Source organism: Magallana gigas, chromosome 6 (assembly GCF_963853765.1).
Source record: "Magallana gigas chromosome 6, xbMagGiga1.1, whole genome shotgun sequence".
Classification (NCBI taxonomy): domain Eukaryota; kingdom Metazoa; phylum Mollusca; class Bivalvia; order Ostreida; family Ostreidae; genus Magallana; species Magallana gigas.
The window spans coordinates 11,246,098-11,367,993 of record NC_088858.1 but is presented as its reverse complement, the minus strand read 5'-3'; the positions used below and the strand labels follow the sequence as shown (position 1 = coordinate 11,367,993).

Here is a 121,896-nt window from a genome sequence, read left to right as displayed (position 1 = left end):
ATTTGCCTGCCTACAGCCAGGACTCTGCTTTCAGCAGAGCCCGGCTGAAAATCATTCAATGCAACAATAATTTTCTCAATAATTTCGTTTAAAAATGCAATCGTGTTCATAAAGCTACAGACAAAACCTAACTCGATCTAACCAGTTTAAATGATTTGTCTGCTTTTATGATTGTTCATTCCCCAAACTTTGTTAAACTGTCTTCAAATTAGTTTACTAGTATTTAGTAGTTCCTAGTAGATATAGTGACGACGTTTTTTCAAGCATCTACAACAACAAAAATAATTTAATATTACTATACATTTGAGGTTTCCGTAGTTTACTGTCAACGATACACCGAATAGACAGACAGGTGCCACAGTTGTATATGTACATGTATATGGGAGGGGGCTACATAAGTTTTAGAACTTGTGCCCGATTCCATTGTAATTATATTACAATAAAATAAGATCAAACAAAAAAAACTTGTATATGTAGTACTAATAGTAATTTCCATATTTGGAAGTATTGGCTCTTCCATCGATGTAACATACTGGTCTGCAATAACGATAAATCGTGTTCTAAAAGAAACATATTAATGTCAACGATAAATTACTAACGGAATCCTAGGGTAGTGATCATTGCAGAACTACAACGAACTAGATCTGAGAGACAAACACCGCAAACAGACAGAGACAGTGAGAGAATGGGCATAGGAAGGTGTACATGCACTATAGCAGTAATGTTTTAAGGCATGCTTTATTTTATATAAAAGATTAAGCAACAGCTGTCTTCGTGTAATTGTTACTGGCATTCATGCCAAGAAAGATCCAAACTTACAACTTTTTACTGTCATTTTCTCATGCCCACTGAAGTATGTATGCTTTTTCAATCCCATTATCTTGTGACGTAACCATTAGCATCATGTTCTGGCAAACTCGGTATGAGTTCAAAGCAAGGAACATTTGCAAGTTGTTTTTAAATTAATGACCCAGATCCTTTTATATTTTCTCTATTCTTATTTATAGACATATATAGATAAAACTTCAATCTGTCTGCGTCTGCAATTTGTTTCTCATAATTCTATTAAAATATTCCAGTGCAGGGAATCTGCAAGACACCAGATTGAATAAAAGTCCATTTGAACAACTGTTAACAGTTTATGTCTATAACTAATACATAAAGCAAGATTTCAAATAGATAATCTCCCATCTACGCAAAAATATAAATGAATTCTGTGTTAATCTATAACAAATACCGAATACGTCTGCTAAGCTTCTTTGGAGTTGTCACATTCCGCGGATATAGTGAACTAAATTTAAACATTATGCCCAGCAAACACGATAATAAAATATTCTCAACAACAACAAAAACACCAGAACATTTGATGACCGATGTTAAAACACGCCCTATCACCCAGAGGGCTGTATAGAGGAGATCCGAAGTTCAAAAATCTTGCTTTCGATTTCCTCTCCTTCCGCTTCCTGTTCGGACAAGTCTCTGTGTATGAACAGTTTTCGTTCCGTTATGTTGTTTCTCAGTTTTCCCGCGGGCTTATGTCTTGATATCATTTCTCGCTTGGAGTTTTTCAGTCTTATGCTCTGTACTTTTAGTCCGTCGGTTAGCCACGAGGATATTCTCTGCTTCACTGAGGGGTGTTTACTTATTAGGTACTCGTGGAAACCGTTCATTTTCCCACAAGTTCCGTCTGATAGCATCGTTCCATTTTGAACAACATGACGAATTTGCGGCCGGTGACAATTCTCATACACGTGTGTTGTGTTGCTGAAATACAATTGTAAACCATAAGGCAACTGAATGAAATTATTGATATTATGCATATTTAAACTATGTTTTTGCATCAGATCATGAATGAAATGTAAAAAAAAAATGTTTAATACTAAAAAAACACCAATACCCCTTCCACCGGAAAAAAATTCATATTCATCTTGGTAAAGTATCAATTACGTTCATATACAATTAAGGATATGGCAATGTAAAGTAGTCTGCAGCTTAAAATATTTTTAGAAGATATTTGGGGGTTGATTGGAAAGGAAATCTAATGTGAAAATTATTCATCCAATTGATGAAGATGGCGTTTTGTCTTCTGCAATGAGTGTGGCACACATAAAATAAGAATTTATGGGGGAAAAGAGGGGGTCGGTGTATGATTAAATCAGACGCCGAAGTACCTTTGTATTGGTGCAGTTCTTTTCCGGTAAGGTTTATGTGAGTGGTGCATGTTGGGTAAGTTTGTTATTTGAATACTTTGGTCTAGGTGGCCGTCATTTTGGGGAGGCGGCGCAAAGTAACTGTCCACACTTCTAGGGCGCTTAAACGTGCTGAGCAGGCGCAGTCGGTTCGATGCTGACGTCGGCATCCTGTTCCGGTAACAGTCCGCCTCAATGACCGCGGCCTGTATGCGCTGATTGATTGAGAACGCTGGATGTACTTTCGTTACTTCCGGTGTGTTTTCAGAACCTTCCCTGTCTGTAAGTACCCTTTCATACAAATCTGGTTCGCTAATGGCCGGACCTGGTACAGGGAAGGGCACTGTATTTTCGTCTAAAGTAAAAATGAACAAAAACATCAGCATTAGAGTTCGAATGCTGAAACTAAAATAATTTGTGGTATAGTTATTGTTTTATGGTAATCATTTTATGTTATTATGTTATGTTATTATGTTGTTAAGTTATTTTAGGAAATCCATGTCATTTAGGAAAAATTGATTTTTTATTAGCATAAGACATACGTGTAGTTTCTATTACAAATGGTAGCATTGTTAGCTACTTAGTTTACCCATTCAACAAACATAATCTTGCTTGTTCCATCAACATTTAGTATACCGGTAATAAACCGTTAACTGAGGGAAAACATATACCTGGATACGGGTACACATTCCGGGTTTCCTCACACAGGTCTTTGATGGCGGGGCGGTAAAGCTCTCGCGCAGACTTCGTCTTCCGGGTCAGCAGCTTGGGTGACCTCGGCGACCTCCGGTCTCCGCTCGGTTTGTCCCAGTACATACTTCCGGAGCAAACTCTCGCTAAAACGAAATTCCGCAACAGATGGGGAAAATTAGAAGTTATGAATTATTCTGATTAAACCCAAAATACTCATGTAATATTTATACCATTGATAAGCCATTCAGTGATTGGGTTAAGGCTTTTATGGCACATGAATATATTCAAAACCTGCATTTATGTTTATCAATGCATATGTCTACTTTCAAAAGCATATATTTAGAAAATGATAAAAGGGTTGATAATAAATACACTTGTTCTGTAAAAGTATTTTGGCTCGCTTCTTTCAAAATTTAAGATAACGCTGAAAGTAAATGTAAATAAGCCAAATCTGTAGGCAGTTGGGCACAATGACCGTCTCGTGTGTCGCGTTGTGTACATGTTTCTGTTAACGATGATTTATTAGAGAATTTTTCGAGAGTATTTGCTGTAGAGAGGATCTTTTAGTGTTGCCACTGCATGTGAACATTGGCCAAGTATAGGGCAATATAGACCCCATCTGTTCTTAAATGATTTTATTGGAGTATCGATACAAGATGGTTGATTTAAAGATTGACTATCAAGTTGATTTATATGCATTGACTTTAATGTATATATGTGTTCTTTTGACGACCTGAATTTGAAATTTGTTTTATTTACAAGGTAGCGTGGCTTAACTTTGAAAATTGATTATTTTTCTCACTTCGTGCTAATAAGGAACGTCTTAGACCCACAAAATGCTTGACTACTTGCTTTGACTGTTATATAGGTTATGTATGAAAATGAGAGGTATTTTAAATGGCATTGTCCATTGAATTGAATCTAAGTAACAAACGTGCTAGTTTTAAAGACGGTATTATTTATTGAAAAAGAACTAAACAAAAGTCCGTGTCTATTACTGGACTGACCTCCTTTAAACAAATAAAAAAAAAAAAAACTAAAAATGACCCAGACAATTAAATAGGCCTAATGGGTTTTGCAACCATGTAAAAAGATTTCTTACCTCTTTACTGTGAATAAATTCTACATGTTTCCCTTGAAACCTCTGTGATGTTAATAAATGCAGTAATCACTTTGGAACACTGACACCTTTTGTCGAGATAACGGTAACTTTAGGGGTAAGGCTACCTTCGTTTGACGTTCACTGTGTTTATCTATCGTCTTTTCAGTTTTTAATCCGAGTCAATTTTCACCCCCAATACACTAGCGGGCTACCCGAGGCTTTCTCCAAGCCCCAGTAATCCGCTTGCCCAGTTCCCGCGCCAGTCTTTACAAAACGTTACCCAAATACTTTTGACAAATCGATATTTATAAATTACTTTTAAATTACCCGTTAGTCAAATTTAAAACTTTGTAATTGGCTCTGTTAAACGTCAAGATGATTTCTTTAAGAAAAAAGGCCCTCTCTCCTCGCTTGGAGTTGGGCAACCGACATGCATTCCTTTCCTGAGATTGTGGATATTTTCCAGTTTACTTAACGAATAGTCTTTGTTCGTTAACAGGAATTCTGTTAAATGAGAGGATGACCTTCTGGCATGTAATCAACACGGGGATTTGAGAATACTCAGAGGGCACATTATAATACAATTATAAAGAGATATCTTATTTAAAAACCAAATTAACTTTTAATAATATGTTCAAGACTACGGGTGATTAAGAACTGGTTGGGAAATTTAAAACATGAATTCAAATTAGTGACTAATATGTCTGATTAAGTTCAAAAAATGTGTTTGGGTTTTAGAATTTACTTAGTGCATAAAGAACCTCGACAAACGAGACCTTGGGGTTTTGTTTCTCTTTTAAATTGTTTTTATGGCTTTGCAAACAACATCTGGATTTCCATCTTCTAAAGAAAGAAAGACGGGCTAATCAATATTTTACAACCCTGTGTTTAATCCATAACATTACCGTAATATAGTATTACGTGGATTAAAGATAGCTGAAATATATATTACCAAATTACCAAACCTAATCATAGATCTAGAAACCCGAGACAAGGAAGATCGAAGGTTAAGGTCACGTGGTGGAGTAAATGTTGATGTCAAGACAACAATTATAAATAGGGGCCGGATTGATGGAATCGGTTTTCATGATTTGTTACATTTTTATTAGGAATGAAGAAAATAATGTGTTCATTCGAGATAGAAAATGTATAATACAGCCGACTGTGATATCATATTAATTTTTTTTGGAAAAAATCTTTTTACTTATTACATTTCTTAAAATATCGATAAAAATATACTACTAATCCATTAGCACTATTTTCATACATCACACAATCTAATACTTTCGTAAATATTTAACTGACACTTAATAACAGAAAAGAATGTTATTTCGCGAATCCAGAGACAATTGTTTGTGAAAAAACAACTTAGCATTGAATATGTAGTTCAGCTAAGTGCAAATCTAACAAGAGACCAGACTCTATGCAAATCGAAATCGCAATAGATTTCTAAAGAAATAAATTCTACTTTCGGCAAACAGTTCGACAAGTATTGATCTTGCACGTGCCAATAGAGGAACTCGGAAGTGTCATGGTAAAAAAAGAGAAGTGCTAAAATTATGTCAACAGACGGCAGATCGAGCTGATCTCGAACAAACTACCCGGGAAGGAGAGAGAAAAAGTATTCATTTAGACACACCATTGGATAATGAGTAAAGAATGAGCACACAAGTTTCCCAATAAAGTATCCTTTTTAGAACCATTTTAACAAGAGCTTGGACTTTGGGTAGTTGTGTCAAACAGCAATGTGACGTAGGCCTGGCTATTTCATTGCTGGCCACTCAGCCATTGCTCTTTGAAATCAACAAGATTTATCTGGCTTTTGAGCTAAGACTTCGCAATCGGTGCATATTTCGCTTGAAACCGCGTCATTTTTAAATTGTTTTGACGCAAGAAATAGATAGCTAAGTCCAACCGAAAGTCCAAGGTCTTGTTAAAATGGTTCATATGCTTGCGGATAGATTGGTGAAACAGTTTCGAATGAACCAACTTGTGATGAGAACCTTTTGAGAACTTTTTCATTTGCTGTGTACATGAATATATTCAATATAAGTACTTTTGAAATGATTCTAAAAACATCTTCAGTAAAATTATAAAACAAGAAGTAAGTTTCGCAAAACTTAAAATGCATTAGAATATTTCGAATTTAGAACTGCAGTGACACGCACTGTAGCTTTTCTTTAAATCAGATTTTCACCAGTTATCAACACAATACATACAATAGATAGAACTACAGCTGTGTAATAGAAATATAAGTACTCACAACATTCACTCGGTCCCCATCCGACCGGGTCTCCCTCAGTCTACAGCAGTTATAAATGGTCTAGATGTTCGCGAAAATCCCTCTTCGTTTGATTAGGTGAATGGAAAAACTATAAAACTTATCAACCGTATGGCGAATTTCTATTGAATTTAAATTGTTTGATTTAAACCGTTAAGTTTCACCTGGCAAGAAATTGATACGACCGCTTTTGTTTACATAAAACACAACATTTCCCTCCTTCCTTTACCTTTCTTTCAATCTCGAGATTTGACAGCTTCAAGAAAGAATATTTATTACTCCGCGATTGGCCAAAGACAACGTCGAAAGGGTCTGAAGGGTGTTAGAATTTACTTTGATTTATAAATCGATTTTTGAGTTACGTAACAAATTAAACAACACTACGGGCAATCTCATTAGCTTTACTTTTTGTCTGGAAATTGATCAAGATTAAGTTTTCCGGTTTAGCAATGTGGACAGCGATGACGATCAATCGAGGAGAGGTCATGAACCCCAGTGAGTGGTAAACAGTCTGTCTAGACTCTGTCACCGACCAATCAGCTCCTCCGTCCGCATTGTAATCTTGATTAATTAGAATCTATACGGATATGTTCGTGACTTGAAACAATGAAGTTGGAAGTTGTCTGTTGTATAACCATCCGTCATCTGTTTTGTGTTTATATATCTCAACGTCTTGTGCGTTGCTTTCTTTTATTTTATTTGTTTCGTATATTTGATGCATGTGTTTTGTATTTTTGTTTGTATTTTTTTTTTGCGTCTGTTAGTAATCTCTGTGTATTATTCGGTTGTTGTTTCTGTATTGATAATGTATTGATAATGTATTGTATTATCTGTTTGTCAGGTTTTTGCGTTGCCTTTTTGTTGTTTTTTAAATTGGTATACTTGTATATCGTCTGATGTCTCTTTGTGTAAATAGTCGCTTTGTTGTCTCTAGTTGTGTTGTCTGTTGTTTCTTTTCTGTGATGCCGTCAGCTCATCTGAGTCGAAGGATTCGGTGATTTTTAACTAAATTTCGGCGTAAACGTCAGCGTCATTGTTAGTTTTTCTCATTTTCATCTTCTTTAGATTCACTGAGCCAATTTCAAACAAACTTCGCACATATCATCCTAATGTGAAAAACTTTAAACTTGTTCAAAATGTTCAAAGCTTCTTCCAAAAGAAAATCAGTAGGAAACTATATAAAGAAGTTTGTAGGGTTTTAAAGATTTTTCTTCTCGGGATGAAAAATATCTTAAATTATAAATAAGATTCAATTTTGTTCAAACGTTGAACTCCCGAGAGTCAGTAAGGAAGTGGTTAAGATAGGGGTTCAAAGTTTTAATTATAAAAGAGATGGGGAAAAAACTAATGTATTACTTAATTCTAAAATCGTTGACAAGTTTCTCACATTTTTGTTTCAGACCTTTACAAGCGAGAGAAAGTGGACGGAAACAGTGCAGGTTCAAAATTTAACTTACTGTTATATACCGGTTTAGAAAGATAGACATCATTTTCTCCAGAAGAAAATGATGATAATGATAAAATATTTTATTGAAGCAAGCTAATAACTCAAGTTCCATGTTTGTTTGAATTACCCCTCCCCTCCACTGTCAATAAAAAAGTCAAAATTTTACCCAGAAATGTTTCAAAAAATAAGAAAACAAGCTGAGTTTCGAGATGTTTTTGTATTTGATTTTATTTACAAACATGTATAGTGAAGATACCTAAATGGTTCAAAATTGGATATTGTGTTAGTTGCTCATGTTAGTGATGTCTAAGGGTCGTTTTGCTTCTCTTTGTGTTTTCCATATTGTTTGCTGTTTTCTGTGTTGTCGGTGAATTGAATTATGGTATCTGTATAACGTGTGTATACTGTCCAGTTAATTGTTTGCCATGCATTACGTATATAACTTTTTGAAAATTGTACAAGACTTGGTGTATGCCTTTAGAGATGTTTTGGAATGTTAATGTCGTGCCCGTGTGTTGTATATATGTGTTTGTGATATTTTTGTGTTGCATAATCTTGTAATGTGTCTGTATGACAGTTGTATCTGTTTGTTAAATATCTGTGTGATGTTTGTGTGTTGTATATCTGTGTAATGGTTGTGTGTTGTTTGTATGTGTGATGTTTGTGTATTGTTTATATAAGAGATGTTGTGTGCCGTATATCTGTGTCAGGTTTGAGTGTTGTATATCTGTGTGATGTTTTGTGTGTTGTATATCTGTGTAATGGTTGTGTGTTGTATATCTGAGTAATGTTTGTGTGTTGTATATCTGAGTAATGTTTGTGTGATGTACATGTATATCTGTGTGATGTTTGTGTGTTGTATATCTGTGTGATGTTTGTTTGTTGTGTATCTGTGAGATTTTTTGTTTGTTGTATATGGGTGTGATGTTTGTGTGTTGTAAATCTGTGTGATGTTAGTGTGTTGTATATTTGTTTGTTTATCTGTGTGTTGTTTATCTGTGTAATATTTGTGTGTTGTTTATCTGTGTGATGTTTGTGGGTTGCATATATGTGTGATGGGGGAGTACACCAATAGTTCCAATAAAAAAAACTCTTTCCTACCAAATTTTCTTTTTTTTAAAATAACGAAATTCCTAATCCCGGGGGGGGGGGGGGGGGGGGGGCTAGTATGCCTTTGACTCCAACTTCTCAATCTTTCAAACGTACATTACGGAACAATTTTGTTTCCTGCGAAAAAAAAGTGGGGGGAGGGGGAGCTGAACCCTCTATTCTGCTATTGGCCTAATGGTTAGGTCTATCTTAGCAAAAAAAAGTGGGGGAGGGGGGTTAAGCCCAGCCCCCCCCCCCCCCCCCAATCCATGGATATAGGCTATGCCTGTCCACTTCTCAAAAGAGAATAATGAATATAAAGAAATTACAACCATGAGCAGACGTACATTTAAAAAAAAAATTGAAAGAAAAAATGATTATCAGAGAGAGAGAGAGAGCAATGCTTTTTTTTTAGTCTTACACGGGTTTCAAATGCATTAAGTCATAGGATGACAAAAAGTAGATCGGTATTCATCGGGCACTTCCGTCGAGTCGATGACAGAAGTACTTCCGGTTGTTTATTTTTCCTTAGCGATGGCGGACAAACCTAAACATATGCCACCTCATGGCATGGAGCCGTACGATCTAGGAGGAGATGATAACCTAGGTGCATTAAGCCAGGAACAACAAGAGAAACTCAATAAATTTAAGGTAGGATCAAAGTCTTACATTTTATTTCCTTTAAGCTATCCATAATGTAATTCACTTTAGTCCGAAAATCCTCTGTTATATTATTTTTTTCATTTTGATTGTACAGAATAGGTCGAAAGTATTTGAATTGTCCAAGATATTTATATTAAAGTAGGAATTTTATTTATTCCGTTTATTTTACATGATAAAAATTATGTACATAACAAAGTTTCCATTAGTTTGGCTTGTATCGACACTTCGAAAATGAAATCAATGAGAGTGAATGACAATTTTTTACGCTTATCGTCGATCATATTTCACAAAGTATTTTATGCCATTTAAAGTTGATTTAAATTTTCTTACATTGTGTTACAGGTAAAGACACGAATGGAAAATGAGAAATATCTTCGAGACCACCCTGAAGTAGAATGTCTCATTGCTGGATTTCTTGGGTAAATGGAAATCTTTTAAATATGTTTAAAAAAAGAACATAGTGTCAAGCATTTTATGTGCAATTTTTTAGGTTGAAAGAATTATTTAAATTGTTTCTTTGTATGTCACTGTGTAGTATTGGTCATAGATGCATATATAAAGGACTATTGTTAAAAATAATTCTGAATATATCATGTTTTATAATTTTAGTGATGTCTTAAGTCAACGGCCAGAACAGATCAAAGATTTTGCTGCAGGTAGTTATTCGCTTAATATTTTACAATTATTTAACCTGAGAGTATGCACCATAGGAAAAAAGTTCTCTACACCATAATATAATTTTATATCTGTACATCAGTTATTTGTTTCCCTTTTCGAATACCAGATGATATCGTCCAAATATAAACTGTGAATACATGTATTACAATTCTTAGATATGATGTATGATGGTGACTAAAGTCTGTCCTGAGTTTTTGCTTCCATCACTTTTTGATGATTTTTAATCAAAAAACACATACCTGTTAAAGAAATACAGTTGAAATCAATAATAGGAAAAATATCCAAGGTATCTTCATTGACACTTTATCATTTTTCACTCATAAAAGTTCAAAGGAACAAAAACATATTTCTTGCTTAGATTTACAATGGGGAATGTTTACATCTTTTCACCATTCGAAACTCACTTGGAATACCTTGCACAATATTTCAACATTATCATCCAGGCTATTTCATGGCTGATGCAATTCAAAATCCCAGTAGACTTTCTATTTTGGGTTGTGTATTGAAACCTGAAGCAGTAGAGGGGGCATTTCAAAACAGATAAGCTGGACACTTTTCACATTAGTGGATGAATGTAGTTTGAGCACAAAGGTATTTATGATTATTGAAATATTAAGCAAAAAGTGGTGGAAGCAAAAACTTGAGACATAGTATAGGTTAAATTCATAAAAAGAATCTCCCATTATTAGTGATTGAACTGTGATTTTCACATAGATAATCCATACTACAAGTTCCTGACCAATACTCTAGACCAATACTAGTACATTGTATTCACATTTTATACACCAAATTGTTGCGGTCATTATCATTTTTATCAAGCTATTACATGTAATGTCACCAAATGTAGCCTACTAAAGTAAATTGATGCTTGTGTTTTAGAGTATTTCACCAACCCTGAACTACCAGAACAGCTCCAGCAACAGTTACAGCTCCGACAGACTCGAATCAAACAGAACCGTGTCCTCCAGAAGATTTAATCAGACTAGTTGTTATGTTGTTAATTATTTTGTGTTGTAAATATTAGTAAGCCATGGTACACTTAATCTCTACATTTACACATCTTTTTAATAAAGTCTAAGAATCTCTTTTTTATTTATATTAAGAGTTATCTTTCTTGATGAGTGTTTGGAGATAAAATTGTAAATATCTAGTTTTACAATTCAAAGTAACAAAAAAAGCTTTTAAAAACATGTACATATATGAGTATATAAATCTTTGATGCTGGGAGATACAGATCACTCCTTTCCACTCACAAAAAATCTCAAACATGCAGTTGTTACTGAATTAATATATATAATAAGAGGTTACATTCTGTTTATCTAATTTTTACAACATGGTATCAATGTTAGGAACACCCCATAAATTCAGAAATCAATGTCTGTGTGGGTTCAGACAGGTTCTTTTAATCAAAGTACTGAAGTACTGACGGGAGTTGATTGTATCGATTTTTATTCATTTTAAAATCAACGATATGTTACTTTGCTTGGCAAGTAGTTTATAATCTGTCGTTGAATTACGCACATTTTTTATAATATGAATTCTCGGACATTTCCGACAAGAATTTTGATAAAAACCCCGTATGAATAGTGTTGTGTAATGATTAAAGATAGAATTGATTCCATCAAACTATGTATAAGTAATCGAAATATTCAAAAACTTGTATGGATCCAAGCAATAATGAACTCTAGCCTCGTTCAACAAGATGCTCGGCTGTCTCCGTTAATTTCCAACAAGCAAGAGCTGTACACCAGGTCACGTGATAGCTTGATGACGCAGCCTCTAATAGAATGACTCTCTGCTTGTCGGAGATTTACGGAGACAGCCGATGGTTGAACGAGACTTTATTGAACTCTGGCGTATGAATACATACGACTGCAAAAATATCTAAATTGTTCGTACTATTTAACATATGACTATTTTCAAGGTATTCATAAATAAGATTCTTAAAAACCAATGCTTCAAGATACATTACATCGAATTTATCGATCATTTTCAAGAACTAAATCATGTCAGCGGTGATGACCTGTGCTCTGGCACTTTCGGTTTGCCAGAGTAACTGCATAGGAGAGTTGATTAAAATCAACTCCCAAAAATCATATTTTACTGGCCAAATCGCATATATACTAATAGAAATCAATTAGATTTGTTTGAATCTTTTTTTTATTTGATTCCGCATAAGGGTTTGATAGGTAAAGTCCCTTGTATTACAAGTTCCAAGGGTTTTCGTATCCAGGATTTGCAGCGCCAGAATAATGGATAGTGACATCTTGTTTTATTTTTAAACCATCTACAAAAGTTACTTTTCTCAATAAGCACCCTTCCACTAATCTATCGAGACCAGAATGAGATAGTTACCGTTAAATAACTTTTTTTTGTTATTGAATTTAATTGAACGTGCTATTTCATGCAAGATATACAATGTACTACTTACGTAGTTTGGCAAAGAAAACGGGGGCGTAATATACATATTAAATGCATGTACATTTTCGTAAGTTGCGTCAGGCGACCTTCGAGGTAACATTTTGGGAAAGAAACCTTTCTGATTCTTTAGGTTAGTTTGTTGAACTTTTTTCGGTTTCATAAATACATGTATTCATTTTTTATAATCCACTATTGTGTTATCTTCACGTCGAGTCAATTAGATTATACTCATCAAATTAAGGTTCTTTTTCTCTCGGTTACTTTTTTGTGAAAGAAACACAACATGAAATTTATAATTACAATATATCGCCAAAATTGTTTGACTCGAAGATCACTGGGAAAAGCATCAGGCCTGACGGACCCGATTTGGAGGTTATCTAGCATCTGACTTCTATAAAAATCGCTTTGAAAGTATGAAAGAAAGCTTTCATTAAACAGGCTAAAACCAGTTCCTATTATTTAAAATCAAACGAAGAGAACATTTTATAGTATATGGACCGGCTTTAGGCAAACAATTACTGCTTTTAAATAAAAATAATTCAACACTTTATAGGTAAATATTGACGTATTTTATTGATTTATTTTGCATTTGAGAAATGTAAAACACAGCTAACGTGAGATCTACCGCGACCAACACACGTCTAATTACAAAAGTAATACTGATATAGGTAAACGAGTCACGTGGTTCATACACCACGTGATCAAACCAAAGTTAGAACAATACAAGAATACAAAAAAGAGACTTAAACAACAATTACACTGATTCGTGGACATTTTAAATTAATTGAATAAACGCTAAACTTGTGCAATCAATATATTCATACTAGTTTCTTAATACATTGTAATATTGTCAAGAAAACCTTAGCCATTGTTAATCAACAAGATTAAAAAAAGATATACCTTATCAACTGATTAAGATACAGACAGACAGACAGAAGTAGCAGTAATAGGGTGCACACTTACAGGTGTCATAAATATCACAGTGGGGTGACGGAGGGGAAGCGAGTATTCTACTTCACTCAATAAAACACACCAGAGACTAGATTAAATAACACCAGCACCTTAGATAAGATGCTATGAAAACAAGAAAACGACACATTCTCCAAGGAAACGGTCCCATCTCCTTAGAGTTCGAAAGGAATGTCGGTCAAAGAAATGGGGACGTCACAGCAATTAACATGGTAACACGGAGACTTCCGGTCAGATGATGCAAGCGGTTCCAGTAGCTTTAGCTGTCATGATTTACAGAGTCAGATTGTAAAGGTGCATAAAATCCGATAAAATTTGTTTAACTCTAACAATAATAAATAACTAAAACTGCTCTAAGAGTCTGAATGTTTCTAGTATTCCTCGGAGGTCCCGTATCTGAGGCCGTTCCTGACTTTCCTATTGGCTAGGTTCATCCTCTTCTTCGTCAAGCGCTCCGACACCCAGTCTGGGTGGATGATGAAGTGTCCTCTTATCAGGGGCTGTGTAGTCTGAAGATCAAAGAAAATAACACTCATAAGAAAAAAACTCGCTTTTATAATGATGTCAATTGCTCTATATTCAATGAATATCATTTATCATATAACAATTATTTCTTGAAAAATTTCCTCGCACAAAATGAAAATCGAAAAGGATCATCAGACACGTAATTATGACTTTGACGTCAGATTATACAATGATTCGTAGCTGTAGATATACACTACTTACCATAAACATACTATGGTCATGAACATACTCCTCGGATTTGGGGTATCGTATCGTACGTCTCTGCATTGGGCGCATATCTGTGAATGTATTACTACGCTGTAACACTGGTAATTGGGGTAATGAATCACTTCTGCAAGAAAAAACAAACACATATCATGAAATAAAAGGTCTGATAAGAGACATACTTTCATATCTGTTAATATCTTTTCATTCGCATCAGCGAGTTTTTGAGTTACAATTTGAATATTTAAACAAGAGACGAATCTTGTTCCTACACAGCCAGACGTCTGTCCATTTCTCTGATGCGTCTGTCCTCTGAAGCGTTCCTATCCTCGTAGTAGGGCATCCAGGACTGAGCGTAAAAACCCCGGGGGTCGGGCGCCGTTCTGTACATGTTTCTGCGATTACTGCCAAAAGTGAAAGTGGCTTGTCGCTGTGGTCTGAGGGCCTCTGCGGGCAGTGGAGGGGCGAGTGATCCAGACATGGCCATTATCTTAGCAACCGCTTCTCTGTCTGCAAAATGACAGAGAAAAATTGAAAAAATTTAAACCGTCACTCAAGGTTTTTTTTTTTGTTTTTTTGTGTGCATTATTGCATGGGAAGGACATTGATTAATGGTTCTTTTATGGCAGAATTCTTGTAATATTAAAACTTTCACACTTTTAAACTTTTAAAAGGAAACACGTCATCCTTACACTCATGTACTTTTCCAATTAAATTACCCACAATTTATTTAGCAAGCAACACGACAGATAAGAAACTACAACAACGTGATAAAGTAAGTTTTGATTGGATTAAACTAAAAGAGCTCCAAAATCTGGCGGAGGGTGGGGGTAAACATATTGTACTACCATACCGTATTCTGTGGTGGCGTTCACCCACGAATGTAGTTCTGGCACAAAAGTCAAAGGGGCTCCTCGATTTGATTCCTGGAAAGAAAAAATGGTTAAAGTAAAAGGACTTCTTACCAAAATCATCGTCATCATCACCGAGGAACCAGTCCATGGCGAGTCGTACACTGTAATTCTAAAACGAACGGTTTCTTCTACGTGACAGACGTCAAAAAACGAAAATCGTGAGAGAAATTTATAGGAACTGAGTTTGTCTATTTGTACATTGCTAAAGTATCTACTCAAACACTCCACGTGAATGCAGTATTGCTTTTTTGTAATAGAGTTTTACATGCCGAGAACCAGACACTTTAGAATGACATTGTCCAAAAATTTATTACATAATTCTATCGTGTGTTCTCTGGATTTTGTTAAAACGAAGGTTAACGAGAAGCAATCATAAATGTGTTATCGATGACATTCCTTTTGTATTGTGGTTGTATTATCTTTTTATCGTTTTGAAAAGGTGTTTAGTATTGCTCTGTATTACATAATAGCCCTGTCAATTTCAATTTTATGATAGCTTTAAACATTCGTTTATTACTCTATTGAGAATGCCAGATTTTGGTTGACATAGCGTAATTTACTCTTTGCCAAGCACTGTATCCTTTTTATACACCGATTTGTCCCCAACCATGAAAAAGTCAACAGTAATATAAAATTATAGATCTCCTTGCAAAAAAACCCCCTAAAACTGCTGATTATGGTAAATCTACTGACGCGTTCACACAAATAAATGCTTTCTGGCAATAATAAACTAATAGCTCTTTGGCATAGTCACAAACTATCTCTGCAGAAAAAGCCATCAATTTAGTAATCACCTACCAGTTGATATATAGTGTACCTGTCCATCTTGTAATCCAATAATTTGTATCGAATGCTCACTAAAATAAATGTAAACCAAAACCAGAAACTTAATATATCTACTGGGTTTTGCCAATGCAGCTAATTTTCATATTGTGTTATTTCCTTTATTTACCCGCGTATGTACTAGACGGGTAGCCGTAATTTACCAAATCAGCAAAACGACAGATGTTTAATGAGTATATCCCAAAAACGGGACAAGAAAAAGAAAAAAAAATGTTCTTTTTTCGCTCTAGATGAGAAAATACACAAAAGAAAATGAAAGCAATTCAACAAAATAAATGATTAACCAAAGGCCAGCTATTCAATCCCCTTCGAGTGCCTTTGTATGTTATTATCTATTCATCACTTTTATAAAACACTGCTGAAATGCGCACTTTAAAAAATCGACCTCCTTAAGAAACATGTATGTCTGTGTCGCTATTAAACAATGGCGGACTTGGCGAACATGGTCTACATGACAATGAGAGCGATAAAGACTAGACGGCCTTTTAAACACAACAGTTCATTGTCATGATACCAAATACACAACCCAACTTGGAGTAATTTCATTCCTATGGAGATTTGAATGAGCAACTATTCGACTTCCGGTGCTCTTTCCTTGCCCTAATTATCCACGCATTGCCTCGATCTATCTTTATTTTTACTACAAAAATAAAACCCTCAAGAGAAATGAAACTAAGTCAGAGTCTTTCAGTCTTTCTTGAGTAAAGGGAAATTTGTTATTGTTGAGTAGAAGTATTAACCTTCGAAACCTTTCATGAACAAAAATGATTTTCACGATAGTTTTAATCTTAAGTTATAAAAATACTTAAAGCTTTAATGGACACACCATAAAGAATTTTTTTACGCAAAAGATCTTAACAAAATACTTCTAATTTTAAAGTAAACTTGTACCAGAACTACATATAAATTCAACTTTACCCGTGTCATTTCAAGGTTCAATATTGAACAGTCGTTAAATTCTAAACCAATACCAAACCATTACAGGATAAAGTTATGTGGTGATATCCGTCTATACAAACAAGGTTCTCTATTGTCATTCAAAACTTGATTTAATTGTAATACTATTCGAATCCTCCTCAAGTCACCATTTGAATCTCTCGTATGAACAAACATTAGTTAAACGCTAAATGCTCAAAGCAACAGCTCTCATAAAATCAGATGGCACTGTTAGGGCACACGACGCTAAAAATCACTTAAAGGTAAGAAATCCTTAATAATAATCAGTACTTGAAAATACTATCTTGGCACTTTCACTTAAATGAAAATAAATTCGACGCGTCTTAAACGTGTCAGTGGCACTCGCTGCTAAAACGTATGAATTACAACGTCTAAATTATACGTCAATCAATTCAACAGGCCCAGATTAAGAATAATGGATCTGTCAAATAACATTATCTTGAATTTAAAAATCATAATACCAGTTGTGTTGATCTTGAAGACATTTGGAGATGGTTTGATTTAAATTCTGGTCAACACCCTATCGGAGTTACCGATAGGCCATCAAACGAACGGGATTTTAAAATCTCGTCGTTCTATCAAATTCTTATGCAATGTACCCAAGATCTCCAAGTATCTATTTTCCCATCGTCATCGCCTAAAACAATGGCCATTAATATTATGATTTGATTTGCTTCCACGTATAGGCCTGAAACAGGTCTAGCAGGAGGCAGTGTCTTTAAATGCCGCATGGATCTGATCTATAAGATACACTATTAATAATATTCGTATTGAGATATTCTGCCAAAAAATCTCAAGACGTTGTGTGTTGAGGTTTATGATGTAAAGAGCTGCATGGTATAACTCAAAGACTGGAAATTTACAACACTGGTCTTGTTTTTTTGGTTTTTAAAAGATATTTTCGCAAAAACATGTGCAAAAGAAAATGAAAGATGATTTTGTTTGGAACGTCACAAAGAAGACCCGAACATCCGGTGCCTCTCTCCATACAACCCGCACTTTCTCAACAAAGGGTAAGAACACTTTTGCATGATTATTTTGTGTGTGTGTGGGTGTGTGTGTGTGTGTGTGTGTGTGTGGTGTGTGTGTGTGTGTGTGTGTGTGTGTGTGTGTGTGTGTGTGAGAGAGAGAGAGAGAGGGGGGGGGGTTAAAATTAAAACATTTTTATCATATTCAACAACTACTAGTAATTGTTTGAATAAGTATACATGAACATGGAAATGCACCCAAAAATAAAACAAAAAAATCATTACATGTAGAAAGTTAGTGACCGTGTATCTAAAATTCTACTGTTTAAAAAAATCGATTGGAAACTGAAGTTTTGAACAGTTTTATACGACTTCTTTTTTATATTGCATGTGTGACGTCCGCGGTGCCAGTCCTTTTCCTTAGTAACTATTCAAATTCTGCTATTAATATTGATATCATGAAACAATATGGCCCGGCGATGGAGCATTATTTCGGCGAAGACGGTGGCACGCAATCACGCTAATGCTCGGCATAAGGTTACAAGACACAGATATATCAAATCATTTGCAATTGATTGGATATATGTCCCTTTTTAGCTGCTCTATCTTTGAGATTGTCTGCAGCATATTAGCATGATAGTTTTTGTTGTCAGAAAGCAGAATAAGAATGGACTGACGACAAGATAATGTTACAGACAAATCTTTTTTAAAGAGGGTTTTTAAAAGCATAAATAAAATTTACCAAAATTGCATAATATTATGCAACATCAAGACACAATTATTTCGATAGCTTGACTGTAACGACTCGTCCTCCATATCTTTAACAAAAAGCTAAGCACATGCAGTTCAAGTTGTGAAATTGCTCTTGTCTTGTTTTTATACTGTAATATTGAAAGGTGCAAAACAATTTGGTCTACGAAAAGCGCAAACATATTCATGAAAAGAAAAAAACCAAACAACCTTCCATTATCATTTTCACAGATTCTTGCAAAGACCAAGACAGTTAACATACAAGCAATTGTCAAGTTGTAAAGTTGTTTCCAAATATTGATCAACAAGTGACTTTGCGGTGTCCCTAAGAAAGGCTTACCTGTAACAAACAGGGGTCGCAGCCGTCTTTGCCGTCCGATGCGCGAATGCCCAGTACAGTGTTGGGTCTCTTGGGTAGGTCCTTAGGCTCCTCTGGTTCGGGCCAACAGATCCAGTGAAGCTCTTGTGCCGGTGTCTTCGGTCGCTGTTCTACTACCGGTCCTCTATCAACTGGACGAAGAAAAAAAGTATACTTTTACATAGGTTCTTCACTCGAAGTGGGAGGCGGGACCTTGTACTGTTGCTTCTACACTTCTACACGAGTTATTAGGCCTTTTGTTCTACAATAACCGTAGATTTCCCCCCAAGTCGGTACCGCTATATGTCCGTGGCGGCAGACCGGTGATCTATTGCCCACCTGCGATTACAAACTGATTTGTTCACTTTTTACTGGAGATTAAAAAAACAGGGCAATCGATATGACGGTATGTATAATTTATGCTGTTCTATTGCACACGTCTGTTTCTAAAGTGCAAAGGGGTATCATAAAAATGTTTAATTCTTTGTTCTTTATATGCTCAATAACAAAAAGGACTGTAAAAATTGCAAAATGGCGCTGATTAAACAAGTTACACACTCAATTATATGCTTCCTTCTAAGTATAAAAAATTCTACAATTTAAAATCATTTTGCCATGAAGAGGATTATTTTTCAATTATATTGAGTTTTCTCCAAAAACTTTTTTGTTCAGTTTTACACATAACAAATATCGGTATCTGCAATAAATAGACAGTTCACCTTCTCACTATGGTCCTGTCTGGAATTAATATTTAATTGATCAATTAAAAAAGCATGGAGGAAACCAGCAGATTTAACAGCATAACCTTACCCGACAAGTTCCCGACAGCGGTATCAAAGCCAGAATGAACAAGGGAAAGACCTTAGTAACGTCGTCTAGCGCAATGGGGTGTAATACAGTTCAACATTTGTTCAATCTGGAGAATTATAACATAAACTGATTACTCGCCGGTGTATCGCTTGACCCGAAATGTATGTGTTTTATGCCTGCAAGCTTTTTACAGTTTAACAATAGGTGATTAAACAATGGTAGCGCATTAAGAGACGGGTTCTCTCATTTCTCTGCAGAGTTTTACGATAACATTTTCCTTTGGGAGCAGTATCTATAGAAAAATATATGGCAAATCTGAAACACCGAAGTCGTAATAAAAACATTCTTGACTGTTTGATTCAAAAGGAGTTTACATCCAGGCGGAATAATAAATGGGTCTTTGATAAAAAAGTTTATTTGATAAGAGAAGAATAAAACAGAAATTAAGCGAGTTAAGAGCCTCGTGAGATTGCCGAGTAAAATTCAAAACCAGTGAATTAGTAGATTCAACCATTTGTTGATAGCAATGTGCAAAGTTTTGAATACATAAATGATACAGTGGAATCACTCGAGAGTATAATACACGTGAAGCTTACCCTCTTTATTACCCTCTCCGCCATCTGAAATTTTTACAAAACGAAATTTAGAACCATTTTAACAAGAGCTTGGACTTTGGGTAGTTATGTCAAACATCACTATGACGTAGGCCTGTCTATGTCATTGCTGGCCACTCAACCATGGCTCTTTGAAATCAACAAGATTTGTCTGGCTTTTGAGCGAAGACTACGCAATCGGTGTATATTTCGCTTAAAACCAGCGTCATTTTAACTTGTTTTGACGCAAGAAATAGATAGTTACATCGTACTGAAAGTCCAAGGCCTTGTTAAAATGGTTCTATATGTAATTTATTGTTATTTGTATGATATTCATAGGGTTGATAGATTTATAAACACACAAAAAGTTCGTCTGTTTTGCAAAAGGTAAATAAGTATGCATGGAAGTAAACACGGTTACTGTTTTCAAATATATATACTAGTAAAAGTATGTAGGGGAAAACTTTATGTAAATATACGCATTATAGACATGCATATAAAAAGGAAACGAATTTCAAATGATTTGTTATCAGGGTATAAGTAAAATATATGTTCTTGTCATCACATGAGCTGTAAAGTCAATTATTTCTTTAAACTATACTGTTTAAATGATATAAAATGGATAAAAAAAAATGAATATGCTTCCAACAGTTTTATAATTCTTAAACAAATTTTACTTTTGTGTTATTTGAAAGCTGTATCATGTACACAATAAAATTGTGTTGTAAACTGACAATGAAGTGATTACCATTGAAATTTAGTTTATAATGTTTTAAAAAGATTTCATTATTCCTAACTGGAAAAGCATTACACTTCATATATGGTTGTTAACATAAATCAAGAGTAACACAGCACACATTTTCTGTTTGGGTTCTCGGGGATAAGTATGAGTTCTTATAAGTAAATAACGTACAAACAGTACAGTTCATGAGTTTAATGGACAAATAACGTACCTGTGATTTGATATGACGTAAGATGATTAAGATATATGAATATAAGCTAGTCTTTATACTAAGCACAAAGTATGTATAAAACATTTTTGAAAAATGGCCCAAACCAATTAATCACTAAAACATTAAAAACAAACTATAATCCATTGGGATTAAAGTCTAATGGAATTAAGTCGTTCCTAATCCGATATTAAAATTTCTTCTGGATTATATCATTTCAAACTGCGCATGGCAATACACCTTGGAAATTAATAGAGAGACAGCAATTAAAATCCAAACTCTTACCGGTCGGATAAAAAGTTGCCGGAGATGGATTCCGGAGTATTGGTTTACGATTAGATTTGGGCGGAATGGGTATCTTTGTAATCCTCATTTTCAATGGATAGACAACTCTATCAGAACACATACACCTATGGATCGAGCTTGAACTATTCGATGACCTACATTGCTTCTAATGCCATTTGGTCATAACATGAACACAAGAGGTCGAATTTTTAAATGAATAAAGTTATTCTCTCTCGCCACTGCCTTTGATTTTGTACTATAAAGGTTTAAACACGTAATCCTCGGATTTGCAACTTTTAAGATCTCTATCCTCACTGCATTATCAAGGAAAACCTCCTAGTGCCTGAAGAAAATTCACTTTCTAAAGACTTTCTTAAGATATATCCCGCAAAAATTAGGTCTGAAGCATAAATTGGTTATGTCGATACACAATGAAAGAACCTTGGGTATTTACCAGCAACTTGTGCGATAAATTATGAACAAATTCAGATGTCTTTATCATAAAAGGCATTGCAACGCTAGAAAGTCCATTGATTCTATTGAAAAGGTCTGGTTAAACACAGGATAAGTTTTTGTTGACAAAACGAATTTTATTTTTTCATTTGTCTACGTGAATATATGTACACGGCATGAATGAGAAATTAAATTCTTTACTCTCTTTCCAATAGAGGGAACAAAGACATTAAACAATGTATGTGCTTGAGTAATCAATTTAAAAGTTTTTTTCCTGTTCTAATGCTCTTAAATGACTATCCCAAATAGAAAATAGCATTTAAACAAACGTCTCAACAGCGGAAGTATGGCTTCTTTGTCGATGTGGTTTGTTTACCCTCCGTCTGCATTGACTGGGTTAAGTCATAATTTGTAAAACAATGAGTGTGTCAAATACAATGTTCGATTTCTTAGTTGTTTTAAATATTGAACAGTATGTTACATGTATTTCTATTATCATATACAAATATTGTAATACTAGTATTATCAATAACACTATCGTTGTTTGGATGTTTATGAGTCTCCCGCATCATACACCATAACCATTATATACTAGGATCTCAAAAATAACGCTTTTTCAGGTACTATTATCAATTATTATACTTTCATGTTAAATACTGACATCTGATTGGTTAAGACACAGTTGCCAATCCGTTCTATTACCCTCAGCGGTAGGAACACACTTAGCAACGGGTAACACAACGAATTGTTACATGCGCGTAAATTATGCGCGTACGGTTCGGCGTTGAATTCACATCATTTCTATATAAAAGCAGTAAAAAATTCTCTAATATTAAGACATTCAGTATAATAAAATAAATAGTGCCTGTTTGGGAGGATAACAGTTGAAATTGACACCCCTAGAAAACCATTGTCAACCTCCGCTTCGCGTCGGTTTTTTTCATTAAATCAAATCAAAATTTCAACTAACTTAAAAAAGGAATTATTGTAACAGACAGAGCATAACGTACAAATAACTAATTGTACATTGTACATTCATTTCGTTCGCAACATTAATCAAAGGATGTTGAATGCTCATAATTTGTTCTGATAAGCCTTTAAAAGAGGATGTTTTGTCGTAAATAAGATATTATGAAATTCATAAAAGTTTAAATTGCACTAAATCGCCTGAGTTATTGGGGGGAATCCCATTATGTTCAATGATTCATGCATCATTTGTCGTGATTAGGAAGCACTGAGACTGAAACCAAAAAGACAACTCCATAACAATTACGTTGTTTATATGAGTGCAGATGGAGACCTTGAAGGAAGGTTGTATAGGTACAAACTAGTGACGTCAACCGTCGACATTGTCCTGATACCTTACATAGTGACACGTACTGGTCGCAAGTAGTAGTATAACTGATGATGATAAAATGATGATGATGATGATGATGATGATGATGATGATGATGAGGGTGGAATGTGATTTGAGTTGGTAGTGATTCTTTCTTAATTTTAAGCGCTTAAAGCTTTTACTGGATTTGCCGGCAACTAAAGAACTATTTACCATCTTCTTTTTTCTCCTCTTCTGTCTTTTCTTCTTCAATCTTTTCCTCCTCTTCTCTCTTTTTGGCCATGGCTGCTTCGTATAACTCGATCAGGTACTGTTTTGATATTTCCCCTGCGGATTCAGTTAAGCATATATTGTTTCAGCATTGATTAAGAACTATCTACACACTTTGAGCAGACATTGTTTCAGAATTGATTAAGAACTATATACACACTTCACACTAAAGAATTCTAATTTCAGGCTGCAATTATACAATAGTTTGCCTTTTGTAAAATGGAGTAGACTGCAATCTACTTTACAGCATACTTTTTAAAATATTGATTAAACAGCATTCTTAATCAAGATAGCGTATTTACAAACTTTATTTGATTTTTTATTGTCAGTGAAAAATTCTATATACGATATCGCATCTCATGGTTTTTCGCGAAAATTAATTATTTTATTTGTGAAGTCAATCTTTTTAAATGTAAACCTTTTTCTTACTATTGTCTAAAAAGATCTTGTCACCCCCGGAGTTTTGTAGATCTGTGGGTGGGGCCGGTGTGTGTTGGCGGCTGGGGTACGGCGTCTGTAGGTTACTGTTAACATAGTTCTCAAATACCGTACCACTGTAGGGACTGAGGGGGGCGTGTCCCTCGTTAAACATGTTACTGAAGCTGTCGATGAAGGGGCTGTCCACATCACAAGACCGCGCCCGCTCCTCTTGGTTCTTCTGGGCTTTCTTTATGTACCACGAGTTCGTCACTGATGACTTTGGTCGACGTGTGTCGGAAATACTCTGGATATATGAAAAAAAGAGAGGATTGAATACACACAAGAATTACTCAATCATTATTATTTTTTTTGGTTTTATTTTGTTTAGTCGTTGTTGATTGTTTTTCCATTTCTTTTATGTTTATTTTGTTTGTTTGTTTTTATTTGGATTTTGTTTTAGTTGTTTGGACTTTTGTTTGTTTGGTTGTTTTTGTTTGTTTGTTTTTTCTTCTTTTTTTTTTTTTGAAAATCAACACAATTTTAACAAACAGCTAGATAATGCTTTAAGTTTGCCCATCCATCAGTAAGGTTCGATAACTCTTAGGTCCCGGAATCATTTGTATATATCAAAATATATTGTTTTTTTTATTTTAAAGAATATTCAAATATTGATCCTATGTAAAAGTATGATTATTTGATGACCTAGGCATCATTTGTAAATCACTGAGCACCATCCCACCATGCAGGAAGACCGTTTTTCACAGATGACCATTTTTCCTGCTTTTACATTTTTCCATTTCAGTTCAGTCGCGTAAAAATGATGTAGCAATTTCAAACACGTGCTAATTTTCTTTCAAATGAAATATAAAGACAACGCTTTTAGAAAGATAACATTATGAATGTACATGTACCAGAAAGTCGGAAAACCTTAATTGATTTTCGTCTGTTTGTTAAAAGTAGACACATATCAATTGTGCATAGTTGCATACAAAGAGTAAGGGATTTTGAAAGAAGCCTATTTGTATGTCTTTTATGAGTATGTGAGTTTTTTATTTATTTATTTTTTTATTTTTCAATAACTTCATTTATTTCATGGCGGTCACAACCCAAACGGACTTTAAGATATTCAATCTGGAATATCACAAAAAAGTCTCAAAAGTAGAACATACCTGCTGATTGACAATATTATTTTACGGTTCTTTACATAGTGTTAAGTTTTGTCACATTGATCTTTTCACAAAAGGGCCTAACAAAGCATTATTCAAGTGCAAGTCTTGAACTAAGTTGTAGAACAAAATATCTTCGCGGGGTTAAAAAGGCACCCACATTCTACATATTTACACGATTTTTTTTAACAACTTCGGTCAATAAAAAATCATTTTTATGTCTTTCGGCAAATATTTATAAGTAAACGTGGTGTAATGAACTCTAAATAATGGTCCATTATAAATGTGTATGGCATTCTGGAGAAAATTTCCTGGGATTTAATGGTATGTTTTCGTTTCTTTGAAAATGCATCACTGCATGCTGGTCTGATTGTAACACGGATACATGTGTCATGTTGTAAATTTTGAATTTACTGGGTGGGAGTAAATACAAAATTTACAGCATGACAACATGACACATGTATGTAGCGATAAAAAGAGAGTTTGTCTCATTGGATACAATATAAAGCTGCAACTCTAATACTGGCAAATAAAGTGGTGTAAAGTCTTCGAAATCTTGTAATTCTTATTTTGTAAAGAATAGAAAACACTGTATGTTTTCAAAGTGTTGATGCAAGTTGTTTATTTTTATTTTTAACTTTGATTGTTCTTTTAGCATACTTAATAACGCCATTGCCTGTTGTCTAGCTGTATAGATCGTATCAGATTATGTACATGTCAGATGCATTTCTTTTGACAGTTGGAATATTATTTTGATACCAAATTTTGTCAGTGTTCAATAGCAAAGAAAAATACTTGTAGAAAGATATAAGTAGTTCACTTGAAACCCATGGCCAGATATTTTGGATTGAAATCCGATTAGAGATTCTCCCCACTGTTGATTAACAATTACACTTTCAAAACAGATGTTCAAAAAGTTAAATGGCCAATTCAAATACCCAAAGGCAGAGTAAGTCAATGGGACAAAGATTAACAAACAAAGGCAATTCGATGTCATTTCACGGGTATAGAGGCTACCGGTTCCATCCCCGGCGCTGTTTTGTCTCAGCTTTTTGTTTGCCTGTTTATTAATCGAAATTGCTTCCCAATGACACGAATGATTATTGGGTAATACCATGACGGCCATTAAATGCTCTGGTCTATTATTTCCAACACGATACCATCTATAGGGTACCACCGTTACGGAAAGATTGCGTTATTGATGGCTACCTCGAGTTTAATAACGAGTTTCCCATGAATTGAGCGATTCCTACTCTAATGCAAGTTATATGATGCAAAATCGCGTGCGTTCCGATAGACAGAATGAGGCCGTAATTATCCAAAACAAGGTCTGCTAATTGGGTAAAATCTTGATTCGTTTTTGCATACAAAAATCTAAAATAATCAATATTTGTCGACATTTTATATATATATATATATATATATATATATATATATATATATATATATATATATATATATATATATATATATATATATATTTTTTTTTTTTTTTGCATGGGACACGTTGAAAAGATAAAAAAGAATCCACAGGGGAAAAACTGGCCACGAAAATAAACATGTGTTTAAGACTTTGTAAGAACTTGGGATTAGTAATACAATGCACTTATGAAGTGCTGGAATAAATGTAAGGGTGTGCTTGCAAACATTGAAAGTGTCTACGTAATCCTCTCCTTAAAATCACTGATAACGCATGATCTATCAACCCCTGGAGAGAGAGAGAGAGAGAGAGAGAGAGAGAGAGAGAGAGAGAGAGAGAGAGAGAGAGAGAGAGAGAGAGAGAGAGAGAGAGAGAGAGAGAGAGTGTGTGTGTGTGTGTTTGCTTTATGGTTTTCTAATATGAACATACTATTAAATTTTCAAAAATGAAATTGATTTTTCCAATCATTAGATCAAATATGAAAACGAGCCGTATTGATGTTTGACAGGATTATTCATCCCCTATGTATGCTCTGCCTATTCTTAATCTATAATTATCGTACTCTTGCATGGATTCTTTTTTAAAGAGGGAAACGGGTAAGTAGAGGGATAAACTCACTTTTAGATGAAAGATGGTTGTATAAGCTTCTTTACAAAAAGCTTTTCAAAACAGTCATTGATTGAAAAGTATACAGAAATTTTCGGAATGTTAATGGAAATATAGATATAGATATAGAACATAACAATTGCAAATCACAAATCCTTCAGTCATACTTTAAAAGTTCAAAAAATAGCCTCACTTCTCTATTAATTTTACTGCCCTTGTCGAAAAGTTTTGTTTTGCCATTTGTACATACGTTTTACCCAATAAAAATGCATGTTGAAAAGTTCCAAACCTACTTATGAAAAGGAAAAACCTTGTTTTTGAAGTGGATCTAATAAGCAGATTAGGATAATACAATAAAACTAATGAATCTACTAATCTCAAAAGAGTAGCATTACTGGATCTGTGGCCTCCGTTGTTGCCGAGTCTTGTTCTTACCTTCTTGGGATGGGTGTAGCTGATTCGTAGAGTTTCTGATGGGGTACTTTTAGTTTTGGTTCGTGTCCGTTTTTTGTTGAAATCTTCCATATACTGGGTGTTCCACATTTTCTCCGGCATGGCTGCAATGGGAACTTCTCCGAGGGTAAAGAACAGGAAAGGAAACCTCGTCCAAATAAACCCAAACTTGGTCTAGACTACAGGATCCAACAACAAGGGAATGGTGAAAAATCCTAATGATACGTTTTCACTGATATATTTTCGAATTTCCTGTGTCAATACATAAATATCAAAAGAATTTTAAACTGTCCGCGGTTTTGGTTTTCTTACGAATAGAAAAACTTTTAAATACCAAAGCAGAATATAGAATACTGGTTAGACAGTGAATCGGATCGATTCAGTTCGACCCAGCGGTCCTGACAACACTCTCACTCATTCCATTGTAATCTACAGCCCTGTCCTCGTCATAGTTTCCATTGTCAGTGTTTAAATTGGATTTTTAAAAAACCATTTCACGGCACACTCGCTTCTTGTAGTACCTCTTGCATCTATATTATAGGTTTGTTTTTTCTTTGATTGTTAAGCACTGGATTTAATTGTCTCATTTAGAATGTAGGGCAATGAACATCGACGAATGTTATGTGACACCGTTTTTAATCAGTCACCTTAAAGCATCAAAGACAAGTCAAAATTCTGAACGGAATTTGATTTAATCATAAATCTTTAATTTCACACAATGATAACTCACTTGAAGAAAATATCGGCAAAATAATGTGTTATTTTCGCCTTTGAAGTACAATTAAGTGATATGGATAATTTAACCTCGTAAATTTTGAAAAAATGATTAACGGAGGGTGAAAATTATGAATTAAATGTGTGTAAATATTAAAATGTTAATCAATTAAATTAGACAAGGGGGTTTGGTACAAGAAGAACTTATAATTTTGTGACAACTTATATATACTGCTTTGGATCCATTTCACCTGCCAAGTTATCCACGTGCAGAATGTTTTTCTTTCAGCTTTAGGATTTCGAATTTAATCCTTTTTTAATGCTCATATATTAATTGAACATCAGATAATTCTGGACTGTATTTGATTTTACTGGCCATGCCCCCTCCCCAACCTAGTTAAGAATTTGAATTATAACACAACATCCGCTTTCAACTTTATTTGGTACCCTATAGTTCTACACTTAAAAAACCGGGTAATTCAATTTTAAATTACCTTTTCTCAAGTGTTTAATCTTATTGCCATTGTTTTCAATGTGCATGAAGATTTGAATCTGTCAGAATCTAAAAACTCTCAATGTACCTTTTGTATGTATACAAGGACATTTAACAAATGACACCACCAGAGACGAGATGTATTTAATTAAGTTGTCTAGTTTTTTTTCACTGTTGCACCATTGTACAATTTCCCTTTCATAAACAACAGTAGTAAATTATTTTGAAGTAAATCAATCCCATGTCTTGAATACAAATTTCGATGTTGCTATGCCGTCTAGAGCAACGAATTGCGAGTGCTCGATTGCTGACAGGTGTATTGAGCAAACTTAACGTCGCTCTGGAAAATCCTTTACAAACTCTCGAGGCCAATGATTCTGAGAGGCGATCCATGTTGTGTCTCCTCTTGGCTTAATTGATCACAGGAAACATGGAACAGCTCCTAGTCCTATTCAGGGCTTATAGTTCTGCTTATCTATTATATTCGCCTACCTATTAATTCGATGGGCAATCATGGATGGCAGGAGTAAATCAATGCAGTAAACTTGTCGGCTCTCAAAAAGCTGAGTAAACACAGCGTCGTGTAAACCATCGTTTTTTAAAGATATGCTGCCTCTCAAAAATACAAACAATGCTATTTGAGTATTTAAGGCAAAATGGGTTTCTATATTTATTTAATGATTCCTATTCATAAATTAGTAATATCGTTTTAAATATTTGTATTCACTCTTGGGCTAAAATATGCGGATAATGAAGACATACCAATCCAACGTAACGGTCGTTTCGTTCACTCTCAGCTGGAAGAAGATTTTCCTCAGATAAATCTTAAATAATATAAAACATTAACTTCTAAGAAAAACGAAGTAATCATACTTCGATACCATAGATAAGTTCCATACAAAATTCCCCCTTACTTTTAAATTACGTCTTTTTTCTTTACTTTTCTTTTTTTTGGAAGAGGACACACTAGTATCTAGGCACTGCGCCTGCTGTTCGATCCTATTCAATGTATTCTTACACACTTGAATAAAATACTTACCCGGTCTTAAATTAAATTACTTCTTTTTGGCCATTTTTATATGCACGTAATTAAACATTACAAATATAACATGAGCATAAATAATTCCGAACTCGGTAGATTTTATAAAAGAATATTTATTATTTATTTTGTTGAAGATTTCGCAGGAGAAAAATAACGACTCGCAAAAGATTATTTTGTCCAACAATAATGTTTACAGGATCTGAGGCAGTTCTATAGTAAAGGAAATTGATCACGACTGTATTATAAAAAGTACCCTCAAACCAGCGAATAACAATAGCAACTATTATTTAATGAAATAATGGTACACTTTTTGATCCTCTGTCACACATTTGTCGTATCTGTGATAATGTTTTGAATTGTGCGGTGCTGCTCAGAAGTTGAAAACACAGACCGCCGAGAAATTCCAGTACAGCATGGTCTTACCTGGAAAAGCGTTCAAAGACTCCGACTCAGGAAAGGGAACTCTTCCAGGGTCTCAGGAGAGAGAGAGAGAGAGAGAGAGAGAGAGAGAGAGAGAGAGAGAGAGAGAGAGAGAGAGCATTATAAAATGCTATTTGTTTTATATTCAATATTTTGGTTTGTGTTAAATAACTACATGTATAAGTTATACTAGGTTGTACTTTAAGTTTTGTGTTTTCATACTGTATGTCATTCCATCTTATTGTTTCCATTAAAAAGTTTGGTAATTTATAATTATATTGTTCAAATTAGTCGTTTTCATGACGTCATTTGTACATTTTCGTTGCTTTGCAAAAGGTCTCGCCGCTTACGTCCTATAAAATTGCATCTATGCCGAAATCTGTAAGCTATCTACAACTTAATAAAATTTGGTAATATTATTTATTTGCATTAATTTTTCTCCTGCTTAACATTGAATAATATGGATTTGTGTTTCAAATTTTGGCAACAGAAGCTTTGGTTTCTGGCATGCAGTGGAATGCGATTTGTCATCATTTCAGGTAATTTTCATCTGTATGATGGCAGTTGATTAGATTTACCTGTGAAATGGTTATATGTTTTATCTCCTGTAACAACACAGTAACCATATGTACAGCAATGCTCTCCCAAGGAGTGGGCTGTCACAAGCCCTGAGCAAGGAATGGTTGCGAGGCCGAGTTCGGTACTGTGTGTATGCACAAATCAAGGCAGAACAGTGCACTGCAGTGACAAATGGGACTTTTAAATCTACGAATTACTGAACCCAATATATCAACACCCGGTAACAATTGAGCATTAGAACAACGCAAATGTCTTCACATCTCGCCGTGAAGTTTATACACGGCACAATGTTTGTTATGCTAATGTTTCCAAAACATTTATACAGCATAATTAAGTGTGTGAAAGACTAATGAATTGTCAAAGAATAATTAATTATCGAAAAAAATTTCATTGATTTTTTCCCTTTAAAATATACGTTTTGAATGTTTGTTCAATACAAGGTTATTCGGTGGGAGGCTGGGTGGAGGGGGGAGGCAAGACGTGCATGAGAAGAAGGCCATTCAAAACGTGTACTTAGATAATTAAACTTTGTTCAAATAAAACAACTCAAATCACACTGCATGTCCCAAAATTGGCACCATTTCACCTCTAGGACAAAAGAATTTTAAATGCACGGATCATTTGTAAAACAATATTGATGAAGTCAAAGACTGATCAAGGAATGCTAATGAAGAAGTAAAAGTGTTAAGTTTGAGGTGCAGTCTGCAGAATGTAACCAGGCAGAAACACACAAGATGAAGGTTAGTGGGCTGTTCCAAGTCTGGGTCGTAGAATAAACACATATCTATAGGTTTGGTTGAAAAGTTAATTTATGCGCAAATCCATTAAATTTTGAGGTGTTTATAAGGATCGTGTCCGATTGAAGATTGGATTTGGATCGAATCAATGCTGATCGTCGACGCCACACTTTAGGAAGTTCCTACTCTTCAAACATAAATGAAATGCTAAATCCGTTTTAGGCACTGGGTTAAGACGACGATATCACAACTTGATTGTCTCCCTGGATTGGGAACAAAAGATTCAAATTGGAGAGAAACTTTGCCTTATCATGTGAACGGTTCCCAATCAATAGAACTGGGTCGAATGAAGCCGGCATGTCGCACGGACATATACCCGGAGTACAGAGCTTGGGATCATAAATTTCCAACAAAATGTTATCGTTTCCCCCGCTTCTGTGTCGTAAAAAATACCAAACTTGGAACGATGAGATCACCAAATCGCACGAGATAAAATCGGTAAGCTACACGTGCATGGTACAAGATACGCAAAGTTCTTTACTACGTGAGTCTGATTTCTTTGGTAATGGTAAGTAAAGTATATTCTAGAAGGATGGAGGATAAGTAGAAGGAACCTAGCATGGATTGTACATTAATATCTGAACTCCAGGAATCAAAAGTTTGTCCTACAATGAACATCTGTAAAAAAAAAAAATAATAGAAAGGGTTTTCGTAAACAGTGCTCCGGAAATTTAAGAGTGAAAATTGAAGATTTCGTGGAATGTTTGAAAACACACTGGATTCGGAACACAATGAAGGTGTTCTGTAGCATTGCAGATTCTGCTCTGTAGAAAATATTTAAAACGAATGATTTACCTTTATGCTTATTTCATAAATGTCATTAATACTTGTTTTTTCTGTATAGTAATGTTTTATTATAATAACAGACCAACAACGACTTTGATTTTTGGTCAAACTTTGAAAACCGTACGTCGCAGGGATAAATCTAGTCGACGTCAAAATGTGAGGACTTTATCAGGGACACAGACAATTAAATAATCAACGTTTACCTTTCATATGTGTTTTGCAACATGAACGTTATCTCTGCCAAATTTGGGGTTTTAACTTATCCGAAAGTTCAAAAAACGTTTATTCATAAGACTTATCATGCTAACTATGAAAAGAAATGAAGTGTTTTATTCAGAGGTTTCTCTGAATAGTGCATCGTTTACCATTATGAGACGAGAGAGGCCTTTGATATCTTATTTATTTGAATTATCGAGGTGTTTCTCGTCTCTATTGTTTGGCTATCTATTTATAGGCAAAAGAGGAAATCCGCGCGGCTTCAGTTAAAGTACCCTGCGCCAAAATCTACGGTACGTGAAAAACTTACGCACGTAATCATGCTAAGTATTTCCTGAATTTCAAACTATCAATTGATTCATCTTTTCATGACAATACATAACGTCGATCTCTTTGAGATCTGAACCATACAGTATTATAATCATCCCCCTCGTTACAAATTCTCTGTCTGGCTCTGTTGGTAATGCTATTGGTAATTATTCCAATATCGATTTCTCATCTGCATGAATGTCAAGATGGCGACAGATGCTTGCACCATGAAAATTCTGTAGAAAAACGAGAAAAGAAACTTGTTGATTTCAGGAAAATTAAGGTAAGCTTTTTCTTGCTCTTGGTTTAGATGTAGATAACGAACACAATTACATCATGACGAAGGCCCTAAAGTCCTACAAGCTTCACAGGGACAAGGAGAAAGCCGAGACGAGGCAGAGGCAGCTTCGGTCTGCTTACAGGAGGCGGTGGCACGCGCCCGTGGTGCCGAGCAAACTGAGGGCAAGCTCGGCTTCCTCTCAGGTGCGGCCCAAAACGGCCGTTGACGTCATCCGCGAGGTAGAGGTGGCCAATACTGAGGAGAGGTAACCTTGATAATGATGAGTCATCAAGATGAAAACTTAATATTGCTTGATTTGTGTACATGTACATCTCAAAATGGCCAAGTACTATATATTTAGCAATACAATACAATATTAGAATATTTGCAGGTCACACATTGGATCATACATTGTAACCTTTCAACAAGTAACCTATACAGTTGTGGTTCTCTTGCGTTTTTTTCAGAATACTCCGGAGACCTACGCCAGTTGAGTTAGCCAGGATAACAATCTCAATGGGGGAATCCCCGAAACAAATCAACTTCCAGCGTAGAAACAGGTCGACATGGATGAGCCATAGCTTCCCTTCTGCTTCCTACCTAAATCAGTATGCAAAACTGCATCAACTGAGCCAGTCACGTGAAGAATCCCTCCCGGCGGCGGGAAAACCGACAGCCAGCCGACCCCAGTCAGCGCACGCCTACGATGGAGGGGTGTTTTCTCCGACGGGTCCGAAAAATGATTATTATGTCATTCACCCAGAATGGGTGTCAGAGGCGATGACCATTCAAAAACTGAATCTGAAAAGGCGCCCCAACACATTGGTGATGTCAGCATCAGACACCTGGCCGGGACGTCGGTGTAAGAGCGCTCCGCCTCAGAACCGAAGTAACCCGATCACGTGGGACAGTTCAAACCAGCCCGACCAAGTATGATATTGTACACTGTATGGAATCATCGGATTAATTCTGGATTGGTTTCACGTGCTAGTAGTTTTTGCATGATTAATTCAATACCTCTGGTGGAATCTGCATGAGGGCGATTTTTAGTTTTAGCTAGTGAAGTGCTAATTTCTGTATGAATTTTACGTGAGCTGAGAGAAGTTTAAAATGTGTAAGCCGTCTTGTTGTCGTCCCTTCCCCAGCAATGCTCAGCAACCTATTTTGAAATACTAGTTCACATAATTGACTTATTGTGAATTCCTTATCAATCTATCTATATTAGTGCTTCTTCTAACAAAGTCTACAGCATAGTGAATTGGCCAACAAGGCCCAACCTAAGTACTTAGTTTAAAATTTAAAGCATATCTAAAATACCTTACATCAAAATGTTATGCTGATATCTGAGGGGCGATCAACACAAATATCTTCACTTTATGTTGATATATCATCAATTGTTTATGTAATTGTAGAGACTGGTAGCTTGTTGCAAGACGTGTATTTGAGTCAAGCCATAATATGCCTTTTTAATAATTAAACATTTTTTCATGCTTCTTTAAAACATGTTTGTGATTTTCTACATCTTCGATGCAACTACAAGAGGGTCTAATAAAATATTTCTTAACTATGAACATGCAAAAAATAACATTTGCCTATAACAGTCAAAAGTCTCAATGCCTCATAGTACATCTAAATAAAAACTAGAATCAAGAACACAAGTACAAAAGTGTGTTTATTTTGGATGTAGAAAAAAAGACATCTTTGGATTGTTCATCATCATTATCACAATATAAACTACAGGCTAGAGGTCGCGGTTCTGTGAGGTGATTGACACCGCTTGGTGTCGGAGATCAGGATTTCTCTCGGAACACATACACAAAGACCAATGAGGCCATCTACAACAACACGTCGCTCATCAAAGATTCCAGGTGTCCATCGTCCAAAGATTTTGATCATTATAATACAATAGATTAAGTTAACTGACATACTGTTCATTGCACTTTGAGTTTTTTCGGACTTGACAATTTCTGCATAGCACTGTACAAGAAGTGGAAATTCTGGAAAAACAAATGGGTAATAATCAGTACATAGAAAAATACTGTACTCAGTAAAAGCATCTTCAACTAAATATAAATTTATCAATTGGATCTTGTTTTCAGATGTTCTTGTTAACAATTTATTCTACTTCAGAGATATAATTTATCTTGACAATGTATCATGAAAGAGTAGTTGAAATGACTCCTAAACAAAATGTCATTCCAATCCAAAAGACAAACCCCAAACAATGCATCCTGGTAAAAAATTCCACATACAGGTTATTGGATTTTTTATCCACACTCAAAGCTAATGTGATAATCTTAAGTACAATTAGAGACATTCCTGGCAGTTTATCACAAAAAGTTTTCAATCTGCTGTAATCACATCTAACAATTTACCAGTACACCAGAAATTGAAATGAATTTACATACCTGCACAGCAAGGTAGACAACAGCTAAATATCCTACGATAGCTACAGCTAGGAACAAGTCAAATATGGCAGGTTTTACACTGCAACAGAGAACGAAGTCATAAGACTTAACTTGCATTTGATCATATACTTATCTAATTACAACACATTCAATACAAGGATTTAATTTTACTCTTCATAAAATTAATTTGAGTTCAATATACTGGTACAAGGGACGAGCATGTCAATCCAAAGTGTACAGTACAGAAAATAATTTTAAAAACATTTTAAAATTTTTTTCTCTCATATATTTAAAGATGGATTGTATTAAAAACCTTAATTTTATTAAAGAGTATGAGCATATACTGGTCCTGATAAAATGACCCCTCATCTAATTTGTTAATGAAGCATAGAGTTTTATCAATATGAGGCTGTTTCCCCTAGGATGAGACAGAATTCACACTTACTTGTAAGCACTCATTGTGTATGTTGCACCATCATAGAACTGAAATTCTGGATCTCTGTCAAAAAAAATATATAAATTCAATGTCTTTATCTCAATAAACTAGATTTGGTTATCATAATTATATAAGAATAATCCAATTTTAATGTAATAGATTTCAATATTAACCTTTCAAAATCTACTGTTATACCATTAAGTAATTTAGTTTTGCATACAGGATGATTATTTTTTATGTTTCCTATAAAACTGTTACAGATACTGAATGTATATAGAAGCAAAGTGAACAAACAAAACTTGATGTATAAATCCTATCCATCATCCAACAATTAATTAAGAACTTAGAGGACTACAAGTAAAACATGAAAGACATATGCACAGAAACTGAACTCATTTAGTCGACCCCACAAACCTCTTGTCTGCTTTGAATGTTGTTCTCTTGACGTCTTTGAGGTAGCGACTCATGGCCTCCTCCAGGTTGCTATGGAGACTGTGGTCCTTGGGCAGTAGCTGGGTGGCACGAGGCTGAGATGTGAGCTGTCCCAGCCAGGCTTCCACCAAATCCTGCTGGACTCCCTGCACAAAAAACACAATGTTAATGTTGTAATTTTTTATACGAACAAAATACAACCTCAACACCAACGCTAAAACAAGTATTATTGTAGATTTCACACTCCTACTGGTGAAATTTGACCAGTTAGTCCTTTCCACTTAAAATAGCATAACTTACAATTGACAGATTTTAATTCCAATGTTTAGACTCTAGTTTAAGTACCGATATATCAACAGGATGAAGGATAGAAAATCATCAAGGTATTACCATTGTGATGCAAAAGGATGCTAATTATTGTAAACCAACTTTGATTCTTGTGTAAGAAATTTTTTTCATGAGGTTCGCGAGAGCCTTGTTGTAACTAACCACAAATCAGTCTTAGCTAAACAGATGTAGATGACAACATGGATAAGACTTGATAGCCAAATTTAGTAGTCGTGAACCAGGTTTTCTCCAGTAAACCACAAAACCGAGTCGTTGCTAATGAAAGTTAGTTTTCATTATCCCACTTGTCACTCAGCACTTCCTTCATATAACCCCCTCACTTAAAGAAATCAATTTCTATCTTGCAATGTACTTTGAAAAAAAAAATCATCATTTTGTAAGGCCATTACAATGACCTTTTCGAAACCATTGTGGTTTTGGTATATGGATGTCAGAATGTTAAGGCAGAGTAAAGTGTAAAACCTCTTACCAGTCCTCCTGAGAATAGCTGCAGGTTTCCATGACTACTGACATTGTACACATATCTAGCTAGTGCTTCAGCAACAATTTCAATATTTCTGCTCAGCTTTCCCACGTCAACACTTTCCCTATTATTGCAAAGAAAATTTGTCAATATTGTAAGTATTAACATAGTCATAATTTTTATAACTGAGCAATACTTCGGCAATACATGTATATATTTGAACCATGCTCATAAAAACTGGCTCATAGTTAGCCAAAATCTTTATCATTCAAGTTATACCATACCTCTGGTCTAAAATTGTACTTCTATCTGGGTCCTTGTGTGAGTTAAAGTGAGAGATGGTGAATGCAGGCAGGCGTTTGATGCTAAATCTCTCATGTTCCCATGCCAAGAAGTCATCAGCCAAGTTGATCTTTTTGTGCACCATTTCAAATTTGACACCAGGATAGAATGACTTGAGCACATTTTGCAGATTCTACAAAAAACCCAAATCACAATCTCTGTAATAAGTTACTAATACAATATTTTTAACTTTTTATGTCAAGTGCTTTCTTCATATCTCAACGTATAATTAACCAATTATTTATCTTCAAACATTTCTACACACTAAATAAATCAATGAATTAAAAACTACTGCAAGCAATTTATGAAGTATGAGGACAGGAACCGTCAATAAACATTCTTTTTTTTTTTTTTTATTTGCATTTTTCAAATTCAAACATACATAATTAATATTAAACTGATGTCAACTTTTTTTTTAAATATTATAATTACTCTTTCATACCACTTTCATTCATACACTCATTCAAAAATAAAATTAAACTAGAGGTACTGTGAGCAAGCTCACAATTGATACCCCCCGCTAAGAAAAAAATCATAACGCGTGTATTTTTGCTATTATAGAAAATATTGGATGAATCTATTTCACTGTCCATTTTATATAAATAACAACTGCTTTATTTTTGAAAACTGTTAATTTTTAGCTTCTAATATTTCCATTAATACAAGACATGACACAGACAGAATTTAGCTTTTTTGAAACAATGACCTTGAACTTTCTCAATTGACCTTGGGTCAAGGTCATGACACACCCTTTAATCATAAGCAATCTTTGTGTGAAGTAAGAACTTCCAATGTTTCCCCATAAGAAAGATATGGACCGGACACGAATTTTGCATTTTTTCTGTCAGTGACCATGACCTTGCCCAAATGGCCTTGGGTCAAGGTCATGACACACCCTTAAGTCATAAGCAATCTTTGTGTGAAGTAAGAACTTCCAATGTTTCTCCATAAGAAAGATATGAACCGGACACGAATTTTGCACTTTTTCTGCCAGTGACCTTGACCTTGCCCGAATGACCTTGGGTCAAGGTCATGACACACCCTTAGGTCATAAGCAATCTTTGTGTGAAGTAAGAACTTCCAATGTTTCTCCATAAGAAAGATATGGACCGGACACGAATTTTGCACTTTTTCTGCCAGTGACCTTGACCTTGCCCGAATGACCTTGGATCAAGGTCATGACACACCCTTAGGTCATAAGCAATCTTTGTGTGAAGTAAGAACTTCCAACGTTTCTCCATAAGAAAGATATGGACCGGACACGATTGCACAGACAGACGGACAGACAGACAGACGGACAGACGGACGGACGGACAAGGTGATTCCTATATACCCCCCCAAACTTTGTTTGCGGGGGGTATAATGAACCTGAGGTTGTATATTAAATGGCTAATAAAAATAATAAATGAAATAATAATATTTGTAGCAAATTCCACCTCTATAAAATATAGGTATACAATTATAAACAAAAGAGATCTTCCCACTGTGACCAACATTTTTCAAATTTCCTAAGTTGAAATTTTTGAACCGATGCATATTTCTCTATCTTGTATTTAAAACTCAAATAATATAATAGATCAACATAGTTTGGAATCTTATTCTGCTTCAGACATATAAATATGAATTGTTTTGTATATAAAATTATGAAGTTCACAGGTTTATTGTCTACACTTAGAGAATTTTCTCCAAATAGTATATTGATAACATTGAATCCAACCCTCTTTGTTGTTTTTCTATATATAGACATACTAAGATCATTCCACAATGGTAAAACATTAGTACAACTAAAGAATACATGTTGTATTGTTTCTATTTCTTCTTTACAAAAAGTACAACAATCATTTGTAATGATCTTGATTTTTTTTAAATAATAATTAACAGGAAGAATTCTGTGTAGAACTCTGTATTGTAGCCATTGAACAGATGTATCATTAGTTGTCATAAAACATATTTTGAAACAGTCTTGTATGCACAAATTTTGTTCAAGTGGTAATTCATTATTCCATCTTGATATTGCAGTTGGAACCACTTCAGTATAGTTCAAAATTTTATAAATTGCCTTGGTACATTTTTCATTCAATAAAACCACTTCAAAATACATCAGTAAACAAGAGGCCCATGGGCCACATCGCTCACCTGAACAGCAGTTCCTTGTAACATTACATTTCTTGAGAAGAAAATTTTAAAACATTTTTCATATGTAGTTCTATGTTAAACTTTAAACCCCGCCTGGGGCCCCAGTTTTGGTCCGAGGGTCACGATTTTTACAATTTAGAATCTTCACTATATATAAAAGCTTTTGTGTAAATATTGGCATTTCTGGTGCAGTGGTTCTTGAGAAAAAGATTTTTTAAACATTTTCCTAAGGTATTTCTATGCTAAACTTTGAACCCCGCATGGGGCCCCAGTTTTGGTCCGAGGGTCACGATTTTTACAATTTAGAATCTTCACTATATATACAAGCTTTTGTGTAAATATTGGCATTTCTGGTGCAGTGGTTCTTGAGAAGAAGATTTTTGAAACATTTTCCTATGTATTTCTATGTTAAACTTTGAACCCCGCATGGGGCCCCAGTTTTGGTCCGAGGGTCACGATTTTTACAATTTAGAATCTTCACTATGTATACAAGCTTTTGTGTAAATATTGGCATTTCTGGTGCAGTGGTTCTTGAGAAGAAGATTTTTTAAACATTTTCCTATGTATTTCTATGGTAAAATTTGAACCCCGCCTGGGGCCCCAGTTTTGGTCCGAGGGTCACGATTTTTACAATTTAGAATCTTCACTATATATACAAGTTTTTTTGTAAATATTGGCATTTCTGGTGCAGTGGTTCTTGAGAAGAAGATTTTTTAAACATTTTCCATATGTAGTTCTATGTTAAACTTTGAACCCCGCCTGGGGCCCCAGTTTTGGTCCGAGGGTCACGATTTTTACAATTTAGAATCTTCACTATATATAAAAGCTTTTGTGTAAATTTTGGCATTTCTGGTGCAGTGGTTCTTGAGAAGAAGATTTTTTAAACATTTTCCTATGTATTTCTATGTTAAACTTTGAACCCCGCCTGGGGCCCCAGTTTTGGTCCGAGGGTCATGATTTTTACAATTTAGAATCTTCACTATATATACAAGCTTTTGTGTAAATATTGGCATTTCTGGTGCAGTGGTTCTTGAGAAGAAGATTTTTAAAAACATGCACCCTATACTTACTGTTTCGCAATTATCTCCCTTTTTAAAAGGGCTGTGCCCTTTATTTTAACAATTTATAACCCCCTTTCCATAAGGATGCTTTGTACCAAATTTGGTTAAATTTGGCCCAGTGGTTTTTGAGAAGAAGTTGAAAATGGACCCCTCATCCAAGCATACCCCGGATGTGATGGATGAGGGACATTCTTGGAGTACAGCCGGAGGCTGAGGAGTATCAATAGCATATTTCTTGACCAATTATATGCGGGCTCGCTATTCAAAGAATTTAAAACCCATGTGACCTCACTAGTATAAATAACCACCGCCATGCTTAAATCGCTCATTATTTAAAGCAAATTTATTGTCAATGTATAAGTATCAAGAGGCGGGGATATAAATTCATGTACTAATCCATGCATTCTCACATGGGCGGGAAAGTTGATACTCCTCAGCCTCCGGCTGTACTCCAAGAATGTCCCTCATCCATCACATCCGGGGTATGCTTGGATGAGGGGTCCATTCTTTTCATACAGCCTTCGGCATATCGGAGTATCAATAGCATGTTTAAAGAATTGACAATAAATTGAATCAAATTGTTTATTAGGAAAAATCACATCAAACACAATTTAATACACCATTCATGAAAGAGTTGGACTCAATATTATTATCAACGTCTCTGAAGTAAAATCTCCTAAAGTTCTTTGATGAGGACCAGTCTCCAGTGTTCAGAATGTTCGATAAAGAGACACCACTTTTCAGAGCTGCAGAGGCGGATGCTCCACGAATTGAATGTGCCTTAAAAGTACTAATGTCTATTCCTGAACTTTCCATCACACATTTAATCCACCTAGCTACAGTACTTGTGGAAATTTTATTAAAAGTCTTAAAGGAGACGAGAAGTTGATCACACTTGCGATTTTTACTTGTACGTTTGATATATTCCTGTAAAGTACGCACAACACAAATTTTTTCATCCTTGAATCTTTCAAGAGAAATAGAAAAAGACTTTCCTGGTTTGGATGTCTTAAGTAATGATGAAAAATAAAAAACAACTCTATCTGAACTAAAAGTCATGTTCTTAATATTCATGTTTACGAGAGTTTGTGCTCTAGCAGCTGTTGATAAAGCTAAAAGTGTACATAACTTCAAGGTAAGATGCTTCATGTCTAATGAATTCAAAGGAAAAAGAGTTTTTAAATATTTAAGAACTTTACTCACATCCCATGTAAATTTATATCTTGGCAGGTTAGGTCTGAAATTAAACAAGCCTTTCATAAACTTTGTCAGTAAAGGTGAATTTTTATTCCAACTTTGGTCTAAAAATGATAGGGTTTGAGTAACAGCTACTTTGTGAGTATTAATACATGAATAAGACTTTCCATCTTTGAATAACAAAAACAAGTAAGACATCAAATCTTTTTCAGATGTTTCATACACACTTTTGTTTTGTTTATAACACCAAAAAATAAATTTCCGCCATGCAAGGTCATATTGTTTTTGTGTTGATCCTCTCCATGAAGACAGTATGACAAGCTTAACGTTTTTTGAAAATCCTTTATCCTGCAAGGTTTTCCAGAGAAAACTGCGGCGGCTAGAGTAATTTTCTTGTTCAAAGGATGGTTTCTTTTTCCTTCTGTCATCAGATCTGCATGTCTTGGCAGTCTAACTGGAATAGAAACAATCATTGATAGTAAAAGTGGAAACCAAGTTTGGGATCGCCAGACAGGAAAAACAACAATTGCTTTTTCTACCCTATCTTCCCTAATCTTATTAAAAATTCTTCCTAATAAATGAAAAGGAGGAAAAATATAGGGCGTTAATCCTGTCCAATGAAAAGTAAATGCATCAATTTTCCATGCGTTGGGACTAAAACACCAAGACACATATTTCTGAATTTTATAGTTTTTATCCGATGCAAAAAGATCAACATCTGGACAAAAAAACTGTTTGGTAATTCTATGAAAAATTTCTGATTTTAAACTCCATTCACAGGATGTAGAAGTTTCCCTGGAATAATAATCTGCCACCTCATTTAATTTCCCAGGAAGATACTGACATGTCATCCATATATTCCTTGTACAACACCATTTCCAAATATCTTTTGCTAAACAATCCATATCTTTTGATACCATTCCACCCATATTATTTACATAAGAGATGGCTGTTTTATTGTCACACTTTATGCCTACATGAACATTGGTTTCTTTGTCCATAAAGTATTGTAATGCAAAAAATATGGCCAATAATTCCAAGTAATTGATATGGAACTTTTTCTCATGCTCTGACCAATTTCTGCTAAAGTGACCTGTTTTAAAAACAGCACCCATTCCATTACAAGAGGCATCAGATTCTATCCAAAAATCTATGGGTAGTAAACAAATAGGTTTACCATTTTTTATATCGATATTCTCTATCCACCAAACAATTTCTTCTTTACTTTGATCTGATAAATTTATATTCCCATCATAATTATCATCATTTTCATTCAGTGCCCTAACTTTGTCCCTTTCTAAAGATCTGTAATAAAGGGGTCCAATTGAAATTGCATTGAATGCATGTACAATGATTCCAATGAAAGCTGCCACCTCTCTTATACTAATACAGTCTTCCTGCAATAAACTTTCAGCAGCATTTTTTATTTTATCTATTTTGTCTCTTGGTAAAAATACTTTGAATTTCTTTGAGTCGATTATCAACCCAAAAAAGTCAATTATTTGAGTTGGTGTTGTCACTGTTTTCTCAAAGTTAACATGAAAACCTAATGAATGTAAAGTATCTATAATCAGTTGAGTATTCTTCATGCATAAAACCTGACTTTGATTCATAATCAAAGAATCATCCAGATAATAAGAACATCTGATGCCAGTAGATCTTAAATAAGCATAAACAGGTTTCAAAATCTTTGTAAAAATTCTGGGTGCTGAAGACAATCCAAATGGTAAAACCGTAAAACAATAAATCCTTCCATTCCATTGAAAACTCAAATATCTCTGAAATTCTTTTGCAATTGGAACGCTAAAATAAGCATCTTTTAAATCAACACTACAGAAATAATCTCCTTTTTTTAAAATGCTCAAAATTTGATTCAAATTTTCTTGCTTAAATTTCTCATATGAAACAAATTCATTAAGACTTCTCAAATTTATTACAGGTCTAAGCTTTCCATTTTTCTTAGGAACAACAAATATATTAGAAATAAATAAATCATCACTTTCATTTATTTCTCTTATTGCACCTTTTCTTATGAGTTCGTTAATTTCATCATTAACAACCATAATTTCTTGATCATTGAAAGAAATTTGAGATGGCTTTTTTAACTGGTAAGGTCTTTCATCAAACAGAATTTCATAACCTTGGATTGTCTTCAGAACCCATGGATCATTAACAATCTTTTTCCATTGAGCTACATGATATCTAATTTGACCAACACTTACCGTGTTTGTCTCATTTAGTATTTCTCTCGTCTTCCTCTCTTGTCTGATCTCGCTTCTCGAGTTCTTCCCCCTAAAAAAGGTCTATTAGATCCTCTTCCTCTGCCATAATAATAGTTGTAGGAGAAATTCCTTCTCCCCCTGTAGCCTGCATTGTTATATGCACCTCTATTAAATTTGTCCCGAGACTTGTATTTATCAAAATCTGATAACTCCTTTATTTTCTTTTGTATATCAGAGCCAAACAAAAATTCAGTTACTGGCTGAGTGGCATTGCATATGTCAGAAAACTTATTTGGCAAAATTTTTCTCAAAAGAAATCTTCTTTTTTGGGACAATTGATACACAGAGTTACACAGAACAATAACTGCCTGTTTTATCAAATTTCTAACCTCCTTCAAGTTCTCATTTGACTTTGACATTTCAGCTATTTTAAGCAAAGGAACAATCCCTGTTGCTATAGTTTTCTGAACGGCTTGAAAGCCAGAGTCTCTACTTTGAGCAGATTTTGGCATAATATTCCAGATATCTGGATTTACCCGAGGAGCTAACAAATATGTACAATTTGCTGGTCGTGGGTGACTTTCAATTATTTTCTCTGTTTCACCTTCTTTAATACAGAGAGTGTTCACCATGTTTGCTAATTTGTCATCAACATTCTTTCCTTTTTTATCTGACGAAAACCATTCTGGAATATCCCAGTCATTATCTACTTGATCTTTATCTTGTTCAACTGATTCTTTATCATTCATGAAAAAGTCAAAATCATCATTTACACTTGAGACTTCATGCTCATTATTATTGACATCTATGTCAACACTCTCTTGTTCCAACTGATCTAACCTTTCTTTCTGCAGATTATAAATGCAGCCAATTATATCATTAATTCCCATCATTTCTTTAAATTTGTCAATATTTTCTGTGTCCATATTCAATATGGCATTGGTAATATCATTACCAGAAACGTCAGCCTTTTTATTTTTCTTTGCTTTTGTGGCATTTTTGCTCGAACTTTTACGTTTGCCACCTTTTTTACATGCTGAAGACGGCTTCGCCGTCGAAGTTGAAGGCCCTTGTTCATTATCATTGTGTACTGCAGAACCTGCAGTTGACCTTATCTCGTTCATTTTTGAGGCGAGTCTTTTCTCTGCCTCTCTAATGTCCTCGCTATCAAAACCCTCAAAAGACTCATCACCCGAGTCTGCCATTATTGATAAAACGTCAGCATTTTCTGTCGAGGACATGCATGTAAGTTTCAACAACAAACTCGTCTCACGTGTGCCACGTGAAAACACCCAGACCACGTCTGAGAAACAATAACACTTTGAAAACAAAACGTGTATTAAACACTCAAAGTTAAGACATCGTCTTAACTCAATTTTTAATCAAAAAAATCTCAGATAATACCTTATAGCCCGCACAACGTGCACCAAGAAAAATATGAGCGATTTAAGCATGGCGGTGGTTATTTATACTAGTGAGGTCACATGGGTTTTAAATTCTTTGAATAGCGAGCCCGCATATAATTGGTCAAGAAATATGCTATTGATACTCCGATATGCCGAAGGCTGTATGAAAAGAATGTGAAAAGTTTACAGACGGACGGACAGACAGACAGACGGACGGACGGACGACGGACAACGGGTGATCAGAAAAGCTCACTTGAACCTTCGGTTCAGGTGAGCTAAAAAGGAGTACAATTTTTTTCAATATTTACTCTTTCAACAAACACTGATTTTAAAAACTTTGAAATAGCGCTAATAATACTGTTGTATTGCATGACATATATATCAGGCAAGTTAAACATATGTAAAAAATTATCGTATGTCAAAAAAGCTCCATTTGCAGATAAGAAATCTCCAACTAACTTTACACCATGTTGGTACAATACATTAATAAAGAAAGATTTATTGGCAACTGTAATACAAGAGTTGTGCCATATTGGAACATTGATAATATTTTTCTTAATATAACCATGCTGTTTGTTTAACATGTTCACTACCTGGTGCCATGATTGAAAAACATCTTGCCAAAAAACATTATTTTGTTTAATCATCTTTCTTATAAAATCATCCCCAAACTCTAACATTTTCATAGTAACATCTTTGCCGTTAATTGCAAAACATAATAAACATTCTTTACTCTGTGATATAGATTTTCTAGAACACAAAAATACCTGTAGGAAGTGATGGCCAGGTGAGTCTTCTTTGGGAGGTTTGGAGACATGAAGGTACATCTCGTCTGATTTACCTATCCCGTCTAGACACAGGACGTAAGCCACATCTGACAGCAAGTTGGAATCTGCCAAAAAAGCATTTTGGTTAGTTTTCATTCTTAAATCTGTACATATACGCAATACAATATGCTACAACCATCTGGGAACCAGTGGCTCTCATAGCTAAAAACGTTCCAATGGTTTACACAGTATAACATGATGCTGTAAAATATTCTTTTTTTATAAAAAAAAAAAACAACTTGCTCTCACCTTGAGAGTCTAGGTTGTCCTCAATCCACCTCTTTGTTCCTTGATAGTTAAATTTGCCTCCCCCAGACAGCAAGAAGACCAAATTAAATCTGTTCGTAAAATGAAGAAAATGTGAAAAAGATTTTCAAAAGAAAATACATCTTAATTAAAATATTGAAGTTAGAGTCCTACTGTCCAAGAAGAAATTATATTATGATAAATTATAGTTAATACTTGGCATGTGTCCTGGAGTTTGTGTAGAGTTTGGAAAACAAGCGAGCGAGTTCCAGCAGAGCTATGACTCCACTTCCATTGGCATCAGCACCAGTAGACAGGCTCTGTAATCATAACAGGTCAATGACAGTCCTCTTACCAATTACATACATGTATCTAAAGTATGAATTCCCCAATGCTTTTAATTTTTTTTCTTAAATTCAAATAAAATCATTTTTGTGAATTTGCTTTTGAAGAATATGAATCGGTTTCAGTGTCTAATGACTAAATATTGATTTTCAATGTTCTGACAACCAACATACCGGAGCGATTCCAAAGGAGTCGTAGTGGGCTACTACAGCCACAGTGGGTAGTTGCTCCTCAATGCCATAGCCTGACAAGTGACCCTGCAAGATGGAACACAGATTAGCTAAAAATTATTTGATATACATTCATAGCTAACTATACAGTAACCTTTATTAAAGGTTCAGCACAGCAAACAAACTGACAGAGAAATTGTAATGTTTATTTTTGTTAAACTGAATGCTTGATTTATTGAAAGCTGCTATGGAACAAGTTGCTATACCTATCTGTTTTACCTTTTTCTAACTAAACTTACCTGAATATTTGTGATTTGGAAGTCAGCAAGACTCTTGGCTTGGGATCCTGCTACAACCATCTGGAAACCATTGGCTGTGGCTCCACTCATCAGAGCTAAAATAATCAGGTTAATAGTTTCATAGACATTACACTAACAAAAATAAATGGGTGTACATTAACTTAGACTCTCTATACCTTCAATAGCAGTTGAAGCTTGATCCCCTGCATTTCCTCTGTGAATTTCTTCATAGATAGAAGACAGTTCTTCTGTTTCAAGAGCGAAATACACAGGGATTGTGGTTTCCTCTGCCAGCAAATCTCTCTCCAAAATTTGCAAATGCTGTCAAAATACATGTATATAGCAATGAATTCAAAATGAAGTTACCACTTGAATACTAATAACCAATCAACTCAATTGTCTCTATTTATTAGTACATTTAGTTTGTAAATATATGTATGCTCTCTTAAGATTAGAAAAATTAAACAGTCTTCATTTTCTGCAATTCAAGTCTGAAATTTCTGTTTAGTGTAAATTCAGGATGTTTATTGTGAACCCTGGAATTACGAAAAAAAACACCTGTGAGTGTTACTCACTTGCTTGTCCTCTTTGGAGATAGATGTGAGATCAGAGGGCAGGAGTACCAGCAGTGCCCCTGCGTTCTCTTGTATCAAGTCCCGGTACTTGGAAATTGACACTTCTTGGAGGCGGGCAACAATGCAGCGCCTCGTGATCATCTTGGCATCAACTGGGCGGGCTTCCATGTTAACTGGGGAACTGCGACAACCTGCATATAGATAACAGTACTAGGAATTCAATTTGAGTGCAATCAAAATCGGGTTGAACATCACCCCAGGCTCTTTCTCCTGGGAGAATCCAGGGGTTGGTACATTACCAAATTTAATGGGATGGGAGAAATAACGACCGTCTAGACCAGGATTTGCACACCACTACCGGATTGCTCAGTTGGTAGAGCACCTGACTAGAGATTCACCTGGCCCAGGTTTGAATCCTGGTCTGGTTTGTAATTATTTCTCCCACCCAGTTACACAATCTAAAAGCTTAGCTATGCTATCTATCCACACTGACAACTTATGTTTGATGAATAGCTATTTTACATTGGAACTAATCAATGATTAAATGCAATGTACAGTAAACATTGTGCATTTATATCTATAATGTAAATCTTTACGATCATTGTAGGATACTTACCATAGCTCACACCATGTAGATCGTACTGTTGCATGCGAAGGGCAGCAAACTCGTGGGCCGCTGAGACTGGACTCACCGGGGATAGGATAATGAGGATAGGGATAAAAAATAAAAACGAAAAGGGGAAACTATTTTTAAACATTTCAAGCAACTCTCCAATATCACCGAGCACCATGGCTGCGGATCTAAAGAGCACCGACAAGTTCAAATACTTGTATCACAAATGCAACCTGAACTTGTAAGAATATTGAGCGTGGTCTGTTCTCTTTTATGAACTATGAACCCGATTTAAAAATATTTCAATTTTCAAATACAGAAAGGAAAGGGTGTATCCCAATTAGGTTGCAACTGACGTCAATTTTTACTTAGTTTTTTCGGAATAAATAATGATATTTACTCAAGGCGCACGAATTATGAGTCAATTTAGCAAATATGTTCAACATCGGGCTCAGAGTTTAGGAACGGAAATGACGTAATAGGAGCGACACGGACTAATGGCGTATGAAAGGTACAACAAAGTTGTGCAGAAGTTATGCTAGATACACCTTATATTATGATAAATAAATAAATTTTCCAATGAACAAGTGTTTCTGGTTTGAAATATTTACAGTTGCAACGGTATTTATTTGTGAATCGTTAGCAGCTGCAATCTTGTTTAGCGTACAAAGGGGGGGGGGGGGGGGGGGTACCTTGTTAATATCCTCTTCCCAAATTGAGTTTAGAGTGAAATCAACTGAAAAGCGTTAAATTGTATCTGTAGAGGAAAAAAATATGTTGATTTTGTGTTAATGACAAGGATTAGTGTTATGATATTTATATATATTTGGTGCCCGGCCAAGCATCTGAATATTTTATCTGTAACAGACACCATTCTATGTCATTCTTGTCTTTTATTCCTAACTGCAGAAATTTTCTTTTTTAGCATTCGTGTCAGTAGATGGAGTGATGACCATGATCATAAAAGTAGCCTAGAAGCTGCAGCTGAGGCGGCAGCCAAAGTCAACGCCATGCTTATAGCAAAGGGAAAGCTCAAGCCATCACAACTCTCACAACAACAGGGAATCAAGCCAAAGGTATACATGTATTTCTTGTTGCACTGAATGTATTACAGTGATTGTAAGAAATGTTATAATTATTTTACTGTAAATGCTATCTGAATGGTAAAGATGTACACAAGTCGTAAATTATTTGTTGCAATAATTTATGAAATTGACCCATACATGTATATTTTATTTATCTCCCCTTAAAATAGAGTACTTCACAGCCAGGAGGCTTAATTGTAGCTGAGGTAGAAATAAATGATGTTCCAATCGGCTGCAGAAATATGTTGACAAGAGGGGCCACACAAGAAGAGGTATATGTATTATTTTGTATTTTTATTTTGTATTATTTTGTATTGTATTGTTTAAAATATGACCAATGTAGATTGAATTATAATGATATTTTTAATGTGAACACATACACAAATGTCAATCCAATTAAGGAACTTGTCAATCCTAAAAACATTACAGCTGCTAGAAGGATATGTTGTTTTCTAAAAAAAAAACTGTTTCAACGCTAGAAAGGAAAGTCAACAATGAAACACTTATACAATTTTATGAATACCAATAATAGTCTTCGCACAAGCCTAGTTTTGTTCACCCAATGTTTTGTCCATTGTAGATTTATTAGTTAATGTTAACTTTTGCATGCTATGTTTTATGTTTTGTTTTATGTAACTCATATTCATGACTGTATGCCGACATGGTAATTGTCAATAAATGAATTGAATTATAAATTTATACCATGAATAACTTTCACTAATCACTTTTTATTGAATCTGAATAACAATGAAATTATTTTGATTTTCCCTGAAGATTTCAAAATTGAGTGGTTCAGCTGTTTCAACAAGAGGTCGATATTTATCACCTGAAGAGAAGATGGGAAACTTAGGGTAATTTGAATATTTTTTATCATATATTTATGATTTTAAATTTACAAATGTTCATTCATTTTGCTTGTTATTTATTCTATATCTCAAAATAAGTTTTCATGTATATATATGTTTCAGTGACCGACCACTTTACCTCTGCGTGCAGGGATCTTCCCAAGAGTCTGTAGACAGTGAGTAAAGATTTGTGTAATTGTTTCTTAGTTACAGATTCAATGTAAGTTTATGCAGTTCTCAAACAAAAATTCCTCGTAGATAGAGGAAAAATTGTTTTGACTCAAAAACTTGAAATTTATAGATCTGCATAATCTTAATCAAGTCAACTTTTTTAAGCATATAAAGTTCTGCATATACAGTATTCTTTTTTAATTACTGGTAATTGATATTACAAAAAAGTATGAGACAATCATATTTTTTTGTAATACCAATAGTAAAAAAAAAAAATACGAGTTTTTTTAATGAATCTTGAATGTAGTCACTGTAAATAAAAAAGATGCTGTCTAACATTTCATTTAACTATTTTATACATGCATTAATTTATTATGATACTTTGTTAGTTGCTGTCGGGAGAATTAATGAAATCATACTGAATGGAATGAAGGCTAAAGGATCAAGATTCGCTCCCATCACAAGACCCATGGTTCCATTGCAGAGACCCATGCTGAATCAACCCCCACCCCTCATGTCATTGGAGACTCAGCCTCCTCAAATTCCCACTGGGGTAAGCTGGAACTCTCAGACTTCATTTAAACTTTAGGCCTTGTTAATCCAGGCACCTTTATTACCATTTAAATTGTTCAGATCTATGATTTGTTTGAATTTGTGAATAAACACAATATAGATTATTTTAATCAGATATACAATTGTGTGCAGAAAAGTGAAGCATCCAAGTTTTTGGCACTCCAAAAAATAACATATGACTCATGTAATATTCAATCACTACAGAATGACTAAACATTAACACTGTTGTTGTGAATTTTTAGGTACCTGTTCTACAAGAAAAATTATATATAGGATTGGAACATGCACCTCCAAATTTTGATGTCAAAAATAAAATATTTGGACCAATGGTAAGTGGATATATACATTGTATGTACATGTACTTATTAATTAATTAATTACGCTATAAAATTTTTATACATGTAAATAATTTAATGAGATTTTTTTATGCTTCCAAGTTTGCTCTTCTATATTGTTATTGTGCGTTTTGTTTAGGGTTCCTTCTTAAACCACATACAGGCAGAAACTGGAGCCAAAGTAACTTTACGGGGGAAAGCTTCAGGATTTATAGAACCCATGTCAGGGAGAGAGGCGTTCGAACCCATGCATGTCCATATACAGTGAGCAAGAAATCTGATATGTATTATGTTTCTCTTGTATAGCTGTAGAATTGACTGTGTGGGATGTAAAGTTGTAATATTCTCCTTCTTTCTTTTTTTCAGACATGGCACTTTACTCGGTCTTCAGAATGCTAAGCAGCTTGCAGAAAACCTAATTCAAACAGTAAGTTATAAGATTTATATCAATCCTGTTTAATTAATTTTAACCATTTCATTTTATTTCAGGCATTTTGTACCTTTGTAAACGATGGTATACAAACTTACCTGGAAGACTACCATAAATTATCATGCATATAAACACCCCTGGAATATGAGCCCCAAACCTGATGATGAGTTAAACACTCCATCTCTTAAAGTTTAGTCAATGAAAGATCTCTGTTAATGTTATGAACATTTTCCTAAGAATAAAAACATACATGTAAATTTTTTTAATCCCTTCATTCAAAATCCAGCTTTAGGCACACGTATGAATTATTGCATCGGCATGATTGAAGTAAGCATTGGTGAATCACCTTAACATTCGAAGTTAGAAATGAATGAAAATAATTCTAAACATATGCATACTGCATGTATGGGTAAGGTTAATGTACAAATGTTTTGGAAATATAGTGGTAAAGATATTCCATTAATATGTATATTGAATTGAATTATGAAATAATTTTTCTACCTCTTTTGCTTATTTGCTTTGCAAATTCATTTTAGAATTTGAAAAATTTTTAGAAGATTAATTCAAAGCATGCTTTCATTTTAACATTTTAATAATTTCAAACTTTAAGGTCACTGCTTAATTTTATTTGCAACAAATTACAAGAAAGAAAATGACAAAGAATAATAATAATACATGTAAAAGATCCTTTTTTGTGGGGTGATATGATGATAATTTATGGTCATATACGTTCATACCCTTTTACAGCAAAGAGTTCTTTCTATTGAAATCTCTTATTTTTATCAGACATGCATGATTTTTCATAGCCCTTTATAGCCATTTTTCTGACTGTTTCTCTTTCCAGAGGAAGGTTTGTATGACATTTAACTCTATATTTGTTTTGGCCCAGGACAAGAGATGGATGTGTTTTGTGTGTGGATTTTTAACGTACCTTGTCTTACAGATACAATGTTTGTACAGTTCAAGAGACGACTGTGTGTTGATGGCATCCAATCTGTGTGCATTAAACTTGTAATCCTCTGCAATTGTACACAATCATACTTGTAATCAACTGGAATTAACTGATATTGTGTATTTGTATACATGAACATGATATATGTAATCCTATAAAAGTTTTTGAATGATTTATTTTTCCTTAATGTACATGTAATCCAATGACATTGTTAATCTGAATATTCTACCCTACACTAGCTAGCTCTACATGTACATAAATTTATATGCAGTATAAAACAGTCCTTTAAACCACATTATTTTAATTACTTGGTTCCTCCTGTGTACATGTTTGCTATTGGTAAAAAGGAATGTTGTTGGTTAAAATCAGTTCAAATATACATGCTTTTTTTTCTGTGTACCTGGAGAAAATTTTTGAAAGTTTTTTCTTTTTTTAAGAAACTTGGATTATACTGTTGGGAGTATATACTTATTAGCAGTTTCTTATCTCTGACAAACTGGCATTTTTATATCTCCAAATTCAGTCTCATTTCCTATTTTCGTAATGCTTTTGATGTTATGAGTTGATTTGTGTTTATTATTATTTTTTTTTTTTAAAAGAAGTAACGCGAATGACATTTGGGAGTAAGAAATGTAAAGAACCAAGTAATTAATTGTTAATCATTAATTTAAATGTCTTTATGGATGTTTGTTTATGTCCCTTTCTCTTGCTGTTAACGGAATGAAAAATTTGTTCTATATTTCACCAAATTTCAATACTTCATTTTCATAGAAGTACCAGTACTTTCTAATTTATTGGCGGTGAAGAACTTTGCCAAAGAAAAAAATTTACATGTGTCTTGTAGGTGAAATATTGTTCAAATGGCTCATCAGTGGGTGATGTGAAAATAAATACATATACATGTACTGGTATGTAAAATTGCAACATGTTGACCCAGACATTAGACAGACGTACAGACAAACTAATGAGATTGGACTGCATGGACTTCTAAGATGTTTAATCATTCACATGCTTTGGTCTCTTTTAGGTTCAGCAAGATTATGCCCAGTTCCAGCAAGCTTTGGTCGCTCTGCCACCCAATCTCTCCCCTGCTACAGCTGCCATAATAGCAGGTCTGCAGCAGAGTAAGTCATGGCTAATCCAGAGACGCTCCTAATGTTAGGCAGATTTTGTTGTTGCTAAGGCCAAGAGGGAGTAGTTTCCTTTAGTCTTAATATCAGAATTTTTTCTGTCCCTGTTTCGAGGCCTCCATGATGAGATGATCCCAAAGATGGTGTCACGTTTTGCTGATTTCGTTTTCCTTGCCACTGCTGGATAGATTAGCTTTAGATTCACTGAGATTTTAATAAATTTTTAAGTTTTTGAAATGATTTACTTTTATAATTATCAGTTACAGTTTCTATTCATTTTTCATACATATACATATATTTAGTGCAAGTAAGTACAAAAACCTAGATTGCAAAGATTGTTAGAGAAGTTGCAAAGGATTGTGATCATTAAATGATTAAGTAATATATGTATGAATAAATGAATAGATATTGTTGATTGAGAAGTATTCATATATAACACTGGTGATATGTATCTCCCTGATAACTTGAACATATGATTATTTTTCAGAATAATTATAAATAATTTGTTTAAGGTTACAATGGTCTTCCAGTTTTCCCTGGATTTCTAATCCTTTGTTTGATTTGTAATTATAAAATAGTTGCCACACTCCAGGAAATACATGTAGGACCTCCATCAGATGGACTTTCTTGGACAAGGATAACAGACATCAGTGGATGGCCTTTAGTTTTATTTAGTTTTGCTGACACTGTCTGCTAATCATTATGGTCATTAAAATGTAAATGCAATGACATATTCTAAAATCAGTTCAGATTTATTTTCATTACACAGTGAAAACTAAAACAGAAAGATATAATTATGTATGGCTTGGGTTCTTTGGTGGAAGTTTTGTAGAGTTTCTCAGAATATATAATTTATATTTTCCCTTACAGACAAGCTAATCGGGCACAGATTTTACACCAACTAATGTTGAAAAGAGTTAATTATGGAAATTAGATATGCTCATAAATTGTGTTCTGTTCGAATTCAATCCAAGTTTCTTAGAATTGAATGGACTCAGTGGCCTGATTGTTATATAAGGACTCGACAATCTGTTTCAATGTTGTTTATAGATGGGACAAATGTCACTTAAGTATGAATTACTTTCAGCCTCCATCCTCGGTGCAAGCTGGTGCATATCTTGCAGAATTCAAGGATATTTATGGCTGAATTTAGATACGCTGTACATGTATCCCCTTTTTTAGATTATTTTGATTTTGTGTGATCACCAGATGCCTTTGAAAAAAAAATGATGTTATTAATAGTGATAGCATTGGATTTCAATGTAGAGGTTACATGCAAATTACTGTTGCAAAGAGTTATCAAAATAAATAATAGTTGATTGTGTTTAAAACTGTAGATAAAATACCTAAAAGAATCATTAATTGTAGCAATGTGAACCAGTGAGAAACTTTACAAGACTTTGATGTAGACAGTGTCAGCAGCATGTAAGGTTTTGATTGTGACATTTCCCTTGTTGGCTCCTCTCTACAAATCTCTATTGTTCCTCAAACAGGTGCCCCAGGAGGGATCCTCAGCCAGCAAACGATCAGTGCCCTGTCAGGTGGGACTCAAGGGATACCACTGCAGCCACAACCAGGTAAAATATTATTGACAGCATCATTCTTGCTTAGTTTTTTCCACTTTCAATTGTGATACATCGAATGGAAATAGATTTCAGATTCAAAATAAGATATTTATCAAAATGTCACAGAACATTTTGATAGCCATTTTTCTCAATTGAATATTGCTTCCCACTAATTTGTGTTTTATGTACATGTATGAATGAAATTTTTCATCTTTCTTTTAATATATGTCGACTTACTCTTTTGAAGTATTCAAAGAATTCCTTGTTATATTATGGTAGGGTTGCAGCCTCTGACAACGATTCCTGCTATCAATCAACCGGTGATGACAAATGTGGTCTTCTCCTCTAGTCCTGTTCTCACGTCTCACAACCAAGGTTAGTACACAAGGGCCATCAAACAAACTCAAATTACAGGAAGTTTATTCATAGATAGAAAAAGATATTAGTCACAGTAGATATGTCACATTTAGTAGGGAAAGATCAGAGAGAAATATTCAGACATGTCCTTACTTGGAATTTTTCAGTTTGTTCTACTCTAGCCGGTGGCCCTCCTCAGCAGGTCATAGTACAGGCACAGGTTCCCCCTCCCCCTCACGGAATTCCACATCTAGGGCATCCCCATTTGATATCGACCAACCCTCCCCCTGCCAGCAGTCCCCAGCCCCTGATGACAACGGTGCAGCCCGAGTTAGTTCCCACCTCTCTCCCGGTGTGGGGATCATCAGCCCCTGGGGCAATGCCCACTCAGCAAATTATACAACAGGTACAACTCTCTCTTTCTTTATTTTGTCTGTATTTTGTACCTTGCTTTGGCATGTATTCGTGTAATTAGATGTTCAATATCTTGTTTATAACATTACTATTCCCTTTAGATTCCAATGAGTGTCGGCCCGCCAGTCAGTAGTTATGGGCCCCCAATCTCTAGTGCCTACATGCCTATGTCTTCTTCGCTGGGACCAGTGACTTGCACATACACGCAGGTCACCACTGTCCCTCTGCTGAGGGTGTCCTCACCTGTGACCGTCACTTCCTCCACCCCCACCCCTTACAATTACGGGGGTCCTTTGAAGGAAGAAAACAAACGGAGATTTACAGAGGAGAAACCTGACGATAAAGTGCCAGAAAACTTGCTTGGTTATGAGGTGTGTTCAAAAAATTTAGATTGCTGGATGGGGTCACCAAAATACATGTATTTGGAGTTTTTCTTTACTACATAATAGTAATGGCTTAAAGTACCTTATTTTGATTGCTGATCATCTAGCCTCCTTAAGAATGATATATACAATTTTTAAAAACCTCATTCTCAAAGTTCATCTCATCAATTCATGAACTAAGATGTAAACTTATGATTCTAATGATATTGTCCATTTGATTTCAGCATGGTCCACCTCATCTAACAAACTTGGTGGTACAGGGACCACCCCCTGCACAGTCTCAGTCTCCGTCCCAGGGACAGCTTGTTCAGGGACCAGTCACACACGTCATTCAGGCCTTACCCCCAACACAGATCATCCATGGTCCCCCACCCACCCAGATTGTACAGGGTCCACCTCCAGGCTACCAAGCCCCTCCCCCTCATCTCATACACGGACCACCGCCTCACGGCCAGATTCCAGCCCCATATCATCTAGGACCACCCCCAGTGGTATCCGATGGAGTACCTGTCATGTCCCACAGTACTCAGCCCCCGCAGGGAGCCCCAGTGTATTCTGTCCATACTTCTATCTCTGAGGAGGGAAGGTAAGTGATGAGATTGAAAATTTTATGTAGAAATATATTGATAATAAATGTACCTAAAATAATTTGGTTATTAGCATCAATGATGATATGATAACTAAATGTCATCAGAACTGGACTTCTTGATTGAATGTCAGGGAAATACAGAGGAACAGTACCTATCATATCTTTAATTCTCTTACAGAAGTGTTTGACATTACTTAACTATCACATAATTAGTATGCAAATTATGAGTGAAAGGTTATAAGATACATGTAATTGTTAAAAACTAGGTCAGGAAGATTTTTAAGCATGACAAAAACAGTGAGGGAGCAAAGTTCTCGGTCATTATAATAATATTCTAGTTTGACTAAGGGCATGTTAGCTGTTTTGCTTATCCCTAAGACCATAACTCTTTATCCTAATAAATGAAACTAAATGATGTGGTAAACATATACATGTAGCCTGTGTAATGTTTATTTCAATCTGAGAAGAAATCTTATACAGTGTAAATATTTTACTTTGGAGCAGGAATATTTCTGAGGTGCTTATTAACCTTGACTTAGGGTTTTAAAAGTTTGCTGAAATATCCACCATATAATTTTAGAAAGTATTTAAAAAAAAAATTAATCCCAGTTGGTACATCTGGTTGAATAATATTTACTGAAAAAAGGAATTTTAATAGTTGTTGAAGCTGTGATGATACTCCGATTATAGGATATGGGTTGTTGCTAATTGGATGACATATTGTGCCCTATAGGGAAATGTTAACAACAATTGTTCTACATTAATTACTAAGCTGTACCATTGTGAAATAATTCCATTTTTAACTGGGTTATCCAAAGGAAAAATCTGGTTTATATTAAAATTGTGAAAATGTTGGATAGGTGGGCAGCTGCCAAAAGGGCACTACTATTGTATGGATAACTCCTCCTACAGTTTTTTTCTTTCGCAGATCAATTGTACATATATCAGAGGTATATAGGGTACCCCTTTTATATGGATAACTACTTCTACAGTTTTCAAGATAGGAAGTTGTTCTTTTGCAGATCACTTGTACATATGTCAGAGGTGTGCATTTTTCTAGGATTTTTATTTTAATTATTTTTGAAAAAAGTACCAGTTGTTGCTCTTTGTTATTTTTTGACAAAAATATTGCATATACAGTACCCCATTTCTCTGGATAGGTAGTGTTCATCAATTCAGGGTTGACAAATGGATTATGGATACACATGTATACTGTTCACACAAAAGAAAACCCGGTTTGCTGTCACATTAACATCTTTTCTCTCGTTTTTTTATTAGAGTGACCCACACATACACAGTGCAGTCCAACTCTGGTGGATTGGCGACCCCTCCCCAAGACTCACACGGGGATGTGGACAAGAAACTCATGCCACCCCCTGCTCTACCAACAGGTCAGGACAATTTGATTGTTTGGAACTTTATTTTCATTTTATTTTAATTTGTGAAGAATTTTAAAGGGATGAGAATGAGGTAATTGCATGTCTAATTTAAAGGCACTGTAATATATTTTATAGGGGTAAAGCGGCCAGCATCCGAGGCACTTCCAGAGTCACCAGACAGAAAAAGTAAAAAAGGTGACAAATATAATTTATTTTATGAGTGTACGTTATCCACCTTTACTTCTCAATTAATGAAAGCAGGTTTCAATGCCACATAAAGGGAAATGCAATGACAGTCCATAATTTAACAGTACCACAGTCCATAAATTCTTTAACAAAGCTGAAGCAGAAAATGACAAAAATACTTAACATATCACCATCTCTGGTTTACAGATAGCGATGATGAAGATGAGGAAGTAAAGTCGTCCTTGAGACAACAACATAAGGAGGCCAAGAAATACCAATACAACCAGTACTCCAGTACCCCCCAGTTATATGGTCAGCCTCCACCTCCAGAACAGCTGTCTCCCTCAGGACAGTATGAACAGGGCCAGCAGCCGCCCCCACAGTTCTTACCCCCAGGGCAAGTTGTGACAATAGCCCAACACACAGACACTCCCCCGGGGTCAGAGAACCTGGCCCAGCCAGGACTACAACAACAGATAATTATCCAGCAGCCACAGCAACTGCCTAGCCATCCTCCCCCTGCCTTCCAACAACCCATGTTCACAGGACAAATCTCTCACAGCCCACCCCCTCCCCCACCCTGGACCACAGACCAACCCCCTGTGTCAGGACCAAGTCCTGGCCCAGCCCAGCAATTGATCCCCCAGCAGATTACACTGGCCTCACCCCACAGAGTCAACCCTCCGGACCAGAGACTGATGCCGGAGGAACATAGAATCTATGGTGAGGCCCTGCCCCCACCTCCTCCAAACTATCAGACAGGCCCACCTCCACATGGATCCACTCCCCAGATTATTGTCCCCTCTCATCTCCCCCCTCCCACACAGACAATAGTGTCAGTACCCCAATTCAATGGACAACCTCCCCCATTCCCTGGTCAACCCCCTCCCCAGGGGAGTTACCAGTACCCCACTGGCCCCCCTCTTACCATGTCTTACTGGTGAATCAGGTGCTGTGGTGCAAGAGCTTGTATGTAGTATGATTGGTTCAAATGATTTTGCATGAATGAACTTGTTAATTATTGTAAACTAGATGCAGCTTGGCTGTTATTGTGTGAGCGTTGCTTTTGTGTTGTTATCAAATAACGACCAAATAATTTGTTGTTAGAGTGCTTTTGACGTCATCAAATGACCAATAAAAAATCAAATCAGAAAATATATTGAAGTAAATCTTGTTTTGTGTTACCATGATTGTGGTAAATTATTTGCGTTTCTTATTAACATTGTACATGGTTCAACGCCCGTCGGTGTGTGACGGTAGCTGCAGCCCCGTATTGAGCTCAGCGGGATATGTGGACCACGATCGGGCAACCAAATTTCCCGTGTCGCCAGTTCCGATACTAGGTGTGACGGTTTTTAATGATATGCTCCCAATACATGTCCTGGTTGAAAAGTCTACAAACTATTATAATAACAAAATCCGGGTAATTTTACATAAATTTATTAGCTAACCCTGATGTCTGTATTCGTGAATATAAATCTTATTTCTGATCTTATTGTCCAGGTTAAACAAATGCTCGTCTCTCTCCTCTGGTATGTGTTTCCGGATGTAATCCGCTAACCGTGTCACATATTCCGAGTTTGGACCGGCAGTCCCACGTGTCCGCACCACAGTGTCAGCAATACACTCTAAGTCTGTGTCCTCATTCTCGGACACGGGCCCCACGTACAGGGGGTTCCTTTCTGTTGCCATGTACACTAACACGTCACAAGGACTCGCGTTTTTGCCGTAAAACTCCGTTGTGATTGTCACATAACTGCCGAGTAATTTTTCCCGCACACTCAGTTTTTCTAAGACCTGTGCCACTTTTTTCGCACCTTTCACCGTGAACTTCACTCCCCAAAGACAATCCTGTAATTAGAAATGTAAATAATAAGCTACGAGTATGTGAAACATTAGTAGAAACGTGGCATTCCTCATTTATCACAACACGCTATTTGGTTGGTGGAATAGGTAAACAGTTGCTATTAATAGAATGAGAACATGTGCGAAGGAGAAATGATGCAATGTTTTTCTGTACGTACCTGTGCGTCTGTTTTGATCAAAGTAGCTACTCTTCCAGGCTGTAATAACAAGGAAAATTTATTAGAATGAAAAGTGCTTTGGAAGTAAAGTGCACTCCATCAATATTGCACTATTATTAATAGTACCTTTAAATTGCGTACTTATCTTTCTCAGTGACAGAACATAATCAATGAATTATTTTATACATGTATATCGTTCTTTAAGCAATTACAAGTTTTCAATATATTGAAAATGATTGCCTTCATATAAACAAAAACCAAAAATGTACAAAGCAATATTGTAGTAATTGTAATAAAAAGTGGTTATAGAAATAATATGCGTCGTATAAAGAACACACGGCTTGTTTACCTTTTGGTCTGTGCCCCTCTGTTCTGTGTTGCTTTGCCAGAATCGTCTTTGGTATCCTCGAATATACCCGTGTTCCCTTGTGGTATAATGAAAGTCGGGTTTCCACATAAGAGAGCCATATCCAAATACGTGCAGTTCTTCCATCGTGTGTATTCCGCTGTGTGTGTACGAGACCATTGATCAGTGGACTTACTACGCCGTTATGAAGCCAGCTGTTTACGGCGCGCTATTTATATACGCGCCTAGGAAAGTACGGGATGATGCAACCAAAACCTAGTTTTTATGCATGTAATATAACTTAATTGTTTTAGATGAGCTTTATCATCACTCTAAATAGCTAATTAATGTAATAGTACATATTGGCTATCGGTTATTAAGTGTCGTTTTTTACTCGCGTTAATACATGTATTTGAATTCTAACAAATACCCGTGCATGAATGTAAATGCCCATATTCTGATTATCACTAATTTGATGGGAAAAAGGTTATTCGCCCAAATATAAATTAATCTCTCTCTCCCCCCCCCCCTCTCTCTAGTCTCTCTCTCTCTCTCTCTCTCTCTCTCTCTCTCTCTCTCTCTCTCTCTCTCTCTCTCTCTCTCTTTCTCTCTTGCACATGCAATCAAATGCTGATTGAGATGATGCAACCTACTCGCACACTCTTGCATGTTACAATACAATCGATCGATACAAGCGGTACTGTTGTGTGGATATGGTGGTTATATTCGCCTTTTATCTACATGGATTTAATTTGGACTGGATCAGTAGTTGTTTACGCCCGAAACTTGATCCTCATAAATTTTTTAATTGTCAAATGACAACATAAAATAATGTACCTGCATAAAATTGTTTGTGAGTGACAATTTCATGAAGTATGTTGACCGCAATTTCCCTGGTTGTACACGGCAATAAACAATGCAGGCATAGAAATTATTTCTGCGTTTCCGGTTCTTTATTTCCGCAATTTTCATTACAAATCATGCGATCACTGATTTATTCTTTTTTTATAATTTGCGTATTTGTTTAAGGATCGGAAATAAAGTAGATTTGCAGAGTTTTAATTCGTAACAAATATTTTTTACCAGTCTAAAACTATCATTCAATGCATATTATAAAACTTTAAGAACTGATGAAAATTGATTTATAAAAATGATCTTCACAAGAATAAGTTTAAAATCATTGATAATATAAATAGAGGAAAAACATTGATTTTTATCTGAACTTCAAAAGTTTAATTTAAAAATGCACAATTATCGAAAGCCACCAATCGGGTGGTTTTTTTTTTATCAATTTACATACAAGAAATTTAATTTACAATTAATCATGTTACATTTATTTCGTTTCTGAGTTGTTTACTTCAATTTTTATATGAGTGGAATTTCAGAAAATTGATACAAGAAAATATAACCTTTACACGTACAGTTTTATTTTCCACCCTGGTAGATTCGAATTCTTTAATTAGAAAAAACAAAGCTCTAAAGGGAATATTCATATATATAACGTACGAACTAGTGATATATTTGACACGTGTCAGAGACTCATTAAATTCGAAAATGAAAATAAGCATATATAATGGCAAAGAATGACATGACAAAAAAGTTTATGTACCAATTAACGCATTATTTAAATATTTGAAAGATAAGACGCTCCAATAAAGGTCACATCATAGTTCACTACTTTTAGGCGGTTCTTATTAATGAAAGTCGATGTCTGTTTATTAATCAACGAATCACAACTTGTGGGATATTGCATCACCTCGAGTATATACAAATCTGTATGGAATACGTGCTGAAAAAATGGATGCATAATCAGATGTTATATATTACATATATTTAATATAGTCACAAAAGTTTAATGGCACCCAAAAATCCCCGAAAAATTATTTTGTTTACATTACCAAATTAACGCTAATGGCAAAAATAACCACGTGTTTTTTGATGTTTCAAAGATAAATGTCGATGTACATACATGTTATTTAACAGAAAAATACCACCACAAAAATAGGGATACTTTGAAATACAAAAAAAAGGTGGGTACCAGTTTAATCACGTAGATAAAGATATGGATATATTGGTATATATTTGTATAGATTTCCACACTGCATGTGAACACAGTTTATTGTGAAGAAATTTCATTGTCATAGAAAACAAAAAGTATTACAGAAAGGGTAAGTGGTTCAGAGAAACCAGTTTACGGCCCAAGCGGCCTGCATAATGGCTAGTTTGTATACGTCCCTGGTCCCTGGTTATTTCGCTGAAGTACAAGATGATGGTGGGCTCGGTCAATGACCTGGACAAAATTCTTATGACGTTCTGTCATAAACGGCGCAACTGTTCGTAATTATTGGTACAAGTCGATAACTAGCTTGTACTGCCCAATTCCAGAAAAATCTGTTAAAAGTACCTTTCTTAGTAGAGCACCACACACCACACACACGCGCAGAATATTTCACCAATAAAATGCTTTCTGTTAGTGATTCATGCGTGTTATGAAGGTGGCGATTGCGACATTGCAGAAAAAATACATAACCCACGTTAGTGGGTTATGTATATATATTTGTCTGCAATGATATCGCTACCTTGAAAACCCGCATGAATCATCAAACAAAGCATTATCGTTTATATTTAAATCTTTCTTTTAACAAATTATTAGATTGATTAAAAAAGAATAAGTTAAATTAACTAAATTATTGTTAATGTACATCAGTACGTTAGGCCTATAAACAAAAATTATGTGTTTAGAGTAACACTGATGAAAAAATTAGGTTAGGTAGGTGGGGATTTCTTTTATTTTAACATATTTTTTTCTGCATGAATCCTAAGAATGTTTGTTTGTGTCATATTTAAAACAGATTTTTTAATAGAATTAATATAAAAATCAAAATCGGATCAAAATAGGCGCCTAAAAATGGTAGGATCGGGGCAATTTTGTAGGTTAGGTCGGGTTACCCTAAACACACAACATTTTTTTAGGCCTTAGCTAAGAGATACAGCCAAATCGTCTCCTATAGGAATTTGAATCTGACATCATCGTGATTATTTCGTGCAGCCCGTGATTTTTCTTGTACTCTGTCCCGAGTTTTTGCTTCAACCACTTTTTGACTGATATTTCGATAATCATAAATACCTTTGTGCTCAAACTACGTTCATCCACTAATATGAAAAATGTCCAGATTAGCTGTTTTAAAACGCCCACTCTACCGCTTCAGGTTTCAATACACATCCAAAAATAGAAAGTCTACGGTGATTTTGCATTGCATCAGCCATTAATAAGCCCGGATGATAACGTTTAAAAATTGTGCGAGGTATCCCGAGTACTTCCGAATGGAGAAAAGATGTAAACATTTCCCATTATAAATCTACGTAAGAAATTTGTTTTCGTTCCTGTGAACTTTTATGAGTGAAAAATGATAATTGTTCAATGAAGATATCTTTGATATATTCCCTTTTTTATCGATTTCAACTGTATTTCTTTCACATGTATGTGTATTTTTATTCAAAATCATCAAAAAGTGATGGAAGCAATAACTTGGGACAGACTATGTGTCGCTGTAAGTTTCGACTAATCGTTTCTTAGTTATGTGATGTAAGTTTCTACAGAGCTATGAATTAACAATAAGTTTTCGTAAGAAATAGAGGGAATCATACTCGGTAGATGTAATATATATAAAGCGCTGAAAAGAATAAAAAACATTAGACATCTTTAAAGTGTCGGATCTAATATATAGATACTATATTTTATAAGCCAGTAAAATGGCCCTAATATATAGACACTAAACCAGTAAAATGATTATATATCATGAAAGCACTAAAAATCTAAGAAAAACTATCCGGAAGTCTTTTGTTGACTGAAAAATAAAACTGCTAAAACCCTACAATCTTAGTCTCCTTGTAAAACAAATGCTCATTTATTCGTCTTTAAAAAATATTTTAAAAATAATTTGGGTAAGTTAGGGTATATAGAATCACTTTAACAAGGCCTTGGACTTTCAGAAGTACGTAGCTATCTATTTTTGCGTCAAAACAAGTTAAAAATGACGCTGAATTCAAGTGAAATATGCATCGATTGCGTAGTCTTAGCTCAAAATCAAGACAAATCGCGTCGATTTCAATGAGCTTTCGCTGAGTGGGCAGCAATGAAATAGACAGGCATACGTCACATTGCTGTTTGACACAACTACCCAAAGTCCAAGCTCTTGTTAAAATGGTTCTATATATTGTACATATGATCATCCTTGTCAAATAAAGACACAGTTTTCCCTATACAACATGATATCCGGTATACCATACAATGCTGTAAATGATAGTACTGTCATGTTGTAAATTTTGTATTTACATGTCATGTAAATTTTGTATTTACACCCACCCAGTAAATTCAAAATTTACAACATGACAGTACAATAGTAAACTATAATAGATCATGTTCCAACATCATCAGCATCAGCGTGGTCGATAGGTTTCTGTCCTTTTGACATATTTATGGTGTTCCGATGGGGCCACTTCGACCTTCGCACTTTCGCCTTTAGGTCGAAGATGCAAGAGTGCGAAGTTGCGAAGGCAAAAGTGCGAGAGTGCGACGGCGAAGGAGCGAAAGTGCGACGATGCGACGGCGAAGCGCGAAGGTGCGACGGCGAAAGTGCGAAGGTGCGACGGCGAAGGAGCGATACTACTATCGCTCCTTCGCCGTCGCAACTTCGCACTCTCGCCTTCGCACCTTCGCACTTTCGCCTTCGCCTTTTTGATAGCATTCAGAAAGTCTCGGTCGATTACATAGAATTTGATGCAGGCACCGTACTCGCCAAGGTTTTCCGATTAATCCATGATATCATTGGTACGCATGCGCTAGGCCATTGTGCTTACTATGAATGTTTATAAATATTTTAATGTGTATATGTGACATATATATATATGTTTACCAGTGCTGGCTATGCCTAATCATTATATACTCAATATAAAATGTAATGTCCGTCATAATGCATACATATGCACTTCCAGCCCCTGTCACTTCCCAGCTGTCGGTTTACCGTGGATCAAACACAGTAACATTCTAATTTCATTATGCGACACTGCTTGCTGATGTATGGATCTAAAGGGGGAGAGGGGGTCCGCCCCCCCCCGGAGAATTCAATATAAATAACTTCACACATGCAGTAAAGGGGGTAGAGGGTCCGGATCTCATTCCCCCGGAATATTTAATTTTATTAATTATATATAATAAAATCTCCAAAATATGTCTCGGAACATAATTATCCACCCCCCCCCCCTAGAAAAAGTTATGGATCTGCGCAGGCTGTTGAAAATAAATTCTAAAAAGTTCATCGTCTGCCTCAGATGTCCTTTTATACAGCTAAAATTGTCTTTAAACGATAGAGAGCTCCACAATTATAAAAAGGCGAAGGTGAAAGTGCGAAGATGCGAAGGCGAGAGTGCGAAGTTGCGATGGCGAAGGTACGATAGTAGTATCGCTTCTTCGCCTTCGCAACTTCGCACTTTCGCCGTCGCATCTTCGCACTTTCGCTCCTTCGCCGTCGCACCTTCGCACTTTCGCCGTCGCAACTTCGCACTCTCGCACCTCGACCTAAAGGTGAAAGTGCGAAGGTCGAAGTGGCCCCATCGGAACACCATACATACTAGGTATTTTAATTTTAACAATGAAAATATCCATTATGACTTAAAGTAATAATAATGCTTTTTTATCATTAAATTATATCACAATAAAGGACAATACCAAAACAATCATTTTAAAAATAGATACAGTATACATGTACAATTAAAGAACATCAGAGTACAACACATATAATTCATTGAATTAAACACTTGATTTAATTTTCTAAGCATATTTTGAGACCCCCCCCCCCGTAATCACAACTCGTTACTCAGATATTTCGCATCCGTTTATGCCGCAGCTGAGAATCTCAAACCAGTAGATTTATATCAAAAGAGCTACAGACCTGTAATAGATTTGTTATCATTATATCATTTTGTTTACGAACGAGTCCTCCCTCCCCCCAAAAAGGTAAATGAAAACAAATGTCCAATGTAGGATACGATAGAATACCAATAGCTTTCAATAATTGTTTTTAAATACATGTATAATATTTGAATACAAGGTAGGCGTTTTTTTTTGCAAAATAAACAAAAAAATATTGATATTTAAGCATTACAGCATATGGCAGGACAATTCTTGCTGTAATAACTGTATATCTATCATCCTTATAAATTCCACCTCGTGCTTCGAAAATTTTCAGTTAGACAATAGGACACATTGATTGTTTCAGCAGCGTACTTCCATTCTACCAATTTTGTTCACTCCTTTATCTGGGTAAACTTCGTTCCTGTTCAAGATACAGGTGTCAAGGAAATTTTCTGGGGGTGAAGGTTGGAGATTTCTAGATGTATTGACATTCTGCGTAGTAAATTCAGTGGTGAACGTGTACGTGACACAGATTGGGTTAACGGCCATGACTTGTTTCTACAAACAACTGACGCCGAATTCGAAGTTAAAACTGTTAGTATTTGATATTTAAATGTCATTTTTGATAAGATATTTTTGTCAACACTTATACACTGTTATTCATTCCAATTTTTTTTATACCCACCCCACCCCCCCCCCCCCCAAAAAAAATAAAATAAAATAGACATGCCCAGGACCTCTATGTTGCTTTAATGTTTCTATTTTTCTTGCAAATTTTACTGTGTTTCATCAATTTTAATTTACGCTCACTGCCATTATCTAACAGAGCACTGATTCAAGAGCAAGCCTATTTTGTCAAAGATATATGAATTTGTAAATAAAATTTCAAACAAGAGGCCCAGGGGCCACATCGCTCACCTCAGCAACAATTGCCTTAATTCTGATCAAATTAGCATTACAGTATCAAACTATCTTGACAACCAAGTACAGTAGATCTTGCTAAAAAAAAATTGAAAATCTGCCAATTTTTATCCACCTCTTTTTTTTGGTAAACACCAAGCCCTTTTTGTTGTTGTACCTGTAAGAAGATTTTTCTCTATTCCTATATACCCCCCCCCCCCCATTTCGTGACCCCACTTTTCTCTACGGAATCATGGTTTCATCAAACTTAAATCTGCATAACCTGTGCTTTCACACTAGGTACTGAGTTTTGGACCGAAAACTTTCTCAGAATATTTTTAAAGATTTTCTCTAAATATTCCTATGTAAAAATTCAAACCACAATCACGGCCCCGCCCTACCACTAGGGACTGTGATTTTGCAAACTTGAATTTACATTACCCGAGGATGCCTCTACACAAGTTTAAGCTTTTCTGGCCAAATAGTCTTTAAAAAAAGATTTTTAAAGATTTTCTCTATATATTCCCATGTAAAAATTCACCCCCATTGTGGCCTCACCCTACCCCTGGACTATTATTTAAACAAACTTGAATCAATACGATCTGGGGATGCTTCCACTCAAATGTGGGCTTTCCTGGCCTAATAGTTTTGAGAAGAAGATTTTTAAAGATTTTCTCTCTATATAAACATTTATCTCCCATTGTGGCCCCGCCCTACCCCCAGGGACCATGATTTGAACAAACTTGAATCTACATTATCTGAGGATGGTTACACGCCAATTTGAGCTTTCCTGGCCTAATAGTTTTGAGAAGAAGATTTTTAAAGATTTTCTCTCTATATAAAAATTTATCCCCCATTGTGGCCCCGCCCTACCCCCAGGGACCATGATTTGAACAAACTTGAATCTACATTATCTGAGGATGGTTACACGTTAATTTGAGCTTTCTTGGCCAAATAGTTTTTAAAAGAATTTTTAAAAAAAGATTTTCTCTATATATTCCTATGTAAAACTTGATCCCCCAATTGTGGCCCCACCCTACCCCGGGGGACCATGATTTGAACAAACTTGAATCTACACTATCTGAGGATGCTCCCATTTTAATTTGAGCTTTTCTGGCCTGATAGTTTTTGAGAAGATGATTTTTAAAGATTTTTAAAGATTTTCTCTATATATTCCTATGTAAAACTATGTAAACCCCCGGGGACCATGATTTGAACAAACTTGAATCTACACTACCTGAGGATGCCTCCACACAAGTTTAAGCTTTTCAGGCCGAATGGTTTTTGAGAAGAAGATTTTTGAAAAATACCAACAAATTTTCAATAATTCTCAATTATCTCCCCTTTAAATAGGGCGTGTCCCTTCATTTGAATAAACTTGAATCCCCTTCACCTAGTGGTGCTTTGCGCCAAATTTGGTTGAAATCTGCCCAGCGGTTCTTGAGAAGAAGATGAAAATGTGAAAAGTTTACGACAACGACAGACAACGGACAAATTGTGATCAGAAAAGCTCACTTGAGTCTTTGGATCAGGTAAGCTAAAAAGGTAATCGTAAAAATTAAAGAAACTGCATACGCATGATAACAGGACTTCTCACAATAATTTTCCGATTCCTGTACTGACATATTTGGGCACTGGTTCTCCGCCAGTTCTTGGATATTTATAATGTTTTCATATCCATGTCGTGTTTTCTTTTCACGTTTTGAATTTCGCAAGGATATTTTTAAATTTGATATTTTAAATTGTTACTTCCTTTACATTTATTTTTGTCAAGTTATATAGACATTTTAAATGAAGAAACTATTTTTAGTGTGCCTCTAAGAATGTCCTTCCCGAGACAATTTTAATTAAAATATATTGGTGCTGTAATGTTTACATTCAATATCCAGACTCAAAGGGCAAAATAAATGTGGGTATTATTTAAGAACAATATAAGAATTGTATTTTGGGGTATATTGTAGTTATTTTCTATTTCAAAATTGTTGTGTCATTGTAGTTGAAGCTTGTTAATCAACAGCTGATCGAAAAAAAATTTTAAGTGCGTAATTTTTTCAAAGTGCGTTGCCACAATGCTTGCATTTATATTTACCACTTTTACAGGTTAATTTGTTTCCTCAATTGCTGCGAACAATTTTAAATACTCTTATTTATCAATTCCTTCAACCTCCCAACATCAAGCATAGGAATTTTATAAGAGGCCTATGGGTTACATTGCCCACCCATGCAAAACTGTCAAATTAGCATTAATATATTACATATTCTAAAAACAACCATTTATACATGCATATATAACGGGGGCTTTAGTTTGCGCTATTTTATGATGCTCACCAATCGCCACTATATGTTGCCCCACCCCCACTTTTTGGGGAGCATGTAAAATAAGGAAATAAACAGTGAATGCAAAGCTAAAGTATACTACGCCCCTCCCCTTCCACCAGTTTTGATTTTCACGATTTCTAGAATTTCCCCCTTGTTTGTTTGTTTATTTTTTTTGGATGAGGCTGCCCCCCCCTTTTAAAAAAAACGATGCTGTGTGCCTGGAATGAGCAATGTTCAACCAAAAGCTTGTATTCTTCTTAATGTTATATTTGCTAAACTGTTACAATGTATATCAATTCTAATATTTCATAATAAAATAAACTAGAGGCTGTCCTAATTTCAGGGTAATGAGATAAAAATAATAATCAACTGAATAAATTGACATAATTTTGTGAACTTGATGGCAATTAGCTTAAGGCTAATTATTTTCTCTGTAATGTCTTCACTTGGTCTACGCATATTTCACTGTGTATAATGATAAAGTAGGATAACGGAGTTACTTAAAGGTCAGGTTATAGCCTAAGAATCTTAATATGAAATAACAGCCCACTACAAAATAATGAACAAATAATCATATGTAATGCAAAACAATTTATTTGGTAAAAAGTTGACATATGCCAGTTTGGCTTGTGATGAAAATTATAAAGATGTGAAGAGAACAGGGAATTCAGAACAAACATGTTATGTCCTCAGAAACACAGTTTGTGAAGCTTAAAAAAAACACAAATCAAATCTACATTTGGCCTCTTAATTAACATTTGACTTTTGTGTAACATTAGGGAATGAGTAATGGTATTCACAACTAAACATTTGATAGAGAGAGAAAAAGAAAAAAGGGGGATAGTGGGAGGATTTTGTAAATCAATTTCTAAATGCAGATATCTGACGAACCTCTCATCAAACACAAAACCGGGGCCATTATAAACTACAGTAGGTGTGATTTATAACCCAGTTAGATAAAAAACAAGTTGCACAAGGCGATAACAAAAAAAAAATATCACATTCAATATCAACATCTTCCTTGTATAGGATTAATAATAATAATATATATATACATTCATATTCAGCTTTTTCCTTCAAACACTCAACAGCGCCCATGTAAATCAATATTATATTAAACAACTGTAAAATAACAAACATAAAATATTGAAAATAAAAAAAAAGTATTTTGAAATTCCAATGCAACTTCATGAATGTGGACGGATGTCTCATTTCAAATCACATCTCTGAGGGGTAGGGACTAGGATGAGGGGTGGGGTAGGGGGATAATACATTGGAATATTCTAAATGCATGATGGTCAGACCAGCAGACGTAACTTGGTGTGTGATATAATAATATGTAACAGTCATTTTTCTGCATAAGTTTATCACAGTTCTCTTATCATTAGATAATACTGAACATTCGTATTGATGCACCAAATCATTTTGTCCACTACATAGGTACAACATCAAATCCAAATTAAAAGGCCAACTGATATGTCCAACAGAAAAATCTAATTTCTCTCACTTTTTTTAATCAAGTTTTTGCCCTGTCGAAATTTTCTGTCATGACATGCTTCCATTCCACTTAGTTAAATGTCTTTTGATGTGAAGTTTCATGATTCTATTATTTATCATTATGCAAGGATCAACTGAGTAGTAGAGCTTAACTAATGATGCATTTATAAATTAAAAGGGAAATAACCCTTACACTATAAGTCACATTTACTCAACTGTAGGAGTTTTGATACAGTTTCATGGTTCCATATTAGATACGATTTTTGGTGAAATATGTCTGTAAATGCAGTAAAAAAAAAAGATGGCAGGAATGGTTGTCTACTGTGCATTGTTCCTAGCCTGTTCCTAATATAGGAAAAAAAACTACACCATTGACAATAGTTTTTATATACCTTCCTGAAAATGTACTAAAAAACTTTAAAAATTTCATTCAAATAATTTTGATTCAAAGTATGTTACCAAGATAAACTCAGATATCAGTAGAATCAGGGGGATTTCTAAGTCTCAGATAAATTTAAAGCTTAATGATACACAATTGATCTTAAACAACAAAATGAGTAACCTGAATTTTGTTTCTGCTCTCAACCATTTCTACTGACAGAAACGTTTCCAGTCTACACTACACAATCATTCAGAGAACAATGCACACCTCACAAGTATCAATCACTCACAAATGTTATAGCAATTAGTGATGGAAACTCGGAAAACTTTCACTGTCAATTGACAAAGTGGGCACATTATAAAGGTAAAGAATCCTTTGTAAGAAAATAAATCTTTTGATCATCCAACCATAACTCTGCTCAAACAAGCAGAAGGATGGTCAATTTAGAAAGTATGGACAAGAAAAATTGAAGATTAAGGGTTAAGAATTAACAACAGTAATTATAAGCAATCATTGACAGAGGAAGACGATCTGCGATTTGTTTGTTTCTAGATTGTCACTGACAACCCGTCCATCACTAATTGCAAACAAAGCAAACTTGGACAAAATGAATAAAAACGAGCATAAATGGTTAACATGCTTAGTTAGTTATTTTTTTTTCGTTGAGAAACAATGCACAATCTAACAGGACAAATTAATTCAAGAGTGCCTTCAGGTTTTATCACATTTTGATCAATAAGTTTTTGGCATCAGTGAATTTTGACACAACAACTTTTTGTGAATATTGAAATAATTCACACGAAGGACTTCATGAAACCCACCCTCTGCCTGGGTATAGCGGTCAGTTCTGGGGATTCACACTCGCCCGATAAAACCCTGCAGGCTATGTGCACTGCACGAGTTTCTTTTGTTGTAAAGCTATTTTGTATGAATACGAAGATTCTTTGTATAAATACTGACATTTGCATTTTACTTCACACAGAAGTGCCCGGCTGTTGATATCTATGCAGCACTCTGAAGAGAAACCCTAGAGGTGCCTGTTGTATTAACCAACTACTATGTACTAAAAGAAATTGCACCATATTTTTTCACTTCAACAACATCATAATTCCAACTCTTTATCTGATCCTTTTGTTGGATAGATGGGACCCACGGCCGGCACTTGTAAAGTACTTTTGGACATCCTCTGAGAATTCCCTGGGGTGGTCAATGTAGTTTGACTTTTGATACTGTGTCTGCTTGTTGCACTACTTGGCCTTGATGAGCTGAAGAAGTTGCTTAAAGCACTATTGAGGCGCTTGCCAAGATTAGCAAGACTTGCACCTCTGGTTTTAGAGTTTTTATCATTTTCGTCGGCCTCTGCTTTTTGCAGTGCCATCTTGGTGAGGTTTCGGAGCTGCTTTTGAGTTTTGAATGTTCTCCAGGCACGCTGTAATGTCTTTGCAGCCACGTCTTCTTTCTTTTTCTGCATCGTACTCGATGTTTTACTTGTGTTGACACGTGTTGGGAAGGTTTCTTGGAACTTCTCTTCCATCTGGGACTTCAGCTCCTTGAATTCTTCCGTTTCCTCCACTCGGCCCAACACATTTTTACATAATGCTATCAACACGTCCAAGCAATGAATTTTGTCTCCTTCAACAATTGGAAGATCAAATGCCACTAGAGCGATTTCATTAGGTCTTGGAATACCTAATGGGGGATCTAGCTCCCCAACAAAGTGAGAAAGATGTTCATATTTGATGAACTGGGTAGCTAGAGGGTCATATTTCTCCCATACCACATAAAATTCATCAAAGTCATCCTCTGTTATTCCTACTTCTTCTGCCTCATGGGCTTGGTTGAAATTCTCCAGGATGATAGCAATATACATGTTTATCACCACTAAGAAAATGATAAGAATGTACGAAACCATGTAAAACACTCCAAACGCCGGAGAACCACAGTCGCCTGTGGAGTACTTGAAACGCGACACTCCGTCTGGACGAGTGGCAAAGTCAGGGTCACAATCTGGTTCACTTAAAAACATGGTCTCCAAAATGTCGTTCCAACCCGCCGATGTTGACAGACGCAGAAGCAGCACAAAACTGTTGGCAAATGTTTGGAAATTGACAGTGTCATCCATCGGAAGTTCAATTTTCATGTTACCAAACACTGACATCCCGATGATGGCATAAATGTACATGATCAGACACAGCAGAGCGCCGATGTTGATCAGGGCTGGTAAGGAGATGATGAGAGCAAACAGCAGCTTCCGGATGCCCTTTGCCGCCTTGATCAGTCTCAACACACGACCTATCCTAAACACTCTCAGGACTCGAAGCAGTGTCGGGTTAAAGCTATTGGCTAGAACATCTGCCAACACAATGCCTGCAAAACAAGAAATAATCCTTTATGATAAATTCACAACCTCAGAACTTTTATTAAATATGAACATATTTTTGGTTATGAAATGTAACTATTCAAGTTCAACAATATAAAAACATGACATTTTCTACAAAACAAGAATTTTAATAATTGAAAATTAAATTGACATTGTGAAATTTTGTTATCCCTTTTACTTTTTCTTGTCGTCTGTATTTTTATTTACTAGAAGGAAATGAAAAGCATATACATTATAACACACATCTAGAAAGGAATACAAAAATAAAAATAAATGAATAAATAAGCATCAGTTTGATAAATTGAGCTTCTTGTTTTGTAGGTATGTCCATTGTTTTTCTAAAACAGATAAGCACTCATAAAAAAAGACAAAACTTGGTGAGAAATATAAAGAGAGAAATATACTACATCAAAAGTAAGCTTTAAAAAGCATAGGACAGGTCAAAGAACACTCAATATACTAAGATTACAACTAGAGGTAACAGAGGGTACAGATTCATTGTGTATCTATCATTAAATAAGCATAGCGAGATCAAAATAGTCCGGTGATTCTGTCAATATACTTCCTTATGTACATGTATATCATTGCATTTTTAATTATAATGGATATCAAGCACTTAGTAGTATCCTCCCTTTTAAATATATTCTATTTCATGAATCAAGCTTATATACAACATAACCATTGATTCTGGAGGCTGACATATTTTTGGTGTGGTTTTGCCTTTACTACATAAAATGTGCACGTCTACAAAATATAACCAGGTCACAGTTCACTACCGAAGATATTTTACCTGCTGCCTCGACAATTAATACTAAAGAATTACAAGAAAAGTAATAATCATTCTATAACAATCTTGCATTACATACATGTTGTAAAGTAAATTATATAAACTGTATTTTTTACATGCATACATAATAGATACCCGTATTTGATTTTGAAGTGGTGCAAGATCATAAAGCAAAGATATAGCTTTTTTAGTGTATACATGTATTGCCAATTCATGCAGATGCTATGTATGAAGCAAATTTCACATTTACTGGCTATCAATAGAATAAAATTTGACATTTTGAGATGAAGAGAAATCACGTCTGAAGTTCATGCTTTCATGCAGGCATGCTGAAAAAGTGACTTAAGGTATAGCTCAGCTATTAGCTGAAAAATATTTCGAAAGTCTTAGAATTGTTTGTGTTGGTGAGAATGACAATAGGCTGCTTAGCAACACACTTGTTAGTAGTTTCCATAACCACGGTAACTACTGCCTAACAACACTAACAACACAGTTCACACCTGTACAGGTATCATCACAGGTTAACAGGTAGATAGGTTAATATTCTGACATTTTCTTAATATAATTACTTTGAATAGGGATAGATAAAGGAAAACCTGCATTTAACAGGGATAGATGTATTGATTTGAGAGACTGTTAGATTACACTTGATACAACAAGTCAATGTTTAGTGGTGGTGAGAACATACCCAAGAGTGACAGGACGACAACCACAAAGTCAAAGACGTTCCAGGGTTGTCTGAAGTAGTGATGTCGCAGGCCGATGATCTTGATCACGCACTCAAGGGTGAAAATAGTCGTGAAGAGGATGTTGAGAATGTCCAGGATGTTGGAGACGTAATCAGTCATTTTGTAATGGTCGACAGCCATTGCTATCATGTTCAGGAATATCACAATCACTATGCATAGGTCAAACTTGGAGCTCACGGAGACATCGTAGAAGACGGCCTGGATAGCAGCCTGCAAAGAGACACCAATGTTAAACAATCAATGCCTGCAAATTTAATATACCGGTACCAGTATCTACAGCAACCCATATAAAAAATTTGGGGGAATTGGTTAAATTTGAGTTTCTAAATCAGCTGTGTTAAGTTTTCTACATTATGATGTGTGAAAAAAAGAACAACATAGATCAAGTAAAGTTTAATCTTGCAATCAATATATAATTATAAAATAAATGAATATTATCAAATAATCAAACTTCTTCAAGTAATAAACAACCTGATACAAGACTTGCCATATTGCAAAGAAATACATTTTTATGTGTAAATTTCATTGTAAACAGACCTTTTTTTTTGTAAAATGGTGTATGAACAACACATGGACTATTATAATAACAAAAATAAATTTATCATATATATATAATTTATGAGGACTATACATGCATGCAAAAAGTGGATAAAGATATAGACAGCCACAAAATGCAACGCTCACCTCCTTCTGATGGGAAAGAACAGTCACAAAAGAAAGTAATATATTGAAATATTTTGAAACAGGAGATGATGAACACTATAATGACATCATAAAGAGTCATCAAACAGAACAGAATTTCACAAATGCTGCCTCACGCACAATGAAATTATAATATAAAAGCATGACTCTAACAAATACAGGATTCTTGCAGAAAATGCACATATACTGAACACAATGCTACATTGAGATTGAAATCAAAGTAGCCAAAAAAAGGTAGAGATTTTTAATTTTGTTTAGGAGAACATTTGATACACGACTATTTTACTCTCTATATATTAAGTACTAAATGAGATGGCCTCATAAGGTCATCTCATCATGCTACTAACACCCTATCAAACTCACCAGACAACCCCGAGCCTGAAATAGTGCAGGGTACAATATTCAACAGTTCTAAACCCACCTACAGTATCTACAGGTAGTGTCACTTCTAGAATTTCAATCATCAAATATGCAATTTTATCATTGGCAAAAAAATTGATTAGTAAATCCTTGTCGCATGCAAAGGCACAGCTTACACATGTATTAACTACCGGTATTTAGATGAGGTATAAAGTTCCGTGTGCAATGTTTACCTTTGGTCTTTTGATGGTTTTCTGAGGTTTTTTGGATCCAAGCTTTTTTAGTGTGTTCATGTAGTTCTTCTGACCTTGAGTCAAGAACATGTCCAAGGCACTGCCATCATACTGTCAAAATCAAACACAAAGGCGTTCAAGTCAGTATACTGACAAAACTTTTTCACTCTGGACACCATTTGTCTTCCCGGCATTAGTACAGATGTGTAAAACTGACAAAACCCTTGAACCAAATCTCTCTTTGACTGACATAAAATAGAATCACAACCATAAATGGTGAACCATTATTTTACTGACCTTTTTCTTCAATGCATTAAAGTTGTCAATGATGACACCAATAATCAAGTTGAGTGTGAAGAAGGAGCCAAAAATGATGAATGCCACAAAATATAGGTACATGAAGAGGTTGTTCTCAAAGCTTGGCTGCTCATCCACCTGTCATGAAAAAAATAGGCATTAGTTGATGCTAAAGTATGACAGCATGTCTTCTTAATTCTTTTCTATAAAAATTTAAAAAATATAGACTAACTTTGGTAAATGTATACATAGCTTATTTTTCATTACATTGTATCAAAATCTATATTTCTTCATTTCACTCCTTATACAAAGACATAAATTAACTTTCCTGCAAATTACACAATTGAAGCATATAGAATTAATTTGCATGCAAATTCATATCCATATAGACCAGATCACTGCAATGTATACCTTTAATGATTCTTAATTCTAAATTAAAATCAACTGTTTATATTAAAATTGAAATCAGAGACCATTAGCATGAGGAGTTGTTTTCATATCATTGTAACCACAACAAATTCCAGTTAATTACCTTTGTAGAATCTATTGCATCATCCATCACCTCCATCCAACCTTCATAAGTAGCCACTTGAAACAAAGCCAAGTAGCCATTGAGAACATTGTCAAAGTTGATATTGGAGTTGACCCAGGAGTAGTTGTGGGTGGCAGCCATAGCCAGACACTGCGACTTGTTGGCCACCACGCTCGGCAATAGTACCTCCCCGGAGGAATCCTTGCATTTGTAGAACCGCCCAGAAAAGAACTGGACACCCATTATACTGAAGATTAGCCAGAAAACCATGCAGACCACCAGCACGTTCAAGATAGCTGGGATAGCCAACATCAAGGCATTCACCACAATCTGTCGTAAAATAGTTACCAATATATTATATAACTGAATTGTTTGATCAAAAGGACATGCTACCAGTATCTAGTCATGTTATATATAAGTTTAGAATAAATACCCTCATGCTCTGCCATCTTGATATTGCCCTCAAAGGTCTAAATGCCCGGAGAGTCCTGAGTGACCTGAATGCTGATATATCTTCACCACCAGTAGCATCTGCTATCAGACTAGCTAAAGAGATCTGCGGAAGAAAAAAGAAATCCAAAACAGGGATACTTAAATGTTTCACTTTTTGATTCAATCAAATCTAAAGGAAAATGTCTGAGAAGCAATTACTTACTACAACAATGGCAAAATCTAGAATTGTCCAGAAGCTGGTGAAGTATTTCTTAAATCCTAAGGCAACCCACTTCATCAACATTTCAACGGTGAAGAGCACAGCAAAGATGATGTTGGTGTAGTACAGAGCAGCCTCGAGCTCTGGGCGAGTATAGAGATAAACATCTTCAAAGGCCTACAAAACAACATAGTACAGGCATGATTTTTCTCATTTTTTAAATGCAAGAACACACATTTAAAAAAAAATACTTTATTATAATCATTGTAATGCATTCTCTACTATATTAAAAAATTTCCATTTAAAAAAAACAACAACTTACCAGTGACATGCTGCTCAAGCCAATGCACACAAGAATGAAATATTCAAAAGCTTTGTGCTCAACTATTTTACACATGAAGAAACGAAATTTGTTCCATTTTTTTCCAAAGTTTGATTCATCAAAGTCTGACCAAAGAGCGTGGCTAAAATAGAAAAGCATTCATTGTATTAGAGAGATGATACATATATATATATATATATATATATATATACACTGATTATGAGTTAGCTCCCCTTTTAATACTTCAATACAAAATGAATTTCTTGCAAATTGATATGTTTTAAAGATATATTATATCATTTTATTTTAAAAAAGCTAATGACCTAAATAAAAAAAATAAGGAAAATGTGCTTTTTAAATGATAAATTAACCTATCATTTGAAAAAAACTAATATTTTGTAGAGGTGCAATATTCTATAAATAAACTCCCAAAGTAAAAAAAAAATTGAAACTACACATAATGGTATTTAAAATAAAATTTGTGACTCACGTTTGGTAAAAAAAAAACAACTTTGTGAGTAATGTTATGAAAATTATATTTTTTTAATATAAGATTGATGATTTGATTAAAATATTGAATACAAAACTGATTAGTATCTGTTAAGTCCATTACATTTTTGCCCTTTTCAGGTTTGGTTACCGTTGAAAAATCATATTAATTTTTCACAAAAATTCAAAATCATTATAATTTTTTCACGCATTTGATAAACAGATTTTTAAAAAAAGTATGATGACACAAATCAACCACTACATGGGGAAAAAAAATGACACACTACTTGATATTAGAATGTAGAAACGATGTTGCTTAATTATGACAATTTCTTCACATTGTAATGAATTTTCATTGGTACTGTATGTTACAGCAAGCAAGCCAATGTGAAGAATTCTTGTTACTCGTGTGCTTGATGAAAATTCTTACCCAGTCAATTTCAAACATCTGTTAGAAGTAAACATGTGCAAGTATTGTAAAGGTACCGTCCTTGAAATCAGTACAATAAAGCTTAACTGCATCATTACAAACAGATTGCATTATTGCCAATTTTAAACACATTTCGGAGTAAATCAAATTAAGTGTTCAATCTTCGTTAAGTAAAGGTGTTCATACTTTGCCATGCAGAATGGAGGAAGGCAGTCCTCTACCACGGTCTCTTTGTTTTCATCGTCTTCATCATCCATACCATCAGCTTCAGCTCCAAGGGCCATGCCATCCTTATCTTTCTTCTCCTTGGAGTCTTTACCATCCTTCTCTGCTTTCGATGTACTTCCAGAGTTACTTGCTGTTGAATCCTTTGCTTTAGAGGCTTTCCGTGCCGCATCAAAATCAGAAAACTTGTCTCTTTTAGCTTTAAATGCCTCATCAACTTCTTCTTTTCCATCCTTCTAAAAAGAGATGAATATTGTTTTATTTACCATAAACATCTATTCTTACACCAATACTTTGTCATCAGAAAATAAATGACTGGGTTATCTTTCTTACGTGTTTGACGCCATTTGCTTTCACAGTTCCATTTGCTACAGGTTTATCCTTGGCTTGTTTGTCTGTTCAATGACAAAACACATATTTCAGAGAAAAAAGAAATGCAATCAGTCTTCTTTCAACTTTTCATGACAAGTTTAGTAGTAATTCATTACCATCCTCCAAGTCTGTCATCCCAATCTGTTTTTCCTCATCCATCTCATCCGGTCCCACAGAGGCGGTTCTTGCCGTCTTTTTCCTGAATTTACTACAGCAGCAACAGCACAAATTTCTGATCTTGGCGAAAGCCAGAGCTAGCTTATCGTCTTCTGCATCAGTGTCCCCTCCTTTCAGAGATTCACTCCCGAAAGCATTGAGTAACAAGGCAAGGAAAAGGTTCAGAACCTGTCACAAAGAAAAACAACATACATGGATCAGATATTGAGTCTTTCCTGTGTTCGTCTCATACGTGATGGTGCTTAAACTGATGGTGTATTGCATGCTAATGAAGACTTACAATGAAGTATCCAAACACGAGTGTGGGTAGGAACACCACCATGCAGAGTTCATCGGCCGCCCTCATACAGTTCCACAGCTCCTCTATCCACTCACCACACAGGATTCGGAAAATCAGCATTAAGGCATGGAAAAACGTGTTGAAATTCCATCTGGAAAAGCATTATACTCTCATTTTAAAAGCATTTATGAAATAAATATATTCTAAAAATACACTAACACTATAAATGTTTTTTCTTCTTTTTTTTTTATATCTAAAAATCAATTCATACTGCAAAATTTTATAAGAATACATCAATTTATAACAATTCTTTTAAACCGAACAGACATGTATTTTTATCGTACACAGTTGTTCATGATAATGACTTTTATTTCCGGTGAGCCACAAGCAATATTGGTTTTGATATATCATTTATGGACATTTACCTTGGTACTCCATCCTCTCCAAATTTATCTGCAGTGTAGCTATTTCTAAACAACTGGAGTCCTATCACTGCGAAGATGTAGATGATAATTACAAGGATGACAGTTAGATTTCCTAAAGCTCCAAGAGTGTTCATAATGATGCTCAGCAAAACCCTCATGGTGCGCCAGGCTTGGGCTAACTTGAAAACCCTCAACTGAAAAAAGAACAAAAAATCATGCACAAAGGTTCAACTTTGAGAAAAATAAACCAATAACTCTGTTAAACACTTTTTCAATATTCTTTATTAAAGTACCAGTATCATTTACTGTAGATTCCTTTAAATTGATTTTATGCAGTTCTGCTGTTTTAAATCAAATCGCGAGAATATATAGAGAACTTTTCTTATAATTTCATATAGTTCACAACTATCAAAGATCAAAGCAAGATTTTAGAATGTTGCTGCTTGTGGTTTTTAGTGAATATTACTCTTTGCTTTTGATTAGGAATCAACAGTATTCAAGAAAAAAAAAGTATCATTCATCAAAGGTAGAAGGGGATTCCATTTAAGCACTGACCAGTCTGAATGTCCTGATGACGTTGACTCCTTCCACATCAGACAGCCCAAAGTCCAGCCAGCTGGCCACAACGATTACCAGATCAAAGTTGTTCCAGCCATTGGAGAAGTAAAACTTTCCAAAAGCACACAACTTCAACACAGCCTCCAGAGTAAAAATAATAGTGAAGACCTAAAGAGTGAACAGAAAGTCATGAAACCTCCGAGACTATTTGTTATGTCAATCAGTTGTTATGATTGTCCAAACCCTGACTCTTACAGTATATCTGTTTTTTGTTATTTTTCACGAAAGCCACAAAATTTTCAAAAATGAAGTAAAGATGTAACCGTTCTTTTTTAGCATTATTCATTTTTGCGATTTAAAAAGTTTCTAATACATGCGTACAAGAAAAAAAACCTAGCTGATATAACTTCAGTGAATTGTATTTTTTCGTGATGTGAAAAGTGTCATAGAAAAAAAGCAAAAAAAAGATCGCAACAAAAATTACTGGATATACTGTATCTATCTTTAGCAATTTCTTAATTTTCGACATACAAAGTTGGCCCATGTGGTGGCATCCACGAGTCCCTGTGGCATGTTGTGGTACTCTATTCCCATAAAGATGGTGTTGATCAGGATACAGAAGGTAATGAACAGGTCAAACAGGGGGTCAGAGACAAGGATAAAGACCAGGTTCTGGACCCTCAGCCAAGGGATGTAGCACTTGCAGCACCCTGCCAGACACTCGTGGTTACGGTCCACTAGGGTATTGGGCTCATTTTTTCCTGTGCTTTCTTCACCTGTTCAATCAAAATGATAATGGAGATGATTAGAGACATTCAAATATTTTCATCAACACATGCAGTAATCAGAATGAGCTAGAAAATGATGCAGACATGTTAAGTTTGTGCAATTTATTTAAATAATGCAAATACATCCTGATCAATAGAGTCATTTGTCTGTGCTGTAAACCAAAGCTTTGTTAGAGGAATTGGAAAAAGTAATCAAAATTTGAACAGTAGATTAATATTTAAAAAAAAATAAAAGGACCCACAAGATCACATGTGAAAAATACTTGATTTTGATTTATTTGACTGAAATTTTTAAATTGACATGCACATAAAAGAGATTAATTGATCACTATCCTATCTACTGTAATAAAATTGAATACCCAAACATTGCAAATAGATAGATTATTATTTCATTATTTAGATATACATGTACTTATCTATCCCAATGCAGCTTTGTTTATATAGATCAAGATCTAAGGATTAGTAAAATGCTATATCTTTTAATCTAATATTTGCTCATTTAACTATTATTCATTTCAAAATAAGCGTTGCAACACAGCCATTAACCATCATTATCTTCATAAGCCCCAACATTAAATCCTTTGATATTACAATAGTAGCTTAGAGGGTATTTTTCTTGTAAATTCTATTGGTGGAAACCAATCACATGATCAACACATGTTTACTTCCAGTAACCTTCACCCTTAGCTAGGTTATATTCATGAAAAACTCTACTGTTTTTCAAGGATTTTTTTATTTTACAAGTATCATCTCACCATTATATAGATGTATTACTTGTTTTAATCAAGCAGCTTTGTGCAAAATCACCTTTGAATTTGACAAGTTTATAGTGCCATATTCTAGACCTTGTGATATTATTTACATTACACCACAGGTGTCAAACACATGCATTCAAACCAGTGAAGATATGGAGATATTGATAATTAATGTAATATATTGAATTCAAAATATTTTTGGTTCAAATAATTGACTTTTTATACCTCTTTCTTTCCATCCTAAACTTTGAAAGCGTTTTTATCGTAATAATCATTAAGATATTGTAAGAATTGCTATCTTTATCCAGCATTTTTATAGATAATTATGCTTTAATTATTATTACAATACGTTTTGTCCAGTCTATTTCTGTCTTTACCATAACTTGATTAAAAGAAAAAATAATTTATGAAGTGAACATAAATTAAGGGAACATCAAAGATGTAAATGAACAGGAACAATTTTTCTTGCTGCAAAGACTTACAAGTAAGCAAATATAATGATAACAAAGCATAATAATTCAGCATACAAATATAAAAAGTCTAGAATAAAAAGTAACAGGTAACAGTCGAATCTTCAGCCAAGAAGGAAGTTTATAAGTAGGGATCGATGATACATTTTAGGAAGGGAGGAGGTGATATAAACCCAATGGAGGGCCGGGGTTCCAATAGAGAAAGCAGACACTGAGGAGGAAAGTTCAAGATCTTACCACTGTTTTTTAAGCTTCCTAAAATCAAAGATGTTAGATACATAATACATGTAGACCTCAATCAAGGCACATAATTCAAAAAGTGCCACATGGGTGAAACAATTGATAGGTAGTTTTATCCAAACAGCACTGTAACATTATAAGTCTTAATTAACATGAATGCATGCATGCTTCTACAATGTAAAATTTTAAAGATCATCTACATGTGAATGTATATGGGAACTTAAAGGATGATAAGAGAAAATGTGAAACACTGCAATTCAATTTCAAAAGCTACGGTAAATGTCACTCCTTTGACCTTTGGCACCTATTGGTTTAAATCATCTTGGACTTGCTATGATCGAATCAAAATGCCTCACGCACAAGAGATTAATTACTTTGGTGAAGGTAGTCAATCTTCTTACATATCTGATTAATTCTTTTGTTTAATTCTATAAATGGAGTTGGTGTATGTATACTAGTACATATTATACCAAACAGACTAGCTGTTACAATTCTTAATTTATAAGAATTATGTCAACTTTACTTGGTTTCAAAAATCATGATTTTTTTAGAACAATATTTAAATGATCATTGTTATGAAATGGATATAAGTTTTTTTTAACTGGATAAAGTGAAAAACCAGTGCAATTTTAACCAAATAAAATAAACACCCTACATTCTAAAGGATCTAGTATACAATTTCTTCCTGAATATCTAGAATTCTAAACCTCTTATCTAATTTCTCATCTGTTCTACAACAGATTTGTACCAATTAAATTTACTACATAATCTCAAAACACACACAAAAAACAAACCATAAAGGTCGTTTTTCATATAAAAAAAAAAAAAAAATCTGGTTAATACCAGGTTTTTTCCTTTCCTTTGAATAAGAACCTGCAAGATATAGACAAACATTTCTTTAACATCATTTATTTTGTTAGGATTGAGATTATCCTGTGTGTGTTACACATGTGTGTGTGTGAGAGTGTGATCGCTAACTGTATCCCTGTCATGAATTTACCTTTGATGATCTTTGGGGGTGGTTTCTTTGGCTTCTGCTTGGCTGATTCAGTGTCATCACTATCACCAAGATGTATGCCCGAAGAGGAAACCTGTAATAAATCAAACTATAATCCTCAGAAACAGAAAAAACGAAAAAAATATTCCATTGCAAATGCATAAATACCCGAAACAGAAAACAAAAGTAACTGTTATAAAAAATAAATAATAACTGAATTGTATCCATTCTTCAAAAATCTAATTTGTGCAACATAAGCAAAAGATTCTGATGAAAAATTATTTTTTTTTTGCAATTTAATCTAAAATCTTAAAGCCAGGCTGTGAGGAAAGTACTGGTGAACAATTACATGTAATTGCATTGTTATAACGCACATAAGCAAAAATAATGCTCATTTAGCTCATAATACTAATATGTAAATTAAAATTTTGTGTTTGAGAAGTTTTGATAGCAGCTAATTCACTTGCTTAAAGAAAAAAACCCCAAACCCCTATAATGGGACCTTTGGTATTCATTAAACCATGCAATGTATCACAATACCATTATGTTAACAGGCCAATAAAATCCCTCTATATTGAACCACAAAAACTTATTATCATTCAATAATTTATGACGTCAATACACAGACAAAATTATTTTTAAATCAGTTTAAATAAAAGAGGCCAATATCAAATTTACAGTTCAATGATCCAATTTCATAAAGAACTCTAAAAACCCTATCGCAGCCAAATTATCAATATTCCTTCTATTATGTTACTAATTGCATGTCAATACCCCAATCTTAAAATATACATACATAGTCAAGCATTGTCCAAATTTCATAGATATTTATCCATAGCTAATCTGTATGTATTGAAATAGACAATAAATATATAAAAATGATGAATATGATTTTACGTAGAAAAGTTCTACAGCCTGGTGATGTAGTTAATGTATATAGAAGACCAAAACGAATACAGTACTGCTGGTGTTGTGATTAAAGACAAGTTGTTTAATCAAACAAGAACTGTGCAACTCTAAGAGTTAGCCAATCATGCATTTAATTTGTTAAAATCATCTTTCATTTTACAAAAAAAATATATATAAAAAACTGGCATGCTTGAACATTTTGCATCCAAAACAGTTAAATAACACCCAGGGTATGATTAATCAATCAGATTTGCTCTCTGTTTGTGCAAAACGATAGTCAAAACATATTACTTCTCTACTTTGTGTTTTAGAGAGGAGAGTGGGGGGTCTTTGCTACAATGAAACACAGAAATAAAAGGCATCATTACAGGTAAGTGAGAGAGAGACACACAACCCTCTGTATGCTTTAATAGCTATATATGTACCGCCTACACTCCAGGAGGAGAAAAGCACCTGTTTTGTAAACTGGCTTACTTTTTTGTTTAAAGCAGATAGTTGTCTAATGTGACGTTAGATGCCTATTTTAGATCTACACAATAGATTTGACAAATAGGAACAAGTTACGATCCAAACAGGAGCATTAGGCTGACCTTCATTGTCATTCAGTGTGTAGCAGTGCTTTTAAAGTATAAAGGGTTTCAAGCTACTCACAACCATAATATATCGAGGGGTGCTATTTTTCACTGCATTTGGCTGCTGAAAAGACAAACTTGGTTCTACAAGGTCTGACAGAACATACTACGAAAGACTTTTTGAAAAATTGTGTTTTAAGATTTTTAGGTAGACTCTATAGATTTTTCTTTCAAATTATAGCTACCATAGTCTAAATATGTTCAGAATTTCGATATTTTATTCTATTTATGCATCAACAAAAAGAACTGCAATCATCCCAGTTCTTTAAGGTCTTACTCAATGCCATATCTGATTAAATTGGTAAACTGGGGCTCAGCTAATCAGACTGACATTCTTGTTAGAATGGTAGTCTTTTGAAAGTGTGCAGAGAATTGAATTGAGAAAAAGGGGGCTTGATGAGTTATTGAGCTTATATAAAGTGACTGCATGCAATCAAAGGGTAGAATTCATGCTAAAAGAAAACAGATAATAATTTCCTAACAGATCAATAGTGGCCATTAATTGGTCTTGGAAATTAATCATTGACAATCAACATACAAATTACATTCTCCTCAATGGCAAATATTCATGGTCTTTTGGTTGCACGTCTTTCCCTTTTTAGATCAATGATTTGAAGATGTCATCGCCATTTTTTCCCCCAATCATCCCTTTTAACTCTGATGCTGGCAGGCAGTTGTGTTTGCTAATACAAATACTTACTAAGTCCCTGCTAGCAAAGTCTCCCGACTGCTAGCAACTTTTGGTTGGTGAGATGCGGTGAGATATATACATTTAACCAGGTTAAAAGCTACAGCCAAAGCTACTAGTACAAACCTCCACCAGATGAGCAGTTAATAATCTGCTGTACAGAGCTAGATATCTGAGGGTTAGTAAGCTGGAGCAGATTAATGCCTTGTCAATGAAACAAAAACTTACATTGGCCAGACTGTCCTGCTTCAGAAATGGCTTTACAGGCGTGGTCGTCTTTTTATCTAGGCTGTCAGTGTTAAGACCATGTGACAAGGACCCGGTGCCAGAGTCTGCTTTGCGTGGGTTGGACTGGCTGTCAAGGCTGATATTATCAGGCTCATCCTTATCCTTGCTACCTCCTGAGTGAGAGCTTACATTGCTCTGCACTGAGTATCCGCTATCCTTGCTTGGCATTTTGACCATAGGATTACGACCCCTGCCATGATTTTGCATAGTTTTTCCATTTATTGTAACAGTTCCAGATTTAGAATCGGTACCTACTTTTGAATCTTTGGAGTCCTTGTTGTTGTTGGTCCCATTTGACTGTTTTGTGTCCTCTGGTGGTTTCCATTTTGTGGCTTTAGCTTCCTTTTCTTTTGCATCTTCCTTTTCTTTAGCTTCTTTAGCCTCTTTAGCTTCTTTTTCTTTGGCATCTTTTGCATCTTTTGCTTTAGCATCTTTCACAGCTTCTTTCCTTTCCTTTTCCTCTTTTTCCTACATAAACAGTTTTAAAATGATAGAGTTAAATCAATCTTTATCCATGTTCAAATCATTCCCTATCAGGTTACTTCCATGAACTCATTATATTTCATTGGAGACCATGTTCTTAAGAATTGCCATTGCAAATTTCAAGTTTGTGGTGATGTACTGGTACATATGGAGGTACATGAAAGTCATATTTAATATGAACATTAAGCCAATTTAACACAAACTTTTATTAATACATTTATGATAGGAAAGGCTATTTCACTAAAATTGCCAAAGAAGTTGAATTGGCACAGTCTTTAAATAGTATAACTGAAAGTACCGGTAAATAATACTTTAAGTATATGTATATAGAATTAAAATTAGAAAATAGGATGATCGAGATTTTATCTAATTAATATTATTAAATCATACATGTATATAAATTTTAGCAATGTTATTTTTAATAAATAATAGATAATAAATGTTCTAGATTTGCATGCTTCCTATACTTCATGATGTATGGTAAGTTGACCAAAGGCACTTTATAATAAATATGGCATTTAGACAAAGGTCTTTTGGTGAAAGCTTATAATCATACTGATATATTTTATTTCACTTGTCAAATACATGTTTATATAGCTTAATTACATTTCATTGACAATATATATATATATATATATATATATATATATATATATATATATATATATATATATATATATATATATATATATATATATATATATATATATATATATATATATATATAACTTTGCAGTATGTAAGGTTATAAAGGATAAGCTTTTGTAAAGCTAGGCCATTACTTCTATGGTTACCAAGGTAACCAATAATATTGGCCACCACCCACCTCTTCCAGCTCACGCATTTCTTCTTCCAGCTGTTCAAACCGTTTAATTTTGTTTAAATTGGATTCATTTTTATAAAAAAAATTATTACTTAGATCTGATTTTTCTATGGTATTTTCAAAAATAATGATCAGAACTATGATTGTTGTCTGAGTTGATGTTACAGGGTTGACCATTTGGACCTACCCTATTGGTGTTGACTGCCTCCTCCTCATATGACATTGCTACAACGGCCAGCATAAGGTTGATCAGGTAGAACGACCCAAAGAAAACAACAATCACGAAGAACAAGACATTCAACGGACCCATCGCTCGGATAACCTAACAACACATAAAAAAGGAGAGACTATGTGTATTTTCACTTAAAATGATCAATAAAGAGAATGATTTATTTATACAATTTTCCTTTGATATATTACCTTGTTATAAGTGTCTTCCCAGAAGTCCAGAGTGATCAGCTGGAACGAAGTCAGCATAGCCCAACCAAAATGGTCGAAGCTTGTGTAGCCATAGTTGGGGTTCTCTCCTATATCTGGAAGGCAGGTGTATCCGCCGGGGCATTCACTGAAAGAAAGGATATGGATCACTTAACATGCACTGAAAGATTACACTGAATTCACATCTAGGGTGAATAAAGCCTAATTAAAATGACAAGGTTAAACCAATGTAAGAGTAATTCTTTACCCTGATGCTGAGGCATTGCCACAAATCAAGTATTCTCCTTCTTCATTCTGGTACCAATTAGCTGAAAATTGAATTGAATATTTAATTATTATTAAAATTAATAAGTATTTCATCATGCAGAAAAAAGTATCTATACAAATGCTGCTGTGTCCCTCTTATTTTTATGTGCTTATAGGTTTATGAAACAAAAAATTGGTATCATTAGCAAAATCAATATATAAATCTATATATCCATAGTGCAGCATACAAGAGTTTTTGATCCAGTCGTTGTAGTAAGCTGTGTTGGACAGGGAGGCGGTTGCAGTGTATGCTGGGACATCTGCCACGCATTTCTGTCGCAGGACTCCCAGGTACACTTGAAGACCGAACAAGGCAAAGATCATCAGACAGAAGGTGGTTAGAATGATGACTTCGAATAAAAGTTTGAAAGCCCGCAGTAATGCACCCACAATTGTCTTCAGCCCTGCAATAATGAATCAATCAGAAAGTCTAGAAATCAATTCATCACACCGTAAAAGTCATGAAACATTGAGAGTTGTCTGCTAGCTAATGACTGCCTCCAGATTAACTGTCAAATCTGCTTGGCAGAGAAACAAAAATATATTAACCATTTCAGAGCATTCAGGGTTTTAGTTCATTAACTGCTGCATGTGCTGATGGTTTTGTTTATCTGTTACTAATAAGTCTTTTTATCTATTATCTTTTCATGTACATCTATAAAAAGAGCCCAATTAAGGTTACATCTTGTTTACAATATGTATGTATACATGTACTTGTTATACAATAGCTGTATTGATCATGTCATGGGAACATTGATGCACATACAAGTATTAATTGTACTGAAATAATTCTATAATTTAGGAAATGTACCTGGAACTATGGAGACTGTTTTGAGAGCTCGCAACACTCGGAAAGTTCGTAACATCTGAGGATTGAAAACACTTCCATCCTCTTCTCCTTCTGCACTTGGAGTTGACGTCATATCTATGACTATGGTGATATATCTAGGATAGAAAATGATAAAACAAACTGACATGTTGCTAAGCATACATCGTCTTACATTGATCTCTATTACTCTATACCTTTTAAATTTAACCATTTATCAAAATTGTTTATACCACATACAAATTTTTTGCTCTCAAACTTTTATTTATTGCAGTATAGTTTTACTTAAAGGATTATGAGAAAATATCAAATAACTTTTTACTCAATCTTGTAACCAGATATCAATTACCCACATTTTAAAATTAATCTTTTCTTCATGATTTTTTTTGAAAATTCATGCTACAATGTATAAATTTTTAAAATAATTCTTACAGTAACCCTGGATACTTACGCCGATATAATGACGATAAAATCCAACCAGTTCCAGGGATCTCGTAAATATGTAAACTTGTTTATTATTAAACCACGTGCTAGAATTTTTACAACACATTCCATGGTATAAATTCCTAGAAAGACATATCTGGAAAAAATAGGACATAAAATTAATGTTAAACCAAGAGTGGAAGTGGCTTCTCTCATCGTTCTTAAAAAACCATGCATGAAATCTTATCATTTGAAATCATGTGTTATCAAATTTTTCGAAGAAATATGTGAAGAAAAAAAAAACCAAAATTTTATTTTTGAGCAATTAAGGATTTGCTTGATTGATGTGACAGCTTTGAGACAGATCTGTTGAGAAGATTGCTGTAACAGTCAAAATTTGGCAAAAGATTTCTCTATAAGTTGTTATGAAAATAAATCAGTGAATTTCGGAATGTACGGTACCTATTTACATACATACATATATGCATGACATTTAGCGATGTACTTGATTTATAAATACAGAAGCTGTTTTTGATGCCAAATGTAATACACAATGTAGATTTACAGTACCGGTATTTGACTTACTCTGCAGTTTCTGAGGCAGGGTCATCTGGCATAGCTAAGAAGACACAATTACACAAAATTGTCAATATGACTAGATAGTCAAAAAACTGATTGGTGGCAATGTACACAGACAATTTTCTAACTGGATTCCAAGGCGTTAAGAGCCCCAGAGCTTTGGTTGCATGGAATCGGTGAATGTATTTGTTACTGAAGCGAGGAGCGATCGCCACAAAAGTCTGAAAAATAATAATAAACCAGTGATAAGTCAGGATTTAATCAACAAGTGGAGATAAGTAACATATATCAAATCATTCAAATATTGATGAGAAACCAAGACTTCATTAGATCTAATATACTCTATTTTTCCCACAGCCGCATAAGGTAACATATGACAACAGCATTGTGGAAATATATGTGATGGCATGCAATTTATTTTCAATTCGATGAACAGCTCATTTTTGATTTTATATAACTAATTTTGCCTAGGGCAACATATCAACAGATTACTACACATAAAACTTATAATAATGACATTGTGCTAATGTATGTATCTTTGGGTTAAGATTTCACAAACTCTAGCACTCGTGTACCAGTGTGTTTGATTTTCTTTGATTATACAGTGGGATTCATCATGATCATATTGATTTAAACCCGAACTATAAAACATTAATTGCCTGAGTGCTATAAGACAACAGTGTGTACACGATACAGAGCAATGATCTGATCAGCATCAGTGTCTACATGTCGCTTCCCGCACTAGTATCGACAGATACCCCAGTCGTTTTCCTGGGTGAATTCTGTCGGTCAATATTCGAGTTATTGCGACTCCCTTCTAAAGAATGAACAAGATAAGAGGGGAGATAGCCTTCATGTGCAATTACTCTTGTAAATTTACCATCTTTGTTCAATTGTTATACAGAGAATCTTGGCTTTTTATAAAACAATATATGATCTTAAACAGATAGTATCGTACAACATTTTGGCATATACATTTCTGGTACATAAAACATTTCTGCACTTCGAACTGAACGATAAAAGGATTAAGTTAGCCTGACTGTAACAAAACCTGGGACAGAGTAGTTTCAGAACTGCTGCGTAACAGTTACGAATAAGGCGTTAATAGGCGGGCCAGAACTATTTCTATTGTTATCCTGCTCTTGTATAGATTGTGTAGCTTGAGGGTTGTTGATATCCATATCAAATTTAATATGTCCACCACAGGAATGTGAAATCGTGGGGAAATTCTTTTAATCAAAGTTGCCTTTTTCAAAAAAGTACCCACATTGAAATTTTTGCTACACATGCTGATATCATTATGTTTGTATTTATAAAGTGATGTTTTTACAGAACTGTATGGAATCAAGAATATGAGCATTCAAGTTATTTTTCTGATTTATTTACCCAATAATGTTCTAGATTTCAAACCTTAACAAAAGGGGCCATCATAAAAAAGGTGTCCTTACAACTAGAAAAGGATTTAAAAAGCGCTGGACATGATTGCACTAAGGGATTAAGACCAATACATTATTTCCAATAACCTTTAATCCTGTAAGATACATATACCACATAAACTCAAATCCAATTCAATTTCCACCAAAGTGTCAATACTTTTCTTAACCCTATTTCTTTTTTCTTTGACCAATGATAAGATACTATGGATTCCAAACGAGTAATAAGTTTGTGTTCATTTTACTTCTGCACAAGTATATACTGGACAGATTTGTTTCTAGATTAAAATTAAATGACCACTTTGTGTAAGACCATCATTATGCAAGTTTAATGACTTTGCTTATATGTATTCAGCCTATAACCAAGGATTTAAACCAACACCACAAGGTCTGTGACCCTGGAAATGGCCAAATTTATGCTTGTATAGACACTTGGTCGTTGGCAGTACGTGTGCTGGTATATCACTGCTTGTACTGGTATATCACTGCTTGTGTAGATTCAAGACCGATTGATTTCCTACACAATGAAATATTACCGGTACTACATGTTATGTTCTAAAGTGTAAGATACAGACATCATGAATTGATAGAGAATAATGCAAGGACATGCAATGAAAGTTATTTCACATAATAAAATATTGCAATCTATCTACCGGTATATGATAGATTGTACACTAAAACCAGATCTAAGATGTAATTTTAGACAGCAATACCAAAGCATAATTAACGAAATCATGACACTTATTCATTAAAAGTTTTTCAAAACTTCAAGCTTGTCAACAGCTTTAATATTCTTGTGAGGATTTGACTTTCTTCTGGGGAAGATGGGGGTGGGGTATTGTTTTCTATTTATGATGGTTACCTTGATATAAATCAAAATTTCTACCTAACTGGTAAAGGGGCATTTTTATTATTATTAAATCAATTCTTAAATACAGATTCTATAATAATCAAAAGAGATGTTCATGCCCGTTTCACTTCTGTACAAGTATTTGCAACATATTTACTTACTTAACAAACTAAGGGTATTAACTTTATGAAAGATGGCTGTAATAAATTTGCATATTATTTTGAACAAAAGACTTTAACCAACACAACAGGAACTGTGACAAAAAAATTGGCAAAACCAAACACAAAAACCGCTGTCACCAACTGTAACATTGAACAATAAGAGGATTAAGATTTTACCCCCAGATCAAATACAGATTTGCTTTTGTTTAATCAAAAAGGTTTAATAAATCTTTATGTGTAACATGTACTTTAAAACAAGTGCATGACAAAAACTGAAAGAGAAGTTTCTACATTGAGAACAAATCCTGCTTGATCTAATAATCACCATAATTATTGGTACAAAACAGAGGAAATCATCAAGACGGGCCAACCTTTCAAGAACATGGGTAGCGGCCCATAATGAAATAATCAAATGGCCTTCAATCCTATAATCTTCATATTATCCTGTTACAATTGTAACTGCTTATTTGTTGAAACTATGTGTGTGAGAGAATTCTGAAAGTGGGGCTTTTAAAATAATTGATTTTTTTTTTTAATGAAAATCCATCATTATAGAATATATTATAAAAAGCCATTTCATACAATATTACACATATTTCTAAAAATCTTTCATAACAGTTTTATACTGGTATTAAATTACATTGTTCACTGGCCATTTCCTTTATGATAAAACAAATTTGCAAGATAAACTGATTAAATGTTGCATAAGCTTCATGATTCTTTTCTTGTTAAACTGTCTGCAATGCATAAGTATGTACAAACATGATGCTATGCAGGCATTTGTAGACTGTTTTACTATTTCAATATTGACAGTGTTCTTTGAATGGGACGGTAGCTTCACATTATCTTTGTCTGCATGGTAGTCGAGTTAAACAAACTGTTCAAAAATAGTTTGACTTTCTCTCACATCAAGGGCCTACTTTTTACGTCTAATATTGAGAAAGGTGTTTATTCAATAGAGGGGTTGAAATCAAACTATAAAAAAATTACCAAATATTAATCATCTCTGGCAACAGTAAAATAATATAAACTAAGCTCTCAAAGTTACCATTTGAGACTTTGAGGGTATTTAAATAATTTAATTGCCGATTTTATCTGCTATTTAGGTTTTAAAGATGTGATTTGATGTATGTAATTGACATTTGCACAGATCTTGTTCAGATATCAATTGAACTTCAAAATTGTTTGTAATGTAGGATATACTAGAGACAAAGGAAAAGCCAATGATTCTTAAGGGAGCTTGCAATTATCAGATCATGGACCTAACCTCCTAACAAAACTATGTGAAGAAATGTATTGTGCTTGAGCAATAATAGGGGCATCTTAAGATCAGTGCGTTGCAATACAATTAGATTACAGAGCATAACGGACCCTACGAGTTGGCTCTGTAAACTATAAAAAATAACGACACAGAACTGAATTTTAAATATAAATTCAATATCCATGTCGGTTAACACAGCCACTACTTTGTAATCAGAACATCGGAAGATTTGGATTCAGAACACCTCTACAAGCTTTGATCTGTCAGTCCTGAAAAGTCTACAACAGACTGGTGCTACCATGATAAACCAATTAAGTCAAAGAGTGCAACAGTCCCATATCTGATCCCACCTTACAACAGAGGGATGAACAAAGAAATCTAAATTCATTCTTTCCACCTAATATTATGGCAAGAGTTCCACTTTATTTTTCTTACTTTCAAAACTATGAGGGCAAACCAAAGAGTCAAAATAAAGTCTAACAAAGGTATGATGAAGATCACTTCTGGACAGTGAAATCCACATAGTTTGGATATAAACCGAAAATATTTCTATATGCACTAGAATGAGTTTATTTCCTAATACATGTAGTTTAACATTTAAAGCTACAAGTGTTTATCTAGCAGACGTGACAGTTTAATTGTATGGTATTCAAGTGACATCTTTATACTTTTGATCATCATGAGATTTCTAAATATTGGTTGATGTATTCATTTCTTTACATTTAAATATTCAAATTCAAAATGATGAACCCTTTAAATATAGGTAGCTGAATAAACTTTAAATTAATTAATAAGATAGTTTGATCAGCGCGTGTGCACTTGACCTTGCTCCTATTTGTCTGTAGTTGGTAAATCTGGTTATTTTGAATGTTCTAAATACTATTTTCAGGTTGTGAAAAACTATACATTAGTTTAAAGACATCATGGGTAAATTTTAACTAGAGTAAATCTCATGTTTCAAGATGTCATGGTTTATCTTTTGAATTTGTCCAATGATAACCTTACAAACATAAACACTGTGTCCCTAGGGCATTATACATAATCCAATCTGTTGAGCCATTTACAATTTACAATTACTAATATTCTAGAAAATTAAATTTTATAATGAAAGTGAACACTTCACTGATGGATTACACAACACAAGACATTGCTGTTGACAGTTATGGTGCAATTTTCACACTAACTTTTCGTCTAACAGTAAAACGAGATCCATAATATGGAGATTACTAATCACTATTCACCATCCAACAGATTATTGTTGTTATGGAGAAAGTTGTCTACTGGACTGGAATGTTTGTTCAGAATGCAACTAATATGAGTTAGTCATCTTGTATGCATATACTTTTTTATGACAGTGTAATTTTGCTGTGTAATAAAAGAGGAACAGTTCAAAAAGATGAGTGGATATTAATTATTCAGGCAGATTTTTTGTTGTTTTTTTTATTTCAAGTACTACACCCACTTTAAAAGATGCCAGATCAGATAAGGAAATTTTGTTTCCAGAAAAATAAACATGAAATGATTTTCCTATACAAAGTACAAATGTACTTCATATTTTTAATTAGACTATTTCATTTTCAAAATGTACACACTGAATGTGATACCAAATATCATGTCTATAAAGGCCAGCCTTTTCACTCTTGTAAATCTTGTCATGAATTAAATAAACAAGTAAAGGTCTTCAATACACTTAATTCAGTGAAGTTCACAAGACAAATGTGAAGAGATGGAAATGAAATTGTCCTCATAAATCTACCACTGGAGATCAATTGGTGTATTTGTCTCCTTAAAAGGGCTTTTGGTGACCCAGAAATGTAAGGCCCAAGTGTACTGACCAATAAAAGGGATAAAGGTCAGATGATATCAAACTCTTTTTAAAATTAAGGAAGTCAGTAATTTATACATTTCATTCTTTAACTTTAAAATTATACACAAATATATGGGTTCTGTGCTTGTAATAATTGTTTTGAAAAAATTTGATCCTATTCAAATCATTTGTGTGCATGTGTCAAAGCAAAATATTCTTTAATAATTACACAATAACTCTACAGACACAATCCTGTTGATAATCTCCCCTAAACCGCCCACTGAATGATTGGTGCTCCAAGTAAATTTGAGATGTCTACTTAATCTCAGTCCATGAGAAAAATCGTTTTAAAAATCTCTCTTCTTTTTGAGCAAGCGAATAAAGGTTTCCAAAACACTAATTAAATCAGACCTACTTCTGACTCGTTAATAGAAAACCAAGTATCTAAACTTATCTACAGGTCCAGTGTTGAAAAAAAATCTAGATTTAAATCTCAAAACACCATTTTACTGCTTTAAGCAATTAAAATTTCTTGTATAGAAATCAACTCAACAGTGAACATATCCGACCATTCTAGTACCCAATACACAGATGTAGAGACAACTAAGTATACATATGTATTTAAAATACAAGATCATAATCATTTAGGGGTATTTTTTTTAATCTAACAACTGTTTCATATATTTTCAAAATCATTTGGATTTGCAAGAGAAACCACTGTGGATTAGTGAATACTGGAAATTCTATACAACTAGTAGGATAGATATTTTTTCAACCATTTTCAAAAGACCCTCCGAAGTGGCCACTTCGTGTTTATTTTGCTACTGGCCAAACAAGACCGTTGGCCTGAGTAAATCAAACGCTCCAATTTGTGACTGCCTAAGCCTCATAGAACTCTCTTTCCCTCTCCAAGTTTTAAAACCTCATGCCCAATGTCTGCCCTGTATGGAAAGTTTGTTGTTACAATGTTTTCAATTACATTCATTGAATTTTTAAGTCAACAAATTGTATTTGTCTGTTCATTTGGTCAATACTTTTGATCAATAGTGTTACTTGAAACAGACCATGTTCGGATTATTCATAACTACATGAAAAGTATACCTTGTTTCTAGGATGTGCTGTGAAAGCAACTCAACAGAATGAGTTTGTATTAGTTACAGAATATATAATAGCAATAGAACACATCCCTTTCTGCCTCTCAAAGAAGAGACTGCCAACCACCAGCAACGATTTCAGATTGGCTTTACAATATAATCTCTCCAGAAGAATTTCTCTATACTGTACCAGCATATAAATCACATATTTATGAGGAACCTTTGTCTAATGTAATTGTAGAAATGACAACTGGAAGCAAGATAATTAGGAATGGTAGCAATTAGAATGGTTGTTAATTTGTAGAGGGAACAACCAGGAAACAGGGAATCATCCAGCTATTTATCAGTCATAAAGAAAATCCTAACCAACATCTTCATTAATGAAAAGTACATGTTCTGGTACGGTGTAGTAAGAATCCAGTGATGGAGGGGGCTAGCCAACATTAGGAACTAAAGTATCAATGGTGCCAATATTTTGATGGAGGGGGCTAGCCAACATTTGGAACTAAAGTATCAATGGTGCCATGCAATATTTTTTCCAAGACTTAACCAACTATGATTTTATTTATTTGGGGGAAGGGGGAAGGGGAAACACATCACTATAATAATTCAGTAACAACCAAAAGATACCGGGCATGCATAATTGATAATAAAGATAACAAGAGTTCATAAATTTCAAGGAGGTAACCTATTTAAAATTCCCAACATTTTAAAACTTTTGAAGCTATCTGTCTGTGTATGGATTTATCCTTACACCTATCTAATCTAATATTCTGAAATTCAATCAACCCTATGATAGACACTTTCAGAATCAATGAGACGTGTTTTCACTGATGCTTTACTTCCTGCAGACAATTTTCCCTCGTTAAATTCCTGCTGTGATAATTCGTGGAAATTTTGTAGCATGTACTTCTGCCTTATATGTGCAATAGAAGTAAACAAATAAATACAACAGGGGGAAATGGTCCGACTACAGACTACAAATACAATCCACATCCATGTATCTAATTAGTTTTACATGTGATTAACCTTTAGGCTATTGTGATCAAAAAGAAATACTTCATCCTCCTAAGTATTTAACTGTCAGTGTTCAAGTTTCAATTCTTCAATTTGTAAGATAAAAATCTCAAATTTCTTAATCAAACAGAAGAGAATATCTAGTTTTAATTCTCTTACAATTTAAAAACTTTAAATAATTAGTAAATGTCTTTGATAATGGTTCCTTCCCACACCCTATCCCCACCCCTGGACTAAATGTATTTTACATCCTCCTTTCTAAAGATTTCTGTAAGACATCAGTAATATATGGCAGCCATTGCTGTAATATGTGAAGTTGGCATAGAAGGCAGTAAATATTTTCCTCCAGGTAGTGATTTAATATCGCTAGATATAAAGGATTTGTTTAAATATCTACATTCAGCTTCATTGAACTTGTATTGAAACACAATAGCTTGTTATTACTTGAATGGACCCAGTTGAAAAAATAACAATTACTTCTTGCGTCGGTCATTGTGCATCCAATTCAAAACTTGACAATCAAAGGGTCAATTTATTGCTTCATATAAAATGTATATTACAATCATGTTTGAAAATGATTTTTATAGAATTTATGGTAACAACTAGTATCGCTTATTAAAATCAGATTGCTGGGGCGATAAAGCCTTTGAGAGGCATGATTTGGGTTTATCCTTGTATAGGTTTATGTCTTAGGACGGTAGATCTACTGTGAAAATCTAGGTCTCCCGCTTAAGCCACAATGCATTTTTTTCATGCTATACACACTGGATTCGATAAAGCATGATCAAGGTATTAGCAATAATTTGAATCATTACGAAGTCATTGCCTAAATCCACTTAAATGGTTTTTAACAAAAAGAAAAATATCATTCATTTTATAAAACAAGTGGCGGTGATAACAAATTTTCTATATATTTTTTAATTTGATTTTACGTTTTTCAAAGTGTATAATAAAAGAGGAAATTTATTTAATTAAAGGGTACAATTTAAGAAAATAGTGCCAATTCCAAGAACAAAATTTTCTACAAATTTTTTTACTAGGACTAAAAAAATCCAAAGTTAAAAATTAAAAAAAATCTGTTGATGTGTCTTTCACCAATTTTCAATTGTTGATTCATAATTCATTAGTAAAATCCTCATTAACAATTGAAAATTGTAAATAAGTGAAAGACACTTTTTATTTCCTCAAACTTAATTTAGACAATATTGTATTTACCCCCCTTCCAAAAAAAAAAAATCCGACAAAACACAAAAAGTATGTGCAACCCACCCCCTCCCCACCTGGACATTTATTCCACCCCCTCCCTACCTGGACATTTATTGTATGTCCACAATGAACTCTTCAAAATAAATCCCTAAATTAATGATTTTTTTTTTACCTACCTGCTGTAAATGAAAACAAACACAACACGTAAATCCAAACTTAACCCAAAGATGAACAATTACCTTGTCTTTGATATATTTGTCAATTTCCTCCAAGGGTTTCCCATAGAGTTCGCTAGGGAATTCATCCCCAAGTTCGTCCGGCAAGATATTCCCCTCCTGCAGGGCAGGGTCCCGAGTCTTTTTACTCTCCTCCTCATCCTCCTCAAACTTTAACTCACCGTCCACGAGATGGGCAACTGCTTTGCCATTGTTCTTGTCTAACTTTTTCTGGGCCTCCTTTTCCCTGTGAAGCTGTTCGTCCCATGACCGTTGGACGTACTGTCGGAATAAGTCCTTGGGTTCCTCCTCGTCCCCCACCCTGGAGCTCCGAGCGGACGAGGGACGCCACGACAGGGCCGGAGAAACCCGCCCATCCTTTCCTGCGATAACACAGTGATCGTTGGGGCTTAGATGATTTTTGTCACCATCTTTTCCCTTCATTGCCATTCAGATAAAATGGGTGTTTTTATTTCTCCTTAGCCTCCAAAAAACAAGGACTGTTTGTTCACGAGTATCCTAGGCGTATCATCATGCTGGACACATACTTCCGTCATAACGCCAAAGTCCAGTCAGAGTCTTAATGTTGTTTCACCGATATTTACGGGCGCTGAAAAGAACAGAAAATGGAAATCTGACTATAAATTCTCAAAACATGACAACCTATTCTTGATTTTCCTCTCCATTTCAATTTTAAGCCTAGTTGCGAACGGCATTCATAATGTATAAAGTAATGGAAGTATAAAACCCTATTGTTGTACAGTTGAAAAAAGAAGCATGAACATCGATTCCCTGTTACAGCACATAGCTGCTTACCTGGTGGCTGGGAGGCTGAATGCACTGGTACAGAATATATACTAAAATCAATTATTCACCCGGTTCAATGGCATTTTTTAACAATAAAGAAATCGTCTTTGGTAAAAATGAACATGGTTATGAAAAGAAATTGATTAAAAAACGCAGAACTATACCCGTAAATTATCCCACAACACCAGGAAAAAAGGTTTGGTTTGAAAAGAAATATCCACGAAAAGAAAAGTTCACAACTAAGTTAAAAAAAAAGTTTCAGTCCAGCATTAAATGTGTCCACTTAATCCGAGTATTGTTCTGAAAACTGTATTGACTCGCGGCACACACAGCAACGGCACCGACTCTATGACGTAGAACAGAACAGTATATTCATCGAAGTCCCAAATCGTCCGATTACCAAATCACGCAAGAACGATCCTTAGGTTTCGGAACGAATTCTTACTGAAGAAAAAATAAACTCAGAAAAACTGAATGATTTTTCAACAGCATTCGACTGTTTCCCAGTGTTTTGTTGGTTTCGCTTAATCCGTTCTTTTTAAAACCTTATACGACTACAATTTCACAATGCCATTGCCAATAAATATGAAGGTTTAAACTTGTTTCACGCCATATGCCAAATATACCTAGACCTGGCTGAATAGACATGGTCCATTGAACTGCAACTGTCAAATATCCAGTTATTATCCGTTTTTGAAATTCAATCTCTTTATTACTGACAAGCGATTAAATGCCCTGCACTTTCTCGGTCAGGTGCACTATACTGGATGAAATTTTAGTTTGATTATTTGTTTGTTTAGCCCATCACGACAACAGGTTTATACCTGGTTCAGATTGCCTTAATTATTCGGCAATTAATTATCGCTACATGTTCATTTATGTCTATTGTTGCGTCACGGCAAGCTAAATCCTTTTGACACTGAGCAAAAAAAAACCAAAAAACCGCCGATCCTTTTGTTTCCAAAGACTTGTGAAAAAAAATTAAAAAATTGTTGACCACGCCGTTCCCTATAATTATAAAACACTTACTTTATTTAAACAAAACATATATTTGTGTGCACACGTCATCTCTATTCAATATGCTGACATCGGCTAGCAATACTCTGTAATTATTACTTCAAAACTCTCGGGATTTGCGGGCTTGCATTCATTTTAAAAAATCATTGTTTTACTTGTATGTATTCATTTTATTAAAGACTTTATTTAATTGTCTTTGCTTAGATATAAAACTTGGATCATGTATCAAAAGTTCCTTTTTTGACAAACCCCTCCCAAAAAATCATACAACATTTGCCTAAATATTGGAAGATGAGTAAAACGGTGCCAAGAAATGAGTGCATACATTTTCTTACTTGCACCTTTACTTGGATAAGAATAATCGCCCCCTAAGAATCACCAAGGGGTTTAAATCACTGGGACAAATCTTGGACCAATTACAACCACAAATCTGTAAAATCCCGGCACTGATGCACTACAAGGACTCGGTGGGACTAGTGCATCTGTCGAACATTCCGATGCACTGCGACAGTGAGACCCCCGTATCTTATTGCTGAACAACAACTTGCAAAGATGCAAACAGGGTCCATTAAAAAGATTTTAAAACGAATTCAAATTGAATTAGACTTCGTCAAATAATCAGAAAAGATGGGATACAGAAATTGGTATAAAATACCCACCCAAATATTCCTCATATTTGACGAGCACAATACACTTGACAACAATTTACATATAAAATAAACACACAAGAAATGTATTAAATAATTGCGCAATTTTGCAAAACTGCTTACAAGAGTATAAAAAGCTCATTATCATAACACTACAGAATATTTGTATTATCACAATAAACATCGATTAATATTTTTCTGAAAACTAAATCTTTAAAATGAACAATATTTAGTTCGTTGACCCGGTTATAAATCCCAATTTTCTGCGTTGGTTCACAAGTCAGACTTATTATTACTCGTATTAATAATTAAAGAATGTCCACTACTCGAAATCGTGCAAAACGTTTTTTGGATTTTGTTCATTTATCCACTCGAAAAGATCCTTATCAATTTTGTTTTAAATATATCGCTAAGCTGCTAAATTTAGTATTTAGTTTGAAATAAAACGGAACAATGAAATGTCGTCATTTGTTTCTATGAAGTTGACAACAAGCAGACCAAGATCTTTAAAGGAGTTTTGCTGACCCTGGTACATAACAGATTTCAAAATCTCGGAACGATTTTAAAACACCAAATACCAATAGGTCACGGCATTACAATGCACTCAATCGCCAAAGTGCGCGCTGTGAACAACAGTTTACTCATTAGACATCTATATATGACAGCAAATCAGGTGTCATTTTTATGTCCAAGTGTGATCAAGTCAAGAGACAGACTCATCCGACCTCAAATTAACAAAGACGTTTAATATTGAGTACACGAGGTAGCAGCCTGCGTTGTTAAATTTGAATGAAAAATATTCATTTAAATTGCAGTTGAATAAAATTGTCGTACATCAAGAAAATGAGTGCAACTTTCAAAAATATATCTTTAAAAAAAGCTTCATTGATATCTTATTTGTTGGAAAAAAATTATAAAATACGACCTAAATGACACATTTCACTTTGTGAAAGTCTTTGATTCTATTTGTCCCCAACAGTTACCGTATATTCTTTATTTTCGTGGTGATCTATAATTTGTGCCTTTTCGCGTCCACTTTCACGTCGCAAAATTACAATTCACAGAACTATGCCCGTTGCTGTTGCTATTATAGGCTTTATATATTGGAAAAAATTAAAATTGCTCATTTTTTATATGTGAAAAAAACCCCCTAGTACATGTATTAATGATTATTGGTCTATAGTTTGACTTTTCTTACATACCCCGGTAATTTAGAAAATCCTTTACGCGTCTCCATTTGTAATTTCAATTTGAATTTGTGTTGCTTTTGTCACCTTTTTTTTTTAAATAAGATTTTTTTTAAACCATGAAGGCAATTCATTTCTGGGCAAATGTAATTAAGGAATATACCCTTCGGGCTTTATTGGATTTGACCACGCCCCGACCGAAATTATCAACCCATAACAGTCAAAGAATGATACCTTATTACTTATATTTATATTATTTCCTATTTGTACACTTTAAAAGAACATTTTAAAACCACTAGTTTTTTCATGTAGCACATGCTATATATTACTACGTGGCGCAACCAATACCGTTTTTCGGTTATGCTATAAGACACGCCCCGCATTTTGTGCCACTCATGTTTTATGAAGTTATTGGGCTATAAGGTTCAAAATTGATTCATCATGTTATCACAGACCAAGACAGTTGAAAATGTAAATATTGAGATATATTATTCACGTCGCTATAAACGTTATGATACTACATATATATGTATATTGCAATGAAGGTTATGTGAATTTATTGTTGAAATGTTGTGTATGCTGTAGTATTATTGCAGTATATTTATAATATTTCAATATCTAGTTGTTCTATTTTATGAACATTTGTAATGTCAATTTGATAACAATACTTTAGTAATATATAGGAAAATGCACTCAAATACAATTGGAACGGCTTTTATGCAATAAATAAAAAATGGTATATATAAAATCATATTGATTTTTTTCATAAATAGCCAACTTTCTGAATTACTAGTTTATCAAAAGTAAAAACTTATATGCGTTCCTCTTGATTTCCGATATACTTCGCTTTACCAAATAAGATATATATATCACATGTCTATACAAAATTCACTTGGCTTTATTAACTTTATTTGGACTTCACTTTTTTAAATAAAAAATGTTCTGGTCATAGATTCTCATTTATATTGATACTATTGTATATTAGCAACTTCTCGACGCAAGATGCAAGACGAAACTGCCGCAATAAACTACATCCCAATTGGTTTCAAACATTGAAAGTGCAATTGTTATATAATATCCACATTCATATGATATTTGGCATCAAAGTTCAGTTATACTAATACCGGTACTCAGAAGTCATTTCTAATAATTCATTGTCTTTTCATTTTATACATAACATAGCTTTAATCCGCTCCAGGAATCAAAATTTGGTTGAATTCAATGGATGTCAATAATTTGTTTTTATACCACGGGATGACTAACTTTTTTGCCACGTATCTACCTATACAAAAAGATTCCCCCCCCCCCCCCCCCAGTGAATGTAAACAGATATCAAATGCAGTTCTAAAACTGCTACAAGGTCACATAAGAAATAAACACACATATCGCTGATGGAATAACGGATACCAAACACTTCAACTTCAACTAAGAGCCATTTCACCCGTAAACATCGATAAAAATGATTACAAAGCTAGCCTATTGAATTTATTGCAAGCCAATACTTAAAAAAGTGCAACATCGATCGTTTAAAGACGAGAGATGTAGTACATGTGTACGTCGAGCTGTGTTTGTTACAGATTGGAATCGAACACACAGAATTAACACAAAGCCCAAGACATCACCGACATACCAATCTTCTTAAAATTTAGTTATTTCCGGAAAAAAGTAATTATAAAAACCAAGATTTATACAAGATATGTTATGTTTTTTTCCTCTCTCTCTCTTAAAAAAACAACCACAGAAGACTGATAGGTCGGCGATTTCCTGTGCATAGAGCAATCGCTGGACCAAAGGAACCTATGTGTCGATGATAACAGAACGTCACTTTTTCAAGAGAACTTATTGTCGCATAAATACAATCATCATTTATCTGCGATACATTATTTTTGCGAATCAACGATTGAATAGTAAATTTTTTGGGTATAAAGTTTTTCTTAAAGCAATAATTATATTTTAGCAAATGTTTCAATGGCTAAAATTTCAAGTGATATAATAAAAGTTTTTATTATGTATTTTTTTTTCTTTGGCAAAAACCAATTTTCAATGGCCAGTAACGCAAAATGTCGCGTAAATAAAATTCTTAAAAACAAAAGTCGATCTACATTTGTTGTTCTGTAATACATGCTATAAGATGTAAATAAATCTTCTTCTTTGGCTCTTTTGACAACGTTAATTCATAAATAATCATTATTTTCATATTTAAAATAGAGTTCTGTAGAGATAAGGTTTTGCTGAAATATAGTTTTTAGGGGGTGGAGTATGTGTTTTTATGATGTTAATTATACTGTAACCACGTGGTTACAATCGACATACTTAACAATCATGAATCAAAAAAATTCCGACCGATATTCCCTACATGTATATTTGTATAAGTTATCTAACTCAATAATAAACATTCTTTAATTACTATATGATTGAAAATATTGCCATTTTTACATCACTCTTATTGCACGTCAGAGCTATGCTAATTTAGCTACATACGTTAATTTGTTCAATCTGCAAAGAATAATCTAATATTCATTATTATAAATAAGAATCACTGAATATTTCGGGCATCTTTTTTTTTTTAGCTTTCAACCGTAAAAATTTCGAATAAAAACATCGAACGCAATTTTCACGGAGAGCAGCTGTTTCGGTGTTAAAATCACGTGTTTCCGTTCTTGTGGTTTTAAACACGCCCATTACATGAAACACTATCCAGAAATAAACACAAAAGTAAATTTTAAATGTTACCTCGTCACATTGAATATATATGTAAGTTATTAACAACAATGTTTCAAAGGTAATGTCCTTTACAAAAATTTAGATTATCGGGAATCAAAATTTGTACATGACATATTCTGATTCCAGATAATCTAAATACAGAAATATATGTAACGTGTAATTTATTGACATGCTCGAAAGTGAAATTTTGATAAGATCCAGCCAATTAGTCTTTAAATGCAGATGGATGGTATAGTAAATAAAAAACCATTTTAAAATAAAGTTCAAATTAATATCTTGACGTTTTTGCAATTACACTGATATAGTAACAACTGGATGTCAAAACAGTTCCAAAACAACAATGCGTAATGTAGTAAGACAATATTGCAATCAATAAACATCAAAGACTATTACACTTCTCAATGATATGGCTGAGGAATCAATGCATAACAGGGTAAGGGGTTAACCAAAAGGATGTTATAATTACCTGATACAAAACCATACGTAATAATATACTCATTTTCTGCCAGAACCATTCTACATGTATATCCAATGCAAACCATACGGTCATATATTTTTGAAAGTCAAAAAAATTTAATCATGAACTTTAAAAAATCTCAATTCCTGTAATCAGTTTAGACTTTTGTTCAAATTAGATTCATCATTTTCATTGATCAATAGTCATGAATAATTACTAATTCAGAGCGTTTCCTGACTATTAGCTTTGCATTCAAAATAGAAACACTAAAAACAAATGACAGCAATTATGATTCAAATGGATCTCTTCTGACTCTTAAGTTATGCTTCAAACATACTGCACTCCTATCATTACTATGACGTTGTTGGTTGTAACTTTCACTTATCAATAGAAGTAGGCAAGAAATGTATGTTATAATAATATTAGAGCATCTTTATTTGGAACAATGTTTTCTTGTGACTTGGTACCTGTAGAACTATAGCTCAACTGGAAATTTGGGTTGACAGACCATCAACTAGAAAATCACATAGAGTTACAACTCTGCAGCTTGTGATTTGAATCCCTAAGAGGAATTTCCCAGATACTGTGGAATCATCATTGTTCGTAGGGGACCAATGTTCGTGGCTTTTGTGGGTAACCCTTACCCACGAATTACATCCCTACGAACTATATACAAGCATCTGTTTAATATTTATTGAAATTATCTCAAACTTGCAACCAACGAACCAGGAACCAGGAAAATTTTGGCTACCCACAAACATTGACCCCAACGAATAAAAATGATTCCACAGCATAGCGTTTGAGAATTATCTTTGACAAAAATGAGATATCAAAGGACTGGTTCTTGGCGACAAATATTTCAGATGAAAATGTACTTATGAACCATGTAAAAATTTCTTGCACACAAATTAAATCTATAATGCTTCAGTTGAAAGAGACAAAAGGTGACAAATTGTTGCTGTCGTTTAAATGAATGAGGATTAATTTGTTCCTTGATTAATGTTTGTTTTCATTACATGTAAATAATGTTATGAAACATGATCAATATAGCAAAAATATCACAAGCAATATGACTGAGCTTGCTGACATTAAACATCTAAAACCAAAGACAATATAATGTGATGCTGCAAAATGGAGAATGACCTACTGGGCAGTGACATATGATAAGAGAAACAGGGAAAATGAAAACAGTGGAAATAAAAGGCAAATGCTAAAGATGGAAGTACGCACGCCAATGTATGAAGGACTAAACAGATAGGATAAATGTCATCATCAAAACATATAAGGTGTATGATTAGCAATCATTGAAAACTTTGCCTCATTAATTATAACTAATTGCATTTCTGATTTTACTTGGTCTATTATAAATTCAAATATCCAAAAAGATGTAAATTTATCACTTGAAATATAAAACAAAATTATGTTATATGTCATTGACCAAATAATAAAAATACATATATAAACAAACATGCTACCAGTAATTGTATTTTTTAAAGTCTTTTATGGAAAAATCTCGAAAGTTAAAAGTCACATCTCTTATCGCAATTGCACAGTAGCAGAGAAATGGAAGAATGAAAATTTAACATTGATCTCCACTGATGAAGATTATTCTGGATGACTATATTTCATTTTATTAACTGGTGCTGCATCCAGTTTTGATATAGTGAGGATTTATCAACATGTATTTTGTAATGTGTGTCTTACTCTGCAAACTTGAATATAGAATTGCAGCCATTGCACAACAATGATGCATTAATGTGAGATGGTATTAAGAAGTTTATTGACACTTGCATCAATGCACAGAACATTTCTATACCCTGCACCACAATTATATGAACACTATACCCTTTGTAGGGATATACACTTTCTAATACGGGAAAAGTGTACCTGCTGGTAGCCGCAGAAGTTTAATTTTTCACTTGCAATCAATAATCAAGAGTTCATTTAAAAATTTTAGAGGAATTATAGAATATTGGTGTGGGAGGGAATATCTAGCCATTGAACACCACTGCCACAGAATACATCTCTGCTCCAATGTTTCTGACAATGACACGTTTACTCAGCTACAAACTGACAAAGAGGAGTCTTTTACATCAATGTAGATCCGCCAAAACGCAATCAATAGTGATTAAAATGCTACAGTATCCAACACAAACAAGGCGAAAAATTAAATAACAATAAATGTACCAATTCTTTTTGAAGTTACAAGTCAATACATTGATGTCCTGGGGAAAAAAGTTTCAACAAAACAACTCGTCTATCTGAGTTTAATTTGTTAACCAACTTTTATCTTTGATATTCTAACCTTGAAAGCCAAGGAAAATACCAATACAAACTTGTTAATTTTTATGGATTTTGTGCAAATATAATACTCATGCTTAATATCTGTTATTGCCTTAAACTCCTATTGCCTGACTGACTAGAAAATATTTAATATCAAAACACTGTTTATTTTAATTGAAATTTTGTATACTTATAAAATTATAATCAACATGTGAAATATTTCAATGAGTTTTACTTACATTTGCAAACATCAGTATATTAATTAAGAATGAAAACGTTCATTTCAGTGTGAACTTTTTAACAGGTTAAGAGGTAAGATTTATAACGTCCCAATAATCATCGCATGAGCTCATGGTTTGACACTTACAATATTATAAACATAAATACAGTTATGTTAATATGACCAATTTGATTTTTTCAAATGTAAAATATGTAATAAACAACACTGTTAAACAGTTCACCAGGATATAAACTTAGTTGATATGTGATCAAATCTAATGAGAAATCCTTTAAAAGTGGGTTTCACAGGATTCGATGAGATGACCAACCAAGTTCATATCATAACAAAAAGAGCAAGTTGCAAAAGCGCAAACGCACATTGGGAAAAACCTCCAAGCTGTCACACAACAAACCATCATGCAATAAAAAATTTTATTTAACATGCAGTTGTGCTAACACAACTTAACGCAACACAATTTCATGCTAACAAGACTTTGTGAAAAGTTTCAATAATGTTATGTTTGAAGTTGCATTATTGCAACAGTAGATAAAACAAAGTTGTGTTGGTGCAATGAAGTGTTTTGTAAAGTTGTGTTAGCACAGAAGCATGTTGTGTAAAGTTTTGTTAGCACATCAGGGTGCTTTATAAAGTTGTGTTAGTACAACAGCATGCTGTGTAAATGTTTGTTAGTGCAATGGAAAGATGTGCTACAAGACATTTTTTTCTAAATGTGCTGTTGGGCTTTTGCGACGGTCATAGTGAAGAAGGTAAAAAATCTCCTTCCATTAACCACTTCTGCAAACCAAAGGTCAGAATTAAAAGCACTTTGCTGCAATTTTGCTTCTGTTAGTGAAAATATGACCACTTGCCTACATGGCACTGAGAATCATAGGATGACATATATAAAACATTATCCCTTTTGTAATACATGCAATTTTGATATAAACAAAGAAAAGATATTGTTGCTCATATTGTTGGCTGATAAGTTTCAAATAACCTATCTTCAGCAATTTCACCATATTCATTCCAACCTACTGGTACAACCATATAGTTTCCCTGATCACTTTCAAGTTATACATGCTGACATCAAGAATACGTTTAACATAGCTAACTTAGTCTTGAATACCATTAAAACTTTGTTTTAAAACAATCAATTAAAACTTTGAAAATGTTTTACTGCGCTGTTGAAGAAACATATTACTGATAATTCCTTTTTCAAAAATTTGATTCACTTGAGTTGTTACAATGAATTTTAATACCCATCAGTAAAATTCAAGTTGCCGAAAAAATAATTTAGGCTGCAACATACATATACCAGTAATTTATTTGTAAATACATGTGCACTGTATTCTCAGACAAAAAAAAGGAATAATGGATGCAATTGATTTTTGATACATATGCCTTTGCTCATTGAAAACTACTTTCCTTTACATCTGACCCTACTGAACTAGCCAAATTCAAGATACATTCCATGTTACGGTAAGTAATTAGCCTTCCTAACCAATCAAAATCTTCCCCAACATATAATCCGTAGGTTACACTAATTAAAACCCAAAGTTGGGGAAAACAAACTTGACCTAGACAAAGAACAAGCAGATGAACACCTAAATTGGTCTCTTTTCAATGAACCCTTTACTAATAGATGGTTTCCCCACAAATGACCTTACAAGCAATGAATGGTATATATACCGGTAGATGTTCTGCTGTACACAATGCAGTACCTAGGCCACAGGAGAAAATCAATCAGTGCACACTTTTAAATGTCTCTGTCCTCCACTGACACAGCATAGATTCTATTATACACAAGAAAAAAAAAATAATTTCCATGGATCATTAGAAATATCTGTTGTTGAAAGCATGCTATAGACACCACAAGGCTCAAGATGTTTACCTAATCCAGAAAGCTTTTGAAACTTAATAGTAATATACCGCTACATGGTAACTTTTTTATGATAAAAACTTTGAAAAATTCTTCATTTCACAATTTTAAATGTAACGATAAAATTTTAACTCCTTTGCAAACTAAATCTGAAATCATTCAACAATATTGTGTCTCCATCCATCTAATTCTGACTAGGGCTGGGATAATATATCGAAATATTGATATCAATGTACTAAGGTAAAGACGATACTTGTATTGAGTATAATGTGTGTTTAAATATCGATACTGAAAACTAAATTCCATCCTTTTTTATTCTATACTTTAAATGAAATACATGTATTATCCAAAGGAACTCATTATTACGTGAAATTCAAAGCCACAGTGCATTCAAAATGGTGACCATGTAAAGTTGTTTCTTTTAAGGCATTAATTTTACATACTAGTAATTTTAGTATCTTTTAGAATTGAAACAGTCTTTTATTGAAAGGATTAATAATATCTTGATAGTACCATATCATGACACAAATACAGACAAATCATAATACAATGTAGAAAACAATGTATCATCCCAGCTCTAACTCTAACAAATATTATCAATCTAAATGTTTATACATACTAATATAAATTTTTCACAAATTTAAGAAGTGCACAAATGAACACAGATTACCGCAAGCTTTTTCAGATAAATTGATTTTAAAAATAATTATCTGCAAGGAATTTCATTAAAAAAAATCATATTAAATCACTCTATGTATACTGAATTTATTATAATCAAAGTTAATGAAAGAAAATGCAAAGGTGAAACTTAACAGCATAAATAATAAAACTCCATACCAAAATTCTAAAAGACAAGAGTCTGCTTGAAGTTGGTGCTAATGTTGTTAATCCAATAATTAGATGATGAAGGGAGAGGCACATGTGTTCTAAAAACACTAAATCTGTTTAACCTTCAATTAATCATCTCTTAGTAAAGTACACGCATAATGCCAACTGGTCATTAATCCCCAGAAAACCTTAATATGTGTTCTCAGAGATTGGCAGGTAATGTTAATATTGGTTTAAATTCTGCTTCAATGTAAGATGCACTTTAAGTCAATCTAACATTAAAAATACTTATAAATGTGGAGGTCTGTAAAAAACAATTCAAAAAGATTTTTTACTTGTCTTCTTAAAGAATTTAAGACAGAAAGGTCTATATGTGTATAATGTTTGTCACTATTACATAAACGGTAACCAACAATACTAAAACTCCACTCAGAATAGTGTAAATGTCTAGCTATGATATAGAAATGTTTTATCAAAATGGGTTCAGAAACCCAATATGCCCAAAAAAAGAGGCCCACAGGCCACATCGCTTACCTGACCAAATAGCCATAAATCTGATCAAATCAGCATTATACTATCGAATTCAAAATATCTTGACAATTAAATAAAATAGATCTTACACAAAAAAGTTAATCTCCCTATTTTTATCCACATATTTTATGTTGAAATTCAAGCCCCATTCATTGTTTCAGTATTTGTAAGAAGATTTTTCCCTATTCCAATTTAAACCTATCCCCCCTTTTGTGGCCCCGCCCATCTAATCAGGGAACCATGATTTGATCAAACTTTAATCTGCACAACCAGTGCTTTCATGAAAATTTCAGCTTTTTAGGCTGAATGCTTTTCCAGAAGATTTTTTAATGTTTTTTCTCTATATATCTTCCTATGTAAAAATTTGACACCCCCCCCCCCCCCACTTGTCAGGCTCAACCCTGTCCTCAGGATCATGATTTGAATAAACTTGAATCTAAACTACATGACGATGCATTCCACAAGTAACCGCTTTTTTGGCTACCTGATTTTGGGGAAGAAGATTTTTTGTTAAGGTTTTCTCATTATAATCCTTTGTAAAAATTCATAACCCCATTGTGGCCCCACCCTACACCTGGGGACCATGATTTAAACAAACTTGAATCTACACTATCTGAGGACGCTTCCACAAAAGTTACAGCTTTTCTGGCCAAATGGTTTTTGAGATTTTTTGAAAAATACCAACAAATTTTTGAAATTCTAAATTATCTCCCCTTTAAAAAGGGTGTGACCCTATGTCAATTTAATTAAAATTAGACTTGTAATTCCACTACGCTTTACAAGCGTATCAAAGAGGAGCGGAATTACAAGTCTAATTTTAATTAGATTGACCCTATGTTTGATCAATCTTGAATTCCCTTCACCCATTGATACTTTGTGCCAAGTTTGAACCAAATGCTCATTATTTGAAAATAACATTCAAGGTGGTAAAACCTTAATGCAGTGGTCATTAATTAAACTCTTCACCTCATATAATTTAACAGAGTATTTGCTTCCCTTGACAAGTTTCATATTGACTGTATGGAAAATGATTTGTACAGTAAACACTTCATATGGAGGAGTGACACGATAAATGTTAATTGCTTCAGAAAACATAGCCCGATTTTCATCAATTAATCTATGCTCATGGGAATCAAGGATTCTGTGTAAAACACATTTCCCTTTACACTACTAGTCTACTTAGACACAGTCTACTTGGTTGGTTGTCAAAGCCTTTTGTAACCCAGTTATCCATAGCAAGGTGCAATCTGCAATGAAACAGGAATAGTGCATCCTATACACAAATGCAATGGTTTCAGCTCTTGTTTGAAATAAATACCTGCAGTTTTTATTAAATTGTTTAAATTGTGCATTGGGTTGTAAAGAAGAAGGCAATTACTGGTAGTGATGATTGCAGATATACATGTATTCCTATGGGTAATGTACCTAAATTTTGAGATGACCCCTAAAAAGAACAAAACAGTACAATTTTGTTGAAACTTCGCAAATATTTTAGAGTTTTGCGATAATAGGTCTAAAAAAACCCAAAGCGGCCTCATTAATTGGAAAAAAATTTTTCACCTAGGTGTCTTTTTCCCAAGTTTTTAACTGTGAAATGTTTGGTTGATTCAAGGCCATATTAGCTATTACTTCAGCTCTGTCTTTGTATGGTGTTTACAAGTCACACAAATGTTTAAATCATTAGCAAAGGTCTGAAATTCAAACAACAAAGGTCTTCTTTGTATCATCAATATTAACATCTCAAAAACTAACGCTTACACTGAATGTACCTGTCTTATTCATTCTCTGAAAAACCTAGGTCTAGATGTAGTGATGTAAAAAAAAAATCAAAGTCATCAATAATTAACAAAGCAGCTGGAAGTCAATTTCACATATGTGATAGCAATGATATAACACACTACCTCAGATTCTGGGCATTGACAAATAAGCCAAAGCTTTATCAGTATTAGATTTCTTGTATCATTTTGTGAATAAATCAACAGCATGTTTCAGAAAGGAGTCGTAACTTAACAGAGGACCTGATCTTTTTATGTGTTGGCAAGAAGCAATAAAATGATAGGAATAAATAATGCACAAGACCTCCCATATTCTGGGCTAGTACTTCCTTCTTATTAGCCGAGAAATGGAAATAAAAGGGCAAAGATCTGGCAAACTCAGCAACTATTACACAGCAGTGATTTTTTCAATCAAATGACTAATAAAATGAAATGCTCTTTTTATTGAAATTATCTCCTTTTTTTGTAATGAGCTTCCAATTCTATAAACATGGATTTTCACTTAATACTTGAATAATTGAAAAAAAAAAATCCCACTATGGAATCAGACTAATTTTCTCTACACTGTTATTTTTGGTTATGCAATTCAGTGACCACATAAGTTAGAGATAACATTTATAGTTTTCCAATAATTCTGCTGGATTCAAATTGCTCTTAAAGTAACGATTTGAGGAATCATTATTGACGAAAGTTATATAATATGCATGATAAATTAATCAAGAGCAATTCAAATCCATGAAATATAGCACTTATTCTGAAGTGCAATATCAAACAAAATAGTGTATTGATAATACATGTATATCATTGGACACAAATTTACATTTTCTTCAAAATGTGATTTTCACTAAATCCACAAAAGTTGGTACCCACAAATTTGAATTACTGGTAAACAACAGTATTATACTGAATAAGGTGGGTGATTGTTTATAAAAATATGTCTAATATATACTATTGCATGAGTTAGTTTTCTGGACTGCTCATCAGTTCAATATATTGACAGAGAATCTGAAATATTTTGATTCAAGAAATTAGTTTACAATAGTTTTATGGTATTCTTCTCGAACACCACTGAATGAATATAGTCGTTTACAAGAAAATCTTAACATTTTGTGTGTGTGGTGTGTTGGTGGCTGGGATGGTTGGGGTGGTAGGAGTGAGGGGCATTGGGTGACAGGTCACAATAACTTCTGTTTCCAAAAAATCCATGATGTGGAGTTATTATAAGCAGAAGCCAGAATTTTGAAATGCCTTATATAAAACGTAAACAAGAAATCCTATACGTTGACGGCTGACCGCATATTTCTGTCTCCCTAGTGTATATGAAATTACTAGGCATAGAATCCAAGCTTTATCATTCCATATGATAAATTCTTCATACTCTTGAATTTTTAAATTGTAAACTAAAAAAGGGGGGATGAAAAAATTGACAAGAAAAAAGAACGATTTATCATAAAGTGATGGCAAATAGAATTTGTGTGTACAATGAGATCTTTTTCTTGATAAAAAAGATTTCTAAATCACCATTACATTTATATTTAATGAGAATTGCCTTTGGACCAATTAATCTCCCATAAACATTGCATGTTCATGAACAATTTCCGTGCTGGCAGACAGTGAAGCAATCAATGAAAGCAATAAGTTTTAAAATATTGGAAAATGTGGAATTAATCTGCATACTAATTCCAACAGAACCAAACACTGAATAAATCATCCCAGAAACTGATGCAAATAAATCTATTTCATTTAAGATACGCTTGTTTTCATTAGAATGATATTTTTCAATTGCAATATCTTTTGTTTAAATGGTAATATACAGATAATCATTCCAAGGATGTCTTTTAAATTAATAAGTCAGACTCTTAAAAAGTTGAAAATTAACCATTTTTTCATACACAATGTTCCTGTTAAAGATTTAAGTACAAAAAAAACATTTTTGTATGAATTGAAACTTTTTTCTAGAATTTCTATTTCCTGGGGGGAAAAAAAGGAGAATTACCAGAGAAATTTTAGTTTGAAAAATTTACCTACTTCATGCTGTCATCCTTAGATTTTCCCAGCCAATAAATGTTACTACAACATATATGTACAATCCAAGAACCCGTTGAGACTTCCGATTGTATGAATTAATTTATCACACCCATCACATGATCTGTCGGTAAAACATACAGCACCGTGTGACGTCTACTGATTGACCCAGTGTGTGACACCTTCCAGCTATTGATGCTTACCTGTGGCCCGATATTGGTGCCAATTCCCCAGGGAGATCTACAGAACTGGAAATATCAATTTTATGAAGGATTTATGCAGTCATGTAACTTGTACCATCTCACAACATCAGTCAGGCGAAATCAATCCAAACTTTCTTAATAAGGGTTAATGAGTGGAGCTCTTCCAAGACTTCTTATTCTGGGATACATTGTGACAATGACGTGTTGAAATAGGTATTGACCCATACAAGCTCGACAGCCATGTACAGACTTTACGGATTGCTGAATACATGATGAATCCATTATTGAATGCCTTACAACTTTTTACTTTATGAGGTCTATTGTCAAAAGGTTCAATACAAAATTTCAAATGATATTTAATTTTCTTTCAAACCCATTACCATGATTATTGAATGTTAAGATCCATGCCATGTTGAAAGAAAACTTTAAAACCTACCATAATCATTATGCGCCAATAGCTATTAATTTGTTTGTATCTTACAAAACCCCAGTGTGATTTCATCTTATTCTATTTACTAACAAGTGTTGGTTCGAATACATTCTTATCTGTACATTGTATGACTAACATACACATGTCTTAACTTTTTGGGGCACTTGCAAATTAGTCATCAGGTACATTTATTAAACTGTATGAATTCAAATATCTACAAAACTGAATGCTATACTTAGATGTGAAAGAATTTGGGGAATAATTTTCAGCAATTTAGTCAGTTAAACTCTTACCATGGTTACCAAAAATACTTCCTTAGAAGCTATACAAATTTTCTATAGAAATTGCATGTGTAAAATACCTTTAATTAACAAATCTTTGAAACTGATCTTCAGGAATAATAATGAATAGTTAAGTCAAGGTCATATGAAAGGTCAAGGTATGAAAACTTATCAAATAGCTAAATTACTCATACTATATTTAGGATTTTGATAAGAATATGAATAAGTACCAGTAGTTTTTTTAATTGGGCTTATAATCACAAAATAATAAATACTGAGGTAAAAATTGTAGGTAAGGCCAAAGTAAAATAATCAAGGAGCCAGTTACATTGTTCATCAATATGTATCTTTGAAATTTAGTTGAAGAAATAGTATGAACTGTTTTTGCAATTGCATGAACTACAAAAAAGAAAAAAAAAAGTGTGGTCAAGGTCAAATGGAAGATCAAGGTCAGAAAATATTTTCATGAGAGTGTGATCAAAATATCTTGAATGTTTTCTTTAAAACAAAACTGAAAATGCATTAAGGAAAACAGCAGTCACAATGAAAGAAATTGTCAAAAAAAGGACACACTATAGTGTCTCTTATCCCATACAAGTTTATTCAAAATTATTTTGCAAAGTTTCTTTGAAACTGAGCTAAATCTAATTGAGTACATGTACATGTATGATGAAGTCAGTCCTATTAAAAAAATTGTGGTCAGAAAATTAGAATATCATTGAATTCCAATACCAATAAGCATCTTCAAATGAAGATTGATGAAATATCTCAAATTTTTATTTGAAGCAAAAGACCAAATGAGAGAAACAGAGGGACTTTAGATTGACATGATGAAGACTATTTTCCCAGGTCAGATACATGGAAATACATAGAAAAAATATCCATGCCACCAATTTATTTTATTCTTTTTTTTTTAGCTACCTTGAAAAACTGTCTGTGTCATTTCTTACTCCAAGCCTTTTTCTTAAATATGCTATGATTATGTGACTGTTATTTAATTTGCTTTGTCATGTTTAAACAAATTCTCTAAGAAAATTAATTTTTAATCAAAACCATGAAATTTCTACAGATGTGTTTAAGATTATATCACAATGTCCAGGTAAAACTAGCATGATTGAGGGTAATGCACATATTGCATAATAACTTTACATTGTCCCTTAGTTTGAAGCCAGCTGAGGCAAACATGAGGTTTTTAAAACAGGTACAATAGACTGTTTTAAAATCCTCCCACCCTCTTACTTTGGTTTATTCAGTGATCTGCTAGGTACTGTTAAAAGCAAAGAATTAATATTTTCTCTTTTTCTTCAACTTTTCACTGTATTCAAAGGGAAATAACTCAAAATCTTCCACAAGAAAATATTATAAACCTAAATATTTCCAAAACTCACAAACATCTCTTTCTTTAAAATATCTAAGATTATAGTTTATGGTTTTCATAAATTCCATTTAAAATTTTGAAATGTGAAGGAGTTGCAATGCACAAAAACTAATTCAATGTTACCTGCATGTGCATGTATACATTCAAGTCTCTTGAATTAGGCCTACATGGTATAAAAAAGGAAAATTAATGAACAATAATACAGCATTATAAACTTGTGCAGTTTAGTTTTCATTTGTTGTTATTGTTTCATTTTTCATGAATAAATATATTTTTACAGGATTAATATAAACATGCATACCTTTCTTAGGAAACATTGCAAGAAAGCAGGTTCTGCAATGTAACTACTTTGCATCTCATCCATTCAGGTATGGTCTGCAAGAAATTTCATAGAATTTAATTTCAATAAATCTAGAAATATATGATTTACTTTACAAAAGTCAATTATAAGTGCAAATGATAAATGACAATCAAGAAATAAAAATCCAGTACCGCGTCGGTATCAGGAGAAAATGTACCCTGGAGAAAATGTACCCAAGACCTAGGGTACGTTTTCTCTTGTAGAAATCGTACCTGGGTATGGAATCAGTAACATGGGACAGACCAATTTAATGGTCATTAAATACAAGATACATTTCTGTAATAAGAGTTAGGTTCTCATGCAGTTAATGTACATATTGGTACAGTAACTGCAGGACTAAATATTTATGTTAGTTGTGATAATCTGAAATAATGGGACATGGTAAAAATCCCAGTTGATATTTTTTTTTCATTTTTCAGAAATGAACTAAAATGAATGTTTACATTAATTGTATGACCTTATCAACTTTAGTCATACACATATATGCATGAGTCGGAACGGACGTTTTATTGATACAACAACGCTGTCGTGCTAATTTTCAAGTTCAAATTTATTTTTTTTCCTATACATGCCTATGTGCGATAATACTCACGCTTTGGATTTAGCCATACAAAACAAGTACAGTTTTCATTTTCATCTTTCCCGGCTGCTGTAATATCATCTTTGTCTTCGAAACGCTTTAGACTGTGCGTAAACGAATCCTTGGAATAAGCTTTTCAAAAACCAAGATTCTAACCTGGTTCACGGACCGTTAACCAGTTGACCGATAGACGTTAGCCTCATGGAAGGAGATGTAACGGTACGATTCCTTGTCGTTTGTTTTATCTTTGTTCAGTGACATTGCAATTTCTGCATTGGTATAATCAGTTTAATACTCTAAGTTTTCTTTGGAGGAGAGATTTTACGAAATTTATGAAAATTCTTCATGGTTAACTGGTTAACAGGTTAACGTTATTTTATGTTCTAATTCGAACTATCTCAAACGAACATAAAATATTTACAACCTTATTCAATCATAACAACACTGATTATGGGTAAGTGCTCCAAGACTAGCGCATTTATTCAATAAAATACATAGATACCGCGTTAATATATGTCGAATTCTTGGGACAAAACTCATTATCTGCAACAGAAATATTATAGCATTATGCATTTTATTAATATTTTGTGCAATCAAACCCAATACATGAATGATTATGTATAAGTGGGTGGGCGGGTGGGTGCAAAGCGTGTAAACAGCGCTAAGTCTTGAGCTCGAATAACTTAAAATCACAAAGCATACCAGTCATGCCCTAATAACTGGTCTAACCAGTATTACTACGCGTAAACCACCCCTAGTAAACAAACTATAAATAGCAAACCACGTGCTCGATAAAACGTTGTTATATCTTTCAACCTGAATTAAATATATATGGTTATAGAATGATTTATAGACCTATTTTGTTAAGCACTG

General features: G+C 34.2%; 9 protein-coding genes across 27 annotated transcripts; 3 read left to right on the top strand and 6 right to left on the bottom strand.

Annotated features, from left to right (window-relative positions):
- Positions 1-990: 990 nt before the first annotated feature.
- On the bottom strand, positions 991-6,390 carry LOC105345106 (uncharacterized). Of its 2 annotated transcripts, none has more exons than XM_011453148.4 (4): positions 6,248-6,390; positions 2,861-3,025; positions 2,172-2,544; positions 991-1,764 (listed from the first exon to the last, which is right to left on the bottom strand). In XM_011453148.4, exons 2-4 carry the CDS (start codon positions 3,003-3,005, stop codon positions 1,392-1,394), a joined length of 891 nt encoding a protein of 296 aa, XP_011451450.1. In that variant the 5' UTR covers positions 3,006-3,025; positions 6,248-6,390; the 3' UTR covers positions 991-1,391. The 2 variants fall into 2 exon arrangements, with proteins under 2 accessions (XP_011451450.1, XP_011451449.1); XM_011453147.4 differs by lacking the exon at positions 6,248-6,390 and adding an exon at positions 3,985-4,126.
- Positions 6,391-9,292: 2,902 nt separating this feature from the next.
- Positions 9,293-11,234, top strand: LOC105345105 (RIIa domain-containing protein 1). Its single transcript, XM_011453146.4, has 4 exons — positions 9,293-9,452; positions 9,807-9,883; positions 10,074-10,120; positions 11,022-11,234. The coding sequence occupies exons 1-4, from the start codon at positions 9,297-9,299 to the stop codon at positions 11,117-11,119; spliced, it is 378 nt and encodes a 125-aa protein (XP_011451448.2). The 5' UTR covers positions 9,293-9,296; the 3' UTR covers positions 11,120-11,234.
- A 1,875-nt stretch (positions 11,235-13,109) lies between these two features.
- On the bottom strand, positions 13,110-28,224 carry LOC105345100 (uncharacterized). Of its 2 annotated transcripts, XM_034468209.2 has the most exons (9): positions 27,796-28,224; positions 24,178-24,472; positions 23,692-23,805; positions 20,458-20,481; positions 19,034-19,203; positions 15,115-15,187; positions 14,534-14,771; positions 14,259-14,388; positions 13,110-14,041 (listed from the first exon to the last, which is right to left on the bottom strand). In XM_034468209.2, the coding sequence occupies exons 1-9, from the start codon at positions 27,913-27,915 to the stop codon at positions 13,904-13,906; spliced, it is 1,302 nt and encodes a 433-aa protein (XP_034324100.2). In that variant the 5' UTR covers positions 27,916-28,224; the 3' UTR covers positions 13,110-13,903. The 2 variants fall into 2 exon arrangements, with proteins under 2 accessions (XP_034324100.2, XP_034324101.2); XM_034468210.2 differs by lacking the exon at positions 20,458-20,481 and having other exon boundaries at positions 27,796-28,223.
- Positions 28,225-31,733: 3,509 nt separating this feature from the next.
- On the top strand, positions 31,734-34,950 carry LOC105345101 (uncharacterized). Its single transcript, XM_011453144.4, has 4 exons — positions 31,734-31,801; positions 33,099-33,153; positions 33,480-33,714; positions 33,917-34,950. Exons 1-4 carry the CDS (start codon positions 31,796-31,798, stop codon positions 34,383-34,385), a joined length of 765 nt encoding a protein of 254 aa, XP_011451446.3. The 5' UTR covers positions 31,734-31,795; the 3' UTR covers positions 34,386-34,950.
- Positions 34,951-35,103: 153 nt separating this feature from the next.
- On the bottom strand, positions 35,104-49,269 carry LOC105345103 (BOS complex subunit ncln). The gene is made up of 14 exons (XM_011453145.4): positions 48,979-49,269; positions 48,363-48,553; positions 47,964-48,108; positions 47,788-47,882; positions 47,492-47,575; positions 47,190-47,293; positions 46,977-47,065; positions 46,668-46,792; positions 37,821-38,011; positions 37,543-37,660; positions 36,708-36,871; positions 36,303-36,356; positions 35,858-35,936; positions 35,104-35,446 (listed from the first exon to the last, which is right to left on the bottom strand). Exons 1-14 carry the CDS (start codon positions 49,151-49,153, stop codon positions 35,381-35,383), a joined length of 1,680 nt encoding a protein of 559 aa, XP_011451447.3. The 5' UTR covers positions 49,154-49,269; the 3' UTR covers positions 35,104-35,380.
- On the bottom strand, positions 41,274-46,072 carry LOC105335530 (uncharacterized). 2 transcript variants are annotated; one of them, XM_034465325.2, is made up of 2 exons: positions 44,495-46,072; positions 41,274-42,722 (listed from the first exon to the last, which is right to left on the bottom strand). In XM_034465325.2, exon 1 carries the CDS (start codon positions 45,733-45,735, stop codon positions 44,509-44,511), a length of 1,227 nt encoding a protein of 408 aa, XP_034321216.2. In that variant the 5' UTR covers positions 45,736-46,072; the 3' UTR covers positions 41,274-42,722; positions 44,495-44,508. The 2 variants fall into 2 exon arrangements, with proteins under 2 accessions (XP_034321216.2, XP_034321215.2); XM_034465324.2 differs by having other exon boundaries at positions 41,275-42,726.
- A 132-nt stretch (positions 49,270-49,401) lies between the features above and the next one.
- LOC105321190 (uncharacterized) lies at positions 49,402-60,526 on the top strand. The gene is made up of 18 exons (XM_034468207.2): positions 49,402-49,486; positions 49,901-50,051; positions 50,231-50,332; positions 50,835-50,911; positions 51,029-51,081; positions 51,466-51,629; positions 51,892-51,978; positions 52,124-52,248; positions 52,351-52,411; positions 54,394-54,490; positions 55,990-56,073; positions 56,341-56,436; positions 56,586-56,824; positions 56,934-57,203; positions 57,440-57,801; positions 59,083-59,195; positions 59,319-59,378; positions 59,577-60,526. Exons 1-18 carry the CDS (start codon positions 49,473-49,475, stop codon positions 60,311-60,313), a joined length of 2,892 nt encoding a protein of 963 aa, XP_034324098.2. The 5' UTR covers positions 49,402-49,472; the 3' UTR covers positions 60,314-60,526.
- Positions 60,527-60,793: 267 nt separating this feature from the next.
- LOC105321189 (putative glutathione-specific gamma-glutamylcyclotransferase 2) lies at positions 60,794-61,965 on the bottom strand. The gene is made up of 3 exons (XM_011419430.4): positions 61,743-61,965; positions 61,394-61,432; positions 60,794-61,220 (listed from the first exon to the last, which is right to left on the bottom strand). Exons 1-3 carry the CDS (start codon positions 61,917-61,919, stop codon positions 60,816-60,818), a joined length of 621 nt encoding a protein of 206 aa, XP_011417732.3. The 5' UTR covers positions 61,920-61,965; the 3' UTR covers positions 60,794-60,815.
- Positions 61,966-71,445: 9,480 nt separating this feature from the next.
- Positions 71,446-121,124, bottom strand: LOC105321187 (sodium channel protein 1 brain). Of its 16 annotated transcripts, XM_066088516.1 has the most exons (32): positions 121,036-121,124; positions 120,384-120,457; positions 101,435-102,020; positions 92,373-92,587; positions 91,816-91,944; positions 91,350-91,483; positions 90,727-90,942; positions 90,480-90,540; positions 90,215-90,359; positions 89,982-90,116; positions 88,429-88,956; positions 87,532-87,576; positions 85,975-86,065; positions 84,972-84,989; positions 83,253-83,497; positions 82,719-82,889; positions 82,164-82,357; positions 81,739-81,889; positions 81,398-81,626; positions 81,243-81,304; positions 80,871-81,145; positions 80,685-80,702; positions 79,766-79,907; positions 79,447-79,620; positions 79,225-79,347; positions 78,792-79,121; positions 78,260-78,397; positions 77,963-78,073; positions 77,733-77,747; positions 76,607-76,877; positions 75,922-75,942; positions 71,446-75,118 (listed from the first exon to the last, which is right to left on the bottom strand). In XM_066088516.1, exons 3-32 carry the CDS (start codon positions 101,858-101,860, stop codon positions 73,854-73,856), a joined length of 6,078 nt encoding a protein of 2,025 aa, XP_065944588.1. In that variant the 5' UTR covers positions 101,861-102,020; positions 120,384-120,457; positions 121,036-121,124; the 3' UTR covers positions 71,446-73,853. The 16 variants fall into 16 exon arrangements, with proteins under 16 accessions (XP_065944588.1, XP_065944590.1, XP_065944591.1 ...); XM_066088518.1 differs by lacking the exons at positions 120,384-120,457; positions 121,036-121,124 and adding an exon at positions 117,994-118,147; XM_066088519.1 differs by lacking the exons at positions 120,384-120,457; positions 121,036-121,124 and adding an exon at positions 102,844-102,966.
- Positions 121,125-121,896: the final 772 nt, after the last annotated feature.

Excerpts from the sequence above, each read along its gene's own strand:
- LOC105345106 (XM_011453148.4), bottom strand. The coding sequence starts at position 3,005 with ATGTACTGGGACAAACCGAGCGGAGACCGGAGGTCGCCGAGGTCACCC. Across the intron at positions 2,545-2,860 it reads GAATGTGTACCCGTATCCAG|ACGAAAATACAGTGCCCTTC; the intron begins GTATATGTTTTC and ends TTTTTACTTTAG. Across the intron at positions 1,765-2,171 it reads AGAACTGCACCAATACAAAG|CAACACAACACACGTGTATG; the intron begins GTACTTCGGCGT and ends ATTGTATTTCAG.
- LOC105345105 (XM_011453146.4), top strand. The coding sequence starts at position 9,297 with ATGACAGAAGTACTTCCGGTTGTTTATTTTTCCTTAGCGATGGCGGAC. Across the intron at positions 9,453-9,806 it reads AGAAACTCAATAAATTTAAG|GTAAAGACACGAATGGAAAA; the intron begins GTAGGATCAAAG and ends ATTGTGTTACAG. Across the intron at positions 10,121-11,021 it reads GATCAAAGATTTTGCTGCAG|AGTATTTCACCAACCCTGAA; the intron begins GTAGTTATTCGC and ends CTTGTGTTTTAG.
- LOC105345100 (XM_034468209.2), bottom strand. The coding sequence starts at position 27,915 with ATGCCGGAGAAAATGTGGAACACCCAGTATATGGAAGATTTCAACAAA. Across the intron at positions 14,389-14,533 it reads ATGGACAGACGTCTGGCTGT|AAGTGATTCATTACCCCAAT; the intron begins GTAGGAACAAGA and ends TTTTTCTTGCAG. Across the intron at positions 14,042-14,258 it reads ATGACCATAGTATGTTTATG|ACTACACAGCCCCTGATAAG; the intron begins GTAAGTAGTGTA and ends TTTGATCTTCAG.
- LOC105345101 (XM_011453144.4), top strand. Across the intron at positions 33,154-33,479 it reads ACCCTGCGCCAAAATCTACG|ATGTAGATAACGAACACAAT; the intron begins GTACGTGAAAAA and ends CTCTTGGTTTAG. Across the intron at positions 33,715-33,916 it reads GTGGCCAATACTGAGGAGAG|AATACTCCGGAGACCTACGC; the intron begins GTAACCTTGATA and ends CGTTTTTTTCAG.
- LOC105335530 (XM_034465325.2), bottom strand. The coding sequence starts at position 45,735 with ATGTCCTCGACAGAAAATGCTGACGTTTTATCAATAATGGCAGACTCG.
- LOC105345103 (XM_011453145.4), bottom strand. The coding sequence starts at position 49,153 with ATGGTGCTCGGTGATATTGGAGAGTTGCTTGAAATGTTTAAAAATAGT. Across the intron at positions 37,661-37,820 it reads AGTACAATTTTAGACCAGAG|GGAAAGTGTTGACGTGGGAA; the intron begins GTATGGTATAAC and ends TTGCAATAATAG. Across the intron at positions 36,872-37,542 it reads AGCTATTCTCAGGAGGACTG|GGAGTCCAGCAGGATTTGGT; the intron begins GTAAGAGGTTTT and ends TTTTTTGTGCAG.
- LOC105321190 (XM_034468207.2), top strand. Across the intron at positions 56,074-56,340 it reads ACCACTGCAGCCACAACCAG|GGTTGCAGCCTCTGACAACG; the intron begins GTAAAATATTAT and ends ATATTATGGTAG. Across the intron at positions 57,204-57,439 it reads AAAACTTGCTTGGTTATGAG|CATGGTCCACCTCATCTAAC; the intron begins GTGTGTTCAAAA and ends ATTTGATTTCAG.
- LOC105321189 (XM_011419430.4), bottom strand. The coding sequence starts at position 61,919 with ATGGTCTCGTACACACACAGCGGAATACACACGATGGAAGAACTGCAC. Across the intron at positions 61,433-61,742 it reads AGAGGGGCACAGACCAAAAG|CCTGGAAGAGTAGCTACTTT; the intron begins GTAAACAAGCCG and ends TTGTTATTACAG. Across the intron at positions 61,221-61,393 it reads TGATCAAAACAGACGCACAG|GATTGTCTTTGGGGAGTGAA; the intron begins GTACGTACAGAA and ends TTCTAATTACAG.
- LOC105321187 (XM_066088516.1), bottom strand. The coding sequence starts at position 101,860 with ATGGCAATGAAGGGAAAAGATGGTGACAAAAATCATCTAAGCCCCAAC. Across the intron at positions 92,588-101,434 it reads ACAAATATATCAAAGACAAG|ACTTTTGTGGCGATCGCTCC; the intron begins GTAATTGTTCAT and ends ATTATTTTTCAG. Across the intron at positions 81,305-81,397 it reads GATGACAGACTTGGAGGATG|ACAAACAAGCCAAGGATAAA; the intron begins GTAATGAATTAC and ends GTCATTGAACAG.